Genomic DNA, 144,179 nt, shown 5'->3' on the forward strand with positions numbered 1-144,179 from the left:
TTAACCAGTATAGAAAAGAAAATCAAAACCACAATGAGATACCATTTCATACCCACAAGGATGCCTGTCACTTAAAAAAAAAAGGAAAATAACCAGTGTTGTCGAGAAATTTGAACCTTCATGCATTGCTGGTCAGAATGTAAAATGGTGCAGCTGCTGTGGAAAACAGTTTGGGGGTTCCTCAAAAAGTTAACCATTGAACTACAATGTTGTTGCTGTTGTTAGGTGCCATCGAGTTGGTTCTGACTCGTAGCGACCCTATGTACAAAAGAACGAAACGCTTCCCAGTCCTGCACCATCCTCACAATCGTTCTTATGCTTGAGCCCATGTTGCAGCCACTCTGTCAATCCATCTTGTTGATGGTCTTCTTCTCTTTTGCTGAGCCTCTACTTTATCAAGCACGATGTCCTTCTCTAGTGACTCGTCGTTCCTGATAACAGGTCCAAAATACATGAGATGAAGTCTCGCCATCCTCATTTCTAAGGAGCATTCTGGCTGTAATTCTTCCAAGACAAATTTGTTCATTCTTGTGGTAGTCCATGGTATATTCAGTATTCTTCTCCAACATCACAATTCAAAGGCATCAATTTTTCTTCAGTCTTTTCTTATTCATTGTCCAGCTTCCACATGCATATGAGGCAATTGAAAATACCATAGCTTGGGTCAGATGCACCTTAGTGCTTAAAGTGACATCTTTGTTTTTGAACACTTTAAAGAGGTCTTCTACAGCAGACTGGCTCAGTGCAATACGTCCTTTGATTTCCTGACTGCTGCTTCCATGGGTACTGATTGTGGATTCAAGTAAGATGAAATCCTTGACATCTTCAATATTTTCTCTGTTTATCATGATGTTGTTTATAGGTCCAGTTGTGAGGCTCTTTGTTTTATGTTGAGGTATAATCCATACTGAAGGCTGTCATCTTTGATCTTCATCAGTAAGTGCTTCAAGTCCTCTTTGCTTTCAGCAAGGTTGTGTCATCCGCATATGGCAGGTTATCAATGAGTCTTCCTCCTATCCTGATACTGCATTCTTCTTCATATAGTCAGGCTTCTCAGATTATTTGCTCACATACAGATTGAAAAGTATGGTGAAAGGATAAGGAACTCTGGTGCTGTGGTGGTTAAGTGCTCAGCTGTTAAGTAAAAGGTCAATGGTACAAACCCACCAGCCCCAAGGTAGAATGATGTGGCAGCCTACTTCCATAAATATTACAGCCTTGGAAACCCTATAGGGCAGTTCTACTCTGTCACATGGCCTTGTCACCTGGAACACTTTGGAATAGAAGTAATCTGGTATAATTGGAGCAATATAGAGGAGTCCTGGTGGTACAGTGGTTAAAGCGTTGGGCTGCTAACTGAAAGATCAGTGGTTTGAACCCACCAGCTGCTCTGTGGGAAAAAGATGTGGCAGTCTGCTTCCATAAAGATTTACAGCCTTAGAAACTCTATGGGGCAGTTCGCCTCTATTCTATATGGTCGCTGGGAGTTGGAATCGACTTGACGGCAATGAGTTTGGTACTGGGTTTGGAGCAATATAAATAGATATATGGGTAGTATGGCAGGGTTCCCCACATCTGTCAGTTTGTCGTACTGTGGCGGCATGTTGCTGTGATGCTGAAAGCTATACCACCGGTATTTCAAATAGCAGCAGGGTCACCCACGGTGGACAGGTTTCAGTGGAGCTTCCAGACTAAGACAGACTAGGAAGAAGGACTTGGCAGATAGCAGTGGAACACTGTCTGGTATAGTGCTGGAAGATGAGCCCCTCAGGTTGGAAGGCAGTCAAAATACAACTTGGGAAGAGCTGCCTCCTCAAAGTAGTCTACCTTAATGACGTGGATGGAGTCAAGCTTTTGGGACCTTCATATGCAAAGATGGCAAGATTCAAAATGTGAAGAAACAGCTGCAAACATACATTAGTAATCAGAACATGGAATGTATGAAGTATGAATAGGAAAACTGGAAGTTGTAAAATGAAATGGACCACATGAAGATCAATACCATAGGCATTAGTGAGCTGAAATGCACTAGTAGCGGCCATTTTCAATCAGTCATATTGGCTACTATCCCAGGAACGACAAATTGAAGAGGAATGGTGTTGCATTCATTGTCAAAAGAACATTTCAAGATCTATCCTGAAGTACACGCTGTCGATGATAGGATAAAATGCATATGCCTACAAGGAAGACCAGTTAATATGACTATTATTTAAATTTATGCACCAAACACTAATGCCAAAGATAAAGAAATTGATGATTTTTACCAACTTCTGCAGTCTGAAATTGATCAAACATGCAATCCAGATGCACTGATAATTATGGTGATTGGAATGCAAAAGTTTGAAAATGAAGGATTTGTAGCTGGAAAATACAGAATTGGTGATAGAAACGATGCTGGAGACTATATGATAGAATTTTGCAAGACCAATGACTTCATTGCAAATGCCTTTTTTCAACAACATAAACGGTGACTATACATGTAGATCTCACAGGATGGAACACAGGAATCAAATCAACTAAATCTGTGGAAAGAGACAATGGAGAAACTCAATATCATCAGTCATAGCAAGGCCAGGGCTAACTGCAGAACAGACCATCAATTGCTCACATGCAAGTTCAAGGTGAAGCTGAAGAAAATGAGAGCAAGCCCACAAGAGCAAAAATATGACCTCGAGTATACCCCACCTTGAGTCCATCTCAAGAATATATTTGAAGCATTGAACTCTAATGACTGAAGACCAGATGAGTTGTGGGATAACATCAAAGACATCATATATGAAGAAAGCAAAAGGTCATAAAAAAGACAAGGAAGAAAGAAAAGACCAAAATGGATGTCAGAAGAGACTCTGAAATTGGCTCTTGAACATAGAGTAGCTAAAGTGAATGGAAAGAACTATCACGTAAAAGAGCTGAACAGAAGATTTCAAAGGGTGGCTCGAGAAGACATAGTAAAGTATTATGATGATATGTGCAAAAGACCTGGAGATAGAAAACCAAAAGAGAAAAACACACTCAGCATTTCTCAATGTGAAAGAGCCAAGGAAAAAATTCAAGTCTCGAGTTGCAATTCTGAAAGATTCTACCAGGAAAATATTGAATGATGCAAGAAGCATCGAAGGAAGATGGAAGGAATACCGAGATCACTGTACCAAAAAGAATTGGTCGATGTTCAACCATTTCACGAGGTAGCATATGATCAAGAACCAATGAAGTCAACAAACGGAAGCAGCACTGGAGGTACTCACTGGTCTGTGTCAAGAAATTTGGAAGACAGCTACCTGGTCAACTGACTGGAAGAGATCCATATTTGTGCCCATTCCAAAGAAAGGTGATCCAACAAAATGCAGAAATTATCGAACAACATCGTTAATATCACATACGAGTAAAATTTTACTGAGGATCATTCAAAAGCAGTTGCAGTAGTACATCAACAGGGAACTGTCAAAGTTCAAGCCGGATTCCGAAAAAGATGTGGAACAAGGGATATCACTGCTGATGTCAGATGGATCTTGGCTGAAAGCAGAGAATACCAGAGGGATGTTTACCTGTGTTTTAATGACTATGCATGGGCATTCGACTGTGAGGATCATAACAAATTATCGATAACATTGTGAAGAACGAGAATTCCAGAACACTTCATCGTGCTCACGAAGAACCTGCCCATAAACCAAGAGGCAGTCATTCGAACAGAACAAGGTGATACTGTGTGGTTTAAAATCAGGAAAGGTGTCCATCAGGTCTGTATCCTTTCACCATACTTTTTCAATCTGTATGCTGAAAATAATCCAAGAAACTGAACTATCTGAAGAACAAAGCATCAAGGCTACAGGAAGACTCATTAACAACCTGGCATATGCAGCTGATACAACCTTGCTTGCTGAAAGTGAAGAGGACTTGAAGCACTTACTGATGAAGATCAAAGACTACAGACTTCAAACACCAAAGACACAAGGAAAATATGAGCCCAAGAGACAGAAAGGGCCACATAAACCAGAGACTCCATCAGCCTGAGACCAGAAGAACTAGATGGTGCCTGGCTACCACCAATGACTGCCCTGACAGAGAACACAACAGAGAGTCCCTGATGGAGCTGGAGAAAAGTGGGGTGCAGACCTCAAATTCTAGTAAAAAGACCAGATTTAATGGTCTGACTGAGACTGGAGGGACCCCAGAGGACACGGCCCCCAGACTCTCTGTTAGTCCAAAACTAAAACCATTCCTGAAGCCAACTCTTCAAAGATTAGGCTGGACTGTAAGGCATAAAATGATACTGGTGAGGAGCATGCTTCTTAGTTCAAGTAGACACATGAGACTAAGTGGGCAGCTCCTGTCCAGAGGCGAGATGAGAAGGCAGAGGGGGACAGGAGCTGGTTGAATAATAAAAAAAAAAAATGGACATGGGAAATACAGGGTGGAGAGGAGGAATGCGTTGTCACATCACAGGGAGAGCAAATAGGGTCACATAACAATGTGTGTAAGTTTTTGTATGAGAAACTGATGTGAATTGTAAACTTTCACTTAAAGCACACACAAAAAAAATAAAAGCAAAAAATAAAGACTACAGCCTTCAGTATGGATTGTACCTGAACACAAAGAAAACAATCCTCACAACTGGACCTATAAGGAACATCATGACAAATGGAGAAAATATTGAGGTTGTCAAGGATTTCATTTTGCTTGGATCCACTTAATCCCAATGGAAGCAGCAGTCAAGAAACTAAGGATGTAAGACCTCTTTAAAGTGCTCAAAAACGAAGATGTCACTTTAAAGACTAAGGTGCGCCTGACCCAAGCCATGGTATTTTCAGTCTCCTCATATGGGTGTGAAAGCTGGACAATGAATAAGGAAGACCAAAGAAGAACTGATGTCTAACTAGACAAGGAAACACACACAGATATTCACATTAGAAGGATTAAATACACACACACACACACACACACACACACACACACGGCAATCCCTGCAAACAAGCTACCAGTATCTCTCCCTGTGAACTTATGTTTGGCAGACCTATGAGTTTGGGTCTGAGACCATGTCCTGTGCTCAATCCCCTAACTAAATTCTCTCATAATCATGTTCAATACTTAAAAGGACTTCTATCTTCTCTAGAAACTCTAGGACATAAGTTCGTAAGTATATGGAATGGCCCACAGGAAGAAGTCTGCCACCCCTAGTTAACAAAAGATTCTGTCTGCACAGAAGTGTTCCAGAGGAAAGACTGCCCTAGCACTGGGAGGAACCCTTTCAAGTGATGCTAAAAATCCATGTAGCTATCAAAGTGAAGGAAACACACAGTTCGGTTCATCCTTCCCATGTGAATGAAGCCAGTACTTCAGGAGGACTAGACTATGGTTCCCACAAAGGATTTGAAATTTAAATTTTCTAGAATAATTGATATTGGTACTGCACTCAACTGAAAAAGGTATTCTGGTGAACTTATTACTATTCTCCACAGACTGCCTTCCTGCCCTAGTCATAAAAACCCATTGCTGTCAAGTCGATTCCAACTCATAGCGACCCTATAGGTCACAGTAGAACTCCCCCTTGGGTTTCCAAGGAGCGCCTGATGGATTCGAACTACTGACCTTTTGGTTAGCACCTGTAGCACTTAACCACTACGCCACCAGGGTTTCGCCCTATTCATAGTAGTAGTAATTTCAATTACTTCAAGAATCACATTTTAGTTTACACTAAAAGTCAAAATTAAGAAAAAGTCAGAAATGACACTAACTTTAGTAATGTTAACTTTATTTTTATATTTAAATGCTATTATTTTGAGGACCAAACAACAAACTGACTAATGGCTACAAAATTCGATATTCTGCTTGTGGTGATAAAAAAAAAATTTTTTTTTTTTTTTTGGTGATACAGCTGCCTTCAGTTTAGTGATTTTGTAAAAGAGACAATTATATTCATGTATTCTGTGGTAAAATATTATTTGCCTTTTAGCTTTTTAAAAAAAGCAACAAAAAATTGAAATTCCTTTTAAACATATTGTAAAGGCCTTGAGAAACAAAATATGAACCTCCAAAAATGCACTCAATAATTGAAATAACTGCTACCATGAATACAGCAGGAAGGTGGTCTGTGGAGAATAGTAATAAGTTCACTAAAAAAAAAAAAAAAAAATTTTTTTTCCCACTAGAATACCTTTTTAAGTTAAGAACCAATATTAGTTACTCTAGAAAACTTAAATTTCTACTCCTTTGTGGGAACCACTGTCTAGTCCTCCTGAAGTACTGGCTTCATTCAGTGGGAATTAAAATTAAAAAATATTTAACATAAAAAAATGACATTTTACTAGAAAAGAAAACATGTTATTTGTTACGCTACCTTTTCTTTCTGTACTTCCAGTAATGGTTCCCACAATTACTTATTTCTGATCAATTCCATTTTGTACTTCTAGTATAGACATAGTCAGAACTCATACATCCAACAACTCAATCATTGGCAGAGTAAAAGCAAGACCATCGTCACTACTAATTTTGTGATAACTAAGTAAAAACAACTAATACACATCCAGATATCCGAGTCCTAAGTTTGACACACACAAAAAAAGTTTTGTTAATTGGCTTGATTGGAGGCTCCTTAACTACACTACAATCAATAGAAAGGTAGAGTAACCCATCTAGCAAATTCTCTGACCTTTATGATTGTATGGATTTGATTCAAAAAATCTACCAAGAGCTGTAAAGCTGGTAATGTCAGTTTACACCCAAGCTGTCAGATTCCTTATTCACACAGACAAGCAAGTGAAAAACTCTTGTATCTGAAGTAATTTTATTAGGCTTCACCTTACAAAGCCTTCCAGGCCAACAAACACTTTCGTTTAAAAGACTGTTGTTGTTGTTAGGTGCTAGCAAGTCGGTTCTGACTCAAAGTGACCCTATGTACAAGAGATCAAAACACTGCTGGGTCCTGCGCCATCCCCACAATTGTTGCTATGTTTGAGCCCACTGTTGCAGTCACTGTGTCAATGCATCTCATTGAGGGTCTTCCTCTTTTTCGCTGACTCTCTATTAGTCTTTAAAAGACTAAAACCAAAAACCAAATCCATTGCCGCTGAGTTGATTCCAACTCATAGTGACCCTATAGGACAGAGTAAAACTGCCCCACAGGGTTTCCAAGAAGCAGCCGGTGGATTCGAATTGCTGACATTTTGGTTAGTAGCCGAGCTCTTAACCACTGTGCCACGAGTGCTGCTAAAAAGACTAAAGACATCCTTAAAAGCTAGAGAGTAAGTCTTATGAAAAACTGATGTGTTTGAATTATGGTGTTGGTGAAGAATATTGAATACACCATGGTCTGCCAGAAGAATTAACAAATCTGTCTTGGAAGAAGTACAGTCAGAATGCTCCTTAGAAGTGAGGATGGCAAGACTTCATCTCAAGTACTTTGAATGTTACCAGGTGGGACTAGTTCCTGGAGAAGGACACCATGTCGGTAAAGCAGAGGCTCAGAGAAAGAGAAGACCCTCAAAGAGATGAATTGACAGACTGGTTGCAACGATGGGCAATTATTGTGAGGATGGTGCAGGACCGGGTGGTGTTTCCTTCTGTTGTACATAGCGTCACTGAGGCGGAACCAACTCAATGGCACCTAACAAGTCTTAGGACAACTGCCCTTCTGTGGGTTTGTCATGTTTTGGTGGTTTGCATGTCGCTGTGATGCTGGAAGCTATGCCACTGGTATTTCAAGTATCAGCAGGGGTACCCATGGCGGACAGATTTCAGTGAAGCTTCCAGACTAGGACAGATGTAAAAATTAGCCAGTGAAACCTTACAGATCACCACAGAACACTGTCTGCCTTATCTTGCTTGGACATGTCACGAGGAGGAATCCATCGCTGGAGGAAGACATGAAGTTTGGAGAGGTTAAGAGAAAATTCAGGACCCTTAGTATTAACACACACAAGGGACACAGCAATAGGACAGCTTATGTATGAGAAAACAAGTTATTTAATATTGAATCTCCCTTAAGAAATTAACTACTTTATTAAAACTATGTCCAATCTGCTGCAAAAAGCCTCTTTGAAGTGTTTAAAAGCAAAGATGTCACTTTGAGAACTAAGCCTATCCAAGCAAAGATGTCACTTTGAGAACTAAGCCTATCCAAGCGACGGTATTTGCAACCACCTCATATGGATGCAAAAGCTGGACAGTGAATACGGAAGACCAAAGAAGAATTGATGTCTTGGAATTAAGGCATTGCAGAAGAATTTTGTGAATATACCGTGGACTGCCAATAGCGATTTCTTAGAAGCAATGATGCACTTTTAACATGTTATCAGGGGAGACCAGCCCCTGGAAAACCCTCTGCTCGGTAGACAATCGGTGAACAAAGAAAACCTTCAATGACATATTAACAGAGTGACTGCAACAATATGCAAAATACCAAGTTACGCATTACCAGGGCCCTGCTGATGATGACGTTTCTCTGGCGGTGTACGTGAGTCCCTTGACCCGCCTCCATTCACACCCTCGCGGCCCTGAAACTCTTACACACGGCCACTTCCCTCACGTGGCCACCGCACTCTCCTTCTTCAGCTTCCCTTCTCCAACCTCAGAAATCCGAAAGTTACCTGGAACACTTGGACCTTGCCAACAGCAGGACGTGGGAGTCCAGACAAAGCAGGACCAGCGGGCTCTGCGCGCCGCGCTCATCTGCATACGCCCCGCCCTGGTTATGACGTCCCCAGCAGGCCCTACCTCGTTGGGGTCCCCGGACCTACCAAGGCCCACCAGAGAGCTGCGCGCCGCGATGTGTCCGCGGCCTGTAGGGGAGGCTAGAGAAGGGGGATCCCGTGGCCCCCGCCGCCCACCTGTGGAAGGACCCACCGAGGGCGTGCTAGGTCAGGGCTCTGTTTGGTGTCCCGTTCATTTCAGCCAAAGCTTTCAGCCTGAACTCATTAAGTAATCGAAAACTCAGGAGAGGCCTTTTCCCCGCTTGACAAACTGTTAAACCGCCTTAATATGAAATCGGTAATGTTCATTCGTGGCGTCCTCCTGAGTAGAAGTGACACAACCGCTTCAGAATACGTAGGAATATGTAGCCTAACTAGTAACGCCTGAATGAAAACTCAGATTTCTAACCTTGAAGACAGCAAGGGTAAAGCGCGAACCAGTTAGTCAGGGGCAGCCACACGCGTTTCCACGCCCCTCCCGGCCTCTGTGGGAAGGATCAGGGCCCCTCAGCCTTCTCGCCTCGGTACTCCTCCAGCACCACACAGGGTGGCCCCAAAACATACTCTTCAGTCCTTTTTCACATACACTGAGTTCCCATAATTTTGTGACCAAACAAGATAACCTTGCACCAGTGCCCGGGTGAATCCTGGTTCCTGGTCCCTTTTGTATTCTGATCACCTCTTAGATGATGTTGAGAATTCGTCCATTCAACAATTGTTAATTGAGTTTCTACCACATGTCAGAGGAGCCCTGGTGGTCCAGTGTTAACGGCTCGGCTGCTAATAGAAATGTTAGTTTGGACCCAGCAGCAGCTCCTTAGACGAAAAGACCTTTTGATCTGCTTCTGCAAAGATCTGCAGCCTAGGAAACTGTGGGGGCAGTTCTACTCCATCATACAGAGTGGCTATGAGTCGGAATCTACTTCACAGCAATGAATTTGGTTCCGTTTAATGAGATGGAATCTATTCCACCGCATACAACAACGCCAGACATTGTTCTGCATCTGATGTTTCTGTAAAATAATCACATTCTCCGGAAGTGAGAAGGGGCTGAATGAGGCTGGACTGATGGGTGATGGTGTGTGTGAGTTAGTGGATCATCCTGTCTCAGGGGCTGTTTTTGAAGCTCTCACCAAGGGGCTCAACATAATGGCCCTAATGAAATTACTGTTCCCTCTTAGGCTGGGTTTTCTCGAGAAGCAACACCAGTAAAGTGTATAAGTATACATAGAGAAAGATTATATTAAGGAAACGGCTCACATGGTTGTAGAGCCTGGAATGTCCCAAATCCAGGAGTCAGGCTGAAGCCCACAGGGGCTGGCAAACCCAAGATCAGCAGGCAAGACGGCAGGTAAGCTGCTAGCTCAAGTCACAACAACTGGAGGTCAGATGAACAGGAGCCAGCAGCTGGATCCAGTGCCAGCAGAAGCCCAAGAGCCTTGCCAGAAAGTCCACCTACATTGGATGCCACACTCCCCCAGGGAAACTCCCTTCCAACTGATTGGCTACTCGCAGCAGATTCCAACATGGAGGTGATCACATTATATTAAATCCCATCATGGAGGTGAGCACATCATACAACTGCCAAACTACATCATAGCTGTCAAACCACTGAGCATCATGGCCCAGCCAAGTTGACACACAACCTTAACGATCACACTGTTGAAGCTGAAAGATGAATGTTTCCATCTCTGTGATCTCTTTGTAAGTAGTACATAGTATTAACTTTGCGTGGGCTCAGAGCTACAGCCTGGGAACGTGCTAGGAAACATTTTTTTTTTTTTTGGAAGGACATCTGGTAGCTAGTTATCAAGTCAATAAATCAGCAAATATATTACAAGCCTACTGTTGTAGCCAACTGTGAATGAACCAGTCAACAAGTTAGAATCCTTGACCTCAGGGAGCGTATATTCTAGTAAGTAAGATTAGACAGGCAAATACATAGTGTGATGGTTAAGGCTGTGTGTCAACTTAGCTGGGCCGTGAATCTCAATAGTTTACCAGTTATGTAATGTTGTAATCACCTCTATGATGAGATCTGATATGAGCAGTGTCTTAGTCATCTAGTGCTGCTATACCAGAAATACCACAAGTGGATGGCTTTAACAAAGAGAAATTTATTCTCTCATAGCCTAGGAGACTAGAAGTCCAAATTCTGGGTGCCAGCTCCAGAGGATGGATTTCTCTCTCAGCTCTGGGGAAAGGTCCTGGTCATCAATCATCCCTGGTCAAGGAACTTGTCAGCTCAGGGACCTCGGGTCCAAAAGATGAGCCATTCTCCTGGCTGTTTCTTGGTGGTATGAGTTCCCCACTTCTCTCTGCTTGCTTCTCTCTTTTATATTTCAAAAGAGATCAATTTAAAACACAACCTAATTTTATAAATTGAGCCCTGACTCATTAACATAACTGCCGCTAATCCCACCTCATTAACATTATAGGAGTAGGATAACACATAGGAAAACCACATCAGATGTCAAAATGGTGTACAATCACACAATACTGGCAATCAGGGACTAGCCAAGTTGAAACACATTTCTGGAGGACACAATTCAATCCACGACAAGCAGCCAATTAGTTGAAAAAGAGCTTCCTTGAGGGTGTGGCCTGCATCCAATATATACGGACTTCCTGGCAAAGCTTGCTGGCTTTTGCTCTGCTCTGGATCCTACATTCTGCTCCTGAACATCTGACCTCCGGTACTTGGGACTTGAGCCAACAGCCTGCCATCTTACTTGCCAATCTTGGGTTCATTAACCCCTGCAGTTACGTGAGTTAGGAGAAGCCTACAGCCTGATGTCTGACCCAAGAACTTGGGACTTTCCAGCCTCTACAACCGAATGAGCCATTTTCTTGATATAAATCTCTATATTTTTTATATCTATCTATATATGACAGTAAAAAAATATTGCTGCTAGGGTTCAAGTTCATACATGCATGGATTTGTTCCAAACAAACCGTTTTTAAACATGCCTCTGCAATCAGTAGATGGCTGCAGACAAGTTCTCTCAGTAATATGCTTGTCTTAGTCTGGTTAGGGTGCCTTCAAAGAGAAGAATACTTTTTGTGTCAGGGAAAAAAAGGATTTTGAGTCAGGGCTAATATCAAATTTTTAACCAACCTCAAGTGGACATCTTCCCAAATCATTGAAACTTTGCAACAAGTTTATGAGAATGCTGTCTCACATAAAACACCCGTTTTTAGATGGATCCCATGTTTTAAGGAAGGCAGGAAAAACCTGAAAGATGAGCCAAGAGAGAGAAGGCAGCTCAGATGGTTATGGCGACTGTTTTTTGGGATTCCAGAGGGGTAATCTTGATAAATTTTCACGAAGGACACAGGACAATCACGGGGGCTTATTATGAATAAGTTTTAAGAAAATTGAAAACTGAGTTGGTGGGAAAAGGCCAGTAAAATTGCAGCATGGAAGTGTTTTCCATCGTGACAGTGCATCTGCTCATTCTTCAAGGGTAGCAAGGGCCATCCTACAAGAATTTCAGTGGGAAACTTTACCCCATCCACCTTACAGCCCTGATCTTGCCCCTTCAGACTTCCTAAAATTCAAAGAACATTTAAAAGGAACACAATTTGAGTCCCTAGAGGATGCCAAAACTGCCATTTTGATGTGGTGTAAATCAAAGAAAGTAGAATTCTTTGGGGAAAGGGTTAGAGAGATGGAAACATCGCCTTCAGAAGTGTATAGACCTAGCGGAGGATATGTTGGGAAACAACAGCTTCACATTTCGATATTTTTTGCTTAATAAAGGTTTCTATAATTCTGTAGCAATACGTTTTGCTTCTCTAGAGAATCTAGTCTAAAATATAGTATGTTAGGTCAGTGCTCCTCAAACTTTAATGTGCACAGAAGCAATCGGGGATCACGCTAAACTGCAGATTCTGATTCAGTAGATCTTGCCAAGTGGGGTACTGGATATTCTGCACTCCTAACAAGCTCCCAGGTGATGCTGGTCAAGGATGAGATTTTGAGTAGCAAGGTGTTAACCAAAAAAAAAAACAAAAAACCGTTGCCATTGAGTCGATTCCAACTCATAGTGACCCACAGGTCAGAGTAGAACTCCCCATAGAGTTTCCAAGGAGCGTCTGATGGGTCTGAACTGCCGATCTCTTGGTTAGCAGCCCTAGCACTTAACCACTACGCCACCAGGGCTTCTAGTAAGGTGTTAGATGGTGCTAAGTACTATGGAGGAAAAAAAAAAAAGGAAAAATGTATAGGTAGGGTGCATGTTGAGAAGGAAGGCTGCTGAGTCTTTGGAGGGGGCTTAACAGTATGCACCCCGTTTCTTGAAAATTTTCAAGTCTATCCTAGTTCAGCCAATCAACGCAAGAAGCCTTTCCAAAGGTACCAAACAGAATCTCCAACAATACTGGAATACAGCATAAGCCATGAAACCAGCTTTTTATTGGGCCAGAAGTAGCAAGTGTAAATATTTAGGGGGCAAAGGGAATGGTTTACAGTTTTCCTTATAGTTTTGAATTCCATCAAGTAAAACAGAGCAGTAAGGAACCCTGTTTGCAAAACAGTTAAACACTCACAGTTGGAACCTAGAGGATCCAGGAGAGAGAGACCTGTCCATCAGCTCCCTTAAAGATTACCCAAAATCTACCCTTATGGGGAAACTCTACCCTGTCACATGGGGTCGATATGAGTAGAAATCCACTCCACAGCACCGAACAGCGATGCTTCTTGTTAAGTTACACACAGTACTGTTGTTGCTAGGTGCCCTTGTGTAGGTTCTACCTCATAGCCAACCGATGTACAACAAGGTCAAACACTACCCAGTGCTGCACCTTTCTCACGGTCCTCAAAGCAAAGAGAGACTGAAATTCCTGTCTGTTACCACAATAACATCAAGAATGGCAAATTTGCTGCCAATCTATGTAAAAAAAAAAAAAAAAAAAAAAAAACCTATGTACACGATATGAAAAAACACTGCCTTCATTGAAATAAACACTACCAGAAAAACTTAAAAACTTCAAAAGAACTAACTTGTCTTTTAAACACAAAATCAGGGGAAAGCGCGAACGCAGTCCCCCACTACCACAAATTATGCAGTCGAGTTTCCCACATTTGGGGAAATCGCAGGGGTCAGCACATCCGGAGTGCAATGGATAAGCCTCGCCCTGGGAAAACCACCTTTGTGATCATGGTATCTCCCCTGCCAGGTAAGTATGAGTTCCTGTAGCCGGCTCCACTCACACCCTCGCGGGCCTCATGCTCTTTACACACGGTCACTTTCCTCACGCGCCCACCGCACGCTCGTTTCCTCAGCCTCCTTTCCTCCAACCTCAGAAATCGGAAGAGTAACCTGGAACAACTGGATCTCGCCAACAGCAGGACGTGGGAGCCCAGGCTGAGGAGAACCAGCGGGCTCTGCGTGCTGTGCTCATCTGCATACGCCCTGCCCTGATTGTGACATCCCCAGCATGCCCCTTTTTCTTTCATCCAGGCACCAGACCGACCCATAGGTTCTATCTATGCAAAAACCCTGTTGTAGGGGGAAAAACATCACAAAGTTTAATAAAGCAAAAAGAAAGTTTTACTCAGCGTGTATTCAAAAAGACAACAATGGGAAGCAGACAAGCATGTTGCTAGGGCCATGTCTTCGCCAGTCCAAGGAAATATTACAAAATAAGCAAGAATGGGAAAACGGACAAGCATGCTGCCACAGCCATGTCTGCCTGAGTCCAAGGAATGTTAGAGTTGTCAGTATATATTAACATCACAAATGGGCAAAACCATTGAAAGCTTCACTTTTTCACAGATTGGCTAGAAACTGTCATTCTACATTTTGAATTATCTTTCTTAATGATTATTGGGGAAACCCTGGTGGTATAGTGGTTAAGTGCTATGGCTACTAACCTAAAGGTCGGCAGTTCAAATCTGCCAGGCACTCCTTGGAAACTCTATGGGGCAGTTCTACCCTGTCCTGTAGGGTCGCTATGAGTCGGAAGTGACTCGACAGCAATGGGTTTGGTTTTTTTTTTTTTTAATGATCATTGGTACAGGTTTCGGTAACGGCTGTCAGGAGGGTCTTCATTGGTCCGACAAATTTCTATTCACTAAATGCTAACAGAAAAAGGTAAGAGTGGAAAGTCTTTTGTGTTCTGGTTTATATGAAGGATTCCCTAGAAGATATTTTCCAAGATTATTCTATTGTCTTTGGCTCAGGGCCCAGTTGATGTGTTCTAGTGAGTCCTTGTGTGCGCTTGTGAGCCCAACTCCAGCTGAGTCATATTCTCTATGCTCAAGGACAGGGAATAATGATTCCAATATTATTTTCTAACTCAACCCTAGGAAATGTGCTGCAGCATCATTTTAGATGGAAATTTGCCTTACAAAAAGATGGAAACAATTCAGATGCCCATCAACAGATGAATGGGTAAAGAAACTATGGTACATATACACAATGGGGTGCTATGCAACAATAAGGAACAATGATAAATCTGCGGAAGCATCTCACAACATGGATGAATCTGGAGGGCATTATGCTGGGTGAACTAAGTCAATCACAAAAGGACAAATATTGTATAAGCCCGCTACTATAAAAACCCATGAAAAGGTTTACACACAAAAAGAAAACAATCTTTAATGGCTATAAGGGAGGTGAAGGGTGAGGATGGAAAAACAATAAAGATAAACGGTAACATTGGTGAAGGGTAACACAGTACACAACACTGGGGAAACCAGCACAACTTGTCCAAGGCAAGGTCATGGAAGCTCCATAGACACATTCAAACTCCCTGAGGGACCAAGTTACGGGCTGAGGGCTATAGGGACCATGGTCTCGGGGAACATCTAGCTCAAATGACATAACATAGTTTACAAAGAAAATGTTCTACATTCTACTTTGGAGAGTAATGTCTGGGGTCTTGTCATGGATTCAATGTGCCCCCCCAAAATATGTGTATCAATTTGGCTGGTCCATGATTCCCAGTATTGTGTGGCTGTCCCCCATTGTGTGACTGATAAAATCTTCCCATGTGTTGTAATTCCTAATCTCTGCCTGTGGTATATGAGGCAAGATTAGATTATATTAAAGAGGATTAGGGTGGGATGTAACAGCCTTGCTCAGGTCGCATCCCTGATCCAACGTAAAGAGAGTTTCCCTGGGATGTGGCCTGCACCACCTTTTATCTTAGAAGAGATAAAAGGAAAGAGAAGCGAGCAGAGAGTGAAGGGAACTCATACCGCCAGGAAGGCAGCGCCAGGGAGCAGCGCCAACAGAGAGAAGGACTTCCCCTGGAGCCGATGCCCTGAATTTGGACTTCTAGCCTACTGTTGTTGTTTGTTGTTAGGTACTGTTGAGTCAGCTCCGACTCATAGCGACCCTATGCACAAAAGAACGAAACACTGCCCGGTCCTGAGCCATCCTTACAATCGTTATGCTTGAGCTCATTGTTGCAGCCACTGTGTCAATCCACCTCATTGAGGGTCTTCCTCTTTTCCGCTCACCCTGTACTCTGGCAAGCATGATGTCCTTCTCCAGGGACTGATCCTTCCTGACATGTCCAAAGTATGTAAAACACAGTCTTGCCATCCTTGCTTCTAAGGAGCATTCTGGTTGTACTTCTTCTAAGACAGATTTGTTCGTTCTTTTGGCAGTCCATGGTATATTCAATATTCTTCGCCAACACCACAGTTCAAAGGCGTCAACTCTTCTTTGGTCTTCCTTATTCACTGTCCAGCTTTCACATGCATATAATGCGACTGAAAATACCATGGCTTGGGTCAGGCGCACCTTAGTCTTCAAGGTGACATCTTTGCTCTTCAGCACTTTAAAGAGGTCCTTTGCAGCAGATTTACCCAATGCAATGCGTCTTTTGATTTCTTGACTGCTGCTTCCATGGCTGTTGATTGCAGATTCAAGTAAAATGAAATCCTTGACAACTTCAATCTTTTCTCCATTTATCATGATGTTACTCATTGGTCCAGTTGTGAGAATTCTGTTTTCTTTATGTTGAGACTCAATCCACAGTGAAGGCTATGGTCTTTGATCTTCATTAGTAGGTGTTTCAAGTCCTCTTCACTTTCAGCAAGCAAAGTTGTGTCATCTGCATAACGCAGGTTGTTAATGAGTCTTCCTCCAATTCTGATGCCCCGTTCTTCTTCATATAGTCCAGGTTCTCATATTATTATTATTTTTAATTTCCTTGCCTCATCATTCTTTTTTTTTAAAGTAATTTTTATTGCACTTTAAGTGAAAGTTTACAAATCAAGTCAGTCTCTCACACAAAAACCCATATATACCTTGCTACACACTCCCAATTACTCTCCCCCTAATGGCTTCTCTTATTATTTACTCAGCATATAGATTGAATAGGTATGGTGAAAGAATACAACCCTGACACACACCTTTCCTGACTTTAAACCAATCAGTATCCCCTACTAGAAGAAATAAACTTCTATCTGTTAAAGCCATCCACTTGTGTTATTTCTGTTATAGCAACACTAGTTAACTAAGACAGGTCTTAAAAGCTTGCAAACACCATCTAAGATACTCCACTGGTCTCATCCCCTCAGGAGCAGGGGAGAATGAAGAAAACCAAAGACACAAGGGAAAGATCACTGCAAAGAACTAATGGACCACAACTACCATAGACTCCACCAGATTGAGTCCAATGCAACTAGGTTGTGCCTGGCTACCATCGTCATCTGCTCTGACAGGGATCAAAATAGAAAGTCCTGGACAGAGCTGGAGAAAAATGTGGAACAAAATTCAAACTCACAAAAAAAGACCAGACTTACTGGTCTGGCAAAAACTGGAGAAATCCCAAGAGTATGGCCTCCGGACACCTTTTTAGCTGAGTACTGAAGACACTCCTGAGGTTCATCCTTCATCCAAAGATTAGACAGGCCTGTAAAACAAAATGAGAATAAAAGGGCACACCGGCCTAGGAGCAAGGACTAGAAGGCAGGAGGAGACAGGAAAGCTGGTAATGGGGAGCCCAAGGTGGAGAAGGGAGAGTGCTGACATGCCAGGGTTGGTAACCAATGTCACAATACAATATGTACACTAATTGTTTAATGAGAAGCTAGATTGTTCTATAAACCTTCATCTAAAGTACAATTTAAAAAGAAGCATTGTAATGAAAAAAATTTTTGCTTAACAAGTGAATATTTCCTAAGGGATTCTCTTACATAATTCCAGTGCAAATGATCAAAATCAAGAGAATGACGTTGATTCAGTATTATTACTCTACAGACACTATTCACTTTTTCACCAATTGTCTCAATAATGTCCTTTATGACAAAGGAAAATTCAAAATCACATGTTGCATTCAGTTGCCATGTCTCCTTAAATCTACTTTAATCTGAAGTAGTCCCCAAGTCCTTTGAATTTCACGCTGTAGGTATTTTTGAAAACTACAGGCCAGTTATTAAGTAGAGTGTCCCTCGATTCAGAGTGGTCCTGTGTTTCCTCATGATTGCACCCAGGGATGCATTTTTGACACAAATACTATATAGCTGGTGTCATTCTCAGGGCATCACGTGGGGAGGCATACGATGTCAATTTCTCCAAGCACTGGTGGTGGTAACATTGATCACTTGATGAAAGTAGTATATCAGTTATCCATTGTTCCATAACAAACCACCACAAAACTTAGTGACTTAAAGGCCGTTCTTATTTGCTCATAATTCTTTGGGTCAGAAATTCCATCTGGGCTCAGCTGGGGCCTGGTCAGTCTAGAGGGCCCTAGCTGAAGTGGCTCATCTTTGCTCCTGTGGTTTCGTCCTTCATTTGGCTAGCCTGGGCTGCTTCTCATGGTGATCTTGGAGCAGCAAGCAAGAGCAAGCCCCAAAGAGCGAGTGCTTTTCAATCTTCTGCTTGCATCACATTTGCTAATGTTCCCTTAGTCAAAGCTAATTGTCTTAGTTTCTTGGTGCTGCTGTAACAGAATATCACAATTGAGTGGCTTTAATGAACAAAAACTTATTTTCTCACAGTTTAGGAGGCTAGAAGTCTAAATTCAGGGCATCAGTTTTAGGGGAAGGTTCTCTCTGTCCACTCTAGGGGAAAATCCTTGTCTTAGCTTCTTCCCTAGCCCTGGTGTTCCTTGGTTCCTTGGCTCTCTCTAAGTGGCATCACTTTTTCCCCCATTTGTGCCTGCTTGCTTCTGTGCCTAATCTGCTCTTTTTATATCCCAAAAGTGATAAAGACACACCCTACACTGACAGGGTCTCATTAACATAACAAAGAAAACCCTACTCCCAAATGGGATTACATCCACAGGTATAGGGGTTGGGATTTCAACACATATTTTCGGGGGGACACAACTCAATCCATAAGACTAGTCACGCAGCCAAGTCCACAATCAATATGCAACAGTATTGCAGGAGCACATGGGTAATGGGGCCAGTGCTGCAACCACCTACCAATGGAACTGTCCACCACATTTGCCCTTTGTACAAACCAAAAACCAAACCATTTGCCATGGAGTCGATTCCCACTCATGGTGATCCCATGTGTTACAAACTAGAACTGAGCTCCATAGGGTTTTCTTGGCTGTAATCTTTAGGGACACAGATTGCCATGCCTTTCTTCCACAGCACTGGACAGATTCAAAACTGTCAACCTTTCCAGTTAGTAGCTGAGTGCAAACTGTCTGTGCCAACCAGGGACCTTTGCCCATTGTAATAACTGTGTGTAGAGTAATTGGGGAATATGTACACAACAGTTTTTAGCAGCTATTGATGCTACTAATAATTATGACCATTGCAAAATGTTGATTTTCTAATTTTAGCATTCATTCTGTATTTATTAGTTGGCATTCTATTTTCAGGAAGAACTTTCTCTCCTCCCCTATGTATCATCAATATGGATTTATAGTCCTTTTTTTTAATTAGCTGTTTGCTTATTACTTTTCACTTATTCAGATGTTTAAAATTTCCCAGATTGGGGCCACGAAAGCCCTTCAACTTGGCTCTTGTGTTCTGCTGACATGTCCATCTAATTTTTGGGACACTACCTTATTTGCTGACACAAGAGGTTCCAGGCTTATCTTATACCTTCCCTGTCACCCTGAAATCAGCCATTTCCCCATAGAACCTTTGCTCCTTTTAGCAGGAAATGGCCTTTAAAAACCAAGATCATACCGTGTGTTAAGTGTGTTCATTGCTACTAGTGTGTCTTTGCTTCTGAATCCTTTCAGTAGACACATATCTATTAAAAATAATGAGCCCATACTGATAGCTCTAATTCCAATTTCTAATCTAACACCACATGGTTTCTCCTTGCCCTCCCCCATACCATATTTGTATCTCCTTCCTACAGTGAGAACCTCGGCTCCCAACATCTATTTACTCATTAGCTCAATCGTACAATGCACAGAGCATTATCATAGGATTACGACAATCACCCAACTGTGAAAAAACACTATGGAACTGTTCAGACTTTGCAGTTGTTTTTGTCTTTAGACTGAAGATACAGTGTTCAAATATACTGTGTTCAAAAGTTATGTCAGTTACTATTTTCTATGTCAGTGTGGTGATATTATTCATCTGAGGTACGGTTAGGTTATGTTTACATTGAAGTTGTCTTCCCCCCCATTTAAAAAAATATGTAAAAGATTGAGTTCCAAAAGTCACAATTACATAAAAGGTCCACTCAGAAAAGTGGCACTTTCTCCTTCCAGTTTGTTCACACTCACCCCTGTAGGTAATTTCATCAATTTCTGGTTTATCCGTCCTTCTGCAAGGCGACGTGTATTTTCTTATTATCTTTCTTAGCCAAAGGGTAGCATACTACAATACACTCTAGTGCACTTTACCTTATTCACTTGGCAACATGGTCAATGTGTCACACCCAGAGAACCTGGGGTGGAGGTCAACCCAGGCCACAAGGGCAGCCAGTGAAAATGTACACAAACTAGCAATTCACCGTGGACCGACCAGCCCGAATTACTGCGGCTTCCAAACGGGAAAAGGTTAGAAAAAGGCAATGAGAAAATCAAATCATTCAACCTAACTTCAAACTACAAGCTGCAAAATAATGTTCATTTTAACTAGAAAAACAGAAGTCTCCTGAGGGTCTCAGTATGCCTAGCGTCCCCAGAGGGAACGAAGTGCACGCTGGGAACGTCACAATCAGGGCGGGGCGTATGCAGATGAGCACAGCACGCAGAGCCCGCTGGTCCTCCGCCTGGGCTCCCACGTCCCGCTGTTGGCGAGATCCAGTTGTTCCAGGTTACTCTTCCGATTTCTGAGGTTGGAGGAAGGGAGGCTGAGGAAACGAGCGTGCGGTGGGCGCGTGAGGAAAGTGACCGTGTGTAAGGAGCGTGAGGCCCGCGAGGGTGTGAGTGGAGCCGGCTACAGGAACTCATACTTACCTGGCAGGGGAGATACCATGATCACGAAGGTGGTTTTTTCAGGGCGAGGCTTATCCATTGCACTCCGGATGTGCTGATCCCTGCGATTTCCCGAAATGTGGGAAACTCGACTGCATAATTTGTGGTAGTGGGGGACTGCGTTCGCGCTTTTCCCTGGCTTTGTTAAATTTTAACGTAAGATTAAACGTATTTTTTTAGTTGTTTTACAGTAAGCTTGAATCTTTGGTTAATTCATCTTGCAATTTAAGTTGTAAGAGTTCTGAAAGTACCATCGGTCTTCCCAGCACTGACAAAATATAGTAGACTATTCATTCTCTACCGAAAGTCCAATTGCTTTTTTTCTTAGTAACTACCAACGTGCACCCCGTGCAGCCAGAAGGACATGGATGCAAGTGTGAGGGCATCTCTTGGCAAATAAAAAGGCCAAACCTCTTTTACAAGAAAACCTTTTCCCCAATTTGGAAGTCAGACCTGAGACTTGTAGTACCCTGGGGTAAGTGGTGCCAGGAGAACTTAAACCCTGCCTGGTGAACACCACTGGTGAACAGCTGCACTAGCTCCAAATGCTACCTCCAAAATTACGGGAAGGTGAGAAAAAGAGGTCCTGTCTAATCTGCTCATTGTTTTAGTTACCTGTAGCCAAGGTTATAGCCTACCTAATACAGACACCCCCCTACCCCCGCAAAAACCAACCAACCAACCCAAACCCATTGAGCTGATTTTGACTCATAGCCACTCTACAGGACAGAGTAGAACTGCCCCATAGGGTTTTCAAGGAGTGGGTAGTGAATTCGAACTGCCAACCTTTTGGTTTGCAGCCATAGCTCTTAACCACTGAACCACCTAATACAAACAGGCCTCCCCTATTTTTACATTTGTTATCACTTCAACAACAACAAAAATGTGTGAGTAGAAGTGGACACGTTCCAATCTCTACCTAGGAAAAGTGTAACACCCAAGCAGGATTTCACTCCATTTTAAGGCTTGAACGGCCCCCTAGTTCCCTACAGCAGTACCTTCTTTTAAGCCACCCATGCCCCTTCTCCAATCTTTCTTTCTGCATGGTTTTACCAAAAACATGAATCTCAACTTCTGTTTTACTACAAAACAGTAAGAATGTTGTATGAGCTTTTCCCAACTAGGTACAGACATCCCACCCAGGCTTTGAACCACACTGACCTACAAGCCTGATCCACCTTTTGCAGTTTCATCTGCAGCCATTCTCCACCCTCACCGCAAAAATCCACCAGGTGAAGTCCCCAGGTTCCCACCCCTCTTTCCACCCCCCACACCATTCTTTTTGCCTGGGATGCTTCTCTTCCTTCTGTCCCTCAGGACATAAACCACCACCGGAGGGAAGTCCTAGACCTCTGACAACCAGAAATGACCACATCCAGTTTAGACTAGCCCCAGGTCCTTTCACCTAAAACCCTTCACTGGTATTTTCCAAACTGACATTCTCTTGAAACTTCAGAGTAGAGCCAAGAACTCTTGCACCTATTAGGAAGAAAGGACACGTGACCCAACTACAAACTTACCATCTCTTTGAAAGGACCCACCTTTGCTTAAATAACTTTCCAGATTCCTTTTTTCCCCAACTAACTTCCCCAAAGCCTCAGAGCTCTTAGCATCTCCTCTTGAGTGTCAGGCTTCCTTGTTGCAATTTGGGTTACTACCAAATGAAATCTTTTAACATTTTTTTATATAACTGGACTCAAGAATCTGTCATTTAATACCTTCAACAAGGTAATGGGCTCCCAGAAGACCATCTTGGAATACTTAACTCCAGAGTAACTGTGCAGGGCTTCGTCTCTGCCACTAGGTGTCTTCTTGCTCCACCCAGGCACGTGACCAAAAAAAAAAAAAAACAAACCAAACCCCTTGCCCTGGAGTCAATTCCGTCTCTTAGAGAGCCTATTAGACAGAGTAGAACTGCCCTGTAGTTTCCATGGAGGGCCTGGTGTATGAACTGCTGACCTTTTGGTTAGCAGCTGTAACTCTTTAACCATTACGTCACCAGGGTTTCCTCACTCATCCAGGCACAAGAGGGTCAAAAAACGTTTAATGAATGCTTCAGTTCAGTTCAACAGCAATAAATCCAGGGCAAGCCATTCTTATCAGAGAATAGCAGTTAGCTATGGAGTAACAGTTTCAGTAATTCTGAAGGCACAAAGTATAGTCTTTGCTAAGTATGCACATAACCCTTACTTTATTTGTAGGTTTTGTTAGTGAGAAATCTCTTGGGAAATGTAGTTGCCAGCTGTTACATATATTTACTGAGCAACCCCCCAACACTCTAATATGCAGACCCCTGCTTCCAGTCTACTCCCACCCCCAAAACAAGCACTCTAAAGTGTAAACCTGGGGCTAAGGGATGCACAATACCATCCTCCACTCTAACCCCTTCCCTGAAAAGACCACCTTGTAGAAATACATTAGCTGGTGGGTATGTGAAACACTGTAGGCTTTTTGCTCCGTACTTGCTATTTCTTAGCATTTACACAGCATCTTCACATTTCCAAAGCACTGTACCAACATTTATTAATCCTCACAACACCCCTGTGAGGTAGGTCAGTATGTCCTTAAGAGAAACTGTGGAGGTGAAGCAAACATGCCTGAGGCCACAAGGGCAGCCGGTGAGCGGGCTGGACCTGAATTCAGAAGCTAGGGCTCTGGGTCCACGCTCACCTGGTGGACATCACACAGGTGTATTTTTACCAGAGGAGGTTACATGGAGGACAAAACGCACAGATCTCTCAGCTGACAACAGAAAAATCAACAGTTCAAATGGTATCAGGGAACATGTCAGTTAGAGACGAAAATATTAACCAGCACATGAGTGAGGCAAGAGAACATGCTGAGAAAGGCAGGAATCATCACGACTGGTGATGAGGCAGAAACCACGCATTCTTCAGGGGTGGTTTGGGAAAATGTAAACAAACTAGGAATCCACCCGAAGGCTGACCAGCCCTAATCCCTGTGGTTTCCTAATGGGAGAAAAGTTAGAAAAAGACAGTGGGAAAATCCAACCACTCAGTGTAACTTTAAACTAGGAATGACACAATGTTGATTCACATTAGAAAGGCCAATAGTATCTGTAATGTAACTACTAACAATTACTATCCTCTTTATATACCACTTTTTATCCCATTCTATTTTTTTCCACAGGCAAGTGCTATTCCCTATAGCAGACCTATTTCCCTCTACATACCAATCTGTACACTGGAATGATAATTATCAAATGGCTTGATGGCATATATCGCATGGTTAATTGACTGAGCTAAGGACGGAATCCAGGAAGCCATAATAGACTACTCTCTGCTCCTGTATTTCGGAAATAGCTATCTCTAACTTACCTTTGACCAATTCCACCTCCTATGAAGTGCTAAAAGCACATGAAGGAGCAGGTCACTGTTGTGTAAAGGGATTGGTGAACTTGGTTCAATATGCTATTTTAAAAGAAATAAGAAAAAATCACCGAGACCTACACTGTAAAGCATAATACAGGAGTAGATTTATTACAGCTACTCCAAATTTTAGAGTGATACAATGACCACAGAGTTAAAAACTACCACTGTTATCACTGTTTATTTTACAGTAATTGGTTTAGTCTACAAGTTTAAGGCAAACATATACTGATGCATTTGCTTTTCTTCAGAAATCATACTTACAAAGATTACATAAAGTCTGTCCCCAAAACTTCTAAGAAATGCTCATTAATTAAAAATAAGTCTGATTAAGATGCTTTCCCAGGATACATGGATGAACTAAAGGTGGTACACAATGTTTTTTAACAAAATTCGAAAGAAGGTAATGGCAATCTTCATCTCTTTTGAACAATGTATTTTGATAGGGTTAAACTTCAGACATTAAAGGTAAATAAGATTGGCAGCCACAAGGAATACTATTTATAAAACAAACACAGTTATAGAGGCTACTTAAAAAAGACTGCACTTTGGGCTTTTGAATAGAAGCGCACAATGGTTGACAGCTGTCCCAGGAACACTAGGGTGCAGGAGTACGGGGCCACCCCACACAGCTGGGGTCACCCATGGACGCACCGCTCCACTGATCAGAGAAAAGGAGAGTATATGCACTTTGTCAGCCGTTTTCTTTCTTGTTTCCACTGAGCAGTAAATGCCTAACATCATTAAGAAAACAAAAATAAAACTGGAAGGAAGGCAGCCCTTTTGACAGCAAGGTGGAGTGTGGCTTATGTGTCTCCATTTAACACTGCCAGGCAGTTCTGCAGCAACTGTAGGTTACCCTGGAAAGGAGGCGGACACACATTAGTCATCTGTTTAGGCCAAACAGCTTGGAAGAGTTTTACTGAAAATATACAAACAGCATTAGAAATCACATAACTTCAAGTTAAAATATCAGAATTTTGAAAACATTATATATAAATACAGGTTCAAAGACATAAAACTGCACGGTTTGTTTCATGTACGATATTTCCTATGACATTAGATTTTCTTCAGTAGATAAATTTCTATCTAGACCAGTATAAATGTGGATTATTCAGGCTATTCTAGTGGGAGATAAGATATGCCCTTTGAGACTGGAAAAACCCTGAGAGTATGGCCCCCGGACTCCCTTCTTTAGCTCAGTAATGAAGCCACTCCTGAGGCTCACCCTTCAGCCAAAGATTAGACAGGCCCATAAAACAAAATGAGACTAAAGGGGCACACCAGCCCAGGGGCAAGGAGGAGAAGGCACGAGGACACAGGAAAGCTGGTAATGGGGAACCCAAGGTCAAGAAGGGGAGAATGTTGACATGTCCATGGGGTTGGCAACCAGTGTCACAAAACAATGTATGTACTAATTGCTTAACGAGAAGCTAGTTTGTTCTGTAAACCTTTACCGCAAGTACAATAGAAAAAAAAAAAAATACGTCCTTTACATTCAAGTTACATGACTGAACGTTTTATGACTGTTGATAGTCTTTTATCATTTTTTTAGCCATTCAAATATACATTAGCATACATTTATAGCAGATTTTATAAAAAAGAATAAGATTACACAAAAAGTTAAACAGAACTACCAAATTACCAGCAAGCACCATCCTAGGTCTATACTCAAAAGAATTGAAAGCAGGAATGCAGACAGACACATGTACACTAATGTTCATTGCCGCACTATTCACAATAGCCAAGAGGTGGAAACAACCTGAATGTCCATCAACAGATGAACGGATAAACAAAATGTGGTCTATACATACGATGGGATACTACTCAGCCAGAAAGAAACGAAGTCCTGATACATGCTACGACATGGATGCATCTTGATAACGTGCTAAGTGAAGTAAGTTAGTCACAAAAGGACAAATATTGTATGACCTCACTTACATGAAGGAGGCAAACATATAGAGACTAAAGTTGATTAGTGGTTACCAGGGGTGGGACAGAGGAGGAAAGGGCGAATTTAGATTAGGAGGCACTAAGTTTCTGTTAATGGTGGTGGAAGAATTTAGAAACGGATAGTGGTGATGAATTTAACTGAATTGTACAATTAGAAAAATGCTGAATTAGCAAATGTTTTTATCACAATAAAGAGTAAGATTACATAGGAAAGTGTTCTATAAAATTCATACCTTAGCACCAATTTGTAAAACATGTGACCTTGCATTCAAATTTTAGAGAATGTGCAAAAACAAATTTAAATATATTTAGGTTATTTAAATGGGAGAAAGGAACGCTATTCTTCAAAGTGAGGCTATCGACTAAGATGCAAATGGGATGATAAAATTAGAAAATCACAATTTGGTGACCATTGTAATTGCTTCAGGCAAGAACCACTGGTATGGGGTTGCACTCATAATACTGTAGCCATTAGCCCTGTGTAGGTATTTAAATTTTAAATTTCCATTAATCAAAATGAAATAACATTAAAGACCCAGCCCCTCAGTTGCACTAGTCACATTTCAAGTACTCGATATCCACAAGTGGCTAGAGGGTGCTGTACTGGGCAGTGCTGATGATAAACATTTCCGTAGTTTTGTTGGACAAAGATCTATTTGGGCAGCACTGGTTGAGTAATGGGGTATGTACACTCACAAAGCATCTCCCCACAGAGTACTTCTTAATTCCGAAGTGTAAAATAGTAACTTTGTCACTGAGAAACCTGGGAGACATTAATTTAATTAAGAGTCAAAGTTAACCTTGCCAGTAAGGCAAATGACGGACAATGTGTGCCTCCTGAGATGATGCACCAAGATTACTTCTGTGGTGCCCCTGCCAAAAGGCATAACCTGAATCCAATCATTAAGAAACACAGGACAAACCCAAATTGAGGGACGTTTTATAAACAGGCCTGCACTCTTAAAAAAATGTCAATGTTATGAAATACAAAGACTTAGGAACTTTTCCTGATTAGTTATTCTAGTAAGGCATGTGCACGGAATACAACATACTATCTTGGATTTCCTTTTATTATAAAGGACATTACTGAGACAACTGGTGAAACGTGAGTAAGGTCTGTGGATTAGATAATAGAACTGTTTCAATATTAATTTCCTGATTTTTATAATTATAGTTATGTAAGAGAATTCTTTGGTTTTTGGAAATTCACACTGTAGTATTTATGGGTGAAGGGACATCGTGTCTGAAACATACTCTTAAATGATTCAAGGAAAAAAATAGGTGTATATAGGTGTTTGTGTGTGTGTACAGAGAGGGGATAGGGAGCAAGGAGTGAGTGAAGGAGTGAGAAAGAAAAAAAAAAAGAGACACATTTGGGGAATTAGGGTGAACAGTATCCAGGAACTTCTCTGTACTTCTCTTGCAACTTTGCTGAATGTCTGGAATTTAATGTGTCTGAAATTATGTTAAAATTTAAAAAGATTAATATAGGTTACTATCAGTTTTTTGCCAGTATAACAATAGAGCTGTGACAAATGACTTTGAGCCCAGGTCTCTTTATATTTGTGAAATTATCTTCTTGAAGGTAAAGGCATATTCCTCAACTGGGACAGCTGAGTCACAGGACACACACTGTGCCCTCTGACACATGGCCATGCTGCCCTCCAAAAGGGTGGGCACCACTCCATACTTGACCAGCTGGGCACAACGGTACTCCCTTCACACCCTCGGTAGTCAGGGTCATCATATTTCTTTTTTATTGCCTTTATCATACATTTTGTACTGCATTAATAAGGAATCTGAAACTATTTTCAAGAACACAAAAGTGATCTAACTACATGGTTTTCTGTTACAATCAGATTTCAATTATGTGGCAAGACATATCCCAATACAGTCAATAAAACCCAAAGTAGTTTCAAACCATCTTTCTGTGAATTTATTACCTATCCTTTTTGAAACAATTTATGTGGATTCTGGGAGCAAATGGGACTTGGTTCAGATTTAAGAAATCACAGAGTCAGAAGAGTTTCGCAACCTCGGCACCAAGGACATTTTGGTCTGGATAATTCTTTGTTGCGGGGGCTGTCCTGTGTGTTGTAGGATGTTCAGCAGCCTCCCTAGCCTCTATCTATGAGATTATCAGTAATAACCCCAGCCCCCAGTTGTAACAACCACAAATGTCTCCGGATATTATCTGCGAAGGGGCAAAATCAGCTCCAGTTGAGAACCAGTGGAATAAAAGAGATACCAGAAATCTTAACACAGAGAACTCATTTTCAGAGAGGATTTGAGAAAGTGTAAGATCTGGAAATCAGAGGCTGACATCAACCTGTAACAAGTGTCAGCAAAATGTTTTCTGTAAAGGGCTAAAAAGTAAATATTTTAGGCTTTGTGAGACATATGGTCTCTATCCCAACTATTCGAACCTGCTGTAGCAGTGCGAAAGCAGCCACAGACAATACATAAACAAAGCAGTATGGCTGTGTTCCAATAAAATTTTATTTACAGATACTGAAATTTGAATTTCATGTAATTGTCATATGTTATGCAATATTCTTCTTTTCCTTTTTTTCCAACCATTTAAAAATGTGAACACCATTCCTGGCTAGTGGACTGTACAAAAACGTATAGCCTATAGCTTGCCATTCCTGATCTAGAGCAGGAGTCCCTGGGTTGTGCAAATGGTTAACGTGCTCAGCTGCTAACTGAAAGGCTGGAAGTCTGCATTCATCCAGAGGCCCCTCGGAAGAAAGGCCTAGCAATCCACTTCCTAACAACAAGCACAGAAAACCCTGTGGAACACAGTTCTACTCTGACGCTCAAGGGGTCACCATGAGTCGGGGTCTACTTAACAGCAACTGTTTGATCTATCGTAAAATTCATCAGTGAACATTAGAAACTAACGCAGGCTCAGTAAGAATACATTATACCAAGTACATCAGAACATTTTCTTTTCATAGGGTTATTAGGTAAGGAAATCCCATAACATTTATCTTGACTTTAACAAGGAATTTGATACTTCTTAATATCCTTCTCGTGGGTAAAATGAAGAAACACTGGTTGACGACAGTATGGTTAGGTGAATTCATAACCATCTGATTAACTATAACCAAAGAATATTAATTAAGAAATTGATACCAATTAATATATAAGCAAAGGAAAAGAGACCAAAAAATCAGCCTTTTTTGGATTATATATTTTTGTGTATTTACAAGTAAATTGGCAAAATGTTCACTCCTATGGTCCTGTGTAGTTTTTTTTTTTAATAAAAGCCTAGATGAAGACATAAAAGGCAAGTTCATATAAATTACAAATATCCATCACCTAGGAGGAATAACTATGAAATCAAATACTATAATCAACTACTATATGATACTATGATAATCAAATACTATAAAATCAAATTGTATAGTTTCAAAAAGATCTTAATACAACGGGCAAAAAATGGCACGCTAAAATTTAAGGGACATAAAATCAAAGTCTGCAAGTACAATTTTCAAAAATTAAACATATAACTATAGTTGGAAGTTCAAGAATTGACTTATAAGGAAAAAAATGTGATTATAGGCCAACCAAGCCAGTGCAATATGACAGTTTAAAAAAAAATCAAAACTACCTTGTATGTACAAAAAATGCTGTAAGGGGGAATGTGTACAATAATCTGGCAAAGTGTTTCCAGTTCTGAGTGTAACATTTTTAAAAGGGCAATGACAGGTTAACAAACAAAAACCTTGCTGAGGTGGGTGGATGGATGGGACAAAAAATATTTAGTCTTAAGGATGTAAAAAAAAAAAAAAAAAAAAAAACCTAGAGAAGATACATAAAAAATATAAAGTATTTATAAAAAAGGAATTAAACTGATTTTTGTTTTTGCGATGACAAAACTTTGACAAATAGGTCAAACTCAGAAGTACCTTTGTGGTCATACATTGTTACTGTTAGCTGCTGTTGAGTCCATTCTGACTCACAGAGAACCCATGTGTGCAGAGAACTGTTCCATAGGGTTTGCAAGGCTGTGACCTTTTGAAATCAGATCTCCAGGACTGTCTTCTAAGGCACCTCTGGGTAGGTTCGAATCACCAACCTTTCAGCTAGTAGTTGCGCACTTAATTGTTTGCACCAACCAGGGACCCCAGAGAGTATCCCAAAAATCTTAGTGCAGTTTTAAGCTTTAGCAAGTCTAGAAGTACAGGTGCTATAAATTTACACAAAATGTCATTTAAAAGTTGATTTAAGAGAAGTCAGCACAACCTGACCAAGGTAAATGAAGACACTAAGAAGTACACAAGAATAAAAAGGACAATTACAGTAAATGCTTTAACATATACAATTCTGCAATAACAATGATAACTAAAAAATACGTGTGTGGTTGCAAAGGTAGATATGTATACTATACGTGCACAGGAAGGTATATATGAGTACATGCACATGCATGTAACAGGTGTATTTGTAGACGGAAGTATATACACGTTTGGGTGTGCTGCATATGTATTTATATAATAAAGCACACAGGTGGCACAGTTACGGTGTCCTCCTAGACATATCCAAATACCTCAAAGGATTGGTTTACTGGGTCAAAGGGCTTGGAAGCAGTCTCATGGGACAACTCAGTCAACTGGCATAACATAATTCAAAAAGATAATGTTATTCAGCTCAGTTTGGTGAGTAGCATCTGGGGTCTTAAAAGCTTGTGAGAAGCCACCTAAGATACAACTACCGGTTTCTCCCCACCGACAGCAAAAGAGAATGAAGGCAACCAAAGACTCAAAGAACTAACTAATCCACAGAATAATAGTCCAGACAAACTACAGCCTCTTCTAGCCTGAATCCAGAAGAACTAGACGGTGCCCAGCTACCACTACTCACCTTCTGACCAAGGACACGACAGAAGAGACACAAAAGAAAAACTTAAATTCTTAAAAAAATGACCAGACCTACTGGGTTGATAGAGACTAGAGGAACCTCTGAGACTACTGCCCCAAGATACCCTTTTAACTTGGAACTGAAGACACTCCGAAAGGTCGCCTTTCAGCCAATTAATAGATTAAACAATATCACCCGTGAGGAATGTGCTCCCTTAAACAATCAATTATATGAGACCAGAGGACAACATTTATCCAGAAGCAAAGAAAAGACGGTAAGGAGGGGACAAAGAAGCTAGATAAATGGAATATACATGAAAACAGAACAAACAGAATGGAAATACTGAGAATGCTGACACATTGTAAAAACTGTAACCAATGTCACGGGAAAATCGGTATAAAAATTGTTAAATGGGGACCTAATTTGCTATGTAAGCTTTCACCTAGAACAATTCTTTTTTTAATTTAATTTTCTTTCATACTTATTTAGTTTTAGGAATTAATACATTTTTAATTGTCAGCCCCCGCCCCCACCCGAGAGAAGATGGCAAATGCTAAATAAATTTTCAAATGATGTTTCTACTAAGGAAGACTTTTCTTGTTTAGGCCAAGCTTTATAATAGCTATAAGGAGGAGCTGAATTAGAAGTAAACACTGTAAAAAAGACTTGAAGAAGAATAATTGTTCACTAGAACAAACGATTCTGAAGTAACCAAATTATCTCAGAAAACATAATTCCAATTCAGGAACAGTTTTTACAGAATCCTTGTAGAAGATAACTGTCATTAAAGGATTATTATCCATTTCCCAACTCATTTCTAAATAAAAGGCACTTAAGTTATTAAGTCTTTAACATGACACTACCTTCGCATGCTTCAGTTCTAACTCTGCCAATTCCACTAAATTTTTTCTGAACGCAGCAACTCTTCTTGTCTTAAAATCTATGAGTTCTGTGAACAAAAAAAATTAAGATTAACTATTTAATGTATTTAACAATCTAAAACATCTTGTGAATAATGGTTAATGTAACAGTACCTTGTTTTGCGGACTCAGATATTTTTTCAAATTTCTGGCAACATAATTGTTGGGAAGTTTCAGCCTGCAGAACATCTTTATTTTTTGCTCTTGCTTTATCCAGTGCTTTATTAGCATTTTCATAATCCACTAGAGACCTAGATCTTCGATACAGGAGATCCTATAAAACAGAATGCTTCACAATCATACACCCCATGTTTCTAGTAGTTACGCTCAACCATCATCATCACCACTGTCATAATTAGAGTTAACACACTGAATACTATGTGCCACTGTCCAAATTCTTTTTAATAACGGCTTTATTGATATAATTCACATACCACACAATTCACCCATTTAAAATATACAATTCAATGATTTTTAGTATTTAGAGTTGTGCAACCATCACAATTTTCAAACATCACTTTCATCACCTCATTAGCAGTTGTTCTCGACCTCGCCATGCGCTGCTGCCCCCCACCCTAACAACTGCCCTACAGCCCTAGACAGCCAGTAATGTTTTCTGTCTCTACAGATTTGCCTATTTTGGATATTTCATAAAGATGGAATCGTACTATGTGGCTTCTTTCATTCAGCATTTTTTTTTTTTTTTTTTGCCATTTTAGAAATGGGTTTATTGGATCAATTTCAAACATGTCTTTTTGGTCAGGCAGGCAAAGCTGGTAAAAATTATTTCACAAAAGCTGAGCTGAGCAGAGAACCTTCCTTCCGGCGGCTGATAAGAGCACTGGAGACCCAACGGTTGAGCACACAGAGGCAGGAAGCTATCTGTGTAGTGAACTATGTTTAGCTTACTGTGCTGGACCTGTATTAATAACTAAACAATCATCAAGGTTGTTGGATTATGATGCATTCGTTTAAAAAAAAAAAAAGCATGATGCTCTTTTTAAAAAGACTATTGACAAACAGGTCTTACAGAACTAGAGCAGGGTTGTTCAGTACAGACACCAAAGGCAGGACTCCAGTTAAGCAGCAGGACGTGGTTATTAGACCGTTACAGACTTAAATTAGGTGTTGAACCACCATAACTGGTGCAGGTTTGCGACACGATGGTATTTTTTACTACTGATAACCAAATCTTTTAGGCCCAGTCTTGTTCACCACAAATATAAGAATGTTCTTAATTGGGTATTTAAAAAAATTTAGACATGTTTTAATTTTTTTTAAATGATACTTTATTGTTTTTGGTGAAAGTTTACACAGCAAATTAAGTTCCCATTTAATAATTCATTCAGCATGTTTTCAATTTATTCATGTTGTAGCATAAATCAGTATTTTATTCCTTTTCATTACTGAAATTCATAGTATGAATATACCTCATTTTATTTATCTATTCACCACTGATGGTCATTTGGGTTGTTTTCATTTTTTGGCTATTATGAATAATGGTGCTATGAGCATTCATGTACAAGTTTTTGGGTATACACCTAGGAGTGGAATGCTGGATCAGATGATACCTCTAATCTTCTGAGGAACTGCCAGACTGTTTTCCAAAGTGCTGCACCATCTTATATTCCTACCAAATTTCTCTACATCTTCGCCAACATTTATTCTAATAGTAATTATGTAGTTATTTTTATAGTTTTATATTGTCATATGATTGTAAGTTACAGTATTATAGTAATTTTTGATTAAATCCACTCACAGTGGATGTGAAATGGTATATAACTGTGGTTCTGAGCTGCATTTCTGTGTTTTGTGATGGCTAATGACGTCAAACATCTTTTCATGTGTTTACTGATCATTTCTAAGTCTTTGGAGAAACGTCTATTCAAATCCCTTGCTAAATCCTTTGCCTATTTTAAATTGAGTTATTTGTCTTTTTATTGAGTTGTAAGAGTTTTTCATATATTCTAGATGTGGATATTAGTCCCTTACCAAATTTATGATTTGCAAATATTTTCTCCCATTCTGTGGGTTGTCTTTCCACACTGACACAGAGAAGTTTCTAATTTTGATGACGTTCAATTTATTGTTTTTCTTTGGTTGCGTTTGTTTTTGGTGGCATATCTAACTTTGCCTATCCAAGGTCCCAGCAACTTATATCTGTGTTTTCTTCTGTAGACACTATTTGCAAAGGTTTTTTGACAATTCGATAAGAAATAAAAGAACTGCATTCCAATGCATCACTAATTGGATGGAACTCTTCTATACAATATCTCAATTCATAAATTAACAATTTGGACTATCTGAGCCACAAAAGTTTTCAGTGTTTTTAAGATGCTTTTATTTTTTTTTAATTTTTGTACTTCTAAGAGTTTTTAGTCTTAGACATAGACAGCCTTTTAAAAGGACGTTTGAATTGCCTAAAAATAAAATATATGCAATGGAATGTTACTCAGTCCTGATACATGCTACAACATGGATAAGCCTTGAAAACATTATAATGAGTGAAGTCAAGTTAATCACAAAAGAACAAATATTGTATGATCCCACCTATATGAAATATCTTTACCAGGCAAATGTACAGAGACCAAAGTTTACTAGTGGTTACCAGGGGCAGGAGGGAGGGAGAAAAGGGGAATCATTGTTTAGGAAGCATCTGTTAATGGTGATGGAAAACTTGGCAATGGATACTGGTGATGGTTGCACAACATGATTAATGTAATTGGTGTCACTGAATTGTACATGTAAAAAATGTTGAGTTGACGAATGTATTATATATATATTTACAAAAATAAAAAAAATAAAATTAAACTAACTAATAAAAAAAATAAAATTAAACTAACTTCTGATTCTAAACAAGATGAAACAGACACATTTCTCCCTATTCCACCCAAAAGTTCTGGGCATTATACATAAACTGAACATAAGAAAACTCCTGAGAGAGGAGAAAAGAAGGCAAACTGGTTAGAGAGAAGTCAGGACTCGAAGAGACATGGCAGTGAGTTCTCTAGGTTTTTTTACTGCCTCTGTATCCTTGACTGGATACTTAAGAAGCCTGTAATATGGTACAGCTACTCTGGAAAAAGTTCTGGTAGTTTCTTGTAACACTATACATATGCATAAACTATGACACATGAATTACTCCTAAGTATTTACCTAAGAGAAATGAAATCATGTGTTCACAAGAGGGCTTATGAAAAAATTTTCATAGCAATTTTATTCATAAGTCAAAAACTTTAAATTGTCCATGTGTCCATCAATAGAAGAATGGACGCACAAACTGTGATATATTCATATAACAGAATACGAACATGAAATCAATATAAACTCTTGATACATGCAATAACATGGATAAATCTGAGAGACATTAGGAGTGAAAGAAGCAAGATATAAGTAGCATGATTCCATTTTATGAAATTTTAGAACACGTTAAAAAAAAACTTCTGGTTAAAAAAATATTAAAATCATTGTCTCTGGAGAATGGGAAAAGGACTGACAAGGAATCAGCATCATGAAACTTTCTGTTGTCATGCAAATATTCTATAAATTCACAGAGGACTGCGTTATACATGTGTATGTATTTGCCAATTTTCAGCAACTGTAGACTCAAGAATTTTTCATTTCAGTGTATGTAAATTTACATCAGAAGTAAAAACTAAAGAAATCGTGGACTCTGGTTAATGGTATGCATACTGAAGTATTTAAAGGAAAGTGTAGTAGTGTTTATAATTTACTTTGAGATGCAGCAAAAAATGATGATGAATGAATGGATAGCTATACAATAAGCAAGTACTGTAAAATGATACTAGGAGAATCTAGTATACTGGTATTCACTGTAAACTTCTTTTAAGTTTGAAGTTTTTCATATTAAAATGTTGGGAGCAAGTAGAAAAAAAATCTCAAAATGCTGAATTGACAAATGTTTTCTTACATTTTTACCACAATAAAACTAAAAAAAAAAAAATAGGCAATAAATCATCTGTAACAATCTTAAGTCGATCCATCTCTAAGAGATGGCTCTTTATAAAAAAGCTCATTTAAAAATACAGTGAACAATGAAGTTACCTTAGCAGCTTGAGATTCTCTTAAGTAATATTTCAAAAGATCAGAAAGTTTGAGGTCTTCATCAGCAGACACTCGTGCTTCTATTTTCTGAAAAAGGAAAACAAAAAATTGGATATCAGTGAATACTTCTTCTCTCAGAGTTCTCATTAATATTGTAAAAAAGGTAAAAATCATACATAACTATAATATCCTTCCTATTTTATCTAGGTTTCCTCCCCTTTTCCTTCTTACTATCCCATTACTTTTCTTTGCAACTCTGACAAAAAATAAAAGGAAAACAGATGAAATCACATGAGATTAGTGAATTTAGGTAAGGACTATTCGATTGAAGTTTTTGATTATAAATGAGTTTCAATATCACCTTTCACCTTCATTCATATTTTCTCTCTTCATTTCAACGGCAACTGATACTACACATAGAATTATATGTATTTTAAAGTAATAAAGGCTGGCAATGGTAGTTTAGGTAATTCAAACCAATCCTCCTGCTGAGGACAACTAGAAAACCTAGTCAAAGCATTAAAAAATGTGCTTGAAGACATAAAGGATAATAAACAGATGTGGTAATTTTGAGCTGGATGGAATGGGAAGCAGTCATGTCAGAACAAAAAACGAGAACTCTTCAATTTGGAGAGAGAAAGGATAAAGAAGAAAGCGTCATATCAAGTAAAGGCAGTATGTAGACCTTGCTGGGATCCTGACTCAAACAAACTCCACTGTAAAAAGCCATTTATGAGACAACTGGGGAAATCTGTATACTGGATATTTTATGGCATTAAGGGAAACCACTGTTAGTCTTATTAGGTCTGGTTAAGTACTGGTAATATTAAAAATAATTCTTATTTTTAAAAAGAGAATGCACAGAACAGAGTAAAAATGGACTATTTGAAAAATTTGGGGTAAAAGAAGTTTAAGCGATGTGGGGCAATGTTAGCATTCAGGAAATCTGGGTGAAGTGTGTACAGGAATTCTTTGTTATATTCTTGCAACTTTTCTGTAAGTCTAAAATTATCACCGAAATAAAAAGTTTAAAAAAAAAAAAAAAACTAAACTAAACACCCACCTGAATGGCTAAAATTAAAAAAAAAGGAAGCTTGTGCAGCAACCTGAACCTCACGTTCATTCTGGCGGGAGTGTAAACTGATATAATTACTCTGGGAGACAGTCTGGCAGAACCTACTTAAGCTTTTCATACAGATACCCTCCGACTCACCAATTTCCTGCCTAGTTACTAGTTACATACCAAAAACCAAACCAAACCTACAGTTATATACACACAACAGAAATGTACACTTAATGATCAGCAGAAGATATACAAGAATGTTCTTGGCAGCATTATTTGGAAAGAGCTCCAAACTAGAAACTGTCCAAATGACTACCAAAAGTAGAACAGATAAAATAAACTTAGGTATATTCTTACAATGGAATACTATACAGCAAAGAGAATGAAGGAACTCTTTGCAGATGACTCTTATGGATATAATGTTGAGTAAATGAAGCCCAATTAAAAGGATATGTACTGCATAGTGCATTACATAAAGTATAAAAGCAAGCAAAACTATTATCTGCTATTAGAAGTTAGGATAGTGGTTACCTTGTAGGAGATAGAGACTTAGAAGGCAGCTATGGGGTATGTGCGCGTGTGCGTGTTCATGTGCATCGTCTGGATTCCTGGTAATATTTTATTTCTTGGTCTGGGTGTTGATTACACAGGTATGTTAATATGGAAAGATTCACTGGGCTATATACACTTCTGATACGTGCTCTTTCCTATATGCATATTTCAATAAAAAGTTAGAAAAAACCTGAAGCACCTTAAAACTACTACTTTAAGGAGCCCTGGTGGTGCAGTGGTTAACGTGATGGACTGCTAACCGATGGTCAGTGGTTTGAAACCACCAGCGGCTCCATGGGAGAAAAATGTGGCAGTCTGCTTCCATAGAGATTTACAGACCTGGAAACCCTATGGGGTCGCTATGAGTTAGAATCAACTCAACAACAGTAGGTTTAGTTTGGTACAGAGAAATAAACTTAGGAAACTTCATAACCAAATAAATAAGAGTATAGACACACCTGTTCAAAATTAACTTAGATAAATCAATCGATAACATGCTAGAAAGGTGTGGCTGTTTTAAAATATGGCTCCTCTCCTTCCATTGAGAAGTAGGGTCTGTGTCCTCTCCCCTTGGATCCTGACTCTAAGACTGCTTGACCAATATGGCAGAAGTGGTGCTGTGCTAGTTTCCAGGCCATGGCCTTAAGAAACTAGCAGCCTCTACTTCCTGTCTCTTGGGCTGCTCACTCTTGGAACTTAGTCACCATGTTGTGAAGAAGCTTAAGCAGCTCCACAGAGAGGCAACATGAAGGCGTTCTAGCCGACAGCCCTAGTGTCAATCTCACACATAGGAGTGAAAGAGTCTTCAGATGATTCCAGGCCTCCGCCTCTGTATCTTCCCAGCTGAGGCTCCAGACATGGAGCAGAGGCAAGCCATCTCTGCTATATCCTTTCTGAATTCCTGACCTAAAGAATTCATTAGCATAATGAAATGGTTATTTTATGCTACTGATTTTGGGATGCTTTGTTATGCAGCAATAATAACCAGAACAACACGCAAACACTAAAGGAAATAAGGACTTGGTCATGGAAACGAGTCACCCAGATCTCTTTTAACATAAACTGCTGCAAGGAGCATGGTTGATTGATATCCTCAAATACAATCCCTCTGGATCCACAACCGTGTTCATGACAAGTTTATGCCCCAACTTCTATTCCCCACGGCAGGCTGCACCCAACCAATGACAGCTCTGGAGGTAGTACTACATGCCAGCCTATTCTTACCTGATGTGGGACTCCTCTAACGAGCAACCCTGGCTTAGGGACTCCCCACTGGCCTGGCTGAAACTTTCTTAGAGCTCTGCTGCAGCCTAAGACTTTTCCTACACATTCCTCTCCCCTGCCCCACCACCAGGTATCAAACCTGCATCGAGGTCTAAAGGCTCTCCCTGCCTACTGCTACTCTTTCTCTTTACAAAGGTGTTTCCTCCGATAAATCTCTTGCACACCTGATCCCATTTTGATGTCTGCGTCTCAGAGGAACCTGAACTGAAACAAGGTTATTTTGTGACAGTCCATATTCTTTTTTTTTTTTTTAAAGGCTATGATATACTTTATATAAAGTTTGAAAATAAACCAAATAACACAATGCTTCATTTGGGAATACATACATATGTAATCAGAGTATAAAAAGGGCATGGGGATGATAAACACCAAATTCAAGACAGTGGTTACCTCTGGAGAGGAGGGGAAGGAAGCACAGAAAGTTACACAGGAAAATTTAACCACAGCAGTGGTTTTTAGGTACCTATTCTTTTCATGTAAATGCACAGGAAAACAACTGTATCTTCGTAGAAAACGCTCACTGATATCAAAAGCAGAATGACGGACTATATTGTCTCCAGTATTACACCTATGTTTTTAAGGACTTCTTCCTTTTATTACACATCACTCACAACTGGCAAGGTCATGCTGGATTTGGAATTCTACACTGGACTAGGCTCCACCAGTCTCAGCCAAGTACCATTAAACATCTGATAAACACTTTCACTATTCAATCAACTGATGAAAATGTTCAATATTACTGTATCTGGGACTGGTTCCTGAAAATCAAGACTATGTCCATATTAAATAATGACTACTATCAGTACAACCTTTCTGCAGTTGTACACCAGACTCACAGTTATACAACTTATTTTAGAACACTGTGTCATGGAGGATCAAAAGCAAAACAATTTTGGCAAAGTTATAATGAACCTATGATTTTCTCCTAGTTTTAAAAAAAAAATCCCAGAAGAAGATCATTCTTCATAAAAGTAAACTCAGTCTCCAAATGGATATGTTTGATGATCAAGGATATAAACTCTTACACATATACCAAATACCAAAAGGCCATAACAAAAACGGAATTTCTTGAAAAACTCTCAACTGAATCCAAATCTCTCCCTTCCTCCTAAGTTTAACCCATGTTCCTCAAAAAAGTGAGACACAAATGTAACAAGTTAAATAATACCACACACAGAGATTTAGATTCCTAAATGTTAATGAGTGGTACTTACTCTTGTTTTATCAAACAATTCTGAAACTTTGAGGAAAAACCTAGAAGGGAAAAATATTTTCATCAGAAGCTACTTTTGAAATAATTTTTAATTTCAAATGTTCAGAGAACATGTCTCTAAACCACATTAATAATTAACATTCTGATCTCATTACGGTAACATTTAATGCTCTTGTTAGCTACAGACTTCACTTAGTTCAATAAAAATCTCTTTGTACTTCCATCCATGTAACAGACTACATGAAATCTGTCATTACATAAAATCTGCCCATTTTGCTTCAAGATGGCAGATTAAGCCCTATGTTAAAATTTATCTTGGTATTCTTTACTAATATGCCATATAATACTAAATAAAGCCTATACCTTCAAAATAATTATAGAAGCACAAGAACAATCACATTCAGAAACAAAAGGTTTGTTTAAAAGGAAAACACTGAAGTTGGAGCAGTTCTTTAAGTATCTGATAGTTATCAGACCCTTCAAGAACTTTTACCAACAGATACTAACATTTCCAAAGACCTGCTTTGTTTTGGGGGAAAAAAAAAACTACCGAATAACCAATTTCTACCTCAGAATTCACTTTAACTAAATACCCTATATGCCAAATGATGGCACCAATTAAAAAATCCTAATGCTAACACTTAAGGGATAATCTGCAAAATATGTAATTATAAAGGGTATTATAATTGAAAGCAAAAATACAAGTTTATGAACTTTCCTTTCTTGAAAAGAACCTGCTTTGACAGGTTAGCTAACACATGACAAGACTGAGTTTTATCTTCGTATCAAAGACTATGAACTATTTGGGAAGGCAGTATGGTAATTAGTGTGAGCGATGGTACCGTGCTTTGCTCAAAAGCTTGGATCTTAAATTTCTACCTAGAGGATATACTAGAGGAAAGTTCAAGGATGTGGTTTGAAGAAAGGCACGGAGTATGAAAACAGCTTTCCCACTTAAAAAACATTTTTAAATAAATTTGAAATATTTTCTAAGGAAGAGTTGGGTTTAAACAATACTACATGAGCAACTAAAATCAACTTAACTACGACTACATTAAAATTAAAATGAAAAATTAGCATAAAGTAAATAAAGGGCAGCTGTGTAAGCAAACTTCCAGAGAGCTTTTCTACACTAACATGCTTAACACTTTCCCTACCCAGTCGCGCCCTAGGACTGCTTAATACTCACTTTACTGTAAAATCTACAACAGTCAGCCTCTTCAGAAGTGTAAACCTCTAGCATCTAGTTTTACTTTAAAAGTCAATTTGGCTTCCAATAAAATACATACATATATATTCTAATTACAAATGAGCATTGCTTATTTATGATAAATTTTCAAAACCTATGATATAAATTCTCTCTTTTCACGCACTCAAATCAGACCATTTTCATCATATGAAACACAGCAAAATTATATATTAAAATTTATTTTATTCCTCAGATTTAAACATACAGGAGAGAAAAGGGAAGGGAAAAAAAGGACACCAACCCACGTTTATGACAAAGCTCCTTATTATCAATGTGTTTTTTGGACAAAATCATTGCAAAATGCTGACCTAAGTCAGAAGTATTACGTGTTCCCAGACCGCCAACAGAAATTTTTTCATTTAACGCTTTTAATCAAAATTCTTACTTGCATATATCTGTAGAATCCTGAGTTCCTAAAGCATATAATGAAGAACCAATTCTATTGTAATCATCTGCAGCATCTACGGAGAAAAGTTTTAAAGATTTAATATATTTAATCACTGAATCAAAAACACTTAATGAGCACCTACCTGCCAAACAACAATGTGTAATATGTGAAGGAAAATGATACAAACAACTATAATTCAATATGATAAATATTATACTAGAAGTAGATACTGCTTTCAGAGCAGGGAGAAGAGATGATTCCATCTGATTAAGTCAGGGAAAGATCTACAGAAGCTATGAAATGAGTTGTGGCTTGTAGAATGAGTCAATCTTTACCAAGCAAAGTAGAAGGGAGAACAACTTGGAAAAGGAACATGGGTAAAGGCCAAGAGTACGTTAAGAATGTAATATATTCAGAGAGCCTCCTGGGACTGTGGGACTATAGAGTAGTGGATGGAGTCAGATGGAAAAATAAATTGGAACCATCTTCAGAAAGAAGGGTCTTGTAAGCCAGGATATTTGGATTTGGTCTTGTGGTAATACGTATTAATAAACATTTTTCAATCATATAAAAAATAAAAACCCACTACCACCAGATTGATTTTGACTCACAGCAACCCCACAGAGTTTCTAAGGCTATAAGTATTTTAAAAAGCAGACTGCCATATTCTTCTCCCGCAGAGCCAGTGGTGGTTTTGAACTGCTGACCTTTTGGTTAGCAGTCGATCGCTTTACCCACTGCCTCATCAGGGCTCCTTTTCAATCACAGTAGTGTCATAATCAACAAAACAAAAAAACCTCTACCGCCTGGAGCAAAGATTAGAAGTGAAGAGACACAGAAGGCATAGTGACCAACCAGGAAACTACTGCAATAATCTGGTCACAAATACTAAAGGTCAGGATCAAGACAGCAAAAAAGTGGGAACAGAGAGGTATAATACGTGGGTTTTAGGAACAGTAGACCTGAGGTACGGGGAGCAATTATGGAGCTTGGGAAGCTAGATGAACGGTGGCACCGTTGCCTGTAGGTGCGAGGAGGCAAAACACAGAAGTTCAGCACACCATGTGAGCGTAGGGTTCACTTCACAGGACAACATACTTGTTAAGAGGAGACTATAATGGATGCTTCTAGTAGTTTCAGAAAAAGAATAGTACAGAGCAATGGTAAGAGCATGGACCTGGAACCAGAGTGCCTGGGGTCCAATTCTGGCTTCCCAATTTAACAAGCTTTATGACTTAAAAAAAAAAAGCTAAGGTATATTACTTAACCTTGCTGTGCCTCAGCTTCTTCCTCTGGAAATGATGATAATAATGGCACCCACTTCATATTTACTTATTTAGAGAATTAAATAAGTTAATGTTATTATGTGCCAACACATCACAAGCATACAATGCTATATAAATGTTTGATATTATTAATTAATGAAATCCAAGACACATCTACTTTGTATCCAAATTCCCACTTACACTAGTAATATTTTTATTTATTCCCTAATAAAACAGTACTTCTTATATTATACTTAAGTTGCACAAAATTACATTTAACCGATAAGGCTGACACTTAGTGACTCTATTACTTATTGTTACCCAAAGCAGATCCATTCTGAATCTTGTACAGAGAAACTCTGAGTACAAACTTCAGACTCTGAAAGGTAACTTCTATATGTAACTCTTCACTATCATCTTAGCCTAAGAGTTTAATCAAAAAACTAGTAATACTTAAAAGTCACCTGAAGGTTGCAACTGATTCAAAACCAGGAATCAAAATGATTTTTATGTTTAATGTGGAACACATTAATATTTTATGTTTAAATTGACCCAGAAGTTACTTTTTAGCACAAGGAATTCCTGGATTCTAATATCTGGCTTTATAAAATAATCTTCTTTAGCTGTTACATCATTATGTGATTATGGAAAATACACAGACTGCTCTGATTTTACATGAGAGAACTCAGAGCAACGCTGAAAAGCTTAGTTTTTTGTAATCCAGGGTAAGTTCCTTTATTATGAAAAAATAGTTTCTACTTTATAATTTTTGTTTTGTAAAATAGGTTTAAAATAGGTTTACTATCACCTTTCTTAAAGCAGCATTGCATTTGGCCAATAGAATAAGAATCACTAATATTTTCTTCAGTGTTCTTAACAGATGGTTCTCTACCTTCGTAGTCTCTGTTCCCATTGCATAAAAATACACACTGTCATAGGATTTATTACAAGGTTATTTTAATTTTCTGGTCTTCCTGTTTATCTCCCCTGCAAAATTATTAATTCCTTAAAGACAAAGACTGTATTTCCTTCATTTTGAAATTACACCATGCCTAACACAATGACTGGCAAATAGCAGGCTTGCTAATAACATAACAATTTTATAACTAAAATGTTTTTAAGAAATTAAGTAATACACAAAAAATAGGCCAGACTTACTGGCCTGACAGAGACTGGAGAAACCCCCAGAGTATGGTCCCCAGACACCCTTTTAGCTCAGTAATGAAGTCACTCCTGAGGTTCTCCCTTCAGCCAAAGATTAGACAGGTCCATAAAACAAAAGACTAAAAGTGGCAAGGACTAGAAGGCAGGAGGGGACAGGAAAGCTGGTAATAGGGAGCCCAAGGTCAAGAAGGGAGAGTGTTGACATTTCATGGGGTTGGTAACCAATGTCACAAGACAACATGTGTACTAACTGTTTAATGAGAAGCTAGTTTGTTCTGTAAACCTTTACCTAAAGTACAATTAAAAAATTAATAAATAAGTAAATAAAATATTATTAAAAAAAAAATCTTTATTTGACCACCCTGAGAGGGAACACAACAGAGAGTCCCAGAAAGAGCAGGAAAAAAAGTATGGAGCAGAACTCAAATTCACATAAAAAGTCCAGACTCAGTGGTTTGACAGAGACTGGAGGAACTCCTGAAACTATGGCCCCTGAACACTCTACTCTGTTAACCCAGAACTGAAACCATTCCCAAAGCCCACTCTTCAAAGATTAGAACAGGACTATAAAACAAAAACAAATACACGGTAGGAATGTGTTTCTAAGTTCAATCAGATACACGAGACCAAATGGGAGGCTCCTGTCTGGAGGCAAGATGAGAAGGTAGGAAGGGACAGGAACTGATCGAATGGATACAGGGAACCCGGGGTAGAAAGGTGGAGTATGCTGTCACACTGTGGGGATTGCAACTAATGTCACAAAACAGTATGTGTATAAATTTTTGCATGAGAAATTAACTTGAGCTGTAAACGCTCATCTAAAGTACACACAAAAGATTTATCTTTCTACAAAAAAAAGACATATAAGAGGACTCCATTTTAAACCAAATTGAAACTTAAGGGCACTTCACTGCACAATTCCTAATATTACAATCAACACTAGTATGTATCATGTCATATTTACTAAGTTTTTCTCAACAGAGGATTAAATGTATGAGATATTTTATCCTCAGTGTCATTTTCTAAACAAGAAAAATAATACAAGACCAATTATGTGACTTGCCCAAGGCTCTAAAGCAAATCAGTAATGAATTCAGGAGGAATCCAAGTTTCTCAAATTTTTACCCTATATTTCTTGATGGTAGAACAGACAGGTATAAACTATTACATTAAAAAAAATCTACAAATCACTAAGATACAAAACGTAAAAATAGTTCTTAACCCTTCCCAAAGATGACACAAAAAACAGAAGTTACCTGCCCAAAGGCTTCTTTAATTCCTTTCTATTACGGCACGTAACCATACCACAAAATGGAGCTTAATACTTCTAGTACGGTACCTACTGACTTGTTTTCATATCAGAGATTCTCAAGCTTTTTGGTCGTATGCCCCTTTACATTCTTAAAAACTGCTGAGGACCCTAAAGAGCTTTTTGTTTAGGTGGGTTTTATCTATCAATACTCATAGTATTAAAAAGTAACACTGAGGGGGCGGAGCCAAGATTGGGGAATAAACACGCTTCCGTTGAGCCCTCTTTACAACAAAGACCCAAAAAAACAAGTGAAACAAGTATATTTGTGACAAGCTGGGTGCACTGAGTGTCAAAGGCAAGCTTAGACAACGATCTGAGGGGCAGGGGGAGGAAGAGGCTGTTCAGAAGTGGAGAGGAGTTACCGGGCCTGAATCGCGGGGAGCCCTCAGGCACCATTCCCGGCGTGGCAGCGGCGGTGGCAGCAGGCTGGTACTAGCATTCAGCCACTGTTTCCTTAGGGAGAAGCAGCCAGCCACACAGCCCACTCACACCTCCGGAACCTGAGGAGAACAGCGTGCTCTCGGCAAAAGCTAAGTACTTGTGTATATTTTACCATGCCCCCCCCCCACCCCAAGCCGGGTTCAGCGGCTGAATCCCTGGGCCTGAGATAGACCCTGGTGAGCACCTGGAGCCATTCTCCCAACCATGGGGAAGGAAAAAATTTGCAACTGGGGGGAAAAGATAATTTGCTAGCTCCATTAACTGGGGGAGCTCAGGACAGAAGTGGCTCCTGTCCAGGCATAAACCGTCTGTGGACCTTGAGCACCTTTCCCTTCTGCATGGACCTGTGTGGGCCTATTTCGGGACAATAGGCCCTTGTTGGCAAACTCCAACCATTTCAGCTGTGTGGTGGAGGTGGGTGTTTGACGTTTGACATTGCTTTGCCTATTAAACAAGATCCTCACCTACCCACAACAGGGACCTAAGGACTGGTAGCTCCACTCAGGTCACCCAGCCACCTGCGACAGGGGCCCAAAGAAAACTGGTACTTCCCAGTCCTTACAACAAAAACTTTGAGTGCCCATGGTCCCTCTGCAGAACCCACCCACCAGCATGCTCTAGGGAACACAGATGCATTTTCCTCAGAGACACTTGGGGGTTGGTTCTCAGCCCCCTGCCTTGTTCAGAGCATGACCCCCTTCTGCAATCAGATACCGGTATACACGCCAATCACCCCTGCCCCTCTAAGACTGGAGGACAGAGCCTGTACCACACAGTTGATATCAGCTACATGGAAACCTGAGCTGAATTCATACAAGAAAACTGGATGGACTCCTAGACTGATATGCCTGAAAGGCAAAAATAATCAAGCTAGCTCACTCAAGCAACCCATAAGGGTATACCAAAACAAAACAAAGCAAGCAGCTACGACACAGTAAGCAAGCATGAACTAATACAATAACTTATAGATGGCTCAGAGAAAACAGTCACTATCAAGTCACATAAAGAAACAGGCAATGATCACCTCAACACGCTCTCAAAACAAAGAATACAGGGATCTTTTAGATCAAAGCGCATTCCTGGAATTACCAGATGCAGAATACAAAAGTTTAATATACAGAACCCTTCAAGACATCAGGAAGGAAATGAGGCAATACGCAAAACAAGCCAAGGAACACACAGATAAAGTAACTGAAGAAATTATTCAGGAACATAATGAAAAGTTTAACAAGTTGGAAAAATCCACAGACAGCAATCAGAAATTCAGAAGATTAACAATAAAATTACAGAATTAGACAACCCAATAGAAAGTCAGAGGAGCAGAATTGAGCAAGTAGAAGCTAAAATTTATGAACTCGAAGACAAATCACTTGGCACTAATATATTTGAAGAAAAATCAGATAAAAGAATTAAAAAAAATGAAGAAACCTTAAGAATCATGTAGGACTCTATCAAGAGAAATAACCTACGAGTGACTGGAGTACCAGAACAGGGAGGGCTAACAGAAAATACAGAGAAAATTGTTGAGGATTTGTTCACAGAAAACTTCCCTGATATTGTGAAAGATGAGAAGGTATCTATCCAAGATGCTCATCGAACTCCACATAAGGCAGATCTTAAAAGAAAGTCACCAAGACACATTATAATCAAGCTTCCGAAAACCAAAGATAAAGAGATAATTATAAGAGCAGCGAAGGATAAAAGAAAAGTCACCTACAAAGGAGAGCCAATAAGAATAAGCTTGGACTACTCGGCAGAAACCATGCAGGCAAGAAGGCAATGGAATGACCTATTTTAAAAACTGAAGGAAAAAACTGCCTGCCAAGAATCATATATCCAGCAAAGCTGTCTCTTAAATATGAAGGTGAAATTAAGAAATTTCCAGATAAACACAAGTTGAGGGAATTCGTAAAAACCAAACCAGAACTACAAGAAATGCTAAAGGGAGTTCTTTGGTTAGAAAATCAATAATATCAGGTATCAACCCAAGACTAGAACACTGGGAAGAGCAACCAGAAGTCAACCCAGACAGGAAAATCCAAAAAAACAAAGCAAGATTAAAAAAAAAAAAAAAAGCCCAACACAGGGTAACGGTGATGTTATTATATAAAAGAAGATGACACTAAAATAATAAAGAGGAACTAAGAAATGTAATCATACATCTTCCATATGGAAAGGAAGATACAGTGATACAAAGAAATAAACATTAGTTTTAAATTTAGAAAAATAGGGGTAAATAATAAGGTAACCACAAAGGAGACAAACTATCCTAATCATCAAAATAAAATACAAGGGAAAAATACAGACTCAGCAGAAACAAATCGACAAAAACAAATATGAGGAAAGGACAATATATAAAGAAAATTTATTCAGCACATAAAATCAAGTGGGAAAAAGAAACTGTCAACACACAAAGACATCAAAATGATAGCACTAAATTCATACCTATCCATAATCACCTAGAATGTAAATGGACTAAATGTACCAATAAAGAGACAGAGTGGCAGAATGGATTAAAAAACAAGATCCGTCTATATGCTGCCTACAAGAGACACACCTTACGCTTAGAGACACAAACAAACTAAAACTCAAAGGATGGAAAAAAACAACAATCATAAAAGACCAGGAGTGGCAATATTAATTTCTGACAAAATAGACTTTAAAGTTAAATCCATCAGAAAGGATAAGGAAGGACACTATATAATGATTACAACAAGAAGATATAACCATATTAAATATTTACGCACCCAATGACAGGGCTGCAAGATACATAAACTCTATCAGCATCGAAAAGTGAGATAGACAGCTCCACAATAATAGCAGGAGACTTCAACACACCACTTTTAGTGAAGGACAGGACATCCAGAAAGAATCTCAATAAAGACACGGAAGATCTAAATGCCACAATCAACGAACTTGACCTCCTAGACATATACACAATGCTCCACCCAACAGCAACCAACTATACTTTCTTTTCTAGTGCACATGCAACATTCTCTAGAATAGACCACATATCAGGTCATAAAGCAAGCCTTAGCAGAATCCAAAACACTGAAATATTACAAAGCATCTTCTCTGACCAGAAGGCCATAAAAGTGGAAATCAGTAACAGGAAAAGCAGGGAAAAGAAATCAAACACTTGGAAACTGAATAATACCCTGCTCAAAAAAGACTGATTATAGAAGACATTAAGGAGGGAATAAAAAAATTCAGAGAATCCAATGAGAAGGAAAACACTTCCTATCAGAACCTTTGGGACACAGCAAAAGTGGTGCTCAGAGGCCAATTTATATCAATAAACACACACATCCAAAAAGAAGAAAGGGCCCAAATCAAAGAATTATCCTTACAACTTGAACAAATAGAGGGCAATAAAAGAAACCCACAGGCACCAGAAGAAAACAAATAATAAAAATAAGAGCTGAACTAAATGAAATAGAAAACAGAAAAACAATTGAAAGAATTAACAAGACCAAAAGCTGGTTTTTTTGAAAAACTCAACAAAACTGATAAACCATTGGCCTGACAAAAGAAAAACAGGAGAGGAAGCAAGTAACCCAAACAAGAAATGAGATGGGCGATATTACAACAGACCCAACTGAAATTAAAAGAATCATATCAGATTACTACGAAAAATTATACTCAAATTTCAAAACCTAGAAGAAATGGATGAATTCCTAGAAACACACTACCCACCTAAACTAACACAAACAGCAGTAGAACAACTAAATAGACACATAACAAAAGAAGAGATTGAAAAGGTAATCAAAAAACTACCAACAAAAAAAAGCCCTGGTCCAGATGGCTTCACTGCAGAGTTCTACCAAACTTTCAGAAAAGTTAACACACTACTAAAGGTATTTCAGAGCATAGAAAAGGATAGAATACTACCAAACTCATTCTATGAAGCCACCATATCCCTGATACCAAAACCAGGTAAAGACACCACAAGAAAAGAAAATTATAGACCTATATCCCTCACGAATGTAGATGCAAAAATCCTCAACAAAATTCTAAGCAATAGAATCCAACAACATATCAAAAAAATAATTCACCATGACAAAGTGGGATTCATACCAGGTATGCAGAGATGGTTCAACATTAGAAAAACAATTAATGTAATCCACCACATAAATAAAACAAAAGACAAGAATCACATGATTTTATCAATTGATGCAGAAAAGGCATCTGACAAAGTTAAATATTCATTCATGATAAAAACTCTCAGCAAAATAGGAATAGAAGGAAAATTTCTCAGCATAATAAAGGGCATTTATACAAAGCCAACATCACCCCAAATGGAGAGAGCCTGAAAACATTCCCATTGAGATGGGGAACCAGACAAGGATGCCCGTTATCACCACTCTTATTCAACATTGTGCTGGAAGTCCTAGCCAGAGCAATGAGGCTAGATAAAGAAAGGGCATCCAGATTGGCAAGGAAGAAGTCAAAGTATCTCTAATTGTAGATGATGTGATCTTATACACAAAAAACCCTAAGGAATCCTCCAGAAAACTACTGAAACTAATGGAAGAGTTCAGCAGAGTATCAGAAGAGTTCAGCAGAGTATCGGGATACAAGACAAACATACAAAAATCAGTTGGATTTCTCTATACCAACAAAAAGAACGTCGAAGAGGAAATCACCAAATCAATGACATTTACAGTAGCCCCCAAGAAGATAAAATACTTAGGAATAAATCTTACCAGAGATGTAAAAGACTTATACAAAGAAAACTACAGTACACTTCTGCAAGAAACCAAGAGACTTACGCAAGTGGAAGAACATACCTTGCTCGTGGACAGGAAGACTTAACATTATAAAAATGTCTATTCTACCAAAAGTGATCTAATACATTTAATGCAATTCCGATCCAAATCCCAAGGACATTCTTTAATGAGATAGAGAAACAAATCACCAATTTCATATGGAAGGGAAAGAGGCCTCGGATAAATAAGGCATTACCGAAAAAGAAGAACAAAGTGGGAGGCCTTACTTTACCTGATTTTAGAACCTATCATACCGCCACAGTAGTCAAAACAGCCTGGTACTGGTACAACAACAGATACATGGACCAATGGAACAGAATTGAGAATCCAGACATAAATCCATCCACATATGAGCAGTTGATATTTGACAAAGGCCCCAAAACCGTTAAATGGGGAAAAGATACTCTTTTTAACAAATGGTGCTGGCATAACTGGATATCCATCTGCAAAAAAAATGACACAAGGCCCATACCTCACTCCATGCACAAAAACTAACTCAAAATGGATCAAAGACCTAAATATAAAATCTAAAACGATAAAGATCATGGAAGAAAAAATAGGGACAACGTTAGGAGCCCTAATACATGGCATAAACAGTATAGAAAACATTATAAAGAATGTAGAAGAAAAACTAGATAACTGGGAGCTCCTAAAAATCAAACACTTATGCTCATCCAAAGACTTCACCAAAAGAGTAAAAAGACTACCTACAGACTGGGAAGAAGTTTTTAGCTATGACATTTCTGATCAGCGCCTGATCTCTAAAATCTACATGGTACTGCAAAAACTCAACTGCAAAAAGACAAATAACCCAATTAAAAAATGGGCAAAAGATATGAACAGACACTTCACTAAAGAAGACATTCAGGTAGCTAACAGATATATGAGGAAACATTCACGATCATTAGCCATTAGAGAAATGCAGATCAAAATTACAATGAGATTTCATTTCGCTCCAACGAGGCTGGCATTAATGCAAAAAACACAAAATAATAAATGTTGGAGAGGCTGTGGAGAGACTGGAACACTTCTACACTGCTGGTAGGAATGTCAAATGGTACAACCACTTTGGCAATCGATTTGGTGCTTCTTTAAAAAGTTAGAAATAGAACTACCATACGATCCAGAAATCCCACTCCTTGGAATATATCCTTCCAAAATAAGAGCCTTTACATAAACAGATACATGCACACCCATGTTTACTGCAGCACTGTTTACAATAGCAAAAACACAGAAGCAACAAGGTGCCCATCAACGGATGAATGGATAAATAAATTAAGGTATATTCACACAATGGAATACTATGCATCGATAAAGTACAGTGAGGAATCTGTGAAACATTTCATAACATGGAGGAACCTGGAAGGCATTATGCTGGGTGAAATTAGTCAGTTGCCAAAGGACAAATATTGTATAAGACCACTATTATAAGAACTTGAGAAATAGTTTAAACTGAGAAGAAAACACTCTTTTGTGGTTATGAGAGGGGGGAGGGAGGGAGGGTAGGAGAGGGGTTATTACTAATTAGATAGTAGATAAGAACTACTTTAGGTGAAGGGAAAAACAGTACATGATACAGAGGAGGTCAGCACAGTTGGACTAAACCAAAAGCAAAGAAGTTTCCTGAATAAACTGAATGCTTCGAAGCCCAGCATAGCAGGGGCAGGGGTCTGGGGACCATGGTTTCAGGGGACATCTAAGTCAATTGGCATAATAAAAGCTATTAAGAAAACATTCTACATCCGATTTTGAAGAGTGGTGTCTGGGGTCTTAAATGCTAGCAAGCAGCCATCTAAGATGCATCAACTGGTCTCGACCCACCTGGATCAAAGGGGAACGAAGAACACCAAGGACACAGGTGATTACAAGCCCAAGAGACAGAAAGGGCCACGTGAACCAGCGAATACATCATCCTGAGACCAGAAGAACTAGATGGTCCCTGGCTACAACCGATGGCTGCCCTGAGAGGGAACACAACAGAGAACCCCTGAGGAAGCAGGAGAGCAGTGGGATGCAGACCCCAAATTCTCATAAGACCAGACTTAATGGTCTGACTGATACTGGAAGGACCCTGGTGGTCATGGCCCCCAGACCTTCTGTTGCCCCACGACAGGAACCATTCCCGAATGCAACTCTTCAGACATTTGGATTGGACTGGACAATGGGTTGGAGAGGGATGCTGGTGAGGAGTGAACTTCTTGGATCAGGTGGACACTTGGGACTATGTTGGCATCTCCTGCCTGGAGGGGAAGATGAGAGGGTGGAGGAGGTTAGCAGCTGCCGAAAAGGACACGAAAAGAGAGAGTGGACGGAGAGAGCAGGCTGTTTCATTAGGGGAGTAATTGGGAGTGTGTAGCAAGGTGTATATGGGTTTTTATGTGAGAGACTGACTTGATTTGTAAACTTTCACTTAAAGCAGAATAAAAATTATTAAAAAAAAAAGTAAAACTGAGAAAATTTTAAAATACTAATTCATTAAAAATAGCAGTACTAAAATTATATATTAATATAAAAAGCATTTTAAAATGAAAAATAACTATATACATAATTTTTTTTTTTAATTAGCGAGCAGAATGACAAACTTCTGCAAATCTGTTTAGTGTCTGGGTAACAGAAGATTGCTGAATTCTTATATCTGGTTCTGCATTTAATTTGCTGCAATTCAAACATTTGCTCCTGATTTACAAAAAAAAAAAAACTCTCAGAAAACTAGGAATTTAAGAGAATTTTCTCAACCTGTTAAAAGGCATTTAGGAAAAACCTACACCTAATAGCATAATTAACCTTAAGACTGAATGCTTTCCCCACAAGATAAGAAAGAAGGTAAGGATGTCTACCCTCACCACTTTCGTTCAATATTGTACTAGGTGGGGTCTAGCTGCTAGTGCAGTGGGGCAAGAAAAAGAAACAAATGGCATTCAAACTGGAAAGGAAGAACTGTAACTGTCTTTATTGAGAGAGGACATAATTATCTATGTAGAAAATACTAAGGAATCTACAAAATAGTTACTAGAACTAATAAATGAGTTTATTTAGCAAGGTTGCAATACATTAAGAGTTACATTCAAAAATACACTGTACCTCTACATATTAGCAAAGAATAACTGGAAATCGAAATGTAAAAAACACACTATTTACAACAGCATCAAAAAAACCAAGATATAATTAGGGATAAATCTGATTAAAGATGTACAAGACCTATATGCTGGCAACTACAAAACATTGCCAAGAGAAATTAAAGAAGACCTAACTAAATGTGGCGACACACCAATACTGTTAAGATATCAATTCTCCCCAAACTGACCTATAGATTCTACACAATTCCCATCAAAATCTCACCAGGTGCTTTTGAAGAAAGTGACAAGCTGATTAAAAAATTCATATAAAAATGTAAAGCACCTAGAGTGACCAAAATAACATTGATAAAGATAAGAACAAAGTCGGTGGGCTTATATATACCATCTGATTTCAAGACTTAATATACAGTTATGATAATCAAGACAGTGTGGTATTGGTGTAAATACTATCCAATTGACATAAATACCAATACTATTGTATTTCAATGGAACAGGCCTAAAAGATCAATAGAACAGGAAAAAGAATCCAGAAGTAAATCCATGAATGTATCGTCAGTTGATTTTTGACAAACGTGCCACGGTCATTAAGCGGAGAAACAAACTTATTTTTAACCAGTGGTGCTGGAACAATTGGATACGCACATGCGAAAAAGTGAATTTCAATCCATACTTCACGCCCTATAGAAAAAAATCAACTTAAAATGGATCACAGACCTAATTTTTAAACCTAAAGCTATAAAATTTCTAGAAGAAAACGCTTTGTGACCTTTAGTTACGGCAAAAATTTCTTAGATACAACATTAAAACCATGATGCATACAATTTTTTTAAATAAATTAGACAAAATTAAAAATTGCTTTTTGCAGGAAGAATGGAAAGACAAGCCACCCATGGAGAAAAATGTATTTGCAAATCACATCTCTGATGAAGGACCTGTATCCAGAATTAACTAGGGGTTGCCATATAGTTTTATTGTGCTAGTCAATTTCAGCCCACCATAAATAAGTTTTACTGGAACACAGCTATGCCCATGCCTTTACATATTGTCTATGGAGCCCTGGTGATGCAATGGTTAAGCACTCTGCTGCTAACTGGAAGGTCAGCAGTTCACTCTGCAGAAGAAATGTCCTGGCAATCTGCTGCCTTATAGATTATACCTAGGAAGCCCTGGGTGGCAATTCTACTCTGTCCTACAGGGTTGCTATGAGTCAGAATTGACTAAACGGGCACACAATGTTTTTGTGCTCTAAGGACAGAGATGAGTAGTTGTAACAGAGATCATACGGTCTTTCAAGCACAGAACATTTACTATCTGGCTCTTTACAAAAACATTTGCTGACCTCTGACCTAAATGCAATTAAAAAACAAACAAATCCCAATAAAGAAAAATGAACAAAAGATTAGAATGAACACCTTACCAAAGATCTATAAATGACAACAAAGCAAAGGAAATGATGCTCAACATCATTAGTCATTAGCAGAATGCAAATTAAAATGACAATGAGATACCACTACAGACCCATAAGAATGGCTAAAAGCTAAAATTAAAAAGACAGCTATTCTTATCTACAGGGATGTAAAGCAACTACAACTCTCGTGCACTGCTGGTGGGAATGTAAAATGGTACAACCACTTTGGAAGAAAGTTTGGCAGTTTCTCAAAAACGTAAACATATCCTTACCACGTGACCCGGTCATTCTACTGCTAGGTGTTTATCAAGAGAAATAAAAGCATCTCACTATACGTACATCTATATATACCCAGGAGTCCCTTTTAACATTTAAGCACTTGACTGCTATTTGACAGTTTGGTGGTTCAAACTCATCCAGAGACACCTTGAAAGACAGGCCTGGCAGTGTGCTTCCAAAAAATCACTGCCTTGGAAAACCTATGGAGCAGTTCTACTCTGCATACATGAGGTCGCCATGAGTCAGAATCGACTTGATGGCAACTAACAACAACCAAGTCTTGTACACGGATGGTTCATGTCAGCTTTATGTGTAACAGCCCAAAACTAGATACAACCCATCAACAGATGAATGGATAAACAACTGTGATAATCTAGACAGTGGAATACCACTCTGAAATAAAAGAGAATTAACCATGGATATACCCAACGACATAGATGAATTTCAAAATAGTTTTGTTGAGTGAAAAAGTCAGACAATAAAGAATACATACTGTATGGTCCTATTTATATGAAATTCTAGAAAATGCAAACGCACCTATAGTGACAGGAAGCAGATCAATGGTTACCTGGGGACAGGGGAGGGACGGAAGGAATATAAAGGGCCACAAAGAATTTTAGAGGTGATGAATATGGTCATTATCTTGATTGTGGCAATAATAATTTCACAGGTGTATAGTATTTGTAGGAGGAGCCTTGGTGGTGCTGTGGTTAAATGTTCAGCTGCTAACCAAAAGGTCGGCAGTTTGAACCTACCAGCCGCTCTGCAGGAGAATGCTGTGGCAGTCTGTTTCTGTAAAGATTACAGCCTTGGAAACCCTACAGGGCAGTTCTACTCTGTCCTATAGGGTCACTATCAGTCAGGATCGACTCGACAGCAATGAGTTTTGGATACAGTTGTAAAAACTTATCAGAATGTATACTTTGAATATGTGCAGCTTACTGGTATCAATTACATCACAATAAAACTGTTAAAAAACCCATTGTTCTGTCTTGCACTTTGAAGGGGTCATTTACATACATGATTTTGTAACATTATGCACTGGTCGTTTAGAGAACATTACTTCAATGAATGATGCATATCTTCCAAATGTTGACACATTTCACTACATAATTTCAAAAACATCACACTCATTAATATCATCATCAATCTCATAAGAAAGGTCTTTAATTATTGGGAAGCAAACTCATGGTAACAGAAGTTTTCCAAAATTCTAATTATTGCTTGAAAGCTTGAATTTTATCATTAGCAACAAAGACTGTCAGCTATTTTCCTTGAACTTATAAAAAAAATAGGCTCACTTATTTCATTTTTGAGAAAATGTCTACCAAATATTTAAATCCCAATAATTATAGTTTGTCAGCTGTTCCTTCAGGTAAAAACAATGTTCTACGAAAAAAGCGGCTAGGTCAGTCACAACTGGAACAATCACAAAAATGTCTCCCAGAGTGAAGCATGATACTTCAATATGCAGCAAAAGTGCTTTATACATACCTCCCATTTCATCACTCAGAACAGAAAAAGATGCGTACTCAAGGGCGGAGATTTACTGTAAGTCATAATTTTTACTGCTTCATCAAGGACATCTTTAAACGAAATACACTCTTTTAATTTTGAGTGCACACTAGAAAAGAATACCATAACTACAAGCACAATTTGGTGCCACTGTCTTGATGTGCAATAAGAGACCAACAGTCTTATCTACCATTTCTTTTGTACCATCATCTGTATGGTAAAAAAGGCAAAAAACATCGTAATATTATTATGGAAATAGTTTGGGCCTCAAAGATTCCCTAAAAGGCCTTGGGGTCAAGTCAAAGATCACAGTTTGAGAACCATCGTTCTATATCAAGACTTTAACGAACTGTAAATAAATTATCAACTTTATAATTATTCCATGAAAAATTTTTAAGGTTTAGCCACAAAGAAATATCTTACTTTTGTGTGATCTTGTCATCCTATCAGATTTAGCAGATGCATCCTTAACTCGGTTATGATATTCTAAAAGGAATGTTCGTTCATGCTCAAAGAAATCATCTACATCCTATAGGATCAAAAGAAAATATGAATCTTCTTCATTTATTTGCTTTAGTGAAATACATAAATTACTTCATGTTATTATAAATATAAAAGATCATCAGTAAAATAGCACAGCTTTCTCTAAAAAGCAGATGTATTTATTTCACCAGCAAGTTAAGACTTTAATAGACATGCACTATCTATTGAGTAAGAAATATTCTATGGTTTTGTAGTTTAAGGCTTAGGTTCCCCATATGGTTCGTTTACATGTTATGCTCTTAGGTATGTTCCTAATCATGCTCTGCCTCTGTAACAAATACAGTATTGCCAGTGCGAGTGATCATTTTTGAGTACAAAGGAAAAAATTTTGCTAGAAACAAATAAAATAACAATCTACTTTTATTCTATGGGCCATTGCAGAAGACTGCCTGACCTTAGTCACTAGGGCCCTCTCTGACTATGCCAGGAAATCTGGCCAAATTATCTGGTCAACCATTGCCTTCAATCCTTTTTTAAACAAAGCTTGTTGTTGTTCTTGGGTGCTGGTGAATCAATTCAGACACACAGGGACCCTACAGGACAGATTAGAACTGCCCCATAAGATTTCCTAGGCTGTAATCTTTATGGGAATAGATCGCCAAGTCTTTTCTCTCACAGAGCCGCTGGTGGGTTCAAACTGCCACCTTTCGGTTAGCAGCTGAGCACTTAACCACTGCATTACCAGGGCTTGAAACAAAACTGTTGTTGCTGAGTACCATCGAGTCGGTTGCAACTCACAGCGGCCCTATGGACAACAGAACAAAATAAAGCCAGGTGTGCATTAAAAATAAAAATTATTAACAGTACTTTCCCTCTCTTCTGAACTAGCAACTATTAAAACAGTGTCAAATGATATGATGTAACTTGAAACCCACATCAACAGAACACAAGATGCAAAAGTTGTTGGTTCCTGTTGAGTCACTCCTCTGCTCATGGTGACCCCATGCACAATTAACAAAATGCTGCCAGGTCCTGTGCCATCCCCATGATTGGCTGTGGATCAGACTGTTATGATCCCATTGGGTTTTCACGGGCTGATTTTCGGGAGTAGATTGATTGGCCTTTCTTCCTTGTCCATCTTAGTCTGAAAGTTCTGCTGAAAACTGTTCAGCATCATGGCCATCATACAACCTACCAGTAACAGACGTGGTGGCCATGCATGAGGTAGACTGACCTGGAATCGAACCCACGTCTCCAACACTTAAGGCGAGAATACTACCGCTGAACCACCAATACCTCACTAAGCAAAAGTTAGTACCAACAAAACGTCATTTAAAATCTGTAATTCATACACACCAGTCTTCTTCACTGTAAAAACAGGGATACGTATACTACTTAACTTGGAAGGTTGTAGTGAAGATTAAGTAAGAAAATTAGCATGTTGTAAATGTTCAAACAATGTTAGCTACTACTCTACAAATAAAATTACCAAAATCATAACTGGCAGTGTTTTACATTTATGGCTAAGAAAAATGCTTAATCCTTATTGGAAATCAGCCAAAGTTCATGCACTGTCAAAATATCAACTGACCTGTCTTTGAAAAATGAGAGTATAAATCAAATAAATAATAATCTCCACCCAAGTTTTATTGTGGATATATTTATAAAACACATGCCTTCTTCCTCTTCTCGCCCCACCTTGCAGCTCTGTCTCGCATCCAGAGGGGCTTTGTGTGCACATGGATGGACATTCCACCCAGCACACTGATCTTCTCTCCTGTGCCTCCCCTCTGCCCAGCACCCCCCAGACACGCCTTGACCACACACGCAGCACACATCAGTGACACAGTGTATCTTCTGGAGGACGAACCCAGGGAAGAAGCCCATAGAGGACATGGAAGAGAGCGTGGATCTGAGCAGAGAAATATGGGGTTCTAGATACCTGGAGCAAGGTCTGGATAAGAGAAACGGGTGTGGGCTCCAGACGGGCACATCCCCTTGGACCTGCAGATTTGTCAGCCCTTGGAGATGGGAGTCCTTTAAAGAGTAGAAGAGCCCTGGGGAGGGGCCCTGGTTTCCCAGTTTAAGGATTCTACTGCCCAAACTTCTCTTCTACTCTAGTATAAACTTTTGCACATCTGAAATCTCAATCTCTCTCCTTCTTAAAAGAAGTAAATTCTCAAACCATAACTCTATTAATCAAATGAATTCTTACCTTTACTCCAGAAACAATTACACCATCTGCTGATTTAACCATGTTTTTAAAGAAATCTTCGAGTTTCTCTTTTTTATTTTTTCCTCGCACACTCAACTGAAAAAGATAATTTGTTAGCTTCTATTTTCAGATTACAAATGGAAAATAATGCCACCTCTATTCTTTGATATCAAAATGGCGTCTCAAAAGAATCCATTTTTATACTTAATAAAGTGGAAATTTCGTCAGAGATTTTTTACAATAATTGAGCTTATTTTTGTTATTGAGAATAGACACAGCAGAACATACACCAATTCAACACTTTCTACACATACAATTCATTGACACAGATTACATTCTTCAAGTTGCATAACCACTCCCACCCTCCTTTTCTGACTTGTTCCTCCACCATTAACATAAACTCATAACCCCCTAAGTTTTCTATTTAATCTTCCGGTTTGCTGTTGTCAGTTTGATGCCATAATGCTCATAAGAGCAAAATGCTCAAGGCAGACATCATTTACTAGTTAAGCTAAACTACTGCTTGACTTTAAGAAGACTTCAGGGACTATTTTTGGTTTAAGGTTTAAAGATAATCTCAGGACAACACTTTTGGGGGTTCGTCCAACCTCCACGGCTCTAGAACGTCTGGACTCCATGAGAATTTGAAATTCCATTCTGCAGTTTCCCCCTTTTGATGAAGATTCTGCTTTAGAATCTTTGATCAAAGTATTCAGTAATGGTATCTCATTAAAAACTTGAAATCATCTACATCTTCCTTTCTCTAAAAGCTCAAATTCTACCACAGCAAATATCTGAAATTTGTCCTGTACCACTCCCACTATCCAAGTAATAGCACTCATCAGCTCTTGCCTAGACTACCACATTGGACTACGAGTTAATATCCTTCATCTCCTCATTCCAATCCATTCTGCTAACTGGGACAGTGGTAACAAATTTTGAGTATCTCTTCCTTGCTAAAAACATTACAGGGTTTCATAATTCTCAGAGGATGAAAGCCAATTTTCTCGGTAAGGTATTCAATATTTTCAACAATCTGGTTCAATTTACCTTTCCACCCACCACTCTACCCCCATAGAACCCTATACTCTATGCCGAAAGGTTCTCCGAAGCAGCCCTGAACTTCTAGTTTCCTCTGTGCCTGAAACAGTATCTCTCCTCTTCACAAAAAATTCTACTCAGGTTTAAACATCCAAATTAACCCTCTAAACTCAGAATTTATTGCTCTATCTTTAGTCCTCCCAACAAACCAACAAATCCTGCCTTTTTTTTTTTTTTTAAAAAAAACCACATTCTTAGTGTTAATTAACTAATTAATTCACTCACTCAACAAATCACTGTTGTAATTGTTAACTGTCATCAAGTCAGCACCTGACTCATGGTGACCCCACGCACAATGGAACAAAACACTGCCTGATCCTGCGCCACCCCCATGATCCGCTGCAAATCAAACTGTTGCGATTCATAGGGTTTTCATTGGCTGACTTTAGAAATAGATCACCAGGCCTTTCTTCTTAGTCCATCTTAGTCTAGCAGCTCTGCTGAAACTAGTTCAGCATCACGGCAATACCCAGGCCTCTGTGGACAGATGGGTGGTGGCTGTGCATGTGGTGCACTGGTCAGGAATCAAACCCAGGTCTTCTGCATGGAAGGGGAGAATGCTGCCACTGAACCACGAATGCCCTTCCAACAAACCATTACTGAATGTCCATTAAAGTCATATAGTGCACTACATGCTGGGAACACAAAGATGATAAGGAAGTAGTCCCTACTCTTTACAATTTATGGAATGGAGGAAGATATAGAGAGGCAAGCATATGATTAAACACAGTGTGATAACTATAGAGGCATGTGTAGGGTACTAGGAGGAGCACCCAGGCGGAACTCAGTACAGACTTAGGCAAAGAGAAAGATAAGATTGGAGGGTAAATGATCAGTTAGGTGGCTGCTTCAATAACTCAGGTAAGAATTATCAAAACTAGAACTAATCTTTAGTTCCAACAACAGAAAAAAAATGGATATATACCTAAAATAGAAAGGGAGTAAAACAGACAGGATTTGGTGACTCCTAAAAGGAATGCGGAATGGGAGGAGTCATGGGTAATTTTCAGACTTTAAGGAACTGGGTAGATAGCAGTACCTTCTTCGAGACGAGAATATAAAAGGAGGCATAGGTTTGGATAAGAATTCAACTGAGGGTAAAATGAGTCTAGGATGCTAAGGGGGCATCTAAATGGAGCTTTTCAGTAGGCTGTTTAATATATAGGGCTGGGACTCAGGAGCAACATGGACTTGTAAGTCAACAGCATATTAGCCTATTTAAAGCCATGAGAGTAGACGAGATCATGTAGGGAGAATTTATAGAAGTCTAGAGAAAATTCTAGTCTTCTGGCTAACTCAATGAGGGACCCTGGAAAGAACCAAATTTAAATGAATGGGTAAATGGGGGAAAAAGCCCATGAAGACACTGAGAAGTAGCCAGAGAATTAAGTGGAAAACTTGGAAGGAATGGTGTCACAAAAGCCAAAGAAAAAATTTCAAAAGGAAATAGAGATCAATGTACCAAATACCAAAGTAAATCAAACAAAATAATCGGAAAGTGTCCTTTGGAGTTAGAAGAAGTTTAAAAAATGATGATTTTGTGCAAATAGTTTCAGTAAAGGGTTGGGGGAAGAATCCAGATTTCAAGTTGAACGGAAAACAAGCAGGAAGGAAATGGAAATGAATGAAGACTAAGCTTTTTCTTAAGTTTCTGCTTAGATATGAAGAAGAGGAGAAAAACTGGCAAGTAGCCAAAGGTGAAGTAAAGCCAAAGTAGGATTTTATTAAGATAGGAGCGACATAATGTTTACAGGCTATAGGAATAGTGGGAGAGGTTAAAAATCAGAAGAGATCACAAAGGCCTGAAGTACGTGGGATCTAACATAGCTAGAAAGACAACTTACTAAAAATGGAAAGGTACAATGTAATACTATATAAATAATGGGAAAAAAAAACCATAATCACCTCAATAGGTGCAGAAAAATCATTTGACAAAATCTAATACATTTTTTATAACAAGATTTTAACTGGGAATAGAAGGAAACTTTCTCAACCTGGTAAAGGACATCTACAAAATACCTACAATTAATATCATTAACTTGAGTCCCTGGGTGGTGCAAATGGTTAACGTGCTTGACTGCTAACTGAAAGGTTGGAAGTTCCAGTCTATCCAGAAGTACCTTGGAAGAAAGGCCTGGCAATCAAGTTCCGAAAAATAAGCCACTCAAAACCCTACTGAGCACAGTTCTACTCTGACACACAGTGTTGCCATGAACATAGGGGAGCCAAGAGTCGGAATCAACTTGACAGCAACTGGTATTGGTAACATCATACTTAATGGTGGAAGACTGAAAGCTTTCCCCCTAAGACGAGAAACAAGATAAGGATATCTACTCTTGCCATTTTTATTTAACACTGCACTGGAGTTCTAGCCAGGGCAATTAGGTAAGAAAAAAGAAATAAAAGGCATCAAGATTGAAAAGGAAGACGTAATTATCCCTATTTGCAGATGACAATTTTATATACAGGAAATTCTAAGGAATGCACCAAAAAATAAAAAAATAAGGGTTAGTAAACAAGTTTGACTGCCAAAGTGGCTGAAGATTACAGGGAATACAGGAAGCTCAGGGATTTGATTTCTGATTGCCTCCCACTTCCTGTGAGCAAGGTCAATATCTGATCAAGTGAACTGCTGCAAGTTAAAATTAGCTTTTATGGAAAATGGGAGAAAGCCATCTACAGACATAGCTTGCTATAAATGATAGAGCAGGGACTCTAGGCTAGGTGGTATAAAAAAGGAAAGACAGAAGAACTGCTAAAAGGGTGTAGATGTACCAGTGAGTCAAAGAACAGGTAAGATGGGAATAAAGAAGAGGAAAACTGTAAGGACAAAAGGCTGTGCTTACAGCCTTAAACTAGGGTTTAAGAATGCGAAGGTAAAGCAGTCAAGGAGATGACAAGGTCCTGGATATAGCCATTGATGGAGGTAGCAAGAATTGGCTGGAAGTTGGGTAGTTAAATAGGCCTGAGAGTCTGAAACTCAGATACTCAGAGAAAATACACAGAGAACAGAGAACATACACAGAGAACGGAGAAAATACACAGCCACGGTCAGTAAAGCATTACTAAAGGCAATCACTCCTTACGGCAGTGACGTTTTCTCATACAACTAAGCACTAGAACAAGCTCCTCCGTGCCTCCCCCATGCCTCATGGCCTTTGTAGGCTTAAAGACGCCCTACCCCCACTGCTACAGCTCATCAGTCCCCCCAGTCCTCCAGAAACTTAGATAACAGATTAGCACGTACAAATTTCTTTTCTAGTACCACTGAACTGATAAAGACTAAAAATTAAAAAAAAAAAAGCATCAGAAACAAGGTTGAAAAATATTTTTAATTTTGAGCATATAATCTTCTACAACCTGTTAACAATATTAATTTAAAAATACTTGCAAAATACTTTCCAGTCCATACTTTTTAGGCTTTCTCCAATATACTAGTCACTGATACTAAAAGGATTACCAGAATACATCATTACCTTTATCTCTACTAAACATATGTTACTGTTTGAGAAAGAAAAATAAATAAACCAACTTTGGCAGAAGAAAATTTATGAAATCCTAAGGTTTTTTAAAAGCTATTTATAAAGCTAAAAAAAAAAGGATGCCACCGGTATTTCAAATGCTAGAAGGGTCACCCATGATGGACAGGTTTCAGCAGAGCTGCAGGGCTAAGAAAGGCTGGGAAGAAGGATCTGGCAATCTACTTCTGAAAAAACTGGCCAGTGAAAACCTTATGAATAGCAGTGGAACACTGTCTGGTAGAGTGCCAGAAGATGAGCCCCTCAGGTCGCAAGGCACTCAAAATACCACTGGGAAAGAGCTGCCTCCTCAATGACGTGGACAGAGTAAAGCTTTCAGGACCTTCATCTGCTGATGTGGCTCGACTTATAAATGGGAAGAAACAGCTGTAAATATCTATTAGTAAGTGGAATATGGAATGTAGAAGTATGAATCTAGGAAAAAGGGGAGTCGTCAAAAATGAAATGGAATGCCTGAAGATCAATATCCTAGGCATTAGTGAGCTGAAATGGACTGTTATAAGCCATTTTGAATCGGATGATCATAGGGCCTACTATGCTGGGAATGCCAAATTGAAGAGAAACGACATCGCATTCATCATCGAAAAGAATATTTCAAGATCTATCTTGAAGTACATGGTGTCAGTGATAAATAATATCCATACGCCTACAAGAAGACTAGTTAATATGACTATTATTCAAATTTACGTACCTACCACTAAAGCCAAAGATGAAGAATCTGAAGATTTTTACCAAATTCTGGAGTCTGAAATTGATCAAACACGCAATCAAGACACATTGATAATTACTAGCGTTTGGAATGCAAAAGTTGGAAACGAAGACGGATCAGTAGTTGAAAAATATGGCCTTGGTAACAGAAATGATGCCAGAGATTGCATAATACAATTTTGCAAGACCAACGACCTATTCATTGGCAATACCTTTTGTCAACAACATAAGTGGCCACTATACATGTGGACCCCACCAGATGGAACACACAGGAATCAAATCGACTACCTCTGTGGAAAAGGATGATGGAAAAACTCTACATCAGTCAGAACAAGGCCAGGGGCCGACTGCAGAACAATCATCAATTGATCATATGCAAGTTCAAGTTGTAGCTGAAGAAAATTAAAACAAGTCTATGAGAACGAAAAGACAACCTTGAGTACATCCCATGTGAATTTATAGACCATCTCCAAAACATATCTGATGCATTAAACACTAATGACCAAGACCAGACGAGTTATGTGATAACATCAAGGACACCATCCATGAAGAAGGCAAAAGGTCACTAAAAAGCCAAGAAAGAAAGAAAAGACCAAAGTGGATGTCAGAAGAGACTCTAAAACTTGTTCTTGAATGTAGAGTACTTAAAGCAAACGGAAGAAATAACAAAAAAGAGCTGAACAGAAGATTTAAAAGGGCTGCTTGAGAAGACAAAGTATTATAATGAAATGTGCAAACAAACACCTGGAGTGAGAAAACTAAAAGGGAAGAACATGCTTGGCATTTCTCAAGCTGAAAGAGCTGAAGAAAAAATTAAAGCCTCGAGTTGCAATTTTGAAAGATTCTATGGACAAAAAACTGAACAACGTGGAAAGCATCAAAAGAAGATGGAAAAAATACACAGTCACTGTACCAAAAGGAATTGGTTGACATTCAGACATTTCAGGAGGTAGCACATGATCAAGAACAGATGGTGCTGAAGGAAGAAGTCCAAGCTGCACTGAAGGCATTGGCAAAAAAACAAGGCTCCAGGAATTGTTGGAATACTAATTGAGATGTTTCAAAAAATGGATGCAATGCTGGAAGTGCTCGCTCATCTATGCCAAGAAATTTGGGAGAGAGCTACCTGGCCAAACAACTGGAAGAGATCCATATTTGTGCCCATTCCAAAGAAAAGTGATCCAACAGAATGTGGAAATTATTGATAATATCATTAGTATCACACACAAGTCAAATTCTCCTGAAAATAATTCAAAAATGGTTGCAGCAGTACATCAACAGAGAACTGCCAGAAATTCAAGCAGGATTCAGAAGAGAACATGGAATAAGGAATATCATTGCTGATGTCAGATGGATCTTGGCTGAAAGCTGAGAATACCAGAAGGATGTTTACCTGTGTTTTACTGACTATGCAAAGTCATTGAATTATGTGGATCATCACAAATTATGGATAATACTGGGAAGAAAAGGAATTCCAGAGCACTTAATTGTGCTTATGTGGAACCTGTACATAAACCAAGAGGCAGTCATTTGAACAGAACAAGGTGATACTGCATGGTTTAAAATCAGGAAAGGTGTGGCTCAGGGTTGCAGCCTTTCACTATATTACTCAATCTGTATGCTGAGCAAATAACCCCAGGAGCCGGACTATACGAAAAAGAACGCAGCATCAGGATTGGAGGAAGACTCATTAACAACCTGCAATAGGCAGATGATACAATCTTCCTTTCGGAAAGTGAAGAGGACTTGAAGCACTTACAGGTTAAGATCAAAGATCACAGCCTTCAGTATGGATTATACCTCAACATAAAGAAAACAAAAATCCTCACAACTGGACCAATAAGCAACATCATGATAAACGGAGAAAATACTGAAGCTATCATGGATTTCATTTTTCTTGGATCCACAATCAACGCCCACAGAGGCAGCAGTCGAGAAATCAAACCACATATTGGATTGGGCAAATCTGCTGCAAAAGACCTCTTGAAGTGTTAAAAAGCAAGTACGTCACCTTGATGACTGCTGTGGGTCTGACCCAAGCCATTGCGTTTTCAATCGCCTCATATGCATGTGAAAGTTGAACAATGAATAAAGAAAGATCCAAGAAGGATTGATACCTTTGAAATCTGGTATTGGCAAAGAACACTGAACATACCACAGACTGCAAGAAGAATGAACAAATTTGCCTTCGAACAAGTACAGACAGAATGCTTCTTAGAAGTGAGGATGGTGATACTTTGTCTCATACAATTTGGACATGTTATCAAGAGGGACCAGTCCCTGGAGAAGGACATCAGGCTTGGTAAAGTACTTGGTCAGTGAAAAAAAGGAAGACCTTTTGGACTAACATCATGGCTGCAACAATGGGCTCAAACACTGCAACAATTGTGAAGATGGCACAGCACTGGGCAGTGTTTCATTCTGTTATACACAGGGTCACTATGAGTCAGAACCAACTGGGTGGAATCCTAACAAAAACAATTTATAAAGCTGACCTAAACATTTAATAATCTTTTATGTATTAATTCAACACATACTTGTTTTACTTTTCAATCGCCAGACCAATTCTAAAATAGTGGGGATTCAGTGGTGCCCTCACAGAGCTTACATTTAGTGGGCAAGATAACGAATATGTGAACAAATGCTAAAAAACACAGATGTATGATTTCAGAGAGTGCTAAGTGCTGCAGCAATGGACAGAGTACCTGGAGAGGGGAGTTAACTTTGTAGGAGTGGTCCAGCACTGATAACCACCATGACTCACTTCACACCTATGCTGCTCTACCAAATTAGTACTCAGGGTTCAGCCCAGGCTGTAAATAAAGTCCAGAAAAAATTTATTTCTAAATCTAAAAAAGTAATGTAGCTAAGTGGCGATTCTTTCCATGTGTTCTTTAGCAGCCTACTCATGAATTATTTTTCAGCTGCTTATAATTCATAATACAGCCAGCATTGTTTACAATTCCCAGTTATAAACCACCACATGTCAATGCCACAAATCAGATTTATACTTATGAAAGTATACGTTCCCATGCTTAAGGTGCTAATATTTCTTTGATGCTGAGTTGCTTCACATTCTTTTTAACGATTAATTTTCTCTAGTGTTAGACAGGATATTTTACTGTCATATCTACTAAAACCAAATCAGAAGGGAAATTCATATATACAAAACTCTTTGACCTTAATGTTAATTTATGAGCAAACAACCTCTAAAACTGAGTTACTCTTGTCACCCAAGTCCCAAAATCTGAATCAGCCATATACCAAAAAAAAATGTCTTGCTTCCAGAATGAATGAAGAAATCTTTAACAACTACCTCAACCAATCTTTCTTTTCGAACTGTAACAGACTTTTCAGGTAGGGAGGGAGGGAGGAAAATTAGGAGCAATCAGCACTGCAGACGGTCAGTTAAACCCATCAAGTGTCAATGATTTGCCCAAAAGTAATCTGGAATTCTTCAACTCCTGAAATTCTCTACGAAGCTTCAGAAGACTTTAAACTCAAACTCAAATTTAAGAAACATCAATTCTGCTCCTCCTATTTCTTAAGAAGTTCACAATTCAGGATGAAAAACAATGTCCCATGCAGTAACATAATACAACATCATTTATTTAATTAATCTACTCGTTCTACTGAACTACTGCATTACTATTGAAAAAGTGTCACTTTAAACTGTCTTCAAAAACAATTGAGCATTCTAGGAAAGGCCTCAAGCCTTTTTCAACTACTCCCCGACTTTTTCAACAACTCTAAAAATAAACACTGATTACTGCTTTAATCAATTCAATACTCACATCTTGATTATATTCCAAGAAGACATGGAAATTTAAATCTTTTCTCAAAATAGGATGTGCTGCCACACGACATAGGAACACTTCATGCATTGCAACTGTCTTCTTGAATATTGCCAAATATTCACTAGAAACAATACACAAAATTGAAGGTAAAAACCATCGCCAACTAGAAAATCGTCTGCAAATTATTTTTCAGCAAATTACTTTCTGTATTATTCCAGATGTGAAACTAAAAATACAAAGATATAATTTATGTAAACAAAGGTTTTAGTTGAACTATTAATAAAATACATAATATCCAGCTCTGAAAAGATTTCATGCTAGTTAATAGCATTTATTACATTTCAATGTTAATATTTTTAAGTTTCATCAACCTTTCTTACTATGCAAGCTGATGTTAAAGGTAACTATAGGGAGGTTTGTTTTCAGATCCAGAGAAAAGTACACTACAAATGATGTGATACAACCTTAATGACTAAATTTCTAGATAATTACTGCTTTTAAATACTTTAGCACAAAAAATATCAAAACCAAAACCACAAGAATCATATTTCCAGAATTAATCATTATTTTCCTCTAATGACCCAAACACACAAGAAACACACCTTGGAGAGTTTGATTTTTGCCATTACATTGAAGAACTGTGTTTAAAATATTTTAATATCATCAGTCAATCAGTGATTATACAGTAATACGTATCAGTTTGAAAAAAAAAAAAAACTCAAGGAAAAGGCCCAATATTCTTGCTTCAACTACGTGCAAGGAGGATAAGTTTTACATACCAGCAAACCAGCAGGACCAATGTTGGGAGAAGTTTGATCTCTGTGAGGGTAGTCATTCAGTGAAGACAAAAAAGAAGGATGCAGAGGATGGAGGTAGCAGTAGAATAAACCCAAGGTTCTCTGTTATCCAACCCCTAACCAGACCACAAAAGAATCATGATCAGGGCCACTGGAAAATCACGGATTCCTCGATATTAATGTGCTCTGCTAATTTCCAGTTTCAGTCTTATAAACTATAAGCATATATCTGTCTGCTATCAGATCACTGCTGGCACCCGTAGCTGACAGAATTCTTAAAATATCTGTCACCTTAGACTTTGACAAAGAAGATCTACTTTGCTAATTTATCTTTTCAAGAAAGTCTAGCATTCTGAAGAAGAGTCTAGTAGCAGTGTGAATATGCACTTGAAACTGAAACTAAGTGGAAGAGGAGAAAAGGAAATGCATGAAGTGGAAAAATGACCAGAAAAAGAAAGATGGAGATGATGCAAACGCAAGGAAAATTATTTCCTTGTACAATTCTCAAGATACAGAAAAACAATATACAGCAAATCCGAAATTACTTCAAATCTTTAATAAAAGGGAGATTCTGTATTTTCAGCAAATACTCTAAAAATGAAATCGAAATTATCTCAATTTTTTTTCATGGATGTAATACACTTCTAGTACATATAAAACTATGTTAATGAAATGTTAATGAAAAACATTTTTAACTATTCTCTAGTCACTTTGTTTCTATTTTTTTCCCATATGGCCAGAAGCCAGAAGCAAAGAAAAAAGGAGGGGGAGATTTACACACGCACACACATACACGCAGACATGCACACAGGCATGTGCACACACTTCTTTTTTAAGAAAACAGAATATATGCAAAGAGTTCCTCAGTGCACACTTCCACAAGGAACAGAAGTTTTAGTAGTATGCACATAGTGAACAAAGAGAAGCTGGTTGGTAATGACTAAGGCCTTGTAAATAAAGAACAAATAAACTTACATTCTGCTTTTAAAAGTCATGTTTCCCTTTCTACAACTTTTTGTAAACTCTTGAATCGTCTTGTTCTCAAATTTCAGAGTCTATTTAAATATTAATATAAAGAAATTTTACAATGCAGACAATTATCCTATAATTTTCCTGTAGGCCCTGATCATGATCATTAACATGGTTGTGTGGCTTAAACCTGCATCTTCCCAAAAGGGTCATTACAATGAAATGATTAAAAGGATGTGATTATCAGAGGGCACACACATACCGAAATAAAAAAAAGGCATTAAACAAGCACAATTAAAGCAACAACAAATGACATACGCTTCAAGTTCCTGTTTCATCTTTGTGAATTCTTCCTTTGTCATTGACCCTTCTCCTTCTCCGAGCTTCTGTAGTTTTTCTCTTGAAGCATCAAAATCAGGTCTTGGTGGTGCCGGCGGGATCTGTAACAGAGCCAGATCATTATTACTTCCTTTCTTGTAGCAGCTGTACTACTGCCATCATAAAAGACTATGCCTGGAACAGCTAAAGGTATCTGGATCAACTGGACACCAGAAATATCCAATATCATCCTAGAGAATTTAACTAATCCTAAAAATTATTAAGATCCTTGAGGTCCTTTACACCAATTAACAAACACGGCACTACTTTCTGGTATTACAACAATAATTCCCAATCTTCAATCTGTGTGACAACCTAGAGTACTCAAATGCGTACGTGTACTAAGCTCTGATTACAGACTGAATGAGTGTGTCTACCATGTATGTGCACCATTTTTTAACAGTATGTGTTATGATTAAATACAGATGTATTTTTAAAATTCAATGAATTCATAGTAGCTTTATGCTTTGTGCATTTTTTAAAATTAATGAATACTTAATTCATTAATTTAAATTAATGAATAGCCAATTAATGAATATCAGCAAGGGGTGCTGAAAAGGGTCCTGCATTGGAGGAGTGTACCAGAAGAAAGACCTGCCTTAAAAAGAAGAGAACAAGACACAGATTAATGACTAACCTCATTAGTCACTGTACGAGAATAAGTAAGCACTTAAATAAAAATGTAAGATCTAGAAGACATGTATCATTCAAGGAAAGGATGTAAGAAAAAGATTTATCTTAGGAGGAAGGGCCTACAAGTAAGGCTTGTTAAGGGGAAAACGATGGAAAGTAAAGAGGAAGGAAAAAAGGTAAGTAGGGGAAAAGTCAAAATAAGAATGATTACAAGGAAAGGGTTGTAATAAAGAAAGGAATAGGGAAGAAACCATCAGTATAGTTCAGCATACATTTACTGAGTACCTACTATGTGCCAGGCACAACTCCGAGCACTGTGAATACAAAGATAAATAAGATATGGTCTTAGTCTGAAGAGCATTTAGTCTACCGAGGGAGAAGGTAGTAAAAAAGTGGCATCAGACAGGAAGGTGGAAAAAGAACCAGAAGAAAAGAATATACTGCCAGTGGTACACCAAAATCTGAGCTGTAGAAAGAAAAAGAAACAAATGACAGAAAAAGAGTGGCTACACGGATGAAGACGGAATCAGGTCAGGATGATTTCAAGGAAATCAAATGAAACCAAGTTTCAGGAATTCAAGTGTGGTCAACAGCTGAGGCAGGACAGCCATCTATCTACAATATCTGGTGCATGCTTAGATTAGACAATCTCTAAGTAGGCTTCCAACTCTAAATATCTGCCCACCTATGGGTTCAAAACCAGTATGGTTCCTAATTTTCCCTTAATTCCTAGGACAAGCCCATTTCAATTCTGAGAATTTAAGTTTAAATAAGGGAGCATAACATATCCCCATATTCCCAAACAACACAACTCAGGATAAAAGGTGGTAGCCAACAATGATTTGCAATTGGCAGTTAAATAAAATTACATCAGTTCACTAAAAACGCTAAACAAGATTTCAATACATAATAAAGTATCTAAAAAGCATCTAGAAAGTGGAATTAAAATGGAACTTCGATACTTACAATGTAACCCGCATAGTCTTCATTTTCAACGAAGGAATCGTGAAGCCAGATAAATTCCTCATGTTGTCGAACAACAGAAAACTCATTTTGTTTAAAATTTGGCAATGAACTCTGCAAACATAAAAGATTCTCTTGAATAAAAATCAAAATTACACTAAAGCTTTAATAAACATTTTATACTTTTATTTTTAAAAATTAGTCTTTATATGAAAGAATACAATTGTCTTTAAATTCTATTACGCAAACCCTGAAAAAAAAAATTATCTTGAGATCTTTGGGAAAACAAGTGACAGGCCCTTATTATACTGTACTGCTACCATTGTTTTAAATTATCCTAATAATATCAAACTCGAGTATCTGAGCAAAGGAAACTAGATGTGCAACCTAAAAATCTACCTGAGAACTGAAATCTAAAAAGAAGAATCTGTGAAACAGTAATTGGATCAATTGAACGAGGACAACAAAACTGAAAATTATAAGAATGGTAAAAAATACTAATAAAAATATGGAGAAAATTAAATTTGCCTTATGTCTAGGTTCTATGATTAATTCTTAAAATGTTTATCTTTAAAAAGTACATTTTTCCAATACTTTTTTTGTTAAAAATAACAGTGAACTATAAACTAAAATATAGTCTGTTTCTAATTATGTTCAAAACCAAAGTTCAAGTCAATAAACGTTAGCACAATAAATGGCAAAAATAATCCAAAACACAAAATCACATTTACCTTTGTGTGAACAGTGAATTTTACTTTATCCCTCTCACTAAGAGCATCAGAAATGTCCACCTGCAGGGCAGCATCACTTTGAAGATCTACATTTATTGCTTTAAGCTAGAAAAAGAAAACCCAGTAATACCTTAATGAAAATTCCCTCTGTACTTTTATATAATTTCATTCTTCTCCCAGGCAATATAAAAAACAAAACAAAACAAAAAGAATCTTAGATCTAAAAAACGACTTATGTTCTTTTAATCTACACACATATTTTGTGTGCTTTAGGTAAGGCTATTAAGATGATTCTACATCATTCAATATTGATATTCTATATTAATCAATATTAAGATAATCTACATCATTCAATTATATTTGCTTTGTATGAGTCATTTAGCTAACCATGATTCATTATAGTTTAAACCAAAAAGTAAATTATTTTCTAAGAAGGTAGTTAACTACAATTCAAGTGTTCTAAAACTAAGGAGCATGTCTACCTTTAAGAACAAGAAAAAAAGGAATATTAGCAAGTAATTTGAACTCTATTGCTTATTTTAAATCAGAAATACAAAATAAAATTATTAAATATCACTGAACATATTACATATATGTAAAGTTCTAGTAACAATGTTAACATATAGTAAATACTCAACAAATAACTCCTATGATATGATTTAATTTCACATTTTACTCTATAAACTACAATGTATTTTAAGAATTGAATATATACTCTATTTGGTGCTTCCATTTACTTATCTACGAGAAGACTTTTTCCACTTATAATTTTTATCATAACTGTACTTCTAATCCTTAAATTTCATCCTTTCTTCTTCCCCTCTAAACAATAAATCTCTTAACATGTTTGGGTAATTTGGAGACTTACAGCTGGCTGCAAGGATATAAAATATTGAAAGTCTAATTACCTAGACAGTTTCAAATACCCTAGCTGAAAACCCAAGATTTAGGAATCTCATCTAGTTAAGTCTTTCAGTTACAATGTAAGTTAAAAAATGCTGGAGGCAAAATTATTTACATTCTATGTGAGGGTTAATTTCATGCATCGAATTGGCTAGGCTATGGTGCCCAGTTGTCTGGCCAAACACTGATCTAGTTGCTGTTGTAATATGTAAGGTGTGATTAAATCAGCTGGCCTCAAGTTAAGCAAATTGATTACATTCCATGGTGTGGGAGGATCTCAAACAATCAGCTGAAGACCTTAACAGCAAAATGCAATGTTTCCTAGGGTGTGTGTTCAGCCTTCAGACTATTAAAAGACATTTCTGGAACTCAAGTCTGCAGCAGTTTGCAGCCTGTAGAGCCTGACCTATGCATTTGGACTTGCTAGCCCCCCCAGTCACAAGAGCCAATTCCTTGAAGTAAATTGATCTGTCAATCTCTATATATAGATACATCACGGGTTCTGCTTCTCTAGAGAACCCTAAGACATGCTATGATCTCAAATATATTTTTTAAAACGCATACCAAAAAAAGCTCATAGAAAAGACATTAAAATATGAACAGCAGTGGATTTTCTTTTTCATACATTCCTGTATTATCCCAATTTTCCACGATATGCATGTATTACTTTTATAAATAGGGAACAAGCAGAAAGCTTACTTTTTAAACAAAAATCTTTTATTTATTCAAAGATTAATTTTTGTGAAGTTTCTCACTAAATGGAATTGTCAAACAGTAGTAGTAACAAAAAAAGAGCAATTTATATTCACTCCATCTTTGCATGATTGGGTCTATATAAAGTTTTAGAAATGAACATCATTACATAAAATTCAAGATTCACAGAAGAAAGCAATCAGCTTGAATTGCTGTGATACTATTTATGATGGCCTTTAGTAAAAGTTTTGATAACTTTAATAAAGTTTATATTAATTTTAATCAGTAATATTTTAAAAATTCATACTACAAATTTAAACATAAAAACATTTAAAACTAAATTATGTTTAAAGAAATTGTTATTGTACTCAATGCTGTAAAACCAAAAAAAAAAAAAAAAAAAACCCAAACCCGTTGCCACTGAGTCGATTCCACCTCATAGTGACCCTACAGGACAGAGCAGAACTGCCCCTTACAGCGCCTGGTGGATTCGAATTGCCGACCTCCTGGTTAGCAGCCATAGCTCTTAACCACTATACCACCAGAGTTTCCACTAAATGCTGCAGGTAGCCAATTATCTGATAAAAGAAATGAAATTCAAAGCCCTGAGTTAGCTTTTGTTTTTCATTTTCAATTCATCTTGTTGCCTCTGCAATGTTGGAAACTTATCAACTATCTTGTTATCGGACATTTCGAATTTACCACAATAGTAAAAGATCAACCATCCCACTATTTTGCCCAGTATCGGCCCCGCAGGCAGTTTGTCCAGGGGCTGGAGGGAGGAGCTGGGCATTCCCTAGGGTTTTTAACCTCAGTCTTAAACTCACTGTGTGCCTGATGCTCTAGCTCCTCCCTGCGCACCCCATTCTCTGTCCCAGCTTGCCTCACACACAGCCACCTGCTGGTGGGCACCAGGAGCGGGTGGTGGACAGTGCTCACCTCTATAGAGCTGTCCCTGGCCAAGGCCACCCCGCTTCAGAGCAGGCGCACCTTGGAGCCTGTACTGGGATGCAAGGAGGCTGAGGAAGCCCGGCCAGCAGCTTGCCGCATGGATTCAGATTCTGATGAGCAGAGCCGGGACGGGCCCATAACCACCACAGGTACAGAGCGGCCACCGCCATCCAGCAGCTGGGGCGGAAAATCGCTAGTGTTTCACTTAAGGCTGGTCTTTGGAATCTAACCATGTTGATAAGTGAGGAGTGGGTTTTTCCCCCCTACCTTGCTTCTATTAAGTTGGTGTAGTGGTTAAGCGGTATGGTTGCTAACCAAAAAGGTCAACAGTTCAATTCCACCAGCCGCTCTTCAGAAACCCTTTGCAGGCAGTTCTACTCTGTCCTATGGGGTTGCTATGAATCAGAATTGATTGGATGGCAATGGGTTTGGCTATTAAGTCTTATCAGGTCTTCTACTGTCTTTCCTACCCCTTCTAGAACCGGTTATGTCAATTCTAGTTTGAGAAATGTGTCTTTTTTTTTTTCTCTTAACTCACATTCAGGCCACCTTTAAGATGTTTATTGCAGTAGGTTGAATCATGACCAGAAGATAGCCACATCCTAATCCCTGATCTCCAGAATTGAGAGAGAATAAATTTCTGTTGTTTCAAGCTGCCAAGTTTACAAAAGCCACAGGAAATTAATACATTTATCATATAGATTTTAGACATGATTATTTCTTCATTCTTTATGTTTTCATTGCCTAGTCTAGCACTTCCCAAGCACAACTGAAAAGAAGCAATCTGGTTGCCTGTTAAAATCTCCAAAACACCACCTTCACTTGAATAGACATTTCTGCAAAGATACACAAATGGCCAGTAAGAACACGAAAGGATGCTTAGGGTCATCAGGGAAATGCAAATGAAAACTACAGAGAGATACCACCTCACACCCACTAACCAAACCAATTCATAAGCAAAAAAAGAAAAACCCACTACCATCGAGTCAATTCCGACTCCTAGCGACCCTATAGGGCAGAGTAGAACTGCCCCGTAGAGTTTCCAAGGAGTGCCTGGCGGATTCAAACTGCTCACCTCTAATGCAGCGACCCTATATATATGACAGAGAATAGATTCATTGCGACCCTACAGGACAGAGTAGAACTGCCCCGTAGTGCTTTCAAGGAGTGCCTGGTGGATTCGAACTAGATTAGGCAAATGCATAGAGACAAAGGTATATTAGTGGTTACCAGGGGCTGGGGAGAGGAAGGAATGGGAATTATTGCTGAAGGGCTGCTGAGTTTCTGTTTGGGGTGACATAAATAAAACTTTTGGAAACTGATAGTGGTGACTGGTAGCACAACATGGCAAACATATTTAATGCAACTGAACTGTACACTTAAAAATGGTTTAGATGGCACACTTTTTATTAGATATACTTTGTCATAATCCAAAAAAATAAAAGAAAATCAAAAACAAAACCACAAAAAACAAAGAGAATCTTCAAGAAGGGCCTTAAAATCTGCTTTCGGGAACACGAGCCTGGATTTTCAAAGTTTTCCTTGCCTTTACTTCCTATCAAAATGTCATCTCAACTGCTAGTAGTTTCTTTTTAAGAATTACATAAACTGTTTTTGCTAGATTCCATATCTATATGTTCATGTTTTCAGAATTTTTTTTTAACCACTGCTCTACCGGTTTGGAAACATACCTTTCAATAATTTCTACATTGTGTATTTTTTAATTTATTCCTCCAATTAAAATTACTTCAAATTATTAAAATATTTCTTTTCCTTCCATTTCCTTATTCATATACCAAACACACCCCCCCCCTTTTGACAGTACAATACTTGGCTTTTTATTGTTACTTTTATGGATATAAAATATCCCTAGATTAAACTTGAGGAATGGAGTTTTTAAGGGTTGAAATGACACATGCAGACTATCACCCTGAGATAATCTTTGAACCTTAAATCTTGAGAAAACTGGTTTCCTGAAAGTCATCTTTAAGTCAAACAATAGTTCAGCTTAATTAGTAAAGAATGTCTGCCTTGGGCATAGCGCTGTTTTAAAGAATTATCTGCGTGCTCTCAGAAACTCCAAAGGTCAGACAAGAAAATACGTTTAAGGTCAATCATCTGAATTGTTCAAGAAAATGTTGCATGTCAATAAGTTATTATATAAACACTACTCTAGACCTATTTTCACAGCAATATATAATCACTAGTAATAAACTGGCGTATAAGAATCTGTGAAAGATTTTCCTTCTTTGGAACATTTTTGACTCTCTAGTTGGAAATGTTGCCCCAATCTGCAAATCATATAATAAACGCTCATCAATTTCTATTATTGGCCTAATATTATTTTTGTATTAACACTTAACACTTTCAGTCTTGTATTCCATCTTAAGGCATAATTTTCGTACAATAAAACATAGTTTTATCATATATACACTCCTACAACAACCAGCACCTATGAGTCGGAATCAACTCAACGGCAACAGGTTTTTGGTTTGGTATAACCACCACCACGGAGCCTTGGTTGTTCAGTAGTTAACAGCTTGGCTGCTAATCAAAAGATTGGCAGTTTGAATCCACCAGTTGCTCCTCGGAAACCCTATGGGGCAGTTCTACTCTGTTCTGTAGGGTCACTATGAGTCAGAATTGACTTGATGGCAACAGCTTTTTGTTTTTTGGTTTATAACCACTACCATAGGAGCCCTGGTGGCACAGAGGTTAAGTGCTCGTCTCCTGACTGAAACGTCAGCAGTTCGAACCTACGAGCTGCTCCAAGGGTGAAAGATGTGGCAGTCTACTTCCATTAAAGATTATAGCCTTGGAAACCCTATGAGGCAGTTCTACCCTGTCCTAGAGTCGCTCAGACTAGGAATCGACTCGGCAGTGGGTTTAGCTTTGTTTTTTTAAATACCCGCCAGCATAATCAAGATACGGAACATTTCCATCATCCCCAGAAAGTCCCCTCTGCTCCTTTAACACGCCTCTATTTCTTTAGTTTCTAACTCTCCTGTAAATCCTCTTGTTTGCTTTATTAAAGCATGTTATTCATTCATATACTGCCTTAACAACTAGTAATTCAATCTACCATATCTTTCTTCATTCTTTTAACACCTGAGTTCCAGAATTCATCTCTGGAACATATGTATTAATTACAAATGAGGTCACAGCAAAATGCCAATGGCACAATTTTGATTTATTTGTCATAATAAGTTCAAAAAATCAGCTAAAGTGTTCATTCTGATATTGCATTTTCCTATAGTCAGTTCCTACACACGTTACACCCCACATAATTCTTTCCCATTTCCTGAGCCTATGGAAAAAATGGGCATAAGGGATTATCCGTTTGACAATAAGATCTGCCTCACGCGCAAGATTTTTAAAAGTCCTGCTTCTAATAACTAAAATACATAATGAAATAACTTTCTACATCAGTACAGAATGCTGAAAGTTGCTATGCTATCATATCTCATCATTTCTAGATGCATATTTTTTCACATTTTAATGTATTTGAGATAGGGATGTCTTTCAATTGATAGCAAATTATAGTATAACTGGCAACATTTTTCTTTCTTAGTGGTAAGTTAAAAAAAGCTTTCAGTCAAGGTCATTAGGGAAATGCAAATCAAAACAAGAGAGATACCGCCTCACGCCCACCAGGATGGATATTATCAGAATACGGGAAACTAACAAGTGCTAATGTGAAGGTAGAGAAATTGGAACCCTAATGAATTGTTGTTGGCAATGTAAAATGGTCTCACAAAACCTTCTTATAATAATGACTTAATTTCCAAATCCAGTGATACTTTTCAGTTTTCTTGACTCACTGCAGAGCCCCGATGACAAAGTGGTTAAGAGCTCGGCTGCTAACCAAAAGGTCAGCGGTTTGAATCGACCAGCCGCTCCTTGGAAACCTCACGGGGTAGTTCTGCTCTGTCCTACAGGGTACCCATGTGTCGGAGTAGACTCGCCAACAGGTTTGTTTTGGACTCATTGCAGTATTTTGCTTTGACAATCATTCTAACCACTCCCTCCTTAAAACTCTCTTCTCTCATTCCCATCTCAGTCTTGTCAATTAGTCCTCTTTTACTCCTTGGTCCTTAAATGCTGGTTTCCCCGGGTACTATCTAGTCTTGGCAATCTCAGCCACTCTTGATTAATAATTCCTAAATTTGTATCTCCAACTCAGACCTGCTCCAAGTTTACAAGCAGATTTCAAACTACCAACTAGACATATCCACCTGAATTTACTGTATTTACTCATTAAACAATTAAGTGAGCAGCTTCAATGTGCCAAGCACTGTCCTAGATGCCAGAGTCAGAGCAGTGAAGAGACACAATCCTCACCCTTACACATCTTACTTTCTAGTTTTTTGGAGGGTGGGGCCTTACAGATCTTACATTCTGGTTTGGGGGGTTCAGTTAGATGCCTCATACCCAAATAGGTACTTTAAACGTATCTGAAACCAAACTCATTATCTTATCCTCTAAACCTGCTCCTCCCTCCTATCTTCTTCCTGTTTTCCTCCCCTTTGCCCAGCCCGTGTGCTACAGTGAAATCTGGGAGTGGGAAGGCCAGGGGGCTGCCTTGTTTTTCCAGATCTCGCAAGTTTTCCACCTTTGACACGGTGCAGTCTCACCACCTTTTTTATTACTCATTTTAGTGGAAAATATTTGGGTTTTTCTTCTCTGACAGGTTTCTTCTGGCTTTTGCAGGTTTTACTGTATTTGGTCACTATCCATACCTGTTGCCGTCAAGTCAATTCCAACTCAGTAACCCTCCAGGACACAGCAGAACTTCCCCACAGGGTTTGCAAGGCTGTAATCTTTAGAGAAGCAGACTGCCACATCTTTCCCCTGCAGAGCGGCTGGTGGGTTCAAACCGTCGACCTTTCAGTTAGCAGCAAGCACTTTATCACTGTGCCACCAGGGCTCCTTATTTGGTTACTAAGCTTGGTCAATGCTATCTTCCAAATATCTCTGCTATGCCCCCTTCCTTCATTCCTACTTCCAGTACCTTGGTTCCAGCCTCATCATTTCTCATCTGGACTGTTGCAATAGGTTTTTAACTGGTTTTTCAGCTTCCTGAAATGCTATTTTCATCCTTACCAGCTTAAAATCCCTCAGGGCTGCCCACTGCCTGGTGTCTTTATCATTATGCACTTTACACTCTATTTGTACTACTCATACCTACCTTTGCAATCTCAGCTCCCAGTAAGAACACGTGCTCCAAGCAAATTACCTACACATGCTATATCCTCTCTGCAGGCAAACCCTCCCTTCTTCCCTGAGAGCCTACAAAACTTCTGATCAATGTTTAAGGCCTAGTTCATTGAGGTGGTAACATTGTGGTACAGAGCCCAGAACCTAAAGCCAGCCTGTCTGTTCAAATCTAGCTAGTGCTGGCTGTATGACCTTGGGCAAATTATTAAATCTCTCTGAAGCTGTTTTCCTTTCCAAAGTTCTAACAGTATCAGCAGCTACCTCACAGGGATGTGAGAATTGAGAATATGGAAAATCCCTGGCGCAAAGTAAATGCTACCTAAGTGTGTAGCTGTTGTTATTTCTTCATAAATCTTCTTTCCCTCAAAGTTAAACACTCCCTCCTCTGTACTCCCAGGGCATTTATCACAAGGGACTGTAACTCTGTCTCCCTCACTACATGATGAGGGCCTCAGGGCAGGGACTTTGTCTTATTCACAGCCAACAAAATGTATGTCACATTTTTATCTGGAATAACTATCAATAAATGTGGCACGTGTTCAAGCTAATGCTATGTAGATACATTGGAAAATGCAAACATCTGGAACAAGTCTTGAATGATAAGTCACATTTCAAGTGAAAGAAAAGGTGAGAGAAAAAAGCATTCCACAATGTTGAAACAGTGTGCACAAAGCAGACATCACTAAGAAGTAGAGGTGCTTGGGTAATGACAAGTAGACGAGAGTATGTCTGAGAGTTTGAGGGAGAATATACTGAGAAATGAAGCCAGCTGGAAAATGTGTTATGCTGAATGCTAGCCTAAGGAATCTGGACCTTATTCCGAAAAGAATGGCGTCCAAATAAGTCCTTTTGACTAGTGGTGCTAGTAGCACTATGCTATATGATTCGATCACTTTAGTTAGGTAACTAGGTGTGATGTCATGACTGGATTGGAGAGCAGAAAGACTGAAGATACAGAGACCCGTGACTAGTATTAGCTATAATCTGGGAAAAGAAGTAACAGGATCTTAACTGGGGCTATGCAAGTGAAAGATGAGGTAATTATGATCAACATTTCAGAGGTGAAATTAACTGGCTTCAGTGGCTTTTTTGATGTGGAGAAGAAGGATATGATTCAGAGGTATCTTGCCTTGGGCAACTGGAAAATGATGCCGTTAATTAAGATAAGGAACACAGAAGGAAGAACAAAGCTAGGAGTCCAGGAGAGGTACACAAAAACTCCACCTAAAGTAATTTTTAGAAACAATAAACATATTACATAGAATTCAAATCAAAAGCTAAAACAGAATTATGCCATCGCTCTGGTATGTAATGCTCTTGGTTCAACAAGCACATCAGACAAAATGTGTCCGGCTCAAAGGACACATTTGTTTACTAAATAATATATTACTGTCCTTCATTGGGGGGAGGGGATCCTACTATGCGCAGGTATGGCTGAAGAGATTTTAAAAAGTGGCCAATATTTTCAACATTGTATGTTCTTAAAGCCTTTTTTAGTTTCTCGCAAAATATTTTCTAAAGGCTCTAAGTGAAACCAACTCTGATTCTGTTCTGATCCAAGTATTGTGATGCGAATTTAATGCCATTAAAATTTTTATTTAAAAATACTAATTTTGCTTACTTGCTGCTTTGTACAAAATGCCTGTATTATTATTTTTGAATCCATGATGTCCTCACTGCAATTCATATCAAATATGTGCCTTTCCTCTATCAAAACTCTTTCTTAAAAGACTGAACAAGAGGATCTAAACTAAAAGTACAATGCCTAGAAGTTCTAATTATGTTAATCTATTTCTATCAAGACAAACACAATAAGGAAATTTAAACAGTCCAGATATTCCTGAAACCGGGAAATAGGATAATGTTGTGCAACAGAATCTTCTTGACTGCCTGTTTAAGAAGTAGACTATCTGTCTTCTCCCCATCCCAAGAGATTCTGATTTAGTAGGGTGTAGGACCCAGAAACATGCACTTTTCATGCATGTTGTTTTGTTTTTGTTTTACAAACACCCCAGGTAATTCTGATGCAAGCGTTTCAAGGCAACACTTAGAGAAACACATTCACTGTCTCGGATGCCTGAGAAACATAGTTCAAAGTGCAGCTCTCCCACTCACAGGCTATGTGACCTCAGACTACTTACTTATTAGCTTTTCTGAGGTTCAGATTTCTCATCTGTAAAAGGAGGCTACTAAAAGCTTCACTGGGATGATGACAGAAGATACAACGAAACAATGCTTATACAGTGCTGAGCACCATGCCTGGCTATAATTATTATTATGATTCACCCTATCCCACTGGACAAAAATAAGGAAGAACTGGACATATGTACATAGTCACAATATTCTAAAAGTTTTCTCAGTCATGGTAATTGTTTTTTCCAATGTTTACATTAAAAGTTTCATCTACAAGATTCTACAAGAACTTCCTGGTCAGGCATGCTGTTTGTCTTCCTCTCCATTTAAGTTTGTAACATATGAAAAAAGTTTCTGGACACATTACTGAAGTCCCTCTGATTCTATCCAAGGAAATCTTACCAAAGGCATCAAGACATGAACACACATCTTCATGAGAAAGGCTTGCTCTATTTTTCACATCATCAACATAAATATGCAAAAACTTACTACTTTTACTGCACATTAGTCAGATTTTACAAGAAAACAAATCATGTTGGCATTTCCTGGTAGACCACAAAAATACGACAAATTTATTTAAGTAAGGAGGCCATTCGTCTTATCTTTAGAAAAATCACTGTTAATTGTGCAGACCCTATGCATCTTTCTTACCATCTGAAAGTCCTATAAAGGTCATCAGTTAATACTAACAACCTCATCTCTTATCATACATCTCTTATTAAAAACAACATAATATCCAGAAAATTTTACCGCCTACAAAAAAAAAGGCACAAGTGCCTCACAGTATCTAAGACAGGCTAGTGAAAGCAAAATGGAAACTTAAAGTGCACGCTGTTAAATGTGAAGGAAATCATGGTACCCTGCTGAGCCGCAATTATCATATATCAATATTTTTCAAGTGCTCACTTGTACAAGGCACTACACAGATTACTACCCTTCAGCCAAGGCAATGGGGGGAGGGGGAAGGTAGGAGGGAGAAATCGGAGCCCTGAAGGCCCCTTCTGAAGTAAAATGCAACTCGCCTCAAAACGCCAAGGGAATCCTGCAAAAGATGTATTTTTCGTACGGGGACTACAAACATTTTGCAAAATCTCGTAGGATACTGAACAAGAGTTAAGATTCGGCGACTGTAAAAATCTTTGGAAAAAGGGTAATTTAGACTAAGCCTGCACTAAATGCGTTTTAGAGGGAGAGAAGGGTGGGCGGGAGTGGGTTCGAGAGGTCCATTCACATGAGGAGAAAACTGAGGATGCAACCAGAAAGGTCTGAGCACGGGTTTTCACCGGCCCAAAGCGGCGGGGTGGGGGCGTTCCAGCTCCAGGTCCCACCTCCACTTCCACACCTGCACCCCGGGCCGGGGTAGGTGGGTCAGGAGGGTCTGGACTGAGCCGGGGTACGGGGAAGAGGCCGTGCTCCCGGGAAATCGGAACGCAGTGGCCCCAGGGGAGGAGGGCTGCAGGAGGGCGGGGCGCGCGGCTGCGAAGAGGAAGCCGAAAGGAGGGTGGCTGCGAAGCGGTGCCGCGCGGCCGGGGACTCCTCTCCGTACCACGCCCGAGCGCCGAGGCAGGGGAGGAAGGATCCCACAAGCCACAGGAGACAGAACTTACTCCGCGGTCCTCCTCGGAGAGGAAGTCGGGGCCGTCGTCCAGGCCTTCCTGCAGGTCGGTGGTGCCCGGCACGCCAGGGGAGAGGGGGAAGTGGGGAAGACACAAAGGGAGACATTAGTGCCAGGCCAGCGTGGTATCCGCATCCGCCCCGCGCCCGCCGCCCCCAACGCGCACCCGGGGTTCGGCACAGCTGAGAACACCCACCATCATGGCTGCTCGGAGGCGAGGGCCAGCGCAGGCGCGTACCGCAACGCGGGCCTGAGGGAACCGGCGGCTGCGGGCGGGGCGGGGCCAGTGGAGGGGGCGTGGCCTCGGAGCGGCCCCGCCCCGCCCCGCCCCGCCCCGCCTCGGGGCAGGAGGCCAGGGTCCAAGAGCCGGGAAGGCCAAGGACGCCAGGGCCCTCCGCCCAAGACAGCATCCAAACCAGGGAGGGCCTTAAGGCCCAGATCCACATGTCTGGGGGCAGCTTGCGGCTGTTTGGCCTTGACCGGGAAGGGCTAAGGGCCACCCCGGGAGTTGTCCAGTTCCCTTGCCCTGAGGGCCGCAGTGAAAACCAAGCAGGTGCCCTCCACAATAAATCGTCTAATCTTTGTATTGTGCCACACAATAATTAATCACAATTAATAGCATTTCGCCTGTGGAAGGTGCGGAAACCAAGGGCCTTCACACAGTCAGCAGTCAGGGACTATAATCAAGCTTTTACTGTTGGTGAAGTAATAACTACCTCAGGTTAGGGGCACTGTAAAGTGAGCTGTTCACATCGCACGGGTATTCCTTACCTTTACACAAAGAAATCTCCCCAGACCTGCTCTAACTGTGCAACTGGAGTCCACACGGGTGTCTAAAGGCACCTCAAAAACAAAACAAAATCATTCCCTAATCCCTGCCCCACCCCACCTCCTACACACACGTACAATCCCTGTGCTTCCATTAGTTAATGGCACCAACATCTTCAGATGCTCAAACCAGAAACCTCAGATTCCTATTCAAATTCTTCCTCTCCCTCACTCATCACACCTACCCATTCAGTAACCAAATCCTGTTTCGTCTACAATTGGTTATCTGCATTATCTCTTGAATTAGTCCCAATTTTCCCACTTCCACAGCAATTACTCTCAGCATCTCTTACATGGACCTTTGCAATACTCTTATAACTGGTTTTCTTTTTTTCCATATGTCTGTTCTCCATTCTACACACTGCTAGTGGCATATGATTATGCTACTTCCCTGTCTAATAACCTTTACAAGCCTCCATTACATACAGGTCCAACTCCTCAGCCGGATTCCAGGCCCTCCACATTTGAATCCCTATGTACTTTGCCAGGCCTCTCATCCTATCTTATTGAATGAAGCTCTCAAAACAACAGTGTTAAACTTGCTGATATTTTCGTGAGAACTTCTTATAGCTTTCATTTTGTACGTAAGGAGAACTGAGACATAGAAAGGTTAAGTTACTGTCTCAACAAGGATTAGTTTTCTGTGTGTATGGTGTGGGGAAGGTGGGGGATGCTTTGTATACTTGTTTGTTTGTTGGCTTCTTGTTTCTAGTGCATTATAGTAACTACTAAGTAATGCTTTTCACAGGAAGTCCTTAGGTACCATGTGGTACAGCGTAGTGTGATGAAGTTTCAGGAGAAATGTTCTTGTAATTTGTTGCTAGTACAAAATGCCAGTATTTCCTACTAATGGTTTGTTTTTGCATTGAAGGTAGTGCCTGTAAAGCTCCACTTCCCAGGAGGAGAGTGAGGAATAGAGGTATAATTAGTGACGAGGATTTGTGTACAACTGATAGGAGAGTCAGGTGTGTCCTTATGGACAAAGGTTGAGAAGTGCCGCATAAGACCATCTCAAATGCCTGTGATCATTAACCAGGAATTTAAAACTTCAACAGTTAAACCAAGTCCAGAGACACTGTACAGAAACATTTAAATTCCCAAATGCAAAAGCTTTAATATCACTAGTCCTATGGGGAAAAAAATGACAGGATTTAAAATACCAGTAATTCAACTAAAATTATCAGCAAAGACATAATTACTGCAGGTACAATCAAGAGCTGAAAGCTCACATGAGTAGAGAAACCAACCTTGAAACAATAAAATTTTTAATTAATACCTCAGCCTTCCTTTCTAAGCAAAGGTCTCAAGTTATATTTTGTGTAAAAATGGCGTGGCAGGGGCATCTGACCTCCTCTAACTTCACAATGGGGAAGGAGAATCAAGATCAACAGCCCAAGGCTGATTGCTATTGAGGCAGAGGTCAGACATACTTCCTCTCTCCACCATCTTACCAATTCTGACACCATTCATCCTTCCCATGGCACTCTCTACTTCGCTGCTGAGTTCAACAATTCGTTGGAATGGCCACACAGAACTCACAGACCATACTTACAGTTATGGGGTTTATTAGGAAAGTAACAGGTTACAGTTCAAGTTCAGAAATGCTCAGGATACAGTTATTCAATCAGGACAAGCTACTCTCAGCCATGCCCACAGGCAGGTCTCTCACTGGCCCTCGGCCCCACAGCCTGGCCTCTGCCCTGCTTGGGCAAGTGTTACAAAGCTATTTTAGCTCTGCTAATAAGTCCACAGAGGCACCCCATTCCACCAGTAGGCCTCAGCCCAAAGGCATTCAGCTCTAGCTCTGTGGGTTGGCAAACCTAGCTCCAACAAGTGTCTGAAGGTACCCCACTTCAACCAGCACACCTCTTGCCCGAAGGTGCTCAGCTTTCTTGTTCCATGAGCCAGGAAGCCCACTGCACCATCCTCTTCCATCTTCTGCCAGTCTCCTGCCTCTGCTGCCACTTCTAGCCATCTTCAGTGTTACAGCTATCTCTCTCAATTCCAGGAGCTTCTCAGTGCAGGAATCCCTGGTTCCTTGGGGCATTCTCCACTCCTGGTTTTTCTTTCTTGGTAGTGGTGAGATCCTCCCTTACCGCCTCTGAGATGAGTCATTTTAAGCCTAGTGGGGTGGCAAAACTGGCCAGTCCCCTTGGTGGGCCACATTACCTTATTTGCATAGTCCCACCCAATCACTTGGGTGGGAATTACGAAACCATGGTGAGAAAGGCCATATAAAATCGATCCATTGAACCATATTTGTGAAAGATAAAAAAGAAATTATCAGTAATTTGGAACAGCTATTAAAAAGCTGGTTATAGATGTTAAGGAATTTCAAAAGAAAGAAATGAGATAAGCTTACATAACAGAATTTTTTTACTACTTAAAAAGAAACCAAGAAGATATTAAAGCTGAACCACTCCTCAGGTACTTTTAACCACATAATCAATTTTTCTTCTTGTTTTGATAGATTTCTGTAAAATTATCTACTTCCATACAAATTTCACAAAGTATGTTGAATCACAATCTAAGCTAAATGGAAGTAAAATATAATAACTGCAAATAGTTTCCTAATATTATGCTCCAAAAACAAATAGAATATTTCAACAACACTATTCGAACAAGATTAGGACCTTGCATGATAGGCTAATTGTGTTACTCTTAGAATACAAGTATTCACGGAAATAACAATGGACAAGAACACTTCCTAGAAATCACTTTGTAAATGCTAACCTCACTTTGAACCTTCATGTTTTTCCCCATGTATTGTTCAGCCAAATACTGGGTAAAAATTAAGTCCACACACACAAAATGTATTAGAAGATTTTAGAGAAAAGAGTAAAATTTTAGAAAATAAAGTTACTTTTAAGTTCTAAAAGTCAAACTGTATTTTCTTTGAACATTCTTTGGAAAGCAAAATTCAACTGTTTTCTTGAAGGAAAACTTTAAAAATCCGAAGTGGAATAATTAGATCTAGAAGAAAGATGTTTAACTCCTTTTATCATGGTCTGATCAAAGAAGGTTTCACCAAAATGCACTTTTATCAATTCCTCATTTCTTCAAATTCTAGGAGATTCCTTTTTTTTTTTTTTTGCTTTGGATACGTTTTGGCTCCTAATTCTTCCCTCCATCTCCTTTGAAGATATACTACAACAAAATTCTCTACAGGAATAGTGCTGAACTCCATTTTATTTTTTTTTTTCAGAATATACTGTATCAGTTAGGTAGCCTTTAGCTGCAAGTAATAGAAAACATCAATTTGAATAAACATGAGCAGTAAGGAAAGTTATTATCTCACATAACAAAAAGTCAAGAATTATGGTGGCTTTGGGCATAGTGCGATCAGCGCCTTAATGGTATCATCAAGAACCCAAATGCCTTCCAACTTCCCACTCTGCCATCATCAGTGACAATCTCATTCTAAGACTGGTTTTCCTCATGGTCCATGATGGCTTCAGCAGTTTTGGGTTTCACATCCTGACATAACATTCAGCAGAAGAAAAAACCTTGCTCAGAATCCCACTCCCCTTCCACAGGTGACTTCTCATATCTCGTCAGATAGAGCTGGGTCACATATCCAGCCCCAAACATCACTGACAAGTGGACTGGGGTTATCATGATTAACTTAGAGTCAAAGCCTTAGACCAACCAGGATTCACCCCCGAAGCTGGGGCTAAGACTGAGGCTAGCCTCCCCAAACCACATGACTTCTTAGAAGAATGTGAGCACCTGAAAAACGTTGGAGTTAAGGAGGAGGGGGTGGGAATAGATGTGGGATGGAAAACCAACAGTGTTTATCACATATACCAAAGGGACACTTTTAAGGATAACGGGTCATGTGACTATAGCAATCAGCCAAACAAAGCACAGTCTGTGATACAGCCCAAATCTGCGATGTGCAGTGGAAGCTCTGCCGAAATGCATCACTAATAATCCACTAAAACCCCAAAAAACAAACTCATTTCAATCAAGTGAATTCTGGCTCATAGCAACTCTATTAGGACAGAGTAGAACTGCCCTATAGGGTTTCCAAAGTTGGAATTCACTGGACAGCAGTGGGTTTGGTTTAATCTTTATGAAAGCAGACTGCCACATCTTTCTCCAAGGAGCGGCTGGTGGGTTCAAATTGCTAACCTTTTGGTTAACAGCTGAGGGCTTTAACCACTGCACCACTGGGTTCCTTAATAACCCACTACTTGGAGATAATTACTGTTCGTATTTTGGCATATGTCCATTTAAATGTTTTCCCATGCATATGCTTCATAAATTATTATTGACATAATCAAGATGATATTCTTTTATGTATATATATATTACGAAGTCTAATTCTATTCTTCAGCATGAGTTTTAATAGCTATAATATTCTATCAGCTAGATATATCATAATGTATATAACCAATAGCTATTGTTTGAAATTGACATTGTTTATAGTTTGGTTTGTTATAGTAAAAAAAATAGTTCAAAGCTCATCCAAGTAATTAAATCTTTGGAAACATCCTTGATTATTTTTGAGATGTATGATTAGTAGGTCAAAAGGTAACCACCTATTCCCAAATTGTTCTCTAAAAATGTTATACTAATTTACATCCCCACCAACATTGTATGAAGTGTCCATTTTCCCCATACCCAATACAGTGCCGTCCACATAGGAGATATTAAAAAAAATTCATTGAATAATTTATTTAAAAGTTAAAGATGAAATCTCGTTGTTTTAATACGTATTTCTTTAAAGACCTATGAATTTTTTAAGTGAATATTTGCATTTCTTTTGTTGTGAATTATCTATTTCTGTTTTTGGCCTATAGTTTTACTATTGCTTTGTAAAAGCTTTTTATATATTAAGGATAAAAGCCCTTTTTTTGTTTTTATTGTAATTTATTTATTTATTTTTCCAACCTACTTTTTTAAATTGTACTTTAGATGAAGGCTTACAGAACATATTAATACACATATTGTTTTGTGACATTGGTTGCCAACCCCATGACATGTCAACACTCTCCCCTTCTTGCCTTGGGTTCCCCGTTACCAACTTTCCTGTCCACTCCTGCTTTCTTGTCCTTGCCTCTGGGTTGGTGTGCCCATTTAGTCTCCTTTTGTTTTACAGGCCTATCTAATCTTTGCCTGAAGGGTGAACTTCAAGAGTGACTTGAGTACTGAGTTAAAAGGGTGTCTGGAGGCCATACTCCAGTCTCTGTCAGACCAGTAAGTCTGGTCTTTTTTTGTGAGTTAGAATTTTGTGCTACATTTTTCTCCAGCTCTGTCTGGACCCTGTATTGTGATCTCTGTCAGAGCAGTCAGTGGTGGTAGCCCAGCACTATCTAGTTTTCTTGGATTCAGTCTGGTGGAGACTGTGATAGTTGTGGTCCGTTAATCCTTTGAACTAATCTTTTACTCCTGTCTTTGGTTTTCTTCATTCCCTCTTGCTCCAGACAGGGTGACACCAGTGGAGTATCTCAGATGGTCACCGACAATCTCTTAAGACCCCAGAGGCTACTCATCGAGGTAGGATGTAGAACATTTTCTTTATAAAGGATGTTATGTCAGTTGAGCTAGATGTACCAGAAGACCATGGTCCCTAGCCCTCAACTCAGTAATATGGTCCCTCAGGGAGTTTGGGTGTGTCTATGAAGCTTCCATGACCTTGCCTTGGTCAAGATGTGCTGACTTCCACAGAATTGTGTGCTGTCTTATCTCTCATGAAAGTTGCTGCTCATCTATTATCTAGTTAGTACTTTTCCTTCCCCACCTCTCCTCTCCCTAGTAGCCATGAAAGATTGTTTCTTTCTGTGTATAAACTTTTTCATGAGTTAAAAGCCCTTTTTAAGGTATGATGAAAATATATCTTAAAATTAACTTTGCCATTTAATTTTAGTATATGATGTTTTTGACATGCACAAGTTTTTCAGGTGAATGTAGTTAGATACATCAATCTTCTCTTTCAGGTTTCTTATTAGTGATAATGGCAAGAAAGATCTTGTCTATCCCAAGATTACATAAATACCTACTAATATTTTTTTTTTCTAGTAACTCTTTGAATTGGAAGTTATTGACTGGTTAATGGATCAAATCAGATGAATAACAACAATAAGGATTTGTTAAACTCATTGGTCCTTGATCCTGTCCCCAGGAACTTTCCAAAAAAAAAAATCGTCGTTGAGTCATTTCTGACTCATAGCTACCCTATAGGACGGAGTAGAACTGTCCCATAGGCTTTCCAAGAAGTACCTGGTGGATTTGAACTGCTGACCTTTAGGTTAGCAGCCGTGGCACCCAACCATTATGCCACCAAGGTTTCCCCCAGGAACTTAGGAGTTAAAAAAATAGAAGCAAATCATACTTTATTTAAATAAATAAATAAGCAAGCAACCCAGGCACCATATCTGGATGGTCGAAAATAAAAGTCATGTCCCAGCAGAATGAGGGCAGAACGGCTAGTATTCTAGACATGAAAACTATTCTTTTTTTAAAAATGTCATCAGCTAATAAGGATAGTTGTTTTTTTTTTTTTTTAAATTGTACTTTAGATGAAGGTTTACAGAACAAACCAGCTTCTCATTAAACAATTAAAACACGTATTGTTTTGTGACATTGGTTGCCAACCCCATGACATGTCAACACTCTCCCCTTCTCCACCTTAGGTGCCCCATTACCAGCTTTCCTGTCCATTCCTGCCTTCTTGTCCTTGCCTCTGGGCTGGTGCACCCATTTAGTCTGGTTTTGTTTTATGGGCCTGTAGTCTTTGGCTGAAGGGTGAACCTCAGGAATGACTTCAAAACTGAACTAAAAGGGTGTCTGGGGGCCATACTCTTGGGGTTTCTCTAATCTCTGTCAGACCAGTAAGGCTGGTCTTTTTTTGTGAGTTAGAATTTTGTTCTACATTTTTTTCCAGCTCTATCTGGCACCCTCTATTGTAATCTCTGTAAGAATAGTTGGTGGTGGCAGCCAGCACCATCTAGTTATACTGGACTCAGTCTGGTGGAGGCTGTGGTGGTTTTGGTCCATTAATCCTTTGGATCAATCTTTGTCGTGTGTCTTTGGTTTTCTTCTTTCTCCCATGCTCTAGATGGGGTGACACCAGTGGAGTATCTTAGATGGCCACTCACAAGCTTTTAAGACCCCAGACATTACTCACCAAAGTAGAATGTAGAACATTTTCTTTATAAATTATGTTATGCCAGTAGAACTAGATGTTCCCCAAGACCATGGTCTCCACAACCCTCAACCCATTAATTCAGACCCTTGAGGAGTTTGGATGTGTCTATGGAGCGTCTATGATTTTGCCTTCGTCAAGTTATGCTGGCTTCCCCAGTACTCTGTACTGTCTTACCTTTCAGCAAAGTCACCACTTATCTATTATCTAGCAGAGATGAAAACTATTTTTTTTTAATTGTGCTTTAAGTGAAAGTTTACAAGTCAAGTCAGTTTTTCATACAAAAACTTATACACACACTGTTATGTGACCCTAGTTGCTCTTCCTACAATGTGACAGCACACTCCTTCTCTCCACCCTGTATTTCCTGTGTCCACTCAACCAGCTCCTGTTCCCCTCTGCCTTCTTATCTCGCCTTCAGACAGGAGCTGCCCTCATAAGTCTCATGGGTCTACTTGAGCTAAGAAGCACAGTCCTCAGCAGTATCGTTTTATGTCTTATAGTCCAGTCTAATCTTTGTCTGAAGAGTTGGCTTCGAGAATGGTTTTAGTTTGGGGCTAAGAGGGAGTCTAGGGGCCGTGATCTCAGTCAGACCATTAAGTCTGATCTTTTCACTAGAATTTGAGGTCTGTATCCCACTTTTCGTCTGATCCACCAGGGATTCTCTGTTGTGTTCCCTGTCTAAGCAGTCTTTGATGGTAGCCGAGCCGGGCACCATCTAGTTCCTCTGATCTCAGTCTGATGGAGTCTCTGGTTTATGTGGCCATTTCTTTCTCTTGGGCTCATATTTTCTAAATGTCTTTGGTGTTCTTCTCCTTTGCTCCATGTGGGTTGAGACCAACTGATGCATCTTAGATGGCCTCTTGCTAGTTTTTAAGACCCCAGATACCAGTCACCAAAGAGGTATGAAGAATGTTTTCTTAATTTACTGTGTAATGCCAACCAACCTAGATGTCCCCTTTGCCTTTTGATTTCTTGACTGCTCCTTCCATGGTGTTGATTGTGGATCCAGGTAAAATGAAATCCTTGACAATGTCAATCTTTTTCCCAATTATCATGATGTTGCTTATTGATCCAGTTGTGAGGATTTTTTTTTTTATGTTGAGATGTAATCCATACTGAAGGCTATGGTCTTTGATCTTCATCAGTAAGTGCTTCAAGTCCTCTTCACTTTCAGCAAGCAGGGTTGTGTCATCTGCATAATGCAGGTTGTTAATGAGTCTTCCTCCAATACTGATGCTCCGTTTTCTTCATATAGTCCAGTTTCTCAGATTATTTGCTCAGCACACAGATTTAATAAGTATGGTGAAAGGATACAACCCTGACTCACACCTTTCCTGACTTTAAACCACGCAGTATCCCATTATTCTGTTCAAATGACTGCCTCTTGATCTATGTACACGTTCCTCATGAGCAAAATTAAGTGTTCTGGAATTCCCATTCTTTGAAATGGAAAACTATTCTTGAAGAAGCAATCAATTCCCATTTCCTTGGGATTCAGACTTGAGAATTTGCGCTGGTGAACAAACTAGTGAACCAGTTGATTTTGACTGTGATGACTGGGGCTGAAGAGTTGAAGTGATGTAATCTCTGCAGAAATCAGACCTCTGTAGTACATGTGAATTTATTGACTAAGTCAGTATATCTAATTCTATTTGGAAGAATATAGGAAGCCAAAGATTATTGAACAGATATATCTAACGTGATTTTTGGTTGTTTTTGTTCTGTTTTTAACATGAGTTCTTAAAAGGAGAGATGTAAAAGACAGTTTAATTTTGCTCCATGCCTAGAACAATAAAAAAACAAAAACAAAAGCCAAACCTATTGCCAATCATAGCAACCCTACAGGACAGAGTTGAACTACCCCATAGGGTTTCCAAGGAGAGGCTGGTGGATTCAAACTGGCAACATTTTGGTTAGCAGCCGTAGCTCTTAACCACTGCACCACCAGAGCTCCATGCCTAGAACAATAGCAGCACATATATTATTTTAAATTATTTCTAAATTGCATTTTTATATTAATGATTTGATAACTCCCTTCCTCCGTCACAGAACTTCAGTGGAAGCTCAAGTCAAAGAGCCTGGGGAAAATATGGGAGAGAAACTGCCTAAAACATGACAATCATAAGTGGTCAGTAAAATTAATATAAGAGGTAAAATTCAAGGTCCCTCAACAACTCGGTCCCCCAGAGGTTAAATGTTAAGTGCTTTAGGAGAAGAAAAATCTGGCTGTGTGTTAGATCTGTTTTCTTTCATCTTTTATCATATTCCATTATCCCACTTTAGTATTCAGGCCCTACATAAAAAGCAACAACAAATGTTTAGAACAGTTATTTGAAATAAAATATCTGGTGTAATGACTATTTGCAGTCTGGGTACAATGGGGACAACTAAGAACCCTGCCCTCTATTACTTGTCAAAGAATTCCACCCAAAGATCATTACGATTTAAACAACAAAAAAAAGTAGCAAACTTTTAAACATCTAAAATATTTAGTTTCCTAAAATTCCACTTACAGTCAGATTTTCAGAAACATACTTATTGTACAACATTGGATGGAGCTGTGTTTTTTAAAATCATAGAAAAAAACGATTTTGAAAGATTTTACAGGATTATTGGCTATGCAGCACCTAACCCATTGTCTCTCTAGTTCAGTTTCTGCCTTTGGAATAAAAAATACACTTCCACCAAATAAGACATTATGGTACTTCTCTAGGTTTTTCTCCTCTTTCCTCCTCCTCTGTCTTTTCTCTCTTTCTCTTTGAAGCTTTCTCACTTCCACCTTTGCCTGTATTTTGGAATCCAGAATGTTTTTTGAAGTCTTTGCCTTAAAGAATTTTGATGACACAAGATGTCTCAGGAAAAGATAACTAAAAAAACTCAGCAACTTCAGATAATTTTTAGATACACCCTCTACTCACAGTGTACTGTCATCAATACTATGTTTTTTTCATCTTCTGAAAAATGAATTCGGGAGTTGAAAAATCTCTTATCTTCTCATAATCATATCATATTAACCTTTAGAGTTAGGTCTTTTATTCTTTTGGTGAATTAATAGAGAATTAAACTTAATTATGGCAGTTATAGTCACTATGCTGACATATGGCTTTTATAATTTTTCAATACCAGATGAATTCTTCTGGATAAAATTTTCAATTTGGTAGTTAAATTGAGCTCTTGGCTGCTAACCAAAAGGTCGGCAGTTCGAATCCACCTACCTGTCCCTGGAAATTCTATGGGGCAGTTGTACTCTGTCGTATAGGGTTGCCATGAGTCAGAGCCGACTCGATGGTAATGGGTATGGGTAACACCAAATGAGGCACTGCACCTTTCAAAAAATGAAGTTCCGTGGGTCTTTGAACAGATTTTTTCTATATGTGTTTCCTAAAGCATTTATTACAAAGTACTCTGCCAGATATTAATTTATATATCTTTTTAAAGAGAAAGCTCAGAAAGTAAATTGAAGATTTCCCCCTCACACACACACATAAAAACAAACCAGCTGCCCATTCCTACTCATGGTGACCCCATGTGTGTCAGAGGGGAACTGTGCTCTACAGGGTTTTCAGGTGCTGATTTTTTCGGAAGTAGGATCGCCAGGTCTTTCTTCCAAGGCACCTCTGGGTGGACTCGAACCTCCTTTTGGTTAGTAGCTAAGCACGTTAACCTTTTGCAGCACTCAGGTACTCCTCTTGTAAAAAAAAAAAAACAAAAAAACTCCTCTTAGCTATGTATATATATATATATGTTGTTGTATGCCATCGAGTTGATTTTCAACTCATAGGGACCTCATGTGACAAAGTAGAACTGTAATTTTTATGAAAGCAAATCACCAGGTCTTTCTCCTTTGTGGCTGCTCGGTGGGTTCAAATCATTGACCCTTTCTGTTGGTAGCCAAGCACTTAACCATTGTGCCGCCAGGGCTCCTATCTATCTATCTGTCAACCTATCTATAAATTTTAATAATTAGGAGCCATATTAGTTAAAATAATGCTAGCTGCTACAATAGATAAACCCAAAACCTCGATGATTTATTTCTTGCTCATGCAAAATGAATTTAGCAAGGGAAGAGAGTTTAAGAATAGAGTCACTGCTTCATGCAGACTTCTCATCTTGTGGCTGTGCCATCTCTTTTAAGACAGCCACAGAAGCCACAGAATTCAGGGAATCCGTGAACTTCAATGTGAAAAAACAATTTGCATCTTTATTTTCTCTACTTTTTACTGTAAGTAATAAACCACAGTAGTATTATCAGTACCCATGACTTTTGGAGAAATCACAGATATTTTCACATTATAGTTGCGGAATCTCAAAATAATGTTTACACTTGCCACTATTTCAAAATTAAGGTAATTATTAGACACATCACTAAATCCGGAAAAACAAATCCATTGCGGATGAGTCTGTTCCAACGTGTGGCAATTCCCTGTGTTTCAGAGAAGAACTGGCTCCATATGGTTTTTAATGACAGTAATCTTATGGAAGCAGATCACTGGGCCTTCCCTCTGAGGAACTACCGGCTGGGTTAGAACCTTGAACACAAACTGTTTCTGCCACCCAGGGACCTTTTTTAGACCTATTGCTACCTATAGGTCTAGTTATTTAATGTGTTAATTAAAAAGTACTTATATTATTGTACCAAAAAATTTTTTTTAATTTTTAATTTCTGTATTTCAATGGAGAGACCTGGTAGCACAGTGGTTAAGAGTTACAGCTGCTAACCAAAAGGTCAGCAGTTCAAATCCACCCGCTGCTCCTTGGAAACCATATAGGGCAGTTCTACTCTGTCCTATAGAGTCACTATGAGTCGGAATCAATTTGAGGGAACAGGTTTGGGTTTTTTGGTTTTATGTTTCAGTATGATTGGTTTCCTTTACAATCTATTTTATGCATTTAAAACATTATTCTGGAATTCTACATAATAAAAAAAATTTTTTTTTTTTTACCAGTATTCCTTAAAATTGTCAAAATCATGGAAATAAAAGGAAAGACAGAAATTGTCATAGACCAGAGGAGACTGGGGAAACATGACACCTGAATGCAATGTGGTATTTATTAGGTCCTGGATCAGAGAAAGGACATTAATGGAAAAGCTGGCGAAATCTGAATAAAGTCCGGCGTTTGGTTAGTAATAATGTACCTATGTTGGTTTCTTAATTTTGACAAATGTATTATAGTAATGTAGGATGATAACATAAAGAAAACCAAAACTGAAGGAGGGGTATATGAAAATTCTCTGTACTTTCTTTGCAGCTTTTCTATAAATCTAAAATTATTTGTATAACCCTGGTGGTGTAATGGTTAAGTGCTACGGCTGCTAACCAAAAGATTGTCAGTTCGATTGCACCAGATGCTCCTTGGAAACTCTAGGGGCAGTTCTGCTCTGTCCTACAGGGTCGCTATAAGTCGGAATCGGCTCAATGGCAATGGGTTTGGTTTTTTTGGTTTTATATATGTATGTGTGTGTGTGTGTGTGTGTGTGTACATGTATTGTGGTATGATGGATCACTTTCTTTTTATATATACTATTTTATTATTGTACTTTAGATGAAGGTTTACAAAACAAACTAGCTTCTCATTAAACAATTAGTATACATATTGTTTTGCGACATTGGTTACCAACCCCACGACATGTCAACACTCGCCCCTTCTCGACCTTGGGTTTCCTATTACCAGCTTTCCTGTGCCCTCATGTCTTCTAGTCCTTGCCGCTGGACTGGTATGCCCCTTTAGTCTTGTTTTCTTTTATGGGCCTGTCTAATCTTTGGCACAAGGGTACAATTGGTCACTTTTGTGTGTGGCCTTTCTAGCCATGGTCTTGTAACTCTCACCCAAGTCATTGGGTGGGATGATGTGATACAGTAATTTTGCCCAACCAAAGGAATTGGTCAGTTTTGCCATCCTGCTGGGCACCCCAGGGGCAGGAAAGAGAGAATCTCACCACCACCAAGGAAGAAGAGCCAGCATCCTTTGTACCTGGGATCCCTGTGCTTGGAAACTCCTAAAACCAGGAGACAGAAAAAGAGAGGGAGACACGGCAACAGAGACCTGGCAGCAAGAGATGGCATGGTAGGCTTCCTGGCCCACAGAGAGAGAAAGCTGAGTGCCTTTGGGCAGAGGCTGAGAGCCAGAGAGAGGTGTGCCTGCGAGCAGGCCTGGGAAGAGGCTATCCTGGATGGAAGAACTGTACCCTTGAGTGTTCCTGAGACTGAACTATTACTTCCCTAGTAAACTCCATAATCATGAGTATGGTCTGTGAGTTCTGTGTAGCCACTGCAATGAATTATCAAACTCAGCAGAAAAGTAGAGAGTGCCACGGGAGGGATGATTGGTGTCAGAATTGGTAACAATGGTGGACAGGAGGCATATCTCACCTCTGCTTCTTGGGAATCAGCCTTGGGCTGTTGATTTTGACTCTCCTTCCCCCTTGTGAAGTTAGAAGAGGTCAGACACCACCCTCACGCCATTTTTTACACATATTCGTAAATTTATTTACTTAAAAATCATTATTCTGGGAAGAGGTTCAGGCACGAACGGCACAAAAATTATTAAGAACATCTCCCCTAGGGCCTCAGTTGCTGTCAGACAGGGGCAGAGAGAGCACTGAGGATCAAGTAGGGAGCTTTTGTGGGCCAGGCTTGGCAGCAGGAACATCGCTGCTCCCCACGTTTAGTCACATGGCACTTCCTGGTACAAGGGGGTCTGGGAAATGTAACTCCTGGGCTGGGCTGCCACAACTCTCCACTATGGAAGGACAACAGGACTCAGCTGTCTGCCATATGAATTCCAGTGCTGGAGTCACATAGATCTGTTAACAGTCTAACAGGAAACAGATGTCACATACAAATTGAGATGACTCAAGGAGGTTCATTTACAAAAGAGAAAAGTTCAAAGTCGAGGCTGGGATAATGCAGGAAACCAGGGCTAGTAGAAATCTCAAAGGATTTAAATCACCTTGAGGGCAGGGAATAAGTCCACCACAGCAGTAGCATAGTAAATAATCCTTAATGGATCCTCATCAAGTAGTTTGAATTGGATTGCAATGAAATGGAATTTAAAAATTCGGGAATATATTATAAAGCAGGCTAGTCTTGAGTAGAAAAGTTAAAGAATGACTTCTACAAGCAGGAAGACTTGAGTCAGGCAGAACTATATTTGAGTCCTGGCCTTGCTGGTTATTAGTGAAATAAGACTTATTTTTGTAAACATTGAAACAATGAATTTAAATGCTACCCTAAATTTTGTTCTCAAGCTTTCAATCTCTGGGCCTAGCCTAGAGGTTTACTGCCCCAGGGCAAGGAAGAGCAGGCACTTAACCCTCTTTAGCAGTACATTTGGCTGGTGGACTAGTTAGAACATAGACCCCACCCCCAAACAAACAATGAAGATATTCCTGCCTGCCCCTAAAACCTTGCTATGAGCCTGGAGTGGGGAAGGAGTCCGTAGCACCAGCTTCTTCCGGCCCTGACAGGTTGTAGGAAGAAGGAGTGAGAGAGGAGTAAAGCGCTTACAGTCACAAGGATCTTGATTTCCTCTCTTCACATTTTGAGTCTGGCTGGGATTGGGGCGTCAGATACATTGAAGGAAGCACTGATGACAAGGGGAGTTCACGCCCTGTTCCCCAGTTTAGAGCTCTGAGATGAGTTGTCTGGAGGGCTGCCCCAAATTTTTCTAACCTGGCAGTTCAGCCTAGTCAGCAGAGGAAGGTCTTAAAGCTTAGCTTTCTCTGGGCTATGATTGAGGCCTAGAAGTTTCTCCAACCCTCACCTTCCTCAAAGTCAAAAGACAGCTGATCTGGGAGCCAGCAAGTCTGCCATGGGTGAAAAACCAAAAACCAAACCTGTGCTGTGAATCAATTCTGACTCATAGTGACCCTATAGGACAAAGTAGAACTGCCTCATAGGGTTTCCAAGGAGTGCCTGGTGGATTTGAACGGCTGTCTTTGATTAGCCACTGAACTCTTAACCATTATGCCACTAGGGTTTCAAATACCAGTATTGAGTATTTCAGCTATGTGGAGATATCTGGAGAATTCAGACAAAACTTTGAAATGGTCCTATACAACTTTATCCATGCATAGAGATATTAGAACAGATCACCCTCCCCTCCTCTCCCCCCTCCACCCCTCTTCCTGTCTCCACTCTTCCTCACTTCCCTCCAACTCACTCTCTCCACTCACCCTCACCCCACCTGGTATGATTTCAGTCTGGGCCTTCTCAGAAACAGAGTTGGGCTGAATGATCTCTGAAGTTCCCTTCTGCTTTAGGATTCAGAAAATATACTGAGTTATTTACTCTTTTATATCCTACAACCACATTTTTCAGTCACTTCCCCGATGTACCTGTTTACACAATTTTCTTAGCCTAGCAGTTTCTAAAACACAAAGTCAGAATATATGTATACTGACTTCAGAGGCATATTGATGGCATACACTATATTCTAAATTATTAATGATATTTCTTTCCCCCTCTTGCATTTAACTCAATGAGGATCTTGTATAAGTTTGGTATGGGAGGGTCTCAGGAAAATGGGTGCAAACTGCCATTCTCTGCTGCAGGATGCACTGCAAGGCTAAGCCTGCAACAATTAAAAAGGCTTGGTGTGGGTTAGAGAGCTCAGGAGTGCTGTGCTCTTCTCCATGGGGGGCTGTGGAGGATACTGGACAAATATTCACCAAATCCTCTTTCTTTTTCCTCCTGGTCACACAGGGGGACAACATTCTCTAGTCCCCTTACTGATGAGTGGCTGTGACCCTTATAGTTGTGTGTCAACTTGGCTGGGCTATGATTCTCAGTGGTTTGGCAGTTATGTAGCTTGACAGTCACATAATAATGTAAATCACCTCCATGATGAGCTCTGATATAATGTGATCCCCTCCATGATGGGATCTGCTGTGAGCAGCCAATATTGAAAGGGCATTTCCTTGGGGGTGTGGCCTGCATCCCATATATGTGAACTTACTGGCAAAGTTCCCTGACTTTTGCTCTGCTCTGGATCCTGCATTCAGCTGGTCAGCATCTGAACTCCAGTTTTTGGGACTTGTGCCAGCAGACTGCCACCTTACCTGTTGATCTTGGATTCATCAGCTTTCACAGCTAGCAGCCTGTGGATCTTGGGTTCATCAGCCCCTGCAGCTACATGAATTAGGAGAAGCCTCTAGCCTGATGCTTGACTCACAGATTAGGGACTTGCTAGCCTCTACAACCATGTGAGTCATTTCCTTGAGATAAATCTCTATCTCTCCCTCTCTACATATATATATATAGAGAGAGAGAGTCCTGGTGGCACAGTGGTTAATAACTCAGCAGCTAACCAAAAGGTCCCCCAACTGCTCCTTGGAAGCCCTATGGGGTAGTTCTACTCTGTCCTATAGGGTCACTATGAGTCAGTATTGACTCGACAGCAAAGGATTTGGTTTGGTTTTTGGTATACGTGTGTACATATATATATATATATATACACACACGTATAATATATGTATATGTATATTATACATACATATGTGTGTGTGTATATGTATATATATACTTTGCTGATTTTGCTTCTCTGAGAACCCAGCCTAAGATGGTAGCCATTTGACTGAATTCAATGGAATGTAAGTGAAAATAATAGACACATGTGTGCCACTGAAGGCCCTCCCCCCCGCCACGTGATTGAGTTAGTTTCCTAATCCTGTAACAAACTACCATAAACTCAGTGGTTTAAAACAACATAAATTTATCTTCCTACGCTTCTGGAAGGGAGTTCTCGTGGTACAATGGTTAAGCAGTTTGAAACCACCCGGAGGCTCCATGAGAGAGCAACCTGGGGATCTGCTCCTGTAGAGATTACAGCCTAAAAAACTCTATGGGGCAGTTCTACTCTGTCACATGGGGTCACTATGAATCAAAATTGACTCAAAAACACCTGTGACGGATTGAATTGTGTCCCCCCAAAATATGTGTGAACTTGGTTAGGCCATGATTCTCAGTATTGTGTGGTCGTCCTCCATTTTGTGATTTTCCTGTGTTACAATCTCTGCCTGTGGTTAAAGAGGATTAGGGTGGGATATAACATCCTTGCTCAGGTCACATCCCTGATCCAATGTAAAGGGAGTTTCCCTGGGGTGTGGCCTGTACCACCTTTTATCTTGTAGGAGATAAAAGGAACGGGAAGCAAGCAGAGAGTTGGGGACCTCATACCACCAAGAAAGCAGTGCTGGGAGCAGAGTGCATCCTTTGGACTCGGGATTCCAGCTCAGAGAAGCTCCTAGTCAAGGGGAAGATTGATGACAAGGACTTTTCTCCAGAGCTGACAGAGAGAGAAAGCCTTCCTCTGGAGGTGACACCCTGAATTTGGACTTCTGAAATACATTTCTCTTTGTTAAAGCCATCCACTTGTGGTATTTCTGTTACAGCCGCACTAGATGACTAAGACAGCACCTAACCACAACACTTACTTCTTTCAAGTCTGAAATCAGTTTCACTGGCTGAAGTCAAAGCGTCAGCAGGGATGGTTCCTTCTGGAGGCTCTGGTGGAAAATCACTTTTTGTATGTCTGGAAAAGTATTTTACCTTTGTTTTTAAAAGATATTGCTGCTGGTTGTGGGATTCTAGGTCGACGGTTTTTTTTCTTTTATTACTTTAAAGATGTTACTCCGTTAACTTCTGGGTTGTATTGTTTTTGAAGGGAAGTCTACAGTCATTCTAATCTTTGTTCCTCTATTAATAATGTATCAGGGCAGTGGTGGTTCAGTGGTAGAATTCTCACCTTCCATACAGGAGACCTGGGTTTGATTCTCAGCCAGTGCACCTCGTATGCAGTCACCACCCATCTATCAGTGGTGGCTTATGTGTTGGTGTGATCGTTTCAGCAGAACTTCCAGACTAAGACAGATTAGAAAGAAAGGCCTGATAATATCTATTCCCAAAAATCAGCCAATGAAAACCCTACAGATCACAACAATCTGATCCGCAAACCATTCGGGGATGATGCAGGACTGGAGTGTTTCTTTCCATTGTGGATGGGGTCACCATGAATCGGAAGCTGATTCAACGGCAGCTAACAACTGCTTTTTTCAGGTAGGATCAGTGCAGCCTTTAGGGTTAGTTTGATTCCATTACTGAGGCAATATCCTTCTCAAGACTCAACCGGATGCCCTGTGTATTAGGTTTCTCCACTCTGGTTTTTGAGGATGTAAGCTATTCTCAGTCATGTGTGAGCTTCAGCAATCTATCTAGTTTTTTTTGATGGTTCTTCCCCCAGCCTTGGTAGTTTCTTCACGTACATGTGCCGATCAGTACTCAGCTAAAGGCTTGAGGGGAACCCTGTAAGGTCTTTGGCACTCTCTGTCTCACTCTGTGCAGCCCTCTCTCTGGTACTTTGCCCTGCCAATTCTAACCACATTGGTCTTTTCAAATTCTCAACTTTTGTCTTCTCAACGCATGGAGACATCAGGGCTCGATCTGGGTTTCTGCTGGGGCAGTTGTGGGACTTATCTCTTTTGCTTTCCTCCAGAAATCACTCTCCTGTGCTGCCTATCTTCCAGTGTCTAAAAACTCTTGGTTCAGTTATTTTGTCTAGTTTTTCAGTTAAGGCAGGAGAGCAAATCCAATTCCTGTTACTCTATCAGAAAGCGGAAGCCCCAGGAGCCACATTCCAATTACAGGTGCGCTATTTTCCCTGAGCAAGTTAATATACCTCTCAGGTCTCAGTTTCTGAAATGATTTTGAATGATATTTATATGTGCATAGTACAAATGTCAGCTGCATGATGTCCCAAAGTCCTCTTAAATTCAAATTACATTTGCTTCAAACACCCACCTCTAGTGTTTCTGGGCATACTCTGGAGCTTAGCTTTTTCTTGGTGTCCTCTGGTTCTGAGGTCTTATTTCCAGCAACTCTCCAATTCCACTGTTCAGTGTTTCTCCTCTCTTTTCCCCACTTTGTTTCCTCACTGGAGACTACCTCAATTTCTTCTTGCCAAAGCACCTTACTGTACATGAGCATATATTTTTAAAGGAATAGAAACATGGAGGGAATAACAATCTGGGACAGCATGACCAACAACGTAAAATTGAATTTTAACGTTTCTGAACTTAAAAAACCTGATCAATTCTGTTATAGAGAAATCATCCCATACCTCTTCCATTCAGGCCTTTTAGCATTGTGCCAGACCTCTTTCAGCCTCGTCACTGGCCCATATGGTGCCTTTGTAGACATTTAGAGAAAGGCATCCCTGCTTTGGAGGCCTCACTATTCACAAAGTTTGGGTCAGGTTTCAGCTCCAGTGTCCAACCCTGTTTCAGCCCCCTTCCTTAGCTTACTTGCCCTTAACCGCTCAAATTTTCATTCATTTCCTGAAGAACAGTTTAGCTCGCTCTTTACTGGCTCCAGGCTATCCAAGTTACTCTCAAAGGGCCTTATCTTCATAATTAATTTTACAATGTGCTTCTAAACTTTAATAGTTCTATTTCAGGAAGGAACACTGCAGTTAGCTTTGGATTTTTTCTCTCTCCTATATGCATATCATAATGATGGTCATGGTGATAATGATGATAAAGATAATAACAGTCCTTAAGTAAATATGCTTAAGTTATTATATAAAAAGAAAAGTGGCCTTTTCCAGGAAAATAAATGGTCTTCTTTTCTTCCACATGTAAGCAATTGCATATTATACCCCTATTCACTACAGAATAGAAACTACAGTCTCTAAAGTGCTTTAAGCTCTTGAAATAAAAAATGCTTAGCTCTGCAGACATATTTTGTAAGTGTTTATGTTTGGCAGAAAGCCAGTATATTCTTGGAAGACAACAGGATATCAGCCCAGCTTTATGAAGCATATATATTACCGGAGTCATCACATTCTCTAACAGACCACGGGGAAGCAAGAGACATGGGGCATGCCTTTGACATAATATATTTCTGCAATTCTAAATTGCATTGACAGCATTTGGGAGAAACAAAAAAGGCAGTGCCTTAAATGTTTGCAGCAACTATAACCTACATCCTGATTTCAAAATTTTAAAAATGAGAAAAATAAAAGTGTGTCTGAGAAGTAGGAAATATAGAAGTAGCAAGTATAGCACTTTCTGTGTGGGTCTTCTACAGCATATTCGTCTATATCCCGAAGAAAGTGTCATTTCAATAATGTTGCTAAATAAATGCACAATAATCTTTTACATAGAAACCAGAGAATCTGTATAAATTAGGTATACCAAAAAAAACCCATTGCCGTCAAGTCGGTTCCGACTCATAGCAACCCTATAGGACAGAGTAGAACTGCCCCATACGGTTTCCAAGGAGCACCTGGTGGACTTGATCTGCCAACCTTTTGGTTAGCAGCCGTAGATCTTAACCACTACCCCACGGTTTCCAAATTAGATATAGGTTAATTAAATAGTCTGTTTCTGTATGTTATAAACTAGGAGATACAAAGATTTTGGACAGGATATGAATAATAGAGACCAATCTCTCTCAGTTTCCTCAACTATACAATGGATGAGAGGTTGGTATAAAGATTAAGTGGGATAATATGTGCAAGGTGCTTAGGAAAGTGCCTAGAACGTAATACTGTCCGCTACTGTGCAGAAATTCAGAGAGAACTGCAAAGAGAAGAATGGGGGTTTATTTATTGCTGGTACTTTTCAATTCAATTTCAGCAAATATTCAATGACCCTCTACTTTGTGCTAAGAATTGTGTTAAGAGCCAATATTGTTGTTGTTAGGTGCCGTCGAGTCGATTCTGACTCATGGTGACCCTATACACAACAGAACGAAACACTGCCCGGTCCTGAGCCATCCTTACAGTCATTGTTATGCTTGAGCTCATTGTTCCAGACGCTGTGTCAATCCACCTTGTTGACGGTCTTCCTCTTTTCCACTGACGCTGTACTCTGCCAAGCATGCTGTCCTTCTCCAGGGACTGATCCCTCCTGACAACATGTCCAAAGTACGTAAGACACAGTGTCCCCATCCTTGCTTCTAAGGAGCATTCTGGTTGTACTTCTTCTAAGGCAGATTTGTTCATTCTTTTGGCAGTCCATGGTATATTCAATATTCTTCGCCAACACCACAATTCAAAGGTGTCAATTCTTCTTCAATCTTCCTTATTCATTGTCCAGCTTTCACATGCGTATGATGCGATTGAAAATACCATGGCTTGGGTCAGGCGCACCTTAGTCTTCAAGGTGACATCTTTGCTCTTCAACACTTTCAAGAGGTCCTTTGCAGCAGATTTACCCAATGCAATGCGCCCTTTGATTTCTTGACTGCTGCTTCCATGGCTGTTGATTGTGGATCCAAGTAAAATGAAATCCTTGACAACTTCAATCTTTTCTCCATTTATCACAATGTTGCTCATTGGTCCAGTTGTGAGGATTTTTGTTTTCTTTATGTTGAGATGCAATCCTGACTGAAGGCTGTGGTCTTTAATCTTCATCAGTAAGTGCTTCAAGGCCTCTTCACTTTCAGCAAGGAAAGTTGTGCCATCTGCAAAACGCAGTCCTCCTCCAATCCTGATGCCCCCTTCTTCTTCATATAGTCTAGGTTCTTGTACTATTTGCTCAGCATACAGATTGAATAGGTATGGTGAAGTAACACAACCCTGACGCACACCTTTCCTGACTTTAAACCAGTCAGTATCCCCTTGTTCTGTCTGAACAACTGCCCCTTGATCTATGTAAAGGTTCCTCATGAGTACAATTAAGTGTTCTGGGATTCCCATTCTTCGTAATGTTATCCATAATTTGTTATGATCCACACAGTCAAATGCCTTTGCATAGTCAGTATAGGAGGAAATAAAGAAGAGTGTTGAAATTATCTTGCAGTAGAGAGAGCAGATGTGATATTGGGTAGATTTAATTTTAGAAAATGAATTTTGGATTTAGACATTGAGTATATTATACTCAAATTACTGAATATATTAAACTTTAAATGTTAAGTATATTATGCTGCTCTTAATATATATAAAAATTTATTTAGTGTAAAATGTTCTGTTTTATATAGATGACATATAGATAATTTTATATAAGTAATTTTGTATTTGTTAATATAGCCAACCACAGGGATGTTTTAGTTTTAAGTGGCACCAACCCTGGCTCCCCCAAGGCAATTTAAGTAAATGTGCTAACTGGAATAGAGCCCTCACCTCCAATTCTGTGCCTCCTGAGCAAATGAATCCATTAAGAATTATTCTTTACATCTGAAATAGCAAACTTGGAGATGAGAGTAGAATTGCCCCGCAGGGTTTCCAAGGAGCACCTGGTAGATTTGAACTGATGCCTGTTTGGTTAGCTGGCATAGCTCCTAAGCACTAAGTCACCAGTGTTTCCTCTAAGATATGGCAGGCCCTTAATTCTGATGACAAAGTATGAATGGCCTTGAAGGACACTTTAAGAAAATTTGACTTAACCCTTGATGTGTGTGATAGCAGGTCTCCAAAATGGCCCCAGTGATCCTTGCCTCCTGGTATTCATGTCCTAGTGCAGTTCCACCCACATTGAATTAGGGCTGACATTATGACCATATTCATCAGGGCTGGCATATGTGACCAATAGAATATAGGAGAAATGATTATGTGGGCTTTCCAAGGCTAGGTCATAAAAGGCATTTGGTTTGGCCTCTTGGGTTGCTTGCTCTGGGGAAAGTAGCCTTGTAGAAAGACCCATGTGGAGACAAACTGAGGTACCCAATCAACAGCCAACACCAATTTGCCAGTCACATGAGTGAATCATCTAGAATATGAATCCTTGAGCCCCAGTCAAGCTTTCAGATGCCTGCAGCCACAGCAAAAATCTGATTGTATTTTCATGAGAAACCCCAAACAAGAACTTCCTGGCCATGTCCTCCCCAAATTCCTGACCCATGGAAACTGTGAGAGATAACAAATGACTGTTGCTATTTTAAGATTCTGAATTTTGGGATAATTTATTACTAATACAAAAAGTATGGAGGTCATGTTAAATCATCGAAGAGTTTTAAGCAGAGGAGTAAATGGTCAGACTTGTATTTTAGAAATAATTCTGTCTGAAATGTGTAAGTTGGATAAAAGAGGTAGGAGTCAGGGAGACTAAAGGCAAGAGACTGCAACGTTATTGCAGCACACAGGTAAGATGTGATAGGGACCAAAACAGATTGAGTGGCAGGTAGGCTGGAGGTTAGAGAAATGGATCAAGAGATGTTTATAGAAGATACGAGTGCCCCTATTGGGTGAATTGATTGGCTCTGGCAGGAAAGGAAAGGACTAAAATGATTTTCATGTTCTTTTTTTTTCTAGAATCTATGTATAAATTTCCCTGGTCTGACTACTTTCTGAAAAAAATTTCAGTCTAATTCTCATCTTACTTTTCTATCCAGCTCATATATCTCCATTTGAAGGTCTCATTCCTTTTCAAGATAAACCTGTTTTTATCTAGTTGGATTTTGTGGCTTTATAATAGGTACTAGCTAAAACTGTCTTCCCATAATTTGGGAATGGGTGGGTGTGTGTTTTCTTTAAAGAGATTGTTCTTTAAGATGTTTTATTATTCTTTAAGATATTTTTCTCTTTATTTATTAACTTATATTAAAGAATTACTAAAAATGTTGTTTGTGTTTTAAATGGTCTTTTAAACTTTTTAAACAATACATTTAAGACATCAGTGATGTAATCTGATTTTTAAGAGTCAGTCGACTTACTTTCACTAACTTTAAACTTAAACATAGGCTCATTAAGAAGTAAGCTAAGAAAAAACAGTAACCTCAGGCTCCTAAAGTTCTTTTTTTTTTTTTTAAGTTTTTGTCTTAGTTATCTACTGTTGCTATAACAGAAATACCACACAAGTGGGTGGCTTTAACAAAGAGAAATTTATTCCTTCACAGTTTAGGAAGCTAGAAGTTCAAATTCAGGGCACCAGCTGACATTCTTTCTCTGTCAACTCTGGGGAAGGTCCTTGTCACCAAATCTTCCCCTGGTCTAGGAGCTTCTCGGCACAGGGACCTGAGAAGGACACACTCTGCTCCTGGTTCTGCTTTCTTGGTGGTAGCAGGTCCCCTCCTCTCTGCTTACTTCTTTCTTTTATATCTCAAAAGAGATTGACTCAGGAAATCACCAAATCAATACCATTCGCAGTAGCCCCCAAGAAGATAAAATACTTAGGAATAAATCTTACCAAAGTTGTAAAAGACCTATACAAAGAAAACTACAAGGTACTACTGCAAGAAACTAAAAGGGAGCTACGTAAGTGGAAAAACATACCTTGCTCATGGATAGGAAGACTTAACACAATAAAAATGTCTATTCTACCAAAAGCCATCTATATTTACAATGCACCTTCGATCCAAATTCCAACTACATTTTTTAAATAATTTTTTAAGTGAAAGTTTACAAATTAAGTTAGTCTCTCACGTAAAAACTTAAATACACCTTGCTACATACTCCCAATTACTCTCTCCCTAATGAGACAGCCCACTCTCTCCCTCCACTCTCTCTTTCCAACTACATTTTTTAATGTGATGGAGAAAAAAAATCACCAACTTCATATGGAAGGGAAAGAAGCCCCGGATAAGTAAAGCATTATTGAAAAGAAGAACAAAGTGGGAGGCCTCACTCTACCTGATTTTAGAACCTATTATACAGCCACAGTAGTCAAAACAGCCTGGTACTGGTACAACAACAGACACATAGATCAATGGAACAGAATTGAGAACTCAGATATAAATCCATCCACATATGAGCAGCTAATATTTGACAAAAGCCCAGTGTCGGTTACTTGGGGAAAAGATAGTCTTTTTAACAAATGGTGCTGGCATAACTGGATATCCATCTGCAAAAAAATAAAACAGGACCCATACCTCACACCATGCACAAAAACTAACTCCAAATGGATCAAAGATCTAAACATAAAGCCTAAAACGATAAAGATCATGGAAGAAAAAATAGGGACAACTCTAGGAGCGCTAATACATGGCATAAACAGAATACAAAACATTACTAAAAATGACAAAGAGAAACCAGATAACTGGGAGCTCCTAAAAATCAAACACCTATGTTCATCTAAAGACTTCACCAAAAGAGTAAAAAGACCACCCACAGACTGGGAAAAAATTTTCAGCCACAACATCTCCAACCAGCGCCAGATCTCTAAAATCTACATGGTTCTGCTAAAACTCAACCACAAAAAGACAAACAACCCAATTAAAAATTGGGCAAAGGATATGAACAGGCACTTCACTAAAGAAGACATGCAGGCGGCTAACAGATACATGAGGAAATGCTCTCAATCGTTAGCCATTAGAGAAATGCAAATTAAAACTACAATAAGATTCCATCTCACTCCAATGAGCCTGGCATTAATCCAAAAAACACAAAATTAATACATGTTGGAGAGGATGTGGAGAGATTGGAACACTTGCACGCTGCTGGTGGGAATGTGAAATGGTACAACCACTTTGGAAATCTATTTGGCGTTTCCTTAAAAAGCTATAAATAAAACTACCATACAACCCAGCAATCCCACTCCTCGGGATATATCCTAGAGAAATAAGAGCCTTTACACGAACAGATATATGCACACCCATGTTTATTGCAGCACTGTTTACAGTAGCAAAAAGATGGAAGCAACGAAGGTGTTCATCAACGGATGAATGGGTAAATAAATTATGGTATATTCACACAGTGGAATACTACGCATCGATAAAGAACAGTGATGAATCTGTGAAACATTTCATAACATAGAGGAACCTGGAAGGCATTATGCTGAGTGAAATTAGTCAGTTGCAAAAGGACAAATATTGTATAAGACCACTATTGTAAGATCTTGAGAAATAGTTTAAACTGGAAAGAGCACATTCTTTTGTGGTTATGAGAGGGGGGAGGGAGGGAGGGTGGGAGAGGGTTATTTACTGATTAGATAGTAGATAAGACCTACTTTAGGTGAAGGGAAGGACAACACTCAATACAGGGGAGGTCAACACAACCGGACTAAACCAAAAGCAAAGAAGTTTCCTGAATAAACTGAGTGCTTCAAAGGTCAGCAAAGCAGGGGCAGGGGTTTGGGGACTATGGCTTCAGGGGACATCTAAGTCAATTGGCAAAATAAATTCTATTAAGAAAACATTCTGCTTCCCACTTTGAAGTGTGGCATCTGGGGTCTTAAACGCTAGCAAGCGGCCATCTAAGATGCATCAATGAATCTCAACACACCTGGATCAAAGGAGGATGAAGAACACCAAGCTCACAAGGTAATTATGAGTCCAAGAGACAGAACGGGCTACATGAACTAGAGACTACCTCATCCTGAGACCAGAAGAACTAGATGGTGCCCGGCCACAACCAATGACTGCCCTGACAGGGAACACAACAGAGAAACCCTGAGGGAGCAGAACAGTGGGATGCAGACCCCAAATTCTCATAAACAGACCAGACTTAATGGTCTGACTGAGACTAGAAGGACCCCAGCAGTCACGGTCCCCAAACCTTCTATTGGCCCAGGACAGGAACCATTCCCGAAGCCAACTCATCAGAGACATGGATTGGACTGGACAATGGGTTGGAGAGAGATGCTGATGAGTGAGCTACTTGTACCAGGTGGACTCTTGAGACTATGTTGGCATCTCCTGTCTGGAGGGGAAATGGGAGGGTAGATGGGGTTAGAAACTGGCAAAATGGTCACGAAAGGAGAGAGTGGAAGGAGGGAGTAGGCTGACTTATTAGGGGGAGAGTAAATGGGAATATGTAGTAAGGTGTATATAAGTTTATATGTGAGAGACTGACTTGATTTGTAAACTTTCACTTAAAGCACAATAAAAATTATTAAAAAAAAAAAAAAAAGATTGACTCAAGATTCAACCTAATCCTATAGATTGTGTCCCGCCTCATTGACATAACTGCCTCTAACCCTGACTCATTAACATCATAGAGGTTAGGATTAACAACACATAGGATAATCACATCAGATCACAAAATAGTGGACAGCCATACAATACTAGGAATCATGGCCTAGCCAAATTGACACCCTTTTTGGGGGGACACAATTCAATCTATAATGTTCCACCCTTGGCCCCCCAAAATTCATGCTCTTGCCACATATAAAACACATTCACCCCATCATATCGTAGCAAAAATCTTAAATCGACTCCAAGTTCAAAATTTCCTGGGACAAAATTCCTCTTCTTTTGTGAAATCCAGAATCAAATTATCTGCTTCCAAAGTACAATTGTGGAACAGGCACAAGGTAGACATTTCCATTGCAAATAGGAGAAATTGGAGGGAAAGGAAGGACAACAACAGGTGATAGCCAACACAGCTGTCACTCTTTACCTCCTGTTCATTAGCAAACAAAACTTTAGGTGATGGCAATGGGTGTGGCTCAACTGGGAGTTGCTGGGACCAAGCAGAACCTGCCCTCTCCTGTCCATTGTCCTCAAAGCTCTGGGTATAGCTCAAGCCGGTCAAACCCAGTTTACTAGCCTACATGCCAAAGGAAAAAAATGTAATTTAATGTTTGTACTTCTTCGTGAGAGATGGTACAGAAAGTTCTGCCTCCCTTTGTTCAGAGAGCTCGATTTTGAGGTATACACCTCTTTGCCCCTTGCCTGTGTGCTTGTAATAAATGCTCTTCCTCCCTTCTCACCTCAGTTTGTCTTTATTGAGAAGAAGCTACACCAAGCAGCATCTCTCAAGGCTTGGAAATAATCTTTTGTTTTCTGGTACTATTTAGGCAGTGACCCTGCCCTCCAGACTCTGGGTATTGGCCATGCTGTCTGGATTCTGGGTGGAGTTCCCTTGGCCCTGGGAAGCTCCGCCTTCTAGGCCCACTGGAATGGCAACTCTGCTCCCTCACATTTGGGCGGCCCCGTTCTCCTAGTCCGTCTGAATGGCAACTCCATCCCCTCGGCCCCAGCGGGCCCCGTTCTTCTCCATCTTGGGCATGGCAGCCCTGCTCCCTCAGCTTTGAGCAGCGCATCTGGACCCATTCCACTGACACTTGCAAAATTGACAGGTATCTTGGGGGGCACAACTCAATCCATAACAATTTTCTTTAACTTTAAAGAAATCTAACAGGAACAACTTTCACTTTAAAGAAACATTTATCAGAAGTTCTGAATTCAACTTATATTAGATCCACATAGAGAAACTAGAGAAAAATGAGATTTGTTTTCTAGGAAACGAGACAAGATTTCCCTAATTAGAGGGCCCTGAACAATACCAGATGGATCCTGTCCGTGAAAAGCTGTGGGAAAGAACCAGAGTACCTTACTGAGCAGTGACCTGGACCAGGAAAAAAACACACTAAATGCCTGACTTCACAGTAACGTCATTTGGAACCCATTTAACTAGTATAAAAACAACCCCATCTGTCATAGATTAGACATGTTTTCTTCCTGGCTCCCCTGCACGTATCCTTGCACCTAAGCACTTGGTGTGTAAACATCCACCTGTTACTGTTGTATATAGACCTCTACTTGGGTGACAGCGGGTGCTTTGCTGTCCATCACTAGAATCTTGGCATCAACCTCTGTTTGTAAGTTCCTTGATAAAAGCTAGATCTCATCAATCTGGCTTTTTCTGCCTCTTTTTTCAGAATCCAAACTGTGCCCCTCAGAGCCACTCCTGCCACTGGTCCAGTAAGGTGTGACACCTAACTAAGGATGTGGACCTACTGAGTATCTAACATAATAAATGAAAAGTGACTCTTACTAGGCGCATTGTCATGAAATTTCAGAACACCAGGATAAAGAGAAAATCCTAAAATTTTCCAGAATGGAAAAACAGGTCACATACAAAGGACCAGGAACCAAGTAGCGAAGAACCCCTCACCATCAACACTGGAACCTGAAAGCTGTGAACAATCCCTACCAAATTCTGAGGTGATGTTTCTCTACATCCAATATCCATGATGGACCAAAGCATGCCTCAGGCCATGTAGCATTTCTTCCAGCTGCTTTTCACACAATGGGTGGCAGTCTAGAAGGATATTCATGGTCCTTTCACAGTGCAAAAGGACACCCTATTACTTAGGATACCCTATTACTTCTCATTGCCTGCTGATTATTATCCTCTATTTCTTCCACCCTTTCCTTAAAGGTACCTGCTCCATTATGGAGAACAGAAAAAGCGGTCTGGAAGAGAAAGCAGTTGAGTTCAGTTCTATAAAGATAAGTAAAATATGAACATATGGAGTTGTCCCGATAGTACATTACAGGCTGATAAAACAGGTTATCAAAAACAGGGGAGAAAGAAGCTGAGGGCTGAGAATGGGCTGTTCAGCACCCTGATTAAAGTATGGGGCACAAGAATGGTGGGAAACAGGACCAGAATAGGAAGCTGGAACCAAAGATACCATTGTGAATTGCCATAAAAAGGGGGCATTTGACTTATACCTTGCCTAACTCTCCACTCCCATTTTCTCTGCAGACCTGTGCTGATCTGTACATCTCACCATGTCTTGTCTTTCGTGAGCCTCTGGGCCACTCATGCTTCTTCTCATAGGCCTCCAGACTCTTGCCTCGGAACCCACGGACGCCTCCAGTCCCTATTATGGCTTCGACTCCTCTCAGCATGGCTCTCCCTGTTTGCATGGGCAATACTCTGAAGGATTTGCCAGCTACGCATGTGGACCTGGGAAACTATGCCACTTCAATTTAAAAATCCCTAAATGTAAAGTTGTGAGGTCCAAGAAATATAGAGCACAGGTCTCAGTAACATACCCTCTCACCCAGTATAGGCGTGTGGTATGAGTTGAGGGCACTTGGGAAACTCCCTCCCAAAGACAGCTTTCTCCTTGCTTTTCCATAGAACCTGATGTACCACCATTAGGTAACTCGTTTTATCAATGCATTCTGACTCCAGGAGTCCTTTACTAAATTATATATACCCTTCTGTAATGGATATATTCCATTTGCCCTTCAGATCCCCTCTTTACCCTTCTTCACTCTGCTCTGCATCCCAGGGGACTGATCTTTGTGGGTTAGTTCAATACTTTGGCTTCCTGTTGGCAGAGAACAGAGGAAGGGAGGACAGTGGTGGTGGTTGCCATGGGCTGGCTGGATTCTTTGAAGGTCACAGCTCCCCTCAAGATAAGACTCTTCATGACTCTCTGGATAAACGGCTTCCTTCCATCATTCTTTCAGGTAGGCCTGGGTGATGATAGCCCTATACAGCTATTCCTCATGCTCTCCCTACACACTGCATGCACTTGTGTAAATAGTCTCTTTATTAAACCCTCCTTGAATTACCCTAATTTGAGTGTGCCATCTGTTTCCCCCTGGGACCCTTGACAGATACTCCTTGATAGAAGATATTTATCAAGCTATTATTAGTCATAGCCATCCAATTATAAATTAGTATATGAGATTGCTTTTCAAGGTATAACTACCTAAGGTTGGGCTCAGAGGGAATGGAACAGAGGGCAATAAACCTTCATAGACATAAAAGAGGAAAAACACAATGGACAGAAAGAACAAAGGGCTTGAAACAAGGAAATCTCAGTTTGAGTCCCAGATCAAGTGTTTACATCTCTGGGCCTCATTCTTTTTCATCTACAAAATGAGGGTTTTTAAGTAGACCAGTGGCTTTCAGTCTATATTCCATAAAACCCTACAGTTTCATGGAGGTACCTTATTGCCCACCAGCCTGGTGGTGGGGGAGAAATGCTGAGAAAAGATAGGAGGGAAGAGGTGGATCCCCAATGCTACTTCAACTAGGATGGCTCTGTGGGTATCTGTTTTATAGATACAGGCAGCCCTCGGGTTACAAATATAGGACTAATGGATAACTCATACTTAAGAACAGACTGCTATAAAGCCTACTGTATTAAAAATTTGAGTTAAATACAAAGGTTCATAAAACCAAAGGCACATATACTTTGTGATGCTCATGATAACATTGCACGGTTTGGAAGTGTTTCTTAAGTGTTTTATATGCATAGAAACGTAACATATGTCCTCTATACTAAGACAAATATTTGACTGATGCTAAATAAGAACCACATGTAACTGTTCTGACTTACCCATAAATTGGACTTAAAGACAGACTTAGGGTCGGATCTCATTTGTAACCTGGGAACTGCCAGTAACAAGATAACAGTAGTTTTAACTAAACAGCCCAGACTTTTGTTTTGGAGATTTCTGAGGCATGGATGCAAGACTAGGTATTCCAACTGCCAGTTCTCTAGGGGGGAGATGGGTTGTGGGGTCATGTATGTGTGTGTGTTTAAAGAACAGTTTGGACCAGAACTGGATGATGCCCAGCTACCATTACTGAACATTTTGATCAAAGATTCTCCAGAAGAATCCTGATCAAAAGAGGGTAAAAAGTGGAACAGAATTTCAAATTTTCATGGAATCTAGACTTCCTGGATAAACCCCCAAAACTATTGCCCTAACATAATTTTTAAACCTAAAACTTGAAACCCCTGAAGTCATCTTTAACCCAAGCAAAAAAAAAGCAATAGTTTAGCTTAATTGGTAAAGAATGTCTGGCTTGAGCACTGTACTCTTTTAAACAATTATCTATATGTGATCAAATTGACAACAGCAGCTTGAAAGGTTAGATGAGAAGCTCATGGGGCAGTGAGTTTATGTCAACCATGGTGGGATTATTTGGAAAAGGATAGCGAGAATGATTGTACAGCTCGAAGAGTGTAATCAATGTCACCGAATTGTACATGTAGAAATTGTTGAATTGATGTATGCTTTCACCAAATATATATATGTATATATATATTACAAAAGAGCAGTTTGGGACTTTTTGCATTTTGTGTGCATAACACTGAGGTGGAGAGTGGCAGAACATCCTTCAGGACCCACTGCAGGTATCTGTGGTGGTGGTGGTGGGACAATCCAGGAAAATGGGGGGTAGGGTGGTGTCTTAGCTACCTAGTGCTGCTTAAACAGAAATACCACAAGTGGATGGCTTTGACAAACAGAAGTTTATTCTCTCACATTCTAGGAGGCTAGAAGTCCAAATTCAGGGTGCCAGGTCCAGGGGAAGGGTTTCTCTCTGCGTCAGCTCTGGGGGAACGTCATCATCAATATTCCCCTGGTCTACGAGCTTCTCAGCACAGGGACCCCAGGTCCAAAGGACGTGTTCCACTCCTGACGCTTTTTTTGTGGTTGTAGGAGGTCCCTCTCCTCTCTACTCACTTCTCTCTTTTATATCTCAAAAGAGATTGACTCAAGATACAACCTAATCCTGTAGATTAAGTTCTGCCTCATTAACATAACTGCTTCTAATCCTGCCTCATTAACATCATAGAGTTCAGGATTTATAACACATAGGATAATTACATCAGATCACAAAATGGTGGACAGCCACACAATACTGGGAATCATGACCTACTCAAGCTGACAAACATCTTTGGGGGATACAATTCAACCTACAACAGGTGGGAGGAGGAATGGATGGAAACCAGTCCAAATCTGAGTTCCTGCACTCCCGGCAGGGGTCAGTAGACAAGTCAAGAAGAGGACTGAGTCCCTGCCTGGGTCTGCCCTCCGGTTCATGTGTTTATTACAGGGAGGAATTCTGGGGAGGAAAAGAGATATGCTCCTGGATGGGGGGGGGGGGTTCAGAATTGTTTAATTTTAATGTTAAAAGGAATGAAACCATATTTTGGACACCCTATCTGGTAGAGGTGACACATATTCATGGTACATAGACAGAATGTAGCACTTAATAGGTGCTTGATAACTGTGGAATAAAAAAATGAATGGATGAAAATGTAAATGGATTCTGGGTGATATTTCATTAGAAATTAAAGATTCTGGTGTTAAAACGTGTGTATGAAAAACACTGAGGTATTTCACGGTAGAAGTCTCTGTTAACTGTGATGGTAGACCAGTGTGGATACTTGTTCTTGGTGGATTCTTGCAGATCTTTGGAGGACTAGCAGGAAGGGCTACTAGCCGCCAGAAAGAGAAGCAGAGGGGGAAAAATAATACAAAATACAAATTTCAAACGATTCAAACTTTTCTGTTTGTCTTTGGCATTTTCTTGTTCTTATTTTATTGACAAATCAAATCAGTATCTCATACAAAAAGTTATACACACCTTGCTATGTACTCCTAATTGCTCTACCCCTAATGAGTCAGCACACTCCTTCTCTCCACCCTGTATTCCCTGTGTCCATTCAGCCAGCTGCTGTCCCCCTCTGCCTTCTCATCTCCCCTCCAGACAGGAGCTGTCCACATAATCTCACATGTCTACATGAGCCAAGAAGCTCACTCCTCACCAGTATAATTTTCTGTCTTATAGCCCAGTTCAATCCCCTGTCTGAAGAGTAGGCTTTGGGAATGGTTCCAGTCCTGGGCTAACAGAAGGTCTGGGAACATGACCTCCCGGGTTCTTCCAGTCTCAGTCAGACCATTAAGTCTGGTCTTATTACGAGAATTTGAGGCCTGCATCCCACTGTTCTCCTGCTCCCTCAGGGGACATTTTCTTTTATTTATGGTATAAAAAGCTGAAAGAAAGATTTAAGCAAGTTAAAGGCACAAAATAAAGTCATAAGTTTTTTTTTAACTTTTTATTTTGAAACAATTATAGGAAGTTGCAAAACTAGCACAGAGAAGTCCTGTGTACCCTTCAACAAGATGTATTTTTAAAATGTAAAACTTAAATATTTTGGGGGGCTCACTTTATTCTATTTAATTATTCTGTTCAAATCCTGATTACTTTAGAACTTGGGATTCAACAGACATAACTGATCACATTTAGAACGGTATCTTGGACAGACATCTAAGGAATCAAGTTGTACACCTCTCCTCCTCACAAAAAAAAGGTCATTGCTCTTTCAGACGACAAGTCTTTAGAAGACGGTCGCTTGATAGGGTAATAATTACAGGAGACAAAGTGTTATATCTATGGTGTTATTTCAAAAATTTGAGTTCTCTGTGAAATCATTGGAAGCCCTGGTGGCATAGTGGTTAAGTGCTACAGCTGCTAACCAAAAGGTTGGCAGTTCAAATCCACCACGCACTGCTTGGAAACTCAATGGGGCAGTTCTACTCTGTCCTATAGGGTCACTATGAGTCGGAATCAATCGACTCAACAGGCAACGGGTTTGGTTTTTTGTTTGCTGAAATAATTTGCTGCATGGCTTCTGGAAGGTAACCAGTAGAGGGCACTCGAGGCCTTACAGACTGCAGAAAACGCAGCGGATCCCTCTAGAAGTCACTGGTCTCTGCCTTCATCTTGATTCTTCTACCTCCCACGCGATTTGTTGTTAGTGCCATCGAGTTGGCTCTGACTCATGTGACCCTATTTATAACAGAATGAAGTGTTGCCTGGTCCTGTGTCATCTCATGATTGTCAGTATGTTTGAGTCCATTGTTGTGGCTATTTGTCAATCCATCTCACTGAGGGTTTCCCTTGCTTTTGCTGGCCCTCCGCCTTATCACACATGGCTTTCTTCTTCAGCAGTCTCTCCTGATGACTTATCCAAAGTAAGAGAGTCAAAGTCTCGAACAATATTCTGTGACCCATAGGGTCTTCACTGGCTAATTTTTAGAAGTAGATCACCAGGCCTTTCTCCCCAGTGTGACTTTGTCTGGAAGCTCTGCTGTAACCAGTCCGCCACGGTGACCCTGCTGGTATTTGAAATACTGGTGGCATAGCTTCCAACATCATAACAGCACACAAGTCACCACAGTATGACACACAGAAAGATGGGTGGTGGTCCCACAAGATGCTTTCACCTTATTACGAGCTTGACTGTTGGATGATTGCAGAATAGTTTTCTTTGTGGCAAAAATGGATGAGTCATTGCACTGAATCTTCTGAACTTCCAAATAGCCGTTTTAACAAATACAACACACATAATTTAAAAAGAATCCAGTGTTCTTGCAACGGGGTACCCAATTATTCAACTTGTCCTTTGAATCAGTCACTTAGCGGTATGGGATTTCAGGAGATAATATACCCACCATTGTCAGAATCTCTCAATCCTAAACACTGTTGCCTGAACCCAAATGCAATGCAGACCTGTTTCTGCGTCAGCCTTTAATGATCAGCTCTGAATCACACTCGTGCTCTGAGCAGCCTGGCAGGAGAAAACAATGCATGTTCTTTTTCTCCTTTTATGAATCATTCTCCCTGCAAACATTCAGACATGACGAGAATGTTCACCAGGAGTAAACTGATACTACTAGCTTTAGATGCAGAAAAGTTCCTTTGGAGGGGGGAAGAAAACTAATATTTATTGAAGACCTAGTATGCTGCCCATAAAGCACTTGCTAGGTGCTTTGTGTACATAGTCTTATTTCATGCTGCTATTATCATGCCTGGAAACCCTGGTGGTGTAGTGGTTAAGAGCTACAGCTGCTAACCAAAAGGTTGGCAGTTCAAATCCACCAGGCGCTCCTTGGAAACTCTATGGGGTAGTTCTACTCTGCCCTATAGGGTCACTATGAGTCGGAATCAGGTTTGGCTTTTTTTATTATCATGGCTATGTTGTGGCTGGAAAAACTAAAATTGCCCAAAGACACCCAGCTAGCTAGAGGCAGTGATAGACACAAACCCAGATATTTTTGGCTCTTGTGCCTTTTTTTTTCAGGGGAACTACCCTGATCTGGAGCCCTGGTGGCATAGTGGTTAAGAGCTCAGGCTGCTAATCAAAAGGTCAGTGGTTCAAGTCCACCAGCCACTCCTTGGAAACCTTATGAAACAGTTCTACTCTGTCATATAGGGTCACTATGAGTCGGAATCGACTCAATGGCACACAACAGCAACCCTGATCTGTATGTATTCAGACACTCTGCCATAATTTTCCGTGCCACTTTCTGGGACTGCACTACACCGTTGGGTTCATTTTCAGTGATACCTACTTTTTTATTTTCTGTATTTTGGAATTTGCCTATTGCTTGCATTATGCCTTCTGTAGTTATGAAACTGCCCCAAACCCAGGTAATAGAGGTTTTAAAAAAAAAACACTGAACTTTTCTGTAGGGGCTGGGAAGGGGAGGGGCAGTTTTAGCAAAGACAGGAAAGGGAGACTTTGGTTTTTTAATCTGTATACTTCTGTAATTGTTTGAATATCTTATGAGTAGAATGTACTTGTGCATTACTCATTTTTTTTTAATAAAGGAGGAAACAGAACCTTCCAGAAAAATATGAAAAAACAATGTAGAAAGAGCCACAATATAGTATATATTCTATTTTTATGTTATATTTATAATAATTTGAAGATAAAGACCTCTTTTGAGTGGGAAAAAAAGAGGACTAAGGTTTTATTATATGGCTATTTTCTTCTCTTTGTCCCTCACGCCCTACACACAGAAACACAAACAAAAGCCTCTTGTTGTTTCCCCCAACGGAACTATGACTGACTGAATAAATCATCTTAGAGCCACCAAAACTTCATTCTTAGTCATTTGACACCATTTAGGGAATACTATGTTGGAAATTTGCAGCTGTTGGAATCCCCTCCCCCACTATCCAAGAAGAATTTGGGAATTTGAGGAACAGGAAAGAAGTAGCGGATCACTAACTGAAACACGGGTGTTTCATTTATACAGTTATTCAGGGTGAAATATGCTTTCCTTTCCTTCTCCATAACTCCAGCACAGACCATTTTGATAATAAATTGAAGGAAATAAGGATTTCAGGGTTCCATTTGCAAACTAGAGCCTGTTAAATTCATTCCTGGTCCTGTGAACAACTCTAAAATAAGATTTGTACTGGTGAACTGAAGTCTGTGGGGTGACTTTCTTAAATGGGAATAAGGGTTTAATCATCTCACGCTGATGATTCAGTGTCTGGTGAGGAGACTGTACCACAGAGAAGCACAACAGTAGGAACAATGTCACAACACTTCCCCCTCTTCTTACTCACGCTGCTTTGAAACCTTAATAAAACTGGTACGTTGTGAAATCTCCACTTATTCCAGTTATGCTGGCAAAAACTCCCTTTTTTAGGTGGCAAGAGTACCTCAAACCTCTTTTGAAACTTCAGCAGTTGGTACCCTACTTTGCTCACACAACTGAAATAATCAGGAATGTCCGCATATTCCTCAGTGCTTCCTCAGTGGGGCATATTGTGTCTGTGAATGATATATATGGAAACGCTGGTGGTGTAGTGGTTAAGAGCTACGGCTGCTAACCAAAAGGTCAGCAGTTCGAATCCACCAGGTGCTCCTTGGAAATCCTATGGGGCAGTTCTACTCTGTTCTGTAGGGTTGCTATGAGTTGGAATTGATTTGATGGCAATGTTCTTGTTTTTTTTTCACGTATATATATACAATGTATGCACAGATTATGTGTATGCATGTGTATATGTATGTATACATATACACAGGAGCCCTGGTGGTACAATGGTTCCACACTTGGCTGCTAACTGAAAGGTTCGCAGTTAGAGACTACCCAGCAGCTCCGAGGGAAAAAGACTTGGCAATCTGTTCCCATAAACATAATAGCATAGAAACCACCATGGGGCAGTTCTACTCTGTCACATAGGGTTGCTATGAGTCAGAATCAACTCAAGGACACCTAACAACATGCATATACATACACAAGCAACACACACATGCATATAAAATGTGTCTTGTCTTTCCTTAAGAAACTGAGGGCCTATACAGCAAATTTTCCTTTTGCCTGCTTTTCTCTCTGATCCTTTTAATCACTGGGTTACTGGTTGATATGCTTGTTTTTCACAAACTTTTAAACGTAATGATATGTCTAAGATCTGTTTAATAGTTTCAGCGGATTTGCTGCAGTCATTTTGTGACTATGTTATGATCATCCATTTGATATTTTTACTTCATTCTCATGGCTCTTAAGCATCCTGTTAATTTTTTCTTTTTCAGGAGTTTCTTAATTCATTGATTTAGGCTACTTCTTGCTTTTTTTCCCCAATAGTAAGGAAGTTTATTATTTCACGTAACAAGAAGTCCAGAAGTGGGGCAGTTTCAGAGTTGGCTAATTCAGTTGCTCTTCAGTTGCTGGGTATTGTCAAGGACACAGATTCTTTCCACTTGTTCCCTGGTCATCCCAAATGAATTGGCTTTTGTCCCTCAGCTTGTCCCTTTATGGTCTCCTCAGCAACTTCTCTTCCTGATGATTATTCTTAGATTTTTTTACCTCCCCACCCCCCCCCCCGGCCCCCCACCCCAGGTCTCAGGGCCTGCTCCAGTTTCTTTACCTAAAGGAGTCTTTCCTCAGGAGATCCGAGCCCTGGGGCTTTGCACCTCCAGTCTGCCCTCCACCCTACCCCTCCAGGAGGTTATCTGATCTGACTCCAGCTGTCAGAGCTCTGGGCCCCAGGGCCCCTCTCCAGGCCCAGTCTTTGAGAACTAATTTGCATCTTGAGCTAAAAGTATAAGCAGCTCAGAGTCATTGTTTCTTTCTCATTACCTGTACCCTCTGCTCCTTCCTTACGTCCTAGGACACCCCCTCGCCTGGTTCTGCTGGGTCTCAAGCAAGCCCCGCTGCTTCTCCTCTGGCCTGGAAGTCTCCCAGGGTTCAGACTTGGCCCTCTCACAGCATTTGAATTGAAGGTGCCCCAAGATGAATGTTCCATCCCTTCCCTGCCCAGATCTGTCACTGTGTATATGATGTTAACATTTATTATTCTATTTAAATCTGGTTTAAAGCTAAAAACTGAAAAACAGTGGGATTATATTCAGTACAAGCCACCTTTTAAAAAAAAAGGAAATATATCAAAAATGAATATGAAAAATTGCTGGGGACCTATATTTAGTTATAAGACCTGTTGAATGTAAGTAAAAATCAATAAGGGAACAAAAGCTCTCCCTCGTAAGGTGGAAGGGCTGGATTTCAGAGGTGACTGGAAGAGACATGACAATTAAATGCAACGTGTAGTTCTTTTCTTTTTGGATCCTGGATTTTTTTTAAAAAAACTATGACTATTACTTGGACAATCAGGAACATTTTAATACGGACTGCGTATTAGATAATACTATAGGGTTGCTATGAGTCAGAATCAACTCGATGGCAATGGGTTTGGTTTTCTTGGCCTGTATGATATTAATGATAAGTTTCCTGAGTGAGAATTATTTTATGATGATATAGGAGGAATGACCTTGTTCTTAGAAGATACACGCTGAAGTATTTAGGAGTAAAGTGTCAAAATGTTTATAATTAACTCTTAAATGGTTCAGCAAGAAATGAGAGACAGAGAAAGCAAATGTGGCAAGATGTAATGATAAATCTAAGTGAATGGTATAGGGGTATTCGTTGTACCGCTTGCAACGATTCTCTATATTTGAAATTTTTCAAAAAGCAAACACTGTGACAGGTGGAGAAAACCGCTCTTCTGATTAAAGGCCTATGTGTGTCTATGTGTATGCAGTGAGCATTATGGTTTAAGTTTATATTTAGAAACTTCAGAGGTACAGTCATTCAAGAAAGCAGATGTGATCATTGTCTATTTAAAACATCCATTAACAGTTTAAATTGTTCCAATGGATGAAGGGCTGGTTAGCAGTGCTGCTTTCTGAAGGGAGGGGATGCCTCAGTCCCATCTTTGAATGCCTCCACCACTCGTTACAGAGCTCTATTCACTGGACATACACTCCATGATGGAAGTGGGCTGGCAGGTCTCACTGAAGTAACTATGCTCAGATATAGGCATGGTTTGCTTGGTTTTGTCTCTTGAAGTAGGCTGCCCTGAGAGGGGAAAATAACACATCGATCCTGCCAGCTGTCAGGCTCTGTTCTAGGCTATCACATACATCATCTCATCCCATCTGTATACCCTCTTGATGAGGTAGGAATTATCATCCCCATTTACAGATAAGAAAACAACACCTAAAAGTGGTTAATGATTTTTTATTGTACTTTAGATGAAGGTTTACAAAACGAACTAGCATCTCATTAAACAGTTAGTAAACATATTGTTTTATGACATTGGTTGACAACCCCACAACATGTCAACACTCTCCCTTCTCAACCTTGGGCTCCTTATTACCAGCTTTCCTGTCCCCTCCTGCCTTCTAGTCCTTGCCCCTAGGCTGGTGTGCCCCTTTAGTCTTGTTTTGTTTTATGGGCCTGTCTAAACTTTGGCTGAAGGGTGAACCTCAGAACTGAGCTAAATGGTTGTCCGGGGGGCCATACTCTTGGGGTTTCTCCAGTCTCTGTCAGACCAGTATGTCTGGTCTTTTTTTCGTGAGTTAGAGTTTTGTTCTACATTTTTCCCCAGCTCTGCCTGGGACCCTCTATTGTGATCCCTGTCATAGCAGTCGATAGTGGTAGCCGGGCACCATCTGGTTGTACTGGACTCTGTCTGGTGGAGGCTGTGGTAGTTGTGGTCCATTAGCCCTTTGGACTAATCTTTCCCTTGTATCTTTAGTTTTCTTCATTATCCCTTGCTCTCAAAGGGATGAGACCAGTGGAGCATATTAGATGGCTGCTCATAGGCTTTTAAGACCTGAGACGCAACTCACCAAAGTAGAATGTAGAACTTTTTCTTTATAAATTATATTATGCCAATTGAGCTAGATGTTCCCAGAGATCATGGTCCCCATAGCCTTCAGCCCAGCAATTTGGTCCTTCAGGGAGTATGGAGGTATCTACTAAGATTGGTTTTTTTTTTTATTGTGCTTCAAGTGAAAGTTTACAAATCAAGTCAGTCTCTCATACAAAAATTTATACACATCTTACTATATACTCCTAATTGCTCTCCCCCTAATGGGACAGCACACTCTTTCTCTCCACCCTCTATTTCCGTGTCCATTCAGCCAGCTTCTGTTCCCCTCGGCCTTCTCATTTCCCCTCCAGACAGAAGATGCCCACATAGTCTCATGTGTCTACTTGATCCAAGAAGCTCACTCCTCACTAGTATCATTTTCTATCTTATAGTCCAATCCAATCTCTGAAGAGTTGGCTTTGGGAATAGTTCCTGTCTTGGGCTAATAGAAGGTCTGAGGACCATGACCTCTGGGGTCCTTCTAGTCTCAGTCAGACCATTAAGTCTGGTCTTTTTATGAGAATTCGAGGTCTGCATTCCACTGCTCTCCTACTCCTTCAGGGATTCTCTCTTATGTTCCCTGTCAGGGCAGTCATCAGTTGTAGCCGGGCACCATGTAGTTCTTCTGGCCTCAGGCTGATGTATTCTCTGATTTATGTGGCCCTTTCTGTCTCCTGGGCTCATAATTACCTTGTATCTTTGGTATTCTTCATTCTCCTTTGGTCCAGGTGGGTTGAGACCAACTGACGTATCTCAGATGGTTGCTTGCTAGCACTGAAGATCCCAGACGCCTGGAGTGGTTAAGTTTTAATTGAAGTCACAAAGCTGGTAAGTGATGGAGCTGGGATTTAACTCAGGTCTTTCCACTGGAGAAAATTTTATAATTGATTCCTGACTCCTCACTGCCCTGACTGGAACATGGTATGAAAATCCTGGATGGTTTACAAAATTAGCAACTGAGCTGTTGTGGAGAAGTTGAGGTCCTCTAAGTCTGTGTCCATCAAGTAGAGGGTTATCTGAGATTCTAACACTGGCCACTGCTTTTCTTACACAAGTCGAGTCAAACAGTTTGACTAAATTATTCCCTGCTCCCATTCACAGTATTAAATGCTATTGAGGGGCACTCCTGAAGCAGCTGCACTTCAGTGTGAGTGTCAATCAGTTCAGGGCTTGCTTTCTCACCGGTCTTTAAAGTGACAACCTTAGGGGACTTTTTTTTTTTTTTAAATAATTTTCATTGTGCTTTAAGTGAAAGTTTACAAATAAAGTCAGTCTGTCACATGTAAGCTTATATACACCTTACTACATACTCCCATTTACTCTCTCCCTAATGAGTCAGCCCGCTCCCTTCTTCCAGTCTCTCCTTTTGTGACCGTTTTGCCGGTTTCTAACCCTCTCTACCCTCCCATCTCCCCTCCAGACAGGAGATGCCAATACAGTCTCAAGTGTCCACCTGATACAAGTAGCTCACTCTTCATCAGCATCTCTCTCCAGCCCATTGTCCAGTCCCTTCCATGTCTGATGAGTAGTCTTCGGGAATGGTTCCTGTCCTGGGCCAACAGAAGGTTTGGGGACCATGACCGCCGGGATTCTTCTAGTCTCAGTCAGACCATTAAGTCTGGTCTTTTTATGAGAATTTGGGGTCTGTATCCCACCGTTCTCCTGCTCCCTCAGGAGTTCTCTGTTGTGTTCCCTGTCAGGGCAGTCATCGGTTGTGGCCGGGCACCAACTAGTTCTTCTGGTCTCAGGATGATGTAAGTCTCTGGTTCATGTGGCCCTTTCTGTTTCTTGGGCTCATAGTTATCGTGTGACCTTGGTGTTCTTCATTCTCCTTTGATCCAGATGGGTTGAGTCCAATTGTTGCATCTTAGATGGCCACTTGTTAGCATTTAAGACCCCAGACACCACACTTCTAAGTGGGATGCAGAATGTTATCATAATAGAGTTTATTATGCGAATTGACTTAGAAGCTTAGGGGACTTTTTTTTGGAAAGTGACTCAGGAATTAATTTCCTGAACTTAAATTGTCTTGCTGATCCTCCAGGTCCACTAGTTCTTTACTTTTACAACATTCTAAGTATGACTTTAAATGCTTTTTTTTTTTTTTTGACCAAATAACTGAAACTAATCATGGATTTTATTTTCTTTTTCCCAAGAAAAAAACTTTAAAAATTTTTTCTTACAGTAATATTTTCATCAGATCAAAATCTGTAAAAAGAACTCTTAAGATCTGATATGCCAGACATGTGCTAAGTGTTTAGGTGCATTATATCATTTGTTTCTTGAACAACGTTGTGGGTAGGTATTACTATTCTGAGCCTTAAACCAAAACCAAACCCATTGCCATCGAGTCAATTCTGACTCATATTGACCTTATAGGGCTGAGTAGAAGTGCCACCGTAGGGTTTCCAGGGAGCACTGGTGGATTCAAACTGCCCGATCTTTTGGTTAGCAGCTGTAGCTTGCTGTAGCTCTTAACCACTGTACCACCAGGGCTCTGTCTGAGCCTTAGGGAAAGTTATGTAACTTGCCTGGGTCACTCAGCTAATAAGCAGCAAAAGCAGAACTAGGATTGGAACTTAGATTTAGTTAAAACTAAAGTTTATGTTCTTAATTACAGCTGCCTCCTAATTATAAAAACATACATGTTCATTACCTAAAAATTGGAAAATATGGAAAGTCTGAAGAAAATAATATTCCCCTGAAATCCCTTCTACCAAAGAAATTATCAGTAACATAGTCTTTCAACCTTTTTCTCTGCATATATATCTTTTGCCTAAATACAATTCATATATTTGCATGCAACGTTAAGTAAAAAGTAGAAAACAAACCTACACTGAATAATTCTGGTTGTTCTCAACTCTGGCTGTGCATTTACTGAACATTCATATATTACATAGTTATTAAGCTTTTAGAAACACTGGTGACTGGATCCAAATACAAGAGATCAAGTCAGTATTTTTTGCAAAGCTTTAAGCTCCCTCTGATGCATAGCCAGGGCTCAGAATCTCTGACCTGGGCCCAGTGGGATTCAGGCAGCAGACCTGGGGGTCTGCAAGACCAAGAGTCGTCATAGTCTCCCTGGATTTATCTGAGCAATGGGGGAGAAAACCTCTGAGGATCATCTCTGAATAAGCAGTGGCTGCTAAGGATTGGCTGGCTGAAAATCATGGTTGGTAGGTCTGGAATTCATAAACACTCCAGTAAATCCAATAGCTTCTTGGGAAGCATGCTAATTCCACTGGGGTGAAAATTATTCTGGAGCACCCAAAGACCCAACATGAAGATTGAGTCTTCTAAATAACTCAATAGTAGGTAGGGTCATGTGCCATCCTACTTTTCACCCATTCTAGATCACTGTCTAGGAAGAAACTGACCCTTTCTGTTGGCATTTTTGGTAAAACTTCAGCTTTCCTCAGTTTTCTTTCACAGCTCCTCCTCATACCACTCATACCATCAAGGTCTCTCTCCACACACTAAGTCTGGGGATATCAAAAAGCCTGTATTAGTGTATGGGATTTCTTATTTTGCTTTAGAAGAGGCTTGTTTGCATATTTTAAGAGCCAAAGTCCCTGCTACCATTAAAAAAAAAAAAAAAAGTTGTGACAGTTTCTTCTTCATCTTTATAATAAAATCAACCAGAAGTTGGACAGCTGGGTCACCACAGTTTGCATGGCCACCTACCTAGTTCCAATGACCATGGTCCGGGAACCCACTGCAGAAAGTGAGGTCCACGAAACTTTGTTTAGATCTCACATCTCTTGATGTACAGCTTGCAGCCCCAGATCCTACATAACATTTCTAAGTATTTGGGGGGAAAAGGAAAGGAAGGAATTTACATGTATAGCTATTAATGGCCAGGCATTATACTATTTTATCTATGTTCTCTGATTTAATTGAGGATCAACATAAAGTAGTGGTTAAGAGGGCTGACTTTAACAAATGAAATCAGAGAAAGAAAGAGAGAAAACACATCTGGCAAAATGGTAACGATCAGTCTAGATGGAGGATATACCAGTACTCTACTCTGTACTTGTTTTTTTACTTTTCTTTGAAAACATTCACAATTATAAATAAATAAATAAAATTACCATGTTGTTTTTTTGTGCTGTGGAGTCAATTCCAATTCATAGTGACCTCATATAACAGAGTAGAACTGCCCCGTAGGGTTTTCTAGGCTGTAATCTTTACAGGAACAGATCACCAAGTCTTTTCTCCCACGGAGTGGCTGGTGGGTTTGGAGCATATTAGCAGGTCTTTTCTCCCACAGAGCAACTGGTAGGTTCAAATCACCCACCTTTCGGTTAGCAGCTGAGCCCTTAACCATTGCACCACCAGGTCTTCGAATTACCATATGACTCAGCAATTCCACTCCTAGGTACACACCCAAGAAACTTGAAAGAAGTAACCCAAACAGATACACGTACACCAATGTTCATTGCAGCACTATTCACAATAGCCAAAAGGTAGAAACAGCTCAAGTGTCCATCAACGGATGAATGGATAGACAAAATGGACTATTATTCAGTTATAAGGAAAAATGAAGTTCTGATGCATGCTACAACATAGATGAGCCTTGAAAACATTATGCTGAGTGAAATAAGTCAGATACAAAAGGACAAATATTGCATAATCATGTATATGAAAAATTTAGAGTAGCTAAATGCATAGAGACAAAAGTTTATCAGTGGTTATCAGGGGCTAAGGAGAGAGAGGGGATTTATTGCTTAATGGATACTGACTTTATGTTTGAAGTGATTAAAAAAAACTTTGGAAATAGTGGTAATGATTGCACAACATGGTAAATATAATTAATGTCACTGAATTGTATAGTTAAAAATAGTTAAAATGGCAAAATTTCATTATATATATTTTACCACAATAAAATTAAAAAGAAAGAATCTCCTCAAAAAGTTAAACGTAGTTAACATAACCAGTTGCCATTGAGTGGATTCTGACTCATAGCAACCTTATAGGACAGTGTGGAACTGCCCCATAGGGTTTCTAAGGAGCCGCTGGTGGATTTAAACTGCCGACCTTTTGATTAGAAGCCATAGCTCTTAACCATTGCACCACCAGGGCTCCATATTTACCATGTGACCCAGCAATTACACTCCCATGTATATACCCAAGAGAAATGAAAATATAAGTCCACACAAAATCTTTTATTTTTTTATTGTGCTTTAGGGGAAAGCATGCTGCCACATTGTGGGAATGACTCTGGAGTCAGACTACCTGAGTTTGGATCCTGTCTCTACCACTTTCTTAGTCATGTGATCTTGGGCAATTTCTTAACCTCTAAGGCATGGTTTTCTAATATGTAAACAGAGAAGCAGTAGTAGGGGGATAAAATGAGAGTCCACTTTCAGTGCCCATAGTAAGTACTTGATAAATGTTAGCTATTATTATTGTTGATAATCCTACAAAGTAGGTATTACTCCATCTTACAGATGAGAACCCTGAGGCTCAGAAAAAGCTTGTAACTTGCACAAGTTCATGCAACTAGTATACAGCAGGAGCAGACATTCTAATGACACATTTGCCCCAAAAGCCAGGCTCTCCCATGTAATTTTGCCTGCCCATGTGCATGGTATGTTTTGTAATATAATACACACTTATGGAAGGTGCTTTAAGATTCTGTAACTGCATGTGAGCAGTCAACATGTTTAAAAAAATACTTTTACTTTGAATATAGCCTTTTATGCCAAAGTGACATTATTAATTTAATACTCTGCAAACTTCTCTAGCTTGACCACTTGACATATAAGATCACAATAAGTCATTGTGAGAAATCAGTGGATCTTTTCTACTACTCATGTGCCACCTATTTCTGAATGACCCTGGACTATTTACAGTCAGGTTAATGGAATTAATAAAGTGCTCTCTAAAGTATAACACTGAACACTTTCCATTTTGTGTTATGGATACTATGTATTTGCTTCTAGGTCATGCTCCTTTAGGGCAGTTGAGGATGCTGTACGTAGAACTTACTAAATTATTTTTAAATGGATGAATAAATGTATGAATGAATGATCGAACAAATACATGCCACAGAATTCAACAGTCACTACCTCTAATGTGGAAACAAATTTTCCTACAGATTATATATTTTATGCCAAGCTGCCAAGGATCATATAGAGAATCAGACTTATGACTGAAGAATTATGGTCTTTGTCTCAGTCATCTAGTGCTGCTATTAACAGAAATACCACAAGCGAATGGCTTTAACAAAGAGAAATTTATTCTCCCACAGTCTGGTAGGCTACAAGCCCAAACTCAGGGTGTCAACTTCAGGCAAAGACTTTTTCTATCGGCTCTGGAGGAAGGTCCTTGTCATCAGTCTTCTCTTGGTCTGGGAACTTCTCTGCCCCGGAACCCTGGGTCCAAAGGATGCACTTTGCTCTCGGCACTGCTTTCTTGGTGGCATGAGGTCCCCACTCTCTGCTTATTTCCCCTTCCTTTTATCTCTTGTAAGATAAAATGTGGTGCAGGTCACACCCCAGGGAAACTCCCTTCACATTGGATCAGGGATGTGACCTGAGCGAGGGTGTTACATCCCACCCTAGCCCTATTTAACCACAGGCAGAGATTATGATTTATATCACTTAGGAAAATCACAAAATGGAGGACAACCACACAATACTCAGGATCATGGTCTAACCAAGTTGACAGATATTTTGGGGGGACACAATTCAATCCATGACAGTCTTCAATGTTCATTGCAACAGTATTCATAATGCCAAAAGGTGGAGACAACTGAAATATCCATCAACCAATGAATGGACCAAAAAAATGTGGTATAAGTACACCATGGAATATTACTCAGTCATAAAGAAGAATGAAGTCCTGGTGCCTGCCACAACACTGGATGAACCTAGAGGAAATTATACTGAGCTAAATAAGTCAGTTACCAAAGGGAATGTACTATATGATATCACTTATATGAAATACATAGAAATCGTAAGTAACAGTTACTAGGGGCAGGAGAGAGGGGGAAAGGGGAAGTTTTTGCTTAAAATGCGTTGAGTGTATGTTAATGGTGGTGGGATAATTTGGAAAAAGATAGCGAGAATGGTTGCACAACTTGAAGAATGTAATCAATGACACTGAAGTTGATGAAATGTATGCTTTGTTGTATATATATTGCTGTTAAAAAATAAAAAAGAGTTTAGGTCCTCCTTACCCTAGGATTTGGAAAAAGCCATAGTAACTTTTAATGATGAAGCTATAAATTCAACTACTACTTACTTATTTTCAAAAAGTACTGAAAGTTCTCATTTAATTACCTCTCTTTCTACCCCACCCCCACAACCACACACATATATACAGATGGAATTTTCCTGCTTCATTAAACCTATTAGACAATGTCTGCTTAGGGCTAAAAATCTTCCAACGTAATATAGGATGTACTTTAGCTCCATAAGTGGTATGCACTGTGAAAAGCCTTCCAGCTGCCACAGGAAAAAAGCCTCGCTGAATACTTAAACACGGAAGACTGCCTGCTTTATCCACTGGACTTGAGTTTCACACCTACCTAGAGGGAAGTTTCATACATGGCACCAGTGCTGTGTCTAGCACACACTAAGCACTCAGTAAGAGTCTGCTAAAGGAATGACCGAAATTGTCCACTTTTCTTTGGTTCCTGTTCATGTTGCCCACATTTTATATTAGAATTCTCATTTTTTAAGGTAGATGTGAGTGAGTTTCATTGAGTGGGCTAGGAGTGATGCTTTAGATGAGAAAATAAGAGGGATGTTTAAAAATCAGTTCAACACAGAAACAAGACCATGAAGAAACTTATCAATAATCAGAGTCCTTTTATGCTAAATATCATCTTGATGCTTGAGCTCTGTGCAGGTCAATTCATTTTTCTTTCTTTTGTAGCCATGGCATGGTCCCAAACCTATCTAGTCTTTTGTTAATGCATGCCCTTGAAGAGCAAAGGGAAGGCAAAGCAAGAGGCAAATAATTATCACTTTTGAAAAAAAAAACTCAAAACACATGTCCTACTCATGTTATATACATGTTTATGTGTGCTGCATATATTTTCAAGTGTAAAATAAAGCACATAGGGGGCATAGTCATGGACATATCCAGGACAGCCAAACACCTCAAGGGATTGGTCTACTGAGTTTGAGGACTTAGGATCATAGTCTGGTGAGGAAGTGTAGCAATTTGTCTCATATAGTCCATAAAGACAATGTTCTACCTCCTAGTTTGATGAGTAGCATCTGGTGTCTGAAAAGCTTACAAGCGGCCATCTAAGATACAAGTATTGGTCTCTACTCATCTGGAGCTAAAGAGAGAGAAGGAAACCAAAGACTCAAAGAAGAAACTAGTCTACAGAACCAACAGTCTACACAAAAGATAACATCACCTACCCTGAAATCAGAAGTACTAGATGGTACCTGGCTACCATTACTGACTATTCCAGACAGAATGAGAGAAAAATGTAGAACAGAACACAAATACCTAAAGAAAAAAAAGGCTACATTTACCAAAGAGGTAGAGACTAGATGAACCCTGGAAACTATTGCCCTGAGATACACTAAACTTGGAACTCAAACCACTTCCAGAGGTTACCTTTCAGCCAAATTATGGATTGGCCAGTAAAATAAATAATATCACCTGTGAGTACTGTGCTCCTCAAAATAATCATCCAGACATTTACCCTAGACCAAAGATGAAAAGGTTAGGGGGGACAGGGAAGCTAGATTAATGGAAATAGTACAACCAAAATGGAAATAATGAGAGTGCTGACACATTGTGAAGAATGTAACCAATGTCACTGAACAATATGTATAACCAACCCAAAACCCACAGTATGTATAGAAATTGTTAAATGAGAACCTAATTTCCTGTGTAAATTTTCACCAAAAACAGAATAAAATATTAAAAAAAAAAAAACCCAGCATATCCTACTGAGTAAAGATCAGTAATGTTGTCTTTGAAAAGAGATGGCAACACTTTAGTACATTCAAAGACCATGAAAAGATTAGGGGCCTTCCTTATAATTTCTTGACTACAGACACATAAATATCCAGAGACTAAATAAGGCAGGGTATTCTACCGTAAAATCTAGGGACACAGGACCTCTTAGATCCTCCACAGTTCACATGAAAGTTCATTCATTCATTCAACAACCTTTTAATTTAAATGCTTTCTAACTATGTTTATTTGATTTAAGAGATCCAATTCAGGGGCTGGAGATTGTGCAGCATGAGTAACTTTAGAAGATAGAGGAGAAAGTCGCAAGAAATCTTATTGGTAGAAACCTCCCCTCAGCCCTACCAGATCCCCTTAAGTACTGACTACTCTCTCTCTTCCTCAACAGATAAGCTTCTTGAAAGAATTGTCTATGCCTCTGCTACTATACAGAATTGAGAATAAGCATGTAGGAACTTTCATAGCGATTTGACACGGCCATGATGTCCAAGACAAGCCCAAGCAGTGGCTGAAAGCCACTTGTCTTGTTGAAGAGTACAAACCAGCTCGGTTTTTGTCCAACTCTCAGGGTACATCACAGCTGGCATCAGCTGCATACTAGTCATGCACAGTAGGATCATGTTGTCAGCCCACGACAGATTGGAAATAAAGAAACTGATGCTTCACCACAGATGTCTGAAAAGTTCTGGTCTACACCAAACTCACTGTCCCCACTTCCGGCTCTTGTTCAGTCTTCAAGCCCTTAATTCTGGCATTTGCCCTCCCAAGTCTGCTGAAAACTCCAAAGGAAGAGGTCACTGACCTCCTTAGGGTCAAGTCCAGCAAATTTTCTTCTATCCCTATCATTACATTTCTGCAGCGTTTGACAGCCTTTGTTTCTGTGTCATAACACTGTTGGTTTTCCTCCTACCTCTGATAATCCCATTTCAGTACCTATCTTCTGTAGGCTTCTCTTCCTCTGCCCACTCTTTGGCCCTTTTCTCTTCTCTTGTTACACTTACTAACTTTTGCCAGGCAATCTTATTGACACTCCATGGCTTCAGTTACATGTGGTTGACTTCCAAACCCTATTTCCACGGTTATAAATTTGCTTACAACATTTACCAAAAAACTCAGTTTAAAGTTAAAAAAGCAAGAAAAAAAAATTCTTTATTCGTTTGCAACTATGTACTGGGTTGAATAGTGTCCCCCCCAAATTCATGTCTACCTAGAACCTATGAATGTGACCATATTCATAAATAGGATCTTTGTAGGTGCAATCAGGTAAGAATGAGGTCATACTGGATTAGGGTGGGCCTTAAATCCAATGACTAGTGTCCTTATAAGGAGAGGGAGATTTGGACATAGACACAGATACACACAGAGGGAAGATGGCCATGTGAAGATGGAGCCAGAAATTGGAGTGATCCAGCTACAAGCCAAGGAAAGCCAAAGATTGCCAGCAATCACCAGAAACTAGGAATAGACAAGGATTCTTCCTTAGAGCTTTCCAAGGACGCATGGCTCTCCTGATACCTTGATTTCGAACTTTTAGTTTCCAGAACTGTGAGAGAATAAATTTATGTTGTTTTAAGCCACCCAGTTATGGCAGCCCTAGAAAACTGATACAAATTGTTCTCAAAGTTATACAATACTTAACCCCAGAAACTTTTTTTTGTTGTTGTTACCCAAATGAAATCTCATATGGAATTCTAATACATAAAATAAAAGCAGAGTTTCTTTGATTGAAATGGATGTGAGGGGTCCAGAGCCCTGTTCACTCGCTCTTTGCTTTAATTCCTGGGGCTTCTCAGGTAATAGCTAAGCCACACGTTTCTTAACCTGGGACATTGGACCCCAAGGAATCCATGGAAGGAATTCAGGGGATCCATGAAAAATTTCGTATTTATTTTAATTAACCATTAACTGAAACTTAGCACTTCTTTCCCTTTTCAATGGAAACACTGGTGGCATAGTAGTTAAAAGCTACCGCTGCTAACCAAAAGGTCGGCAGTTTGAATTCATCAGGTGCTTATTCGAAACCCTATGAGGCAGTTCTACTCTGTCCTATTATAGGGTTGCTATGAGTAGGAATCAGCTTGACAGCAATGAGTTTGTTTTTTTTTTTTTTTCAATTGTCAATGCAGGCAATAAACCACAGTAGCACTGTTGCTGTTGGTAGTGCCGTCGAGTCAGTTCTGAGTTGTAGCGACCCTATGTACAACAGAATGAAACACTGCCTGGTCTTGTACCATCCTCACAATCGTTGGTATGTTTGAGCCCATTGTTGCAGCCTCAGTGTCAGTCCATCTCATTGAGGGTCTTCCTCTTTTTCACTGACCCTCTCCTTTACCAAGCATGATGTCCTTCTCCAGAGACTGGTCCTTTCTGATAACATGTCCAAAATACGGGAGACAAAGTCTCATCATCCTCGCTTCAAAGGTGCATTCTGGCTGTGCTTCTTCCAAGAAGGGTTTGTTCGTTCTTCTGGCAGTCCATGGTATATTCAATATTCTTCACCAATATCATAGCTTAGTGCCATCAGTTCTTTTGTCTCCCTTATTCATTGTCCAGCTTTCACATGCTATGAGGCAATTTAAAATTGGGTCAGGCACACCCTAGTCCTTGAAGTGACATCTTTGCTTTTTAACACTTCAAACAGGTCTTTTGCAGCAGATTTACCCAATGCAACGCGTCTTTTGTTTTCTTGACTGCTGCTTCCATGGGTGTTGATTACGGATCCAGTAAAATGAAATCCTTGACAACTTCAATCTTTTCTCCATTTATAATGATGTTGGATATTGATCCAGTTGTGAAGATTTTTGCTTTCTTTATGTTGAGGTATAATCCATACTGAAGGCTGTGATCTTTGATCTTCATCAGTAAGTGCTTCAAGTCCTCTTTGCTTTCTGAAAGGAAGGTTGTGTCATCTGCCTATTGCATGTTGTTAATGAGTCTTCCTCCAATCCTGATACTGCATTCTTTTTCATATAGTCCAGGTTTTCAAATTATTTGCTCAGGATACAAATTGAATAAGTATGGTGAAAAATACAACCCTGGTGCACACTTTTCCTCATTTTAAACCACACAGAATCCCCTTGTTCTGTCTGAACAAGTGCCTCTTGGTCTATGTACAGGTTCCTCATGAGCACAATTAAGTGTTCTGGAATTCCCATTCTTCAAAATGTTATCCATAATTTGTTATGATCCACACAGTCGAATGCCTTAGCATAGTCAATAAAACACAGGTAAACATCTTCCTGGTATTCTCTCCTTTAAGCCAGGATTCATCTGACATCAGCAGTGATATCCCTGGTTCCACACCCTCTTCTGAATCTGGCTTGAATTTCTAGCAGCTCCCTGATGATGTACTGCTGCAGCCACTTTTGAATGATCTGTAGCAGAATTTTACTTGTGTGTGATATTAATGATATTGTTTGATAATTTCCACATTCTGTTGGACCATCTTTTTGGGGAATAGGCATAAATATGGATAGATCTCTTCCATTCGGTTGGCCAGGTAGCTATCTTCCAAATTTCTTGGCATAAATAAGTTAGCACTTCCAGCGCTGTTTCCATTTGTTGAAACGTATCAATTGGTGTTCTGTCAATTTCCTGGAGCCTTGTTTTTCGCCAATGCCTTCAATGCAGCTTGGACTTCTTCCTACAGTACCACTGGTTCTTGATCATATGATACCTCCTGAAATGGTTGAATGTCAAACAAATCTTTTTGGTACGGTGACTCTGTGTATACCTTCCATATTCTTTTGATGTTTCCTGCATGGTTCAATATTTTGCCCATAGAATCCTTCAATACTGCAACTTGCAGCTTGAGTTTTTTCTTTAGTTCTTCCAGTTTGCTCTGGATCCTGCATCTGGCTTGTCATCATCTAACCTCCAATTCTTGGGGCATGAGCCATCAGCCTGCCATATTGCCGGCCGATCTTGGGATTCATCAGCCTCCACAGCCTGTGAGCCAGCAGCCTGTCTTCTTACTTGCCTATCCTGGATTCATCAGCCCCTGCAGTTATGAGTCAGAAGAAGCCTGCAGCCTGACATCTGATCTGTGGACTTGGGACTTGCCAGGCTCTACAACCATGTGAGCCATTTCCTTGAGATAAATCTCTCTCCCTATAAATACATATATATATGTGTGTGTGTGTGTATATGCATATACATGCTTCACTGGTTTTGCTTCTCTGGAGAACCCAGCTTAGCACATACAAATACAGTAGCATTAGCAGTACCTATTTTTTTTTTTATACCTATTTAAGGCTTTGTTACTAATAGAAATCAGACATATTCATGTCATGTTACACTGTTACATATATCTTAAACTATTATTTACATTCATCACTACTTCATATTAAACCCATTGCTGTTGAATTGATTCCAGCTCATGCAGTTATTAGACTCCACTAGATATTGTTATGCAATGTGTTAATAAAGAAGCATACGTATTATGGTATCACAAATTTTTATTATTCTATATATACTTTCCTTAATATATTAATTATAAAACATTATTCTGGGAATTGTGTATGCTTTACCAGACTCCCAAAGGGTTCCAGTGCACAAAAAAAGGCTTAAGAACATATATGGAAATGCAGGACTCCATAAAAATTAGCCACGTGAAACATGGGCCTAGTATCTACTTTGGCCCTTGTGTCTCTCCAAAATGATTTAATTGAGGTGATGATAAAAAGCCCCTTTTTGTTCTTGATATTAAGGAGGTATTTTCAGTGACAAAATAGTCTGTTGGAATTTCATTGCAAAGAATTCTATATTTGATGGGAAAGATGCCTTGATTTTTTTTTTTTTCCTAAATGCTGTTTAAAACTCATTTCTAGGAAATCTTTTCTTTTTTATCTTCATTCCCTCAATGCTAATTCAGTTTCTTATCACTGAATACTTACTAGTTCACAGGTCTATTTTGTCTAAGTGGATTTTAAAAGTGTCCTTGAGAAGTTTATTTCTCAGGAGGACCAGAATAGTGTTCTACAAATAGACACTCAATAAAAGATCAGTGTAAGGCCCTTCAGAACAATGAAAATATTTACCATAAAAAGCAAGATTAAAAACTAATGACAAAAGAGGAGCCTTTGATTCTGGATAGTACTTGTGAAACAAATTTTAGACAGTATATTTATAAATACCTTTTATTTACTAGGAAGCCCTGGTGGCATAGTGGTTAAGTGCTACGGCTGCTAACCAAAGGCAGTTCGAATCGGCCAGGCGCTCCTTGGAAACTCTATGGGGCAGTTCTACTCTGTCCTATAGGGTCGCTGTGAGTCGGAATTGACTCGACGGCACTGGGTTTTTGGTTTTTTTACTTACTAGTAAGGATTTACAAGGCTGTATTTTCCAACTACCAATCCTTCTTTGTTTTCAACACTCACATTCCAATCACCAGTAATTATCAATGCATCCTGACTGCATGTTGTATCAATTTCAGACTGCAGAAGCTGATAAAAATCTTCAACTTCTTCATCTTTGGCCTTAGTGGTTGGTGCATAAATTTGAATAACAGCCGGATTAACTGGTCTTCCTTGTAGGCGTATGGCTATTACCTATCACTGACAGCATCACACTTCAGGATCGATCTTGAAATGTTCTTTTTGACGATGATGAATACGATGCCATTCCTCTTCAAGTTGTCATTCCCAGCATAGTAGACTATATGATTGTCCGATTCAACATAAACGGCGACTACACACATAGACCTTGCCACATGGAATACACAGGAATCAAATCGACTACCTCTGTAGAAAAGCTCAATATCATCAGTCAGAACAAGGCCAGGGGGCAACTGTGGAACAGACCATCAATTGCTCATATGCAAGTTCAAGTTGAAAGTGAAGAAAATCAGAGCAAGTTCACGAGAGCCAAAGTACTACCTTGAGTATATCCCACCTGAATTTACAGACCATCTCAAGAATAAATTTGATGCATGAACACTAATGACCGAAGACCAGATGAGCTGTGGAATGACATCAAGGACATCATACATGAAGTAAGAGGTCATTAAAAAGACGGGAAAGAAAGAAAAGACCAGGATGGATGTTAGAGGAGACTCTGAAACTTGCTCTCGAACATCCAGCAGCTAAAGCAAAAGGAAGAAATGACAAAGTAAAAGAACTGAAGATTTCAAAGGGCGGCTAGAGAAGACAAAGTAAAGTATTATAACAACATGTGGAAAGAGCTAGAGATAGAAAACCAAAAGGGAAGAACACGCTTGGTGTTTCTCAAGCTGAAAGAACTGAAGAAAAATTCAAGCTCGAGTTGCAATAGTGAAAGATTCTATAGGGAAAATATTAACTATTCAGGAAGCATCAAAAGATGGAAGGAATACATAGAGTCATACCAAAGAGAATTAGTTGATGTTCAACCATTTCAAGAGGTAGTATATGATCAGGAACCGATGGTACTGAAGGAAGAAGTCCAAGCTGCAGTGAAGGCCTTGGTGAAAAACAAGACTCCAGGAATTGACGGAGTATCAACTGAGATGTTTCAACAAATGGTTGCAGACTGGAAATGCTCACTTGTCTATGCCAAGAAATTTGGAAGAGAGCTACCTGGCAAACCAGCTAGAAGAGATCCATATTGTCATGGATTTAATTATGTCCCTCCAAAAATGTGTGTATTCGTTAGGTCATGATTCCCTGTATTGTGTGGTTGTCCTCCATTTTGTGATTGTAATTTTATGTTAAAAGGATTAGCGTGGGATCCTAACGCCAGCCTTACTCAGGTCACCTCCCCCCTGACCCAATGTAAAGGGAGTTTCCCTGGGGTGTGGCCTGCACCACCTTTCATCTCTGAAGAGATAAAAGGGAAGCAAGCAGAGAGTTGGAGACCTCATACCACCAAGATAGCAGCACCAGGGGTAGAGCACATCCTTTGGACCTGGGGTCCCTGTGATTGAGGAGCTCCTCAACCAGGGAAAGATTGATGACAAGGAATCTTCCTCCAGAGCTGACAGAGAAAGCCTTCACCTGGAGCTGATACTCTGAATTTGGACTTGTAGCCTACTAGACTGCAAGAGAATAAATTTCTCTTTGTTAAAGTCATCCACTTGTGGTATTTGTTATAGCAGCACTAACCCAGAACACTAGATGACTAAAACAAATATTTATGCCTATTTCCAAGAAAGGATCCAACCGAATGTGGAAATTATCAAACAATATCATTAATATCACACAAAAGCAAAATTTTGCTGAAGATCGTTCAAAAGTGGCTGCAGCAGTATATTGACAGGGGACTGCCAGAAATTCAGGCAGGATTCAGAAGAGGACGTGGAACCAAGGATATCATTGCTGATGGCAGGTGGATCCTGGCTGAAAGCAGAGAATACCAGAAGGATGTTTACCTGTGTTTTATTGACTATGCAAAGACATTCAACTGTGTGGATCATAACAAATTATGGATAATATTGCGAAGAATGGGAATTCCAGAGCACTTAATATTGCTCATGAGGAAACTGTATATAGATCAAGAGGGAGTTGTTCAGACAGAACAAGGGGATACTGAGTGGTTTAAAGTCCAGAAAAGTGTACGTCAGGGTTGTATCCTTTCACCATACCTATTCAATTTGTATGCTGAAGAATGAAGACAAATGGGGCATCAGGATTGGAAGAGTCATTAACAACCTGGGTCATGCAAATGGCACAACCTTGCTTGCTGAAAGTGAACAGGACTTGAAGCACTTACTGATGAAGATTAAAGACCACAGCCTTCAGTTTGGATTACACCTCAACATAAAGAAAACAAAAATCCTCACAATGGGACTAATAAGCCACCTCATGATAAACGGAGAAAAGATTGAAGTTGTCAAGGATTTCATTTTACTTGGATCCACAGTCAACAGCCATGGAAGCAGCAGTCAAGAAATCAAAAGACGCATTGCATTGGGCAAATACGCTGCAAAAGACCTCTTTAAAGTATTGAAAAGCAAAGATGCCTCCTTGAAGACTAAGGTACACCTAACCCAAGCCATGGTATTTTCAATTGCATCATATGCATGTGAAAGCTGGACAGTGAATAAGGAAGATGCAAGGAGAATTGATGCCTTTGAATTGTGGTGCTGGTGAAGAATACTGAGTATACCACGGACTGCCAAAAGAACGAACAAATCTGTCTTGAAAGAAATACAACCATAATACTCCTTAGAAGCAAGGATGGCGAGACTGCACCTTCCATACTCTGGACATGTTGTCAGAAGGGATCAGTCCCTCGAGAAGGACATCATGCTTGGTAAAGTACAGGGTCAGCGGAAGAGACGAAGACCCTCAACGAGATGGATTGACACGGTGGCTGCAACCAAGGGCTCAAGCATAACGATTGTAAGGATGGTGCAGGGCCAGGCAGTGTTTCGTTCTGGGGTACAAAAGGTCGCTATGAGTCAGAACTGACTCAATGGCACCTAACAAGAACAGCGATTTAAAATTTTCTTTAGTTGAAAGTAATCTTTTAATTCAATTCAATATTCTGTTTTCTGTCAACTACAAAGGGTTGGCCAGGCTTTCTCTAATGAGTAGATTAGGTGATAATAATAATGCTAAATTAAGTCATTTCTAAAATCTTTGATGCAAGCATTCAACCATAGCCAAGAAGTATCTAATCCTATGTGACAAGCAAGAGTTTAGAAAATAGAACATAATTTTTAAAACTACAGGATATTCCATTTCAAAGATGCCATAGCTATGGTATTTTTTTTAATGTGGTGAAAATATACACAACAAAGCATATACCAATTCAACAATTTCTACAATTCAGTGACATTGATTACATTCTTCAAGTTATGCAACCATTCTTGCTATCCTTTTCCAAATTATCCCACTGCCATTAACATAACCTCAA

General features: G+C 39.5%; 1 protein-coding gene, 1 long non-coding RNA gene and 2 other non-coding genes across 8 annotated transcripts; 2 read left to right on the forward strand and 2 right to left on the reverse strand.

Annotated features, from left to right (window-relative positions):
• Nucleotides 1–13,709: 13,709 nt before the first annotated feature.
• On the reverse strand, nt 13,710–13,873 carry LOC111750223 (U1 spliceosomal RNA). The gene has a single exon (XR_002785376.2). It is a non-coding gene; the product is annotated as a U1 spliceosomal RNA (small nuclear RNA).
• A 7,148-nt stretch (nt 13,874–21,021) lies between these two features.
• LOC111750231 (U1 spliceosomal RNA) lies at nt 21,022–21,185 on the forward strand. The gene has a single exon (XR_002785384.2). It is a non-coding gene; the product is annotated as a U1 spliceosomal RNA (small nuclear RNA).
• A 1,889-nt stretch (nt 21,186–23,074) lies between these two features.
• Nucleotides 23,075–85,308, reverse strand: SNX6 (sorting nexin 6). Of its 2 annotated transcripts, none has more exons than XM_064292387.1 (14): nt 85,239–85,308; nt 85,035–85,082; nt 73,531–73,635; nt 72,803–72,913; nt 71,144–71,265; nt 69,057–69,180; nt 59,915–60,010; nt 57,640–57,745; nt 41,984–42,059; nt 40,351–40,390; nt 36,238–36,324; nt 32,287–32,446; nt 32,116–32,201; nt 23,075–25,296 (listed from the first exon to the last, which is right to left on the reverse strand). In XM_064292387.1, the coding sequence occupies exons 1-14, from the start codon at nt 85,242–85,244 to the stop codon at nt 25,243–25,245; spliced, it is 1,221 nt and encodes a 406-aa protein (XP_064148457.1). In that variant the 5' UTR covers nt 85,245–85,308; the 3' UTR covers nt 23,075–25,242. The 2 variants fall into 2 exon arrangements, with proteins under 2 accessions (XP_064148457.1, XP_064148456.1); XM_064292386.1 differs by having other exon boundaries at nt 85,209–85,301.
• LOC111750150 (uncharacterized) lies at nt 84,634–111,861 on the forward strand. 4 transcript variants are annotated; one of them, XR_010323149.1, is made up of 5 exons: nt 84,634–85,088; nt 91,300–91,372; nt 95,073–95,151; nt 97,970–98,144; nt 103,156–111,861. It is a non-coding gene; the product is annotated as an uncharacterized LOC111750150 (long non-coding RNA). The 4 variants fall into 4 exon arrangements; XR_010323148.1 differs by lacking the exon at nt 103,156–111,861 and having other exon boundaries at nt 97,970–103,147; XR_010323150.1 differs by lacking the exon at nt 103,156–111,861 and having other exon boundaries at nt 91,304–91,372; nt 97,970–103,147.
• Nucleotides 111,862–144,179: the final 32,318 nt, after the last annotated feature.

Source organism: Loxodonta africana, chromosome 10 (assembly GCF_030014295.1).
Source record: "Loxodonta africana isolate mLoxAfr1 chromosome 10, mLoxAfr1.hap2, whole genome shotgun sequence".
Classification (NCBI taxonomy): Eukaryota; Metazoa; Chordata; class Mammalia; order Proboscidea; family Elephantidae; genus Loxodonta; species Loxodonta africana.

Bases quoted from the DNA above. Each gene is read 5' to 3' on its own strand.
- SNX6 (XM_064292386.1), bottom strand. From the start codon at position 85,244: ATGATGGTGGGTGTTCTCAGCTGTGCCGAACCCCGG. The intron at 85,083-85,208 runs GTGCGCGTTGGG...ACCGACCTGCAG, and splicing joins TCAGCTGTGCCGAACCCCGG to GAAGGCCTGGACGACGGCCC. The intron at 40,391-41,983 runs GTAAGAATTTTG...TTTCCCTTCTAG, and splicing joins GATTCTACAGATATATGCAA to GTTTTTCCTCAAAGTTTCAG.